The sequence below is a fragment of the Triturus cristatus genome, chromosome 2_2 (assembly GCF_964204655.1).
Source record: "Triturus cristatus chromosome 2_2, aTriCri1.1, whole genome shotgun sequence".
NCBI lineage: Eukaryota > Metazoa > Chordata > Amphibia > Caudata > Salamandridae > Triturus > Triturus cristatus.
The window spans coordinates 1,002,426,874-1,002,571,052 of NC_140582.1; the positions used below are offsets into that span (position 1 = coordinate 1,002,426,874).

A 144,179-nucleotide genomic window follows, 5' to 3' on the forward strand; every position below is an offset into this window, starting at 1 on the left:
CCTCAACAATACTCTTAGCCAATTCAAGCTTAGGTTGAATGCCCTCCCCAGAAATTACATGCCCAAGATATGTAACTGAAGACACACCAATTTTGCACTTCAGTTTGTTAACAGTGAGGCCCTTACTCGCTAATTTTTCCAGAACCATTCTTAAATTCACGTCATGTTCCATGTCATCTTTGCCGTACACAAGAATGTCATCTGGAAAAAAAATGACATTTGGCATATCACCAATGACCAACTTCATAATGCGTTGAAAGCATGCTGCAGCTGATGCCAATCCAAAGGGCATCCTGATGAATCTGAATGCTCCTAATGGTGTTACAAAAGACGTCAGATGCCTAGAATCAACATGAAGAGGTACTTGGTGGTACGCCGAAGACAGGTCAAGAACAGAAAAAACCTTTGCACCACTTAGCAAAGATAAAGACTCATTAATATTGGGTAGCGGTTGGTGGTCAACCCAAATCCATTTGTTCAGACTTCTGAGATCCACACACATGCGACTGCTCTTCCCAGCATCCTTGGGGGTCAAAACCACCAGAGCCAACCATTCAGATGATTCAATCTCCTCAATGACATTTAAACCAATTAACCTATCCAACTCCATTTTAAGAGGAGATATCATCATGTTTGGAACCTTCCGAACTTTATGCACACACGGTACTGCATTATGCTTTAAGATAATGCGATGTTCAAAATCTTTTAGCAGACCCAGCTTGTCTGTGAAAACTTGAGGAAACTCCACGAAAAACTTGTTGGAATTAGGAATACAGTCAATAAGCATAACTTGAACAGAGGCTTTGAGAGCATTGGGATTCAATATTATACCCAAATCTCTCTGATGCCTCCAACCTAAGAGGTTATCCCCCTTTGTGCCACATAGATCTTACCAATGGTTTCACGACCCTTGAAGAATATACCCATAATCGTGTAACCAAACACATTTATACGTGATTCCCCATAGCTAACAGGATTGATATCAGGATCAAGTAACGTAATGTCAGGAAAAGTTTTGTTCCAAATTTCGTCTCCAATCATCGTGAAAGGAGAACCAGAATCTGCTAACACAACAAAACTTTTGCCACCAATTTCAACATCGCATTCAGGCATAGATATGGGGTCAGCATCCACAATACCATCACTCCTAACATTAGAAATGACCATCCTTGGACCAGTTGTAACGGATTCAGCATTTTCAAGACATTGAACTTTGCAAGAGGACTTACAAACCCTGGCATAATGACCTTTCATGCCACATTTTAAATATATGCCAGATTTTGCAAAACAATTTTGAAAATTAGCAGTGTGATTTGAACTCCCACAACGATAACATTTGATTTTGCTACGATCAACTTGGAATTTTGCCCTAGGAATCTGAGTAATTTTGCCAATATTGTCTTCTGCAACCGTTTGCTGAACCGTTGTTGTAACCTTGTGAATACTACTAGGGGTAGAGGTGCAGTCTGTGGAGGTTTTATGTTCCTTCATTTCCTTTACCCAACCTGACGTATTTTCCATGCCTTCCACAATGGCAATAGCTTCACGAAGAGACGGGTTTTTAGACAGAAGATTTTCTTGGACTCTAGGACTGTTTGTACATCTGACTAACTGATCGCGGATCAGTGATTCCGTTAAATCTCCAAAATTCACATGTTCTAGCTAAAGTCTTCAAAGATGCTACATAGTTCCCAACTTTCTCTTTAGGTTCTTGAATTCTCATGAAAAACTTATGGCGTTCTAACACAACATTGATGCGTGGCCCAAAGTAGTTCTCAAGCATCTTCATAGACATTTCAAAAACATCGGACGGTTCACCTGATCCATCACCCATCGGAAGTTCATCAATGCTGTCATTAATATTACGGCCCTCAACAACCAAATTATGTAGGAGAATGGCTTGTTTCCTTATTGCTGAGAATCTTTTGACCCCCAATTGCCGCCAAATAGGAATCAAAAAGATTTCTCCATCGCTTCCAAGGAAGTAATGGCTCACCTTTCTCACACAGAAATGCAGGTGGCTGGCTCATTGAGGTCGAAGACATATTAAAAGAAAAGGAAGACCAGGCTGTCCAGAATGTCACAAGCAGATTTGCAGAAACAGCGTGAGAAAAGCGTCTTATAATTTATTCCTCTCCCCGTAGAAAGCCTTCGGTGTAACCAAGGTTACCAATCAACAAAATGGAGGCACGTCTAACGTGACGCGACACGCTGACTGAACGCGTTGATGCGTGATGACACCACATTAAGAAATGCAGACTACGTAGATCGTGATGACGCGCATGAAGCCAAGAAAATCAGCGCGAGCCCAGCGAGCAGCCGTTAATCGCTGGTAAGTGAAAATAAATTGTAGAAGGAAATGTACAATGTCAAAACATCCGGCAGGTCATAACCATTCAATCGACTTCCCTATTCCATGACACAATTTCCATTTCCATTGCCCTTCGTTCTCCTCTCTCGTCGAGAAATACAGCAACTTGAGCGAACAAAGTCCAAAAAGTGGTAATTCTCACTAAATACCTTGAGGGGAAGATTCAATTGAGTAGAATGTAGAGAGCAAGGTCTGACCGCTTCTGTCCAAACACTGTTGTCTCAGTCAACAATCCGGTAGTAGTTTGTGGGTTCAGAGAACATCGGTGGTGCTTCAATTTCCGATCGTCGCCAGTGTTAAATAGGCTGAAAACTTCTTGTAATACTTCAAAATGTGGTTTATTGTACATAGCACCACCAACAAACAAATCGTTGCTTCCCCTCCGTGTTCGCCCCTCCAACTGCCTCCCACAACATCCCCATGGATACTAGAACACCCATAGTGAGCATCTGTTCCAACATGGAACAGATGTGCACGAGAATAAAACAAGAGCCAAGGCACCTTGTCGGCGAGTTGACCCCACCTTAGTAGTACCGTATTTAGTACTTGGCGTCGCCAAGCTATCCTTCAAGCAGAATGGGGTCCCTGGTGATCTCCAGATTGGTGCCATACTACTATAATATGCGATTTCTAGTATTCTCCTGGCTTGGGTCCAAACTTTACATGTTGCAATTAGAGTCTTACATTTTTTTTTTCTTTTATTTGGATGACCAAATTTGAATAGACAGTGCTTGCCTTCTTCTTCTAGATCTCTTATTAAGGCTCTATGCCGCATTAGCATGTCGTAAACATCCATCAACAGTTGTTTTAAAAAAAAAGGCCCAATAAAACAGCTGAAAATCAGGGAGTGCTGTTCCGCCTTCCATCTATTTTTTCCTGAGTTTTTTCCAAGAAATTCTCACACTCTGGCTCCTCCATATAAAGCTGCTTAGTTCACCATGTAGTTTTTTAAACCAAGCTTGGTTAAAGTGTATGGATAAAGCATTGAAGATAAAAGTACATTTTGGGAGAATCATGATTTTAACTAGTTTGGCCCTTCCTAAGATTGAAATCGGGAGGGAATCCCAGCTTTGCAGGAGTTTTTTAGACTCATGAATGAGTCTATTAAAGTTGGTGTATGCCATTTCTTCCAAGTCCTTTGTCACTTGGATTCCTAGGTATCTAATTTCTATTTTATCTAGATGCTTGCGGTGGTTAGGGGTAGGTCTGTTCCATGTCATGGTCTCTGTTTTATCTTCATTGACTAGGTATCCTGAAATTTTCAGAAACAATTTCTGCTACTTCCATGATTACTGGCAGTGAGACCTCAAGATTACTTGTGTAGACTGTTAAGCCATCTGCATATAACTCCTCTTTTTTATACTAATCCTAATGCCGAAATAGGGGGAGTCTTTGCTCTGCTCTAATTTTCCTTGCTAGAGGCTTTATTTACAGATTAACGGAATAGCGGCGAACGAGGACAGCCTTGACAAGTTCCCCTGTTTACCCGAAAGCTTGAAGTTAACGAGCCATTAACCAGTATCTGGCTGTGGGAGCAGAGTATATACTTTGAATAGCTAGGAGAAAGTTGCCACCTAAACCATTCTGTTCTATTACTTAATAACTAACTATATCCAAGGCCTTGGCCTGGTCTACCATTATAACTGATAAGGGGACACCCATAACTGTAGCCACATCGATTGATCACCCCAGTTCCTGAGTTAAATCTGAGAGATGCCTTCCCTTCATGAAGCCCTTCTGGTTTTCTCATATCATATCTCCCAGGACCGTATCCAACCTTTTGGTGAGAATCTGTGTGTAAATTGTATAATCTGCGTTTAGTAAGGAGATTGGTCAGTAGGATTCACATTTTTTAGGGTCTTTCTCGGGTTTGAGTATCAGAGTTATCACTGCCTCATTCCAAGTAAATGAGGGGAGTGCATGATGCTTATATATATTAATCAATAAGTTGCAGAGGTAGGGAGTGAGTTCCTTCTTCAAGACTTTGTACACTTTGTTGAGTAGGCTTTCAGGACCTGGAGCTTTCCTGTTTTTTAAGCTTTTGATTGCACTATCTATTTCCGAAACAGTGATCTCCTGATTAAAGTATGCCTGCTGATTTATATCCAGAAAGGGGAGTTTATTCTGTTGTAACAATTCTCTTATTTTTAATTGTGTGGCCGCAGTGCCGTCAGTATATAAGTCCTGAGAGAACCTCAAGAATGTCTCCGCAATTGACCCTTCTTCCGTACATCGTCCTTTTGTTATATTGTTCAACACTTATTTAATCTCATTTCTGGTATGGTCTTGTCTCACGATCCAAACTAGCATCTTTCCACATCCTTCCCCATATTCATAATTTGCCAACTTGCTGGCCTCCCATCTCTTTTTCACAATCCCTTCCAGATAATCTGATAAAATCTCCTTTGCCTCTCTCAGTTTATTTTGTAACACCTCATTTGTAGAATCCTGCGTATGCAAACTATTTACTATCTTTTCCTGAATTTTTATAATAGACATTTCGTATTCCCTTATTTGTTCTTCCATTCCTTTCTTTTATGGGCTGCAGAGCTAATTAGTTTCCCTTGAATATATGCTTGATAAGCATCCTAAACAATATGTAGAGGAGCTGAGTGTTCATTTTGTTTAAAGAAAACTTTTAGGGTCTTTATTATTTCTGGATCACCTAAGAGGGTTCTATCTAGGGTCCATCTGGTATGTGATGGAGGGGCCTCTAAAGAAATCTCTAATTTTACTGTAGCAGGATCTGATAGGTGTGTCTGTTGGTGTACTATACTACTGATGGATTTATTACGTTTTCGGTCAGTAAGTAAGAAGTCGATTCTAGAGGAGTGAGACAACATTTTATTCTGAAATGTGTACCCTCTTTCCAGCCTGATTTCAGTCTCCAGATGTCCACCAAGGCTAAGTTTTTTTATCAACTGGTGCAAATAATCTCTCATTTTAGGTGAGTTCACTGCTGGTCTGGTTGTAGATTTATCCAACACTGGATCCAACAGAGTGTTAAAGTCGCCTCCTATGATGATGTGGTATTTTGTATCGAGAAGCTGTTGATATAATTCTCTGAGTGGGGGCGGGTCATCAACATTTGGGCCATAGTAGCGCACAAATGCGTATCCTGTGTTATGTATTTTAGCATAGCTTGTTAACAATCTTCCCCCTGAGTCTACCGTGGAACCCTTCACCTTAGCATAGGCAGAGTTCTTATATAAAACAGCCACCACCTTCACATTACAGGACTGATTAGTGCATGAAAGGTGGGTGATCCATTTATTCCTCTCTAAGACTCCCTGCCACTCTTCCCTTCGTAGATGTGTCTCCTGTAATATTATGACATCATTGTTGGAGATTTTGAGGTATTCTAAGATCGTCCTTTGTCTGGTATTAGCCCTTAGCCCATTCACATTCCAGGAGTATACCCTTAAGCTGCATGCCATTTTCCCCCCTTTTCCATGTCTGCCCTCTCCTGCTATTGTTCTTGACGCTTGTATCAATGAGGACCACATTTTCTTTTTTCCCCAATGCTCCCCACCCAGTGATTGAAACTGAAAAGATGTGATTCCTTCTGTGTCCCATCCCTCCCTACCACCCTGGGGAACCCTCCCTTTATCCAACCTGTGTATTCCATCATCCCCCTTGAGCTACCTTATATATGCAGGTTCTTATGAGCTTTTTTGAGCCTTAATCTGAGAAATTAAGTTTTCGACCTCAGATTATACATTTTATTGTTCCACATCACACTCAGAGTTGCTGGAAATTTCAGCTGCGCTGTTGCACCTAGTGCCTTCAGATCCTGAATGTATCTTCCTAATTCCCACTGGCGATTCTGAGTTACTTTAGAGATGTCTGATCTTAAAGTGAAGAATCAGTCAAGTTTTTAAACTGCTTGGACTTAAGGGCGGCTGTAAGAATTAGTTCTTTAATAGAGTAAGTGCGAAAGTTTATCAAAATCTTCCTTGATTTCCCTTTTTCAGGGATTCTTCTAAACGGATCGGGATGAACCCTCTGGATGTCTGCTTCTAAATCTAACTCTGCTGCATTCGGAATGTATTTTTTGAGTAGGCTAACTACAAAACCATTTTCATTTACACCCTCTGTGCCCTCTGGGACATTCAGGATCCTCAAGTTATTTCTTCTAGAGTTATTTTCCAATACTTCCAATTTGTCTCTAAGTTCCTTTTCTCCTGCTTTTAATGATAGCATCTCCTTTTAATCACTCTTCACTTCCTCTTGCAAGCTCCCTAGGGAGGCTTCCATGATGAGAAGCCTTTCCGTGAAGTCAACCAGTTTTTCCTCTAAACCTTCAAAGGCCTCCTGGACTTTGGCTTGATTATGCTCTGAGGTGGCAAACTTCTCTTTGATGTTGTTGGATGAAGAGAACCTAATCTAACTAATATCCACATTCTGAGTTTCTTTTTTTGCTGGTGTACTTGCACTTTCCAAGCCCTAGATTTCCCCTGTACATTCCCCTGTATTTTCAGTGTTATTAGAGCAGGCCCCCGCTACTGTCTCAGTGGTGATTATTGGGCTAGTCTCGCATGGGTTATTGGCATACTCATACTTTGCGAGGGCAGAGTATCGATTAGCGGTGTGGAGGTCCTGAAATATGTATCGCAAAGGTGTCTTAGGCTCCATTCCCTGGAAGTGGGGGGTATCAATTGGAATGACCATTGTCAGAATGCTACCAGGGTTACTAAAATGGTCTTCTGTGCCCTTGATCTTAAAGTAGGACCTCAATAAGGGGGTTATTTTAACTCTCCCTCCCAAAACAGTTATGGGGGTTGCAAGGGTTTTGTAACTCTTTTAGATATCTTTTGAGTGGCAGCTTCCAAAGGGGGTTGATTATGGGCAGCTTTTTGACTGATCTCAGTGGGAGAAACAATTATTTCAGGGAACTTCTGGTTGTTCCTGCTACTCTGAGGAAAGAGTGCTTGCCTTGCCCTAAAATCTGCATTCTGTAAAGTATATCTGTTTTTACCTGTTTTGGCAGGGGTGGAGGAAAAATCAACTGGTCACCCTTCTGGAAAGCCGGTCGTCCTCCTCTTACTGGATGATGTTGTGTGACCTGCAGGATCAGAGTCCTTGTTGGAAGAAGGGGGCTTTGGTTTTCTACAGGTACAGGCCCTAGCTCCTTGTTTGGGGGTCATGGGAGTTTCCTTCTCCTCACGTCTGTCTCTGCACTGTAGAGAGTTGCAGGGAGCGTTATGCAGAAAGTGCTGAATCTGCCCCGGAGAGAAGGAAGTCGATACGGGCTGCTGCTCGACGATCGGGTCAGAGCTCTGAGGCAGCAGAAACACACCAGAACTCTAGCAGTGCGAGCGAGTGAACGCAAAAGCCAGCATGATCATGGTGAGTGCAAGTTTCGAGGCAGAGACACGGAAGCTCGCGGCCAACACACTAGCTAGCTGCCATGTTCCCCAAGACGACATTTGATGATTGGATGAACTACTTCTCCCATAGATCAAAGAGGTAAGGATGGAAGTGCTGTTTTTAAAATGTATGCAATAAACAGAGAAAAAGGACTTAGACAATACATTCCATGAAATAAGGCCACGTTAGGTTGGAACGTGTTGTGTCATGACTTTGTTGTTTCAATAAATTTGCACTTTGCTACAACTGGGAAAGCAGAAAACTGGGTCATGTTCTTCGCTGACCATTCTTTGGAATATAAATATTCCAAAGAGATATTTAAATATCTGTGTACCTGTGTAATATGTGCCTATATCTGGTTGAAGGGTTCTGGTGACATTTATAACACAATTGCTAAGCCAAATGTCACTGAGATGGCAATATAGGACAATATTACACGTTAGTTGGCATTTTTTATAGTACATGTTTTAGTTAAGCCTGGGCGGAGCTGGCATTGTGCCTCTATGCGTAGCTCCACGGAGTTTGAAAAAAACTCAGTTGAGCTACGCGTAGCTCCGCTCCTCTCCTTCCCCGCTCCCTCCCCACTCTCGAATGCTTTAAAATGCGCATGTCACGCACAAGACTTACAACGTAGTGTTTTTTTAGGAAGAAGGACGTTGAGGACGCGAGAAAAGCAGAAAGGAGAGCTGCTAGGCAGGGGAGGCAGCAGAAACACAGGTAAGTCTCTTCTTTATATCTTTTTAAAGCATTTGGGAGGGGGGAGGGAGCGGCTAACTCTGCTCAGCAATGGAGGCGGAGTTTTTTGCCTACTCTGCATACGCCATGGAGCGCGGAGTAGGCAAATCTACGCAAACTCGACTGGCGGAGCAGAGGTACCCTCCCAGGGTTAGTTTTAGTAATCAAACTCAGAACTCATTTGAAGTATTTCTCACATCATGTATTTTGTGTTTATTGTTTGCCTGAGAATGCTTATATGTCTGTCATTATTTTACAAAATGTGTGGTTTTGTTGGTTTTTTATGTAAAATGTGCTGTATTCAACAATACTTATCAATATAAGTCCATTTTTAAATGCAAAGCGCATTGTAAGGAAATTAAAAACATATTTTAAAATATGCTTTTCTTTTTTAGGACAATGACGATATAGAGTAGGATCAAGATGACATGTATAAAGAGGGTCAACTTTTCGCATGTGCTGATTAATGTTCTAAAAGCACCACTATCATTTTGAAATCATTTTTTTCCAGCACTGAAAAAAAAGTGCTTTGTTAACCATCTACTTAACTTTTATGTTTCTGTTGGAAAGCTAAATATAGCCAAATTAATTCAGATCTGTAAATGCCAGGAAATAATTTACAGTTTAGACCTTGTTTCTGTGAAATTTGAGCGTAAACTTGCTATGTGTTTATAGAAATGTAGAATTCTTGCTATTAAGATGGCTTGCTAAGGCATTAACAAACACAGTGGGTTGTCAATTGTACATATTTTATGAGTAGTTTACTAACTTTAGTGATATGATAGTTCTGAGAATCACAAACTCACACCTCGTGAATTGAATATTTTATTTTAGTTGTACCTAGTTACATGAACATATTTAATGCACATCCTCAGCCATATAACACAAAGAAAGAGAAGCAAGGTACCTCTGAATATTTAAAAATGTGGTATATAAGTAGAATTATGTTTCAGTTTTTTTCTTGCTAGATTACATTTCAAATTGATATTCAGACCATGCACATCTAAGTAAAATAGATATAAATAGCTTTTGTCATATAGCACTTGGATTTATTGCTTTCCTTGTTGACTTTAACAAGCTCGTAAACCTGGGAACAAACAAAATACTTCTGGTGATGTATAACAATGGTTTGAATTCCTTGTATTCCTAGTATTGTTATATATTGAACTCACTGGACTGAATTAAAGACTAGCTTTACACTCTAGATAATAGTCGTAGGGGGTCACTTAACATTTTAGATGTACATTTTTTTAAATCTTAAATTGCCTTTTCTTAACTATGAAAATAAACTACAAAAATATGAACAATTTGCATCAATACATGGAAGCTTTAACGTGGCAGCAAAAGGTTAGCAAGACAAATGGTATATAGATGATTTTTAAGACATAGGATAGACCCGTCTTACTTGTGATATGATTTACTTCAGGCAGGCAACAAATTACAAGGGAGAAAAGATAGATGGTGGAAAAAAAATGAGAAGTAAACAACTGATTAATCAAAGATGTTAGTAAATAGGTGACAAATTAATTATCAACAGCCAGAAAAGAGTCAGAGCCAGTCTGAGCAATCTACAGACAGACTGAAAGACAGACTAAGGAAGATACAGGGAGATCAACTGAGCAACAGACAGACAAATGAAGAAAGAAATCAAAAGACAAAAAGAAATACAGACAAAAATAAATAGATACTCTTAAATGTTTACCTCATGTAATATGTTGTTTCAAAGTGTAGTATCTCTAAGACGAAACAGTACTCTCTGCTTTTTAAATCTGCTAAATTGGCAATCAATGCACAAGTACAAATGAAGAACACATTTACTCATGAGCAGCTTTAGTGTGGTAGAGTGTGTTGATGGCAGAACACCTTAAGAGTAGCCACAAATCTATATCTTTGAATTCAAGAGAAAGAAGAAAAACACACTCTATACTTGTTTTACCAACAGTGTTAAAGCTTATGGTTCTGATCATTTCCCTCCAAGCATAATAATTGATGTAGTACACACAAGTATCACTTGCAAAACACAGTCAAATGTCTGCGAATTGTTGCATTATGTGTCTCTTCTTATCATTAGGGCCATGAAAAATATCCAAAGTATAGGACGTTTTCATGAGATACTGCTTTGTGTCCTTATTAGCGAAGTTGGAGTCGGAAGATGCCTCGGAATTTCCAGAGCATTACAGTCATGATGAAAGAATACTAAATCCTAGAGAAATAATGAGAAATACATTTGAATGTTGGACATGAAAGAACACAAGAAGCTCAAAACAGCGTCAAATAAAATATAAGGAAAATGCAAAGAGGATCCAAAATCATTGACATACCCTTCTGCAGACGCCGATCATAATAATATATAGGCTGCGAGCTTTTTCTTTCAGAGCAGCAACTCTGGGGAATCTCCCACATCTGGGCGCAGAAATGAAATTGCGCAGCTTTGCCATCACACATGAATTCTGGAAAAGGACCAAACATTAATAACACTGTATTTGCTTCATGAGCTTACAAATTGCAGTTTTACTGCTATTATAATCAAATAAATTGTAGTAAGTTGTGACAACATGTTTGTTATATTTCTTGAAATGACAGAGAGCTGAAATTACTTATTCTTCTTCTTGTTTGAAAAAAAGTGTTTTAAAATAACCTGACTACAATATTTTAGGTAGAAATAGATCTAGATGAACAGCATGACTGGCTAACAGGGACTGCTAGAATAGAGTTTAAATACTTGCAGTTTGTTTACAAAGCTAGCAAAGGTGAAGATCCAACTTACTGACAGCAATAAAATGCCTCATATTGCCAACCAACCTTTCAAGCACATCTAAACTCTGCATACTTTTCAGTATAATGAAGTCACTACACTCTAGTACTTGAAACTTAAGCACTCCATTGAGAACAAACTCAACGGGGATGCTACCACAAAGATTATGTTAATAGACCTTCTGATGGGAGTATATCTCATAATTCCTGAGCCAGATAGCACATAGGTCTTTTATTTCATGTTCTTGAAATTGTATTAAAATTGCTAAGAATATACACCAAGTATGTACACGTTATCATAATAGCAATCGCTAATAGCAGAGCAAATGAGATATGAAATTGTAAACATTTGTAATTTAAAAAAAGATATAAACGAAACAAAACATTATGAGATATACTGGAGGAAAAGAGCATGTTAAATATATAATATAAGATTATTCCCTATAATTAACTGATAATACCAAATCCTATTTATCATAATGAAAATAATGTAATCTTGTTATAGACAGTATGAGATGCAAAATCAAAAATGCTATCCTATGAAAATGAAAAAATAGCAGTTGATAGAAGAACAGAAGATTTATATAAGGACATTCAAAGTGGCTTCACTTGTTGTGGGCACATTGCTAATGGACTAGAAAGAAAAGACATTAAAGGTGACCAAAGAAAATCTCACCTTATTATTGTCAAGTCTCTCAAAGACAAATTAGCCCTATCAAACATATGATTTTGACAGGAAAGAATGTGTCACCTTATTATTGTCAATTTTCTCTAAGATATATTAGCCCTATCAAGCATATGATTATAACAAAAAAAACATCTCCAACCTTTATAACATAACTTTCATGCACCATTACAAATTTTATTTGATGGATGACTGGGCCCAAATCAATAAGTTTGCCGAGACCATATCACTGTTGCATTACCCCAAACAAAAACTTGCAATAATAATGGATAAATAGTGTTAAGCATATCATTAAGTTCTGTGCGTATCTGAACTAAAATGTCTCTAACCATTGGTCATTCAAGCATTCAAGAAACCAGGGCATACAACGTATACTAATCAACTCATTCATATTATGTAATTAACTTATTATAACAAAATTATTATGCATAACACATTTTGAATTATTATGCATCTTTGAGTAAATGTTCCCCAAAGATGTGTGGGTGAGAAAACAATCACATCCTTTTACAAATCCAGTTCAAAAAATGTTTTCCTTCAGTTTCTTACTATTTATTTTAAAGATAGCTATATATTAGGAGCTTCAAGAGGTTCTTCAAGAAGTTCAAGAGATGCAAACTAAGCTGATCAAGTAAAGTATTTTCAGAAAAATGCAGTGAATCCCATAGTGAAGAAGAAGAAAGGTAACATATGTACTGAACCTAATCAAAAGCACGTTTAGATTATCTTCAAATATCTGATCAAGCATGAACAACCCTTTTAAGCTCAGATGTGCTACAAAATAGGCAAAACATTTATTCTTATATTGTGATAACTCTTCAATTAGGAGCTCATTACGATGCCGGGCGGAAAGCCTCTACCCGACACCATCTTTAATTCGTGACCGACCAACTTGTGGCCGGTGGTTCCAAGATCCTGATTACAATGCGACCAAAGACTTTTTGGTCGGATTCCCATTGTTTCCAATGGGAGCCTGTGTTACGCCCGAGAACCGGCCATAACACAGGCTCCTATGGGGAAATGGGGTGTGTGTGTAAAACACTTCACCCTGTCACAGTCATCCCATGGTGCCTGCCATAGAGTGCAGGGTTTTATGGGGGGTACCTTGGGTACCCCCTTGCCCACCAACTGTAGGCCGTGGGGGCTAGATGGCCCTACCATGGGCCCCCAAAGTCACTTTCCGACAGCCTTTCTGTGTCGGAAAGGGCGGCGCAGAAAGGCTGCTGGAAACCGACATCACAATCCTGATAGTGGAAACCGCATCTATATGGAGTTACACAGTTGTGAAGATTCTGACTGTCGGGTGAAGGCTCTCTGCCCAACATCGTAAGGAGCCACTTAGTGATTTAAGAAATGTCTGCTTTTCTGGCAAATATTTAAATAAAAGTGATGTAAAAAGTTACTCGCCTTTTGTCAAACAGAGAAAAATAGAGAATACCAGAACCAGAGGTTTTCTTTGTCATACAAATAGTTTCCCGAAATGAGAAAAGGAAACTAAGGGGTCGATTATGATGGTGGGCGGACTTTGCAAAAGGGACCGGCCGCAGTAGGTGAGGCGGTTCCGCAATACCAATTACGATGTGCCCGCCACACTGGCGGGCGCATCCCATATTTTTACATTGCGGAGGGCGGCGCTGCAAGCAGCACCCGCCGCAATGTAAAAATACATGTTGTGCATCTGAATGTACAATGTGACAGGCACACTGCCAGTGCCTGCCACCTTGTATATGCAAATGCAGGGGGGTACCATAGGTACCCCCCACGTGCAGCCCCCCCGGGGCCGCAACGGGCATTCACCACCTGTCTTTTTGCGGCGGGATCTCCGACGAAAAAGACAGGCATCGTAATGCCCACAGCGGTGCCTGCACGGCACCGCTGCCATTGCCCCATAGTACCGTGTCCCGCAAGGCGGGCGGAAAAGGACCGCCTTGCAGGACCATGGCGGACAGTCTTTCCGTCCGCCGCGGTACCATACCCATTCCCACCGCCATCCTAATTTGGCGGTGGGAATATTTAGGTTGATGGCGGGCGGTTCGCCACCGACGGGCCAGCGGACCGCACCGCCGAGCCGGCAGTGGCGATCCGCCCGCCATCGTAATAGGCCCCTAAGGTTTTTGTTATTATTCAGACTTACAGGAAGTATTATTTCATTATCCTTGTCTATCCAAAATCAAAATCATGTTTCAAAAGGCAAGCTGTGAGCAAAACCAAGCATGTTTTTTAAATATTTGTTAAGTAAATAATTCTAACAAAGCTTTATGGTAAGTTAACAGGCCGTACATAGATAGTGTAAAGGACTATGGAATATAGCCCTGTATCTGATCAAACAGTGTCTGATCTACCCTATCATAAATACATTTATAGGGGATGTGTATCTGACAAACAAATTTAAATATTCTGACATAATTGAAATTCAAAGTAATGGTTTCTTTTATCGACTCAAAAAACTGATTCCTAAAAATATATTCTTAGACTATGCCAAATCACTATTTTAAACATACTCCTAGAAAAAGATTAGGATTACTTGAATATTATCAATATTTGACTTAAAGAAATTGCTACATTTTCTCAAAGATGTATTTATTGTGATTCTGTATTAGTGGCATCCATTAAAATATCTTCGGAAGTAGAATATTTAATGGCACTGTCACCATATGTTAAAACGTGAATACTACAATTTTCCCTCTTTTTTACCAAAATAGGCTTTAATGGTAAAATAGGCGGAAAAGGTAAAAAAGGCTCCCCTGGTTTCTCACTTTAGAAATATGTAGTAGGATGCATCCCAATAACTGAATAACTGCATCAGGGGAATCATACAACAAAGACACGATATTCAAAAATATAGGGCAGACACCATACCAATATAATGAGTTCATCATACAAATTTCGCCCTAAATGATCACCAAAGCTTTTTGGTATTTTGTGATGAAGCATCTAGGGGTACATTGCTAATTGAAGCTTTACTCGATATATTTCATCAGGTGTTGAATCTTTCTTCAAGTAGAATTGTTAAATCAGTCTGATTAGAAGAGGAATATGTTTAGATAGATTGCAGTGAATTTCTGCAGCATATAATTCCTTATAAAATATGTATAAAACAATTTCAAATCTCTGATTTGGCCACCATAAGTTTTGCATTGCCATGTGCCAAGTATCAAACATGGAAGCGATTCATTTTTAATAAAACTACAAGAAATCTTCTTCTATTTTGACCACCACTGTATTTTGCTTGAACTTTTTAAGAAACTACATGAACTTTCTGTTGCTATCATTCAACATCATGATACTCTACATGAACTCTATACATTGATTTTAACAAAACATTACATTCCTTGACAAAGAACAATTTAATATCAGCTCTTTTAGAGTCAAAATCTGAATACATGGTACATAAGCAGAAATCGGGATTGACCAAATTTTTGAATTAATATTAAAATATCTTACATTTTTAGTGAAGGGACTGGAATACAGAACATTGGTACAGCTTGTCAGTTACCCACGATGGCGAGGATCTGTTTAAATGGTATACTCTGATATGTACATTGAGAAAAGGCCTTCTTGGATACACCAATAGAAGGGCACTATAATTTTATTAAAAAAGAAATATATAGGAAGAAAGAAAGGAAAGAAGGAGAAGCTAAGAGAAAAAATAAACTGTTGAAGGATAGAATAGAAGTCAGAATGGTGTTTGTTGGGGTCAGCATTATGAAGGGAGTCAGTATAAAGCCTGTAGCTTGAGATTGTTATAGTCAGATCACGTTTTACGTCTTGTGTGTGGCTAACAAAAGCCAGTTACGGTGGATTAATCGTCGTAAATCCCTTTAATTCAGTTAGGACACCCTAAATTAAGGAGTGCAGTAGATAATCAAAATATGCAATGGAACTTATTTCATTTTAGGTTGAACTAATATTCATATACCTTATGTTTAAGTCTCTTGTGAAATAACCTCCATATACAATTACAATTATTATTCAGGACCATCTGCTCCTAAACTTTAGCACTTGTTCTTATTTCCCTCTACAGTCTTAATTTTGACACCTATTATCTTGGATTCTTGTTCGATTTGCTATGGTGACAAACTGTGTGGCGAGTTTACCGCTGTGGTGCTTTGTTTTTGTATCTTATAAACTTTTGTTTTTTTATCTTGGTATAAGTCTTGAAAAAAGCAGTGAAATGCAACATCAAATTTATGTTGTCATGTGGGCCTAGGTCCTTGTTTTAGAATATTTAATTTCTGATGTAAAATTTCTTTTTTGAACAGTTTAATTTAACACACAAGAAATCACTAAACACCACTTTTCCCTATATTTAAAAAATATAATTCTCTCTTGATTGAATTTTTTGTTGATTTAGTATGACAATACAATCCTTGATACTTAGCCTTAACAATCAGATCCAAGGCTAATGTTCAAAGTATTGCCCATCTGATTTGCAGTAAACATAATTATACTGGCACCAAGGCCATCATTAGTATAACGGACTAAAACTGCATCCAAAATTCTGAAAATTGTGGCATCAGCTATATTTCTGTTTCTCTGCACAAGACATCTTAATTTGCTTCAACAACATGCAAAGCAAAATAAACCCGGCAAGCGCCCCTTGCTACTTTATTTGACTGCCAAGCATCTAATGAGAATGATATGGATACAGAGACTAATTATAATTAGATGGAGAGCAGCCAAACAAATTAGCTTCAACAACAGGAGGTTTCTTCAGGTTTGATTACCCGGCTTTCAATTTATTAGCCTCAGCTGACTAATGATTACCCACTGGGGAGAGCCAACAATTGTCTGCCTCAGCCCGCAAGCTGAGGTAGTGGGCAGGGAAGAAAGACACCAGAATCATGCTGAGGTCCACCAATGGCTAATTGCAATATTCCAGTCTATAATAATTGAGGAGGTTACCAAAAAAGGGAGCAATCTGCTAGCCGTACTTACAAATTAATTATTTTTTCCATCTGATTTGAAAAATAAAGGATCCCTTCTGGATGAAGGCGATGAATAATAAGTGTTTAAAGATGCGTTTGTAGCTTTTTTTATAGAAATGCTTGCATGTGAGGAACACCTCTCCCAAAACTAACACATGATGTGGTAAGAACCATTGACTCATATGTATGAAATGATTTGACTGGTATTGATTAGGGTCTTTTGGACAACAGGTTAAAAATTAGGGAGGAACAGAGTGATAGCATCAAAACATTTTTCTCCTGAAATTACTGTATGCTCAAATGTTTGGAAAAAGAGAATTAGAAATATAATATCACCAATCAATCACTGTCCCTGCCAAAATTCACCAGTAAATTTAGGTAATTTAAAAAATGCGCACAATTATTGAGATTTGTCCGCATATGCTTTGTCCTATACAATTGTATCTCCAGTATGACCACTTTAAATTATATTTCATTAGCGCAAACCTCCTATCTTCCTGAATTGTTTATCACTATAGCAGACTGAAGCATACTGAAGCATGCTGCATGACAGAAAATACTGTTAATAGGAATAAATTTGTCTATCCAATTAGAACATTGACCTGTTAGTAACTCCAATGAAGAATATGAAGTGGCTCAGGGCTTAGCATATGGTATAAGCCTTCTGTTCCAGCATTTCAGCGGTTGACTTTCTGCTTTTCCCTTTTTAATGTAGAAAATGCTGCTCTAAGTGGTTGGAACAGCCTTATATACCTCCTGCCTCTTGCCTTCCTAGATATTAATGGCTGTCTCCCACACTAAAAGCTATAACTCTGGTTCAGTGCCCTTAACAACCGGTATAGCCCTCAGCATAACCCCTTTGGTTTTTCAAAATATTCGTCATTTTGTAATCAATTGCATTATTGCAACCGTTTTGAAGAGCTAGGGTGTCACCTTCTTGTATTAGTTATTGTTTAGCATGATTGTATTCTCATGAAAGTAATTAAATTCTGTTGCTACTAATTTATGATGGATGTCTCTCTAAATAAGCAGACAATTTTACCAAAGTGCTAATGACTCTTCCCTTTTTCGGAACGAGGCTAATGTTGTTACCCTTATAATTGAGGATGGTAATATTGTGCAGCTCCCTTTGCATTACTAAATGGTGTTTAACTGATTCACCTTCCAAAATTTTGTAAACAGCTTAGCACTTGATCATCCAAAAACATGTGTGACCAAATTCTTGTGATTACTCTCTGCTAAAGGATATGAAATCATGTCATTGAGACCTTAATGAAGATTAAACAGTAAAATATGGAGCCTTTTTCATGGTGAGAAAGGGGAATTTGAAAGACTCAGATGATTTATTCTTAATGCAAATTCTACATACAATTAGGCTGTGTTAAAAATGTCCAATATTTGGAATTTAAACAGACTTTTCTGTATATTAGCGTAGAGCTAACAGCAATTAACAGTTAAATAAGTAAGTTAAGTAGTTAAACTTCCAAGTGGGAGCAGTGGATGCATTCATATGCTGGAATCATGCTGAGCTTGCCTGAGATTCTAGGAAACTGCTAGTATGTAAATCAGGGTACTACTCATATGAATTTGATATACATGATAATTTATAAATCAGGACGAAGGTAGCATTTCCCTTCTTTTGTTTTGTTTGTATAGAGTGTGACGAAGAGACCACGCTCCCACGACGGTTCCGGGTTTAGCAAGTAGCATATAAACTCGAGTAAGAACATATCCGGATGCATTATGCACAATGGAGACAGTGAAATAGAGAGACTGCACAAAGTATAAATGGGGAGCCTTTTCACTTAGAGACCGAAAAATAATGTAGTATTGAAAGTAACAAATCAGTGATGTAGAACTTAAGACTCTTTGAGCCACTTCGTCTTTTAGTCCAGCACCACGGGTGGGATTGCCTGCCTTCATATAACTGGGTGCAAAAGTCAATTTTTTTTTTACAGCTAGCTATGGACTATGTTTTTAAGGGAGTCACTTTTGGAAGGGGTGTAAGGGTTGAAGGCAAGAAAATTGAGGTAAAGGTATACAAGCCAGTCTTTTCGTATGGTCTTCTTTTACAGTAATTGGTTCCTCTGTGCAATTGCGTAGACGGCGAAAAGGAGATTATCCAATGATAAAAGTATTTGGAGACCCGAGTGTGGGTCAAGACCACGATTATTCTAAAGGATCAATAGCCTGACGAAGGCCGCCGAGATCGGTGAGGGCTGCTGATGAAGGCCGAAACATCTTGGTTCCTGCAAACAGGATAGAGGGGCATTGATCCCCCCGGTGTATCCGACTACATTTTAATCCTTTTGAGGGTGACCAAGAATAAAGGTAATCCTGGGTTCCCCTCAGATAGTTTTAACAGTATGATTTATGTCTTGTCCCTTCTTGAGGGTATAATTTTTTCTCCATTCTTTTGTTTACCCTTATACTTTCTTTCCTCACCACTATATTTCTAAAAAATCCTTCAGTGCTCAGTCCAGAGTGTTGGTCTGCACCTGGGCATTTAGATGCGGCCCAATTAAAGCATGACACTGCAAAGTGTGTGAAGGCAGTGTTAAGAAATTCGATTTCTTTCCTCCGGTGCTCCCCCTTCCTTTCCCAGTTCCAGACTAGATCATTTGAGTAGTTTGGGATGGGAACATATATTAGCATTTTCTAGAAGCATGCACATTGAAGTTTCAAAAAACCCTTCTTGTAGTTTTTTTAGTCCTTTTCTTTGGAGTGAGTAATACACTTTGGAGGGGGAGTTGGGGAAGGCGATTCCCTTGTCTCTCTGTATTGTGATTCTCTCAGGAGATTGAAGAGGTCTGACATTTAATAGCACTGTTTGCAGGCTTCTGAGCAGTGTTTTAGCAATTGGCACTCTTTTATTAAATTTTATTTTTTTGCAAATTAAGCATTCACCAGCTACACTTTCCTATGCATGTTTTTCTTTAATACAAACTATGTGAGGAATACCACCTCCATTCACATGCAAGAACACAGAAGGGAAATGTTAAACAATAAATCAATATTCAAATTCTTTGTAGTTTCTATGCATCTTTTATCTTTCATTTTGCTGTATTGGAGGTAATTGTTGGACTATGAGAGGAAAACAAGGGCATATGGCGTGGTGAGGGGGAAGGCAGGATTGTGGGGAGCAGCCAACTATAATAAAATGCTGGCCCTAAAGTTCTAGAGGTATTTTTGATGTTTAGGTCACCCATGGTATATGAATGGCCTCAGTGGCAAAGTACTTAATCTGGGAACTTCTACCTATAAAGCTCATCTCATTTTTTTTAAAGAAGTAACCTTAAATCAGATAAAAATATGAAATAAAAGTTGATAGATGTCAATATCTTAAGTTGAGAAGACCATGTTCTTTCCCTCAGTGTAATCCAAACACTTGAATATGATTTTCTAAACCCTTAAGCATGATTTCAAGTATGACAGCTCTTTGAGCTATTTGTCCAGATTATATAATATTAAAATGTCATCAGCCACTCTCCTGCTGTAGGCATTTAGCTACACAATAAAGATTACCTAAAGGCACATTGCATCAAATGTGTGCTTGATTTAAACACTGCAGTAGAAAGTTTTTTTTTTTTGTTTTTATTGAAGTTTTGATAAACGTACGAAATGATTGTCTCCCACAGGACAATACCGCAGACACAGTACATTGTGAAGATCTAGATATCACATTACCCAAAACTTACAAAGTGGAGTGGGCAGACACACATAAGTGTTACTTATACAGTATAATATCCCAATTAACAGGTCTCTTGGTCACGCAGGTATATTGTAAATGGCTCCCAAATATCCAATGGTTTGGACTTGTCCGGCAGTTCTTCAACGTATAATATAAAATTATCTCTACAGTATGTGGCATCTTGTAACCAGTTCGCCAGTGTGGGGGCTAGTTTAGTGTTCCAGTGCATTGATACCCTGCGCTTTGCCAGGAGTAGCAATATGGCAATCAGCTTCTTTTTCCTGGAGGTCATCGGTATGTTCAGCCCCAACAAACACAATTGCGGTGTACATTCCAGCGTGCAGGATGACAACACCCCCAAATGATGAACCACAAGCTCCCAATACTTCCTTACCCTGTCACAGTGCCATGCTAGATGTATGAAGTCCGCCTGTCCCGCCCCGCATCTCTTACACCGCGCATCATTCCGCAGGCCATATTTGTATAATTTGGCCGGTGTGTAATAGGCTTGATGTATGTATTTGTAATGGATAATTGCCATTAGGCGTCAGGAGGGTGATTAGCACGCAGCATGTTGCCCACTCTGCCTCTGTCAATGGAGAGTCCAATAGCCTGTTCCAGTTTTCCCGGGCCTTATGTGTTTGCGCTCCAATTTCGGCCTGTAGTAACTTATATAGTCTTGATATTATGTTAGCGCGCGTAGGTGTGGTTATTAACGCTTGAAGTGGCTTCAGCGCTGGGGGCTCTGCCGGAAACGCGGGATATAACTCTTTCATAGCTGCTCTCAGTCTATGATAAGTAAATCTGAATAGTAATGTTTGATTGCTAACGTAGGACAGGTCCTCCAAAGAGATGAAGCGACCATCTTTATACAAATCGTCCACCCGTGTAATTCCTCATGCTATTCTTTTCCTGCGTTACAGACAGTGCGGGGTTATATGCTAGGGGCATCCCCGGGGCATATATCAGGGTTTTGCCTGCTGCCTGGCTTATATTATGCCAAGCTTCCGATGTCGTCCACACCGTGTTTATTTCCCGCGGTGAGAGGTGTTGTCGAGTGTGCGTAATTATGCTAGACAACGGTATTGGGTCTGCGTCGCCCTCCTCCACTGCTAAATGTGGCAAATATTTCACCGGGTGATACCAATAATGTGCGTATTGTGCTTGAGCGCATAAATAGTATAAATAGATATCTGGGACGTCGAAGCCACCTGATTCGTATGGTAGGGACATGGTATTAAGTCCGATGCGGGCTTGCTTTCCGGCCCATATCAGCCTACTGAAATTAGATCGTATCCGACGGAATATGGGGGGAGGTGGTTTTATCGGTATATTAATGAAGAGATATAGTAGCTTGGGCAGTAGTATCATCTTTATTAATGCTATTCTATCTGCCAGGGACAAAGGGAGCGAGACACATCTTGTTATTTGTGTTTCTATGCGGTCTATCGTGACTCCGTAACTGTGTCTCAGCACTAAATCCGCGTTTCGATGCACCCAGATCCCCAAGTATTTGATTGGGTCATCATGCCAAACCAGGGGAAACTCCATCTGTGGCTCTTTGGTGTTATCTGTTAGTGGGATTACTGCCGATTTAGTTAATTAGTAAGCCTGAGATCCGACCATATTTCGTGTACTCCCGCAATATTGATGAAAGGGTTTCTTCCGGGTCACGCAGGTATAGCACCATGTCATCGGCGTACAATGATAAGATAATGGGTCTCTGACTGAATCGCAAGGCAGCCTGTGCATAATTCTGACGTATTTTACAGGCTAGAGGTTCTAACGCTATGGCGAACAGTATGGAAGACAGGGAGCAGCCTTGTCTAGTGCCACACTGTATGTCTATTGTGTCTGATATGTGCCTATTTACCTTGACCCGGGCGGTCGGTTTATTATAGAGCAGAGCAATCCAGTCGATGAGTCTGGATGTTAATCCTATTGCTCTTAATATTGCAAACAGATACGACCATTCGACTGAGTCGAAAGGCCTTAGCTGCATCGAGAAGCACCGCCACCGCCTTCAACTACGGATTTAGCTGGTGTAGTAGGGCAAAGTTGGTACGGAGGTTATGAGCTGTGGAGCGCTCCGGTATAAAACCAGATTGGTCAGGCAAAATTATTCTAGTCATAAGTGGTTGCATTCTCGTGGCTATAATTGTGGCTAGTATTTTTGCGTCTGTGTTTATCAGTGATAGCGGCCGGTACGATTCTGCCTTGGCCGGATTTTTGTCTGGTTTCAGGAGGGCTACGATGAGCGCTTCCCGCAGCGTAGGGGGGAGGATCTTGTTTTGGAAGGCTTCGTCATACATCTCTAGCAACGGCGGGATTAATAGGTCAGGGAATGCTTTGTAGAGTTCCGCAGTGTACCCGTCAGGCCCAGGTGATTTACCGTTAGGTAGTGATTTGATTGCTGATAAACCATCCTCTTCCGAGATGGGTTGAGCAAGATACTCTCTGTGCGTATCAGATAGCCATACTAGGGCGATGTCTGCAATATATTCTGAGATATCAGCCGCGTGTGCTGTGGTCTGTGATTTATAAAAATCACAATATGTGTCTGCAAATGAGCAAAGTATTCCCCGAGTGTCATAATGCAAGTGCCCCCTTTCATCCTCTATCCGAGTTACCGTTTGCTGCCTGCATTTCGCACGTACTTTATTGGCTAATGTTTTCCCGGGTCTACCTCCCTCCCCCAGCCTGCGATCCACCTGGCGCCGTGAGATGTATTTTATTTCGTCCTCCGCCAATGCATGATCTCTATTTAATTCCTCCCGGATGTCACTAAGAGTGCTAGAGTTGTGGGACACGTCATATTCGGTTTCTAGGCCTTTTATACGATCCTCGCACATCTTCAGCTGAGTCCTTATATCCTTCAGGATACCGGCATTCGTACTTATGCAAATACCTCTCAGTGTGGCCTTAAAGGCCTCCCAGAGCGTGCCCGCACTGTCCACCGATTTCGCATTTTCAGCGAAGTAGTCTTTAATCGCTTTTTGTATTGCGTCTTTGTAGAGAGGGTCTAGGAGCGCCTTCGCATTAAATCGCCATACAAATGGTGGGGGTGCGTATGTCGGAATTTGTATCGCTAGTAGGACAGGTTTGTGGTCAGAGAGTGTTTTTGGGAGGTGTGTTATATCTACTGCCCACGTGGATGCATATCTCGTGAGCAGCCAGTAATCCAGTCTCGACCAGCTATTGTTTGCTGTGGAGGAGTGGGTGCTATCTTGAGCTAGCGGATTACTAGCCCGCCAAATATCTAGCATGCCGAACTCCTCCATGCCCTTCAATATAGTAGAAGCGGCCCTTGTGTGTCGCTCCGTGTTGTTCTGGGATCTATCCAAATTAGCATCCAGCGCAATATTTATATCCCCACCCCACATTAATCCCATGTCTGGCAACGCACGTATCTGTGCCCAAAGTTGTGTATAAAAAATAGGATCATCAATATTCGGCCCATATACATTAATGATGCCAACTTTAGTCCCCTTCAGAACTCCTGTAACTATGACGTACCTTCCGTTTAGGTCAATTATTGATTGGTGTAGTGTAAAAAACGTCCCTTTGCGTATAATGGTAGTTACCCCCCTAGCGTAGGAAGAATAGGTCGCAGATAGCACCACTTCAGCCCATTTGCTACCAAGTTTATCTGCCTTATTGTTATTCAGATGTGTTTCTTGGAGCAGCGCGATGTCAACATGGTGCCTATCAAGATAAGCAAATACTTCCCTAATCTTTTTCGGGTTGTTTAGGCCTCTGACATTCCAGGTTATCATTTGCAGAGGTGTTGTTTTACCCCTCGTGTCTGTGCTGGGCATTGTCATTTGCCTTCAGTAAATTACCAGCGTGCGCATTGCCCTGTGGCAGGTTGTGCCTGTGTGTATTCTCTTGGGGTGCAGTGCACATGTGCACGCATATCTGTGGTGTCCTAGTGCAAGTACGATCAGTAATAAAACAACTTCCCTCCCAGCCCCCCCACCCACTTCACCATCCCAATCATGGCAAAGCCATATTCCCATAACTCTCTCCAACTATCCCACCCTACGATTTGATTTCCAATATTAACACTTACCAACAATCAAAGTAGTGTTATACACTGAGGGGGCGGTCGCTACCCCATCCGATGAATGGACGGGGGGGATTGCGCCACAACCCTCCTGTTTAAATAAACATCATGGCATACCTTAATAACAGTAGGTTTTGCAGTTTAAGTAAACATTTCTCAAAGGATGGAACCTAAAACATACATATTCAAGTCCTACATGAAATTCCCAGCATATCTCTGGTGTATTTTTTAACCTACGTAGAGCCTCATTATAACTGTCGGGAGGACTGGGTTGTCCGCCATGTCCTTCCTGTGCATCTCCGATTAGGGAGCGCCTTGTTCATGCGGCAACCATTGTTATTCTACGTCCGACATTTGATCTTGTTCCGTGTGGGCCCCTTTCAAGGATTTACGACGCTGAGTCTGAGGGTGGTTGAGTTTCAGGTATTTTAACGCTTCCTTGGGGTCATTGCAAATTACGTTTTTGCCATGTGCCATGATTTTCAGTCGCGCCGGGTACAGCATGGCATAGGGAATGTTTATGTCTCTCAATTGTTTCTTCACCACCAGGAATTTCTTACGAGCTTCTTGTACCTACGAAGTAAAGTCCGGGTAGATGGAGATGGTCATTCCCTCATACATTAATGTGCCTATCTCTCTTGCCTTACGGAGGGCTGCGTCTCTATCTCTATAATTGAGCATCTTTGCTATTATAGGGCGTGGTCGTGCTCCAGGTATCGGTGGAGGCGCGAGGGATCTGTGAGCTCTTTCTATAATGAACACCTCCGAGAAGTTCTCTCTGCCCAGCAGGGTGGTTAGAAGCGTCTCCACGTATGTTTCCCGTTCGCGTCGATTCCGCCACACCCATTATACGTAGGTTACTTCGACGAGAGCGGGCTTCCAAGTCCTCGGTCTTCATTGGAAGTGACTGTATGATCTTGTCAGCTTTAGTTTGTTTCTGCTCGATTTGGTTGTGCGAGTCCTCTACTTCTGATATGTGTCGCTCCGCCTCATCCAAGCGCTCTGTGTGCTTATCTAGTCTTTCCGACATCCGATCAACCCGATATGTTAGGGAGTCAATTTTCCCGTCGATGTTCGACAGGGTTGCTTGTATGGTGGTGAACATTGCTTGGAAATCCACTGTGGAATCGGAGCTCGCGGCGGCGCCGCCCGCAGGGTTTGTGTCATGTGGTTCACTACTCACATCCCCAGTCTTTCGGCGCTGGTCAAATTGCAGCTTGGGTTGGTTTCTATCCTGCTTCCCCATCTCAATTCCCTAGCCCGTGTAGCGCAGTCTGGGAATGGGTGCTTTGCAGTATTGCGGGCCTGGGATAACTGTAGACTTCAAAGGTCGGGTCACTGCGTATAGAATAGGGGCCTCTTGCACCTGTAGAAACCAAGGGTGGATTATCCTTAGTTCATTAATCCGCACCGCCGCGGCCTGAGAGCTACTATGCAAGAGGGGTGCGACGTTGTAGTCCGGGTGAACAGGCTGCTAAACCACTGCACCCACAGTTTTTGCAATTTGGGTGTCTCCGCTGTCGCTCAGATGGGTGACTACTAGCACAGGGTGGTCTCTATGTGTGTGGTGTCAAGCAGAGTTCATGACCGCCTACACTGCCGCAAAAACACACAGCATATATGTCCCTCACCCAGTTATTTGCACACCACACCAGTCCCACATCGCGGTCCCAAAATGGATACCTTACTTTGCCTCCATGCCCCCTCTTTGCCTTTTGCAACAGCAGCCAGCCTAGATCTATTGGAGAATTGGCGTCAGCCTTGCGTGTCCACTACACGCGGTGTTTCTGCAGCGGTGCTGCAGGTTGTCGGTTTTCGTGTGTTGCGTTTATATTGCCTTGTCTTCACGCCATAACCTCTCCCAGCAGGAATTAAGGCGCCAGGTCGCCTCTGTTTACAGGTGCCCCCTGGGTCGTCTCTTGCTCTATTCACGCCCACGCCACCTCTCGGCAGCACAGTCAGGGCACCTCCGGGTATGGGGGGTCATGGGGCGCCACCCGTGCCACAGCCTGTATTTGTTAATAGCCCCCCACTTTCTCCACGCTCTCCAGGCTGGGCCGCCGAGTGCCAGCAGACGCGCCCTAAGTCTGCACCGCCGTGAAGGATCTCCTACCGTGCCTCAGTACCGGGTCACCATCGGGTTCCGTCCTTCGTTGCTGCCAAATCAGGACTTCAGTATAGCATCTCGGCTCAGCATGTATTTTCGTGCCAGCTTCGCAGATTACACGTAGTAGGAGGAGGAGGCCATCCGCCGGCTTCCCTACGTCACCTGTCGCCCTCTGAGCCCACCGCGCCACAAGGCCCAGACCAGGCCGCGGCTCCCCAGGCTCGCGTAGCGCACACGCACCATCAGAGGCAGCCGCCGGATCAGCGCCAGAGACCCACCGGGCCTTCCACTCTCTCCGCTCCGACCCAGCTCGTGTTTAGAGGTGAGGATTTCACCCACATCACATCGCCGGCAGATCGAAGTTCTTATTTCTTTCGTTTTCTTCGGATTTTCACATCGCGGTATGCAGGATAATTACAGGATCGTCAGCGCGATCGTGAGAGCCTGCTGAGTGCGCGGCCATTTCCTTAGCGCGGAAACTCCGCCCCCAACACTGCAGTAGAAAGTTCAGTGCAAAGACAATCACCCACACATAAGCTACATGTGATGTGTAATTTGCATCTGTTACACATTTTATGGGTGGGACTAGCATATAATAGCGCTGGTATCTTTTTTGCACCTAGTTTCCTCTGGTATTAAAATTTCACTGACATCCATACCACACTATTTTTGTTGATCTGACTTTGCATGAAATCATGAGAGTTTGCATGGTTTTCATCCCATGATGCTCCATTTGCATAGATCTTAAAGGGCCTGACACTTCATGCACTAAAATGGAATTTGGTGCAGCACTTCAGTCAACTTATGTTTCAATGAGCAGCGTTGCCATTTGTTCCAGTTTGCACTTCTGTGTGTTTTATGAGTATCACACAAACATAAGTAAATCTGGGACCAATTTAGTAACAGGAGTTCGTCTATAATGGTAAATCACATTGGTAGCCAACTCAAATGAATGCAAAATACATCTTAAAGTCTTGGATTCACTTTAGACAGCTAACTCACCCACAAGGAACACGTGACCATAAAAAACAATATGGCTTGGTATCAGATCTCCCTCTACTAAATACAATGAAACCATTCCTTCAGAGATTCACTTCAAGATAGATGATTGGTGGCAATACTCTTCTCTTTGGCCCCAAATCTCTGCACTGGCCACTTATAAGGGTATTCTATAAGCCATGGGACACTTAATCAAATCCTTGAAGAAATGTGACCCATAGTCTGATAGAACGGCATGAAATTCTCTTGCTGGCCAGCACCATCTTCAAAATGAGCTGCATCATCTACAAAGCATCACAACAAGCATCCATGCCAATCTGATTAATAAACTCACTGTCTTCCGTCACTCTTGACACAACTGCAGCCAGGAAAGCCTCAGACTGGAGATAAAGAGGTGCAGAAAATGAAAATCCCAAGAACAAGCCTCCTTCAACTGTGCAATCAGGATCTGTAACAACATCCCCACATCCACCAGGTCTGTCTCAACTCTGCTCTACTTTGGAAATGAGTTCATGGCATGCAATTTTAAAGAACATTATAATGATGTAACAGACCAATCTTGCTCTTAGACAACAGCTACCCCTCAATCGAATTTTAAGTGTATATTTGCCTTTACCTCATGCCGTTTACCAGCCCCAACACTTGGCTGGGCACCTGGCACCACCACCCACAGATGAAATGAGTATTAAATGGCTACAAATCATGTGTGACACCTTGCGATGGAGTTGAGATATGCATGTATCCTGTATATGCTGTGTTTCTTTCTCTTCATGTCAGTAAACTGTAAAACCAATAAAGACCTGTGTGATCTGTCAGCCTTAGGTTGGTCTTCCTCCAAAGTTGTTGCTTTACTCCTTCATATTTTTTCTGAACCTGTTTTTGTTAGGTCTATGTGCACTTTACCAGTGCTAACCAGTGCTAAAGTGTGTATGCTCCATCCTTAAATCATGGTAACATTGGCTTGTTCCCAATTGGCATATTCAATTTACTCATAAGTCCCCAGAAAAGTGGTACTATGTGTGCCCTGTACATTAAATGTTCCCAGTGGGCCTGCTGCACTGATTGCGCCATCCACTTAATTAGCCCTTTTAATCATGCCTCATGTCTGCTTTGCAGTCTGTGTGCGCAGTTTCAAACTGCCATTTCGATTCAGCAAAAATAAATTTGGGTGGACCCAAACCTTCCTTTTTTATATATATGTCACCACCAGGGTAGGCCCTAGACCACCCACAGGGCAGAGTGCAATGTATTTAAAAAGTAGAACATATACTTTAAAGTTTTATATGAAACGATAGTGAAAAACTCTTACATTCATTTTTCACTATTGCAAGGCCTACTTCTCCCATAGTATAACATTGGAGTTACTTTATTACATTTAAGAAGCTGCAACCTCCAAATGGGAACAGGTAAACAGTTCATGTTTGGTATCTTTGGAAATGTAATAAAAAATCATTTTTTATAGTGAACTCAGATTTTTTATTACAATTTTGAAAATGAAAGTTTAGTGACTGCAGCTTGTCTCTGGGCCATATGACTGGGTGTAGTTGGTAGCCAGTGTATCCCTCCCAAACAGCCACACAAAATAGAGAGCTTCTCTGTTCCTGGATGGGTGGATGGAGTTGAGCATAGCCCCCCTTACACCTGAATAGGCTCTATCTGGCCTTCACAGAAAGGATTGCATACTCCCAGTTGTTAGTCTAGAGCCCAGGCAGAGGAGGTAGGAAACCTGTACATTTCAATAGAAAACCTCTAGAAGATTTTTCCCACTTCAAAGGAGGCACTACGTATAAATATCAGACCTCAGACACCAACGTTATAGTACACTCTTGGACCTGTTGAATGTTCTTCCAGAAAGAAGGACTGCTGTGCTACTACAAGGACTGCCACTCTGCTGGACTGCTGCATGGAAAGGCACCTGCCTTGCCGACCTGCTGCCCTGCTACCTGGGTGAGAAAGGCTCAACCTTCAACCTCTGCCCAGGACAACCAGAGTGACACCAACTGCCAAGTCTCTTGTAACTAGCACCCGGACTCTGCAACTGTGAGTTCTACCCTGCCATGTAGTGTCAGCCCAGTCTTGGACCCTTGGCAGTGGGCATGAAGGTGTTCTACTAGACCATCTTTGGATCTAGCAGAAACAAGAAATCTCCTTTACTGCATAGCGCAAACCCAGGCAGAACCGATGCATCACCTCTACTGGGTGGATTTCTTCCGGCACCAGGACTTCGTATCTCAGACTTGCAGCTTCTCAGAACTGATGCATCTCCACTGCTTCATGGTGCATCCTCAACGGCAGACTTAGACTATGACACAGGACCTCACATCGCTGCCCTGCAGCTCCTCAGAAGTGATGCATCGACACGGCTGTGCGATGTGCCCTTAATGCCGGATTTTGCATTGCAAGCCCTCGTAAATGGGATCCTTGACAACAATGCAGGACCTCGCACTGCAGCCTCTCAGCTACTCGGAACTGACGCATCACCGTGGCTGCGCTACGCAACCTCTATGCGTGACCTTGCAACACTCTGCAAACCAGGATTAAAGGTACTCTTGTTCATTGGGCCTATCTGGGTCCCTGTAGTCGACACTTTGTGCTAATTGGCGCTATTTTAACAAAAATCTTTAACATTGCATATCTCTGGTTCTACTGATCGGATCTTTGTCATGTTGGTCTTGTTTAATTATTAACAGTTAATCTATTCTTGCATTGTATCTTTTTTGTCCTGTGTGTGTGCTTTGTTACTGTTTGAAGTGCTACATAAATACTTTACACATTGCCTCTAAGTTAAGCCTGACTGTTCTGTGACAACCACCAGATGGTTGTGTGTAGGTCAACTTGGGATTTGCGTGTGACTTTAACTTGACAAGAATTGTGGTGGCTACTTGAGAAGGGTTCCACCCTCCTCAACTGCTAATGCAATCTCTTACAAGACCTACTTGAAAAAAAGTGTAGGTTTGTCTTTGACACAGTACACAGTTCTGCTGCCTTATTAGATAGGTGTATGCTTCACAACATCATACATACATAAAGGCATACACATGCATTAAACAAAGGAACATGCCTACTGCAATTCACTGATCAACAAATGACAAAAAAGCAGAACCCTGCAACATAATTTACTTCATTTGCCTTAAATCCATGTAAATATGTTCCCTCCATGATCTCCGATTCATAATATGGAGAATTTAGACCCAGCTCAAGATTAGAACTCCATCACAGATAAGTTAGGATGGGTTAAAACTGTCTTTCAACATTTCAATTCTACTTTACTGAAGTCAAATTTTGACTCAAGCATAGTTACCGGCTAACTGTAAAGGGCAATTGTAGAAATATTCCCATTGAAACAAACAAACTCCATAAGCATCACCCACTTACACTGCATCATTATTAGTTACCATGGCACAGTGACCCTTCCTGGTGAGACTATGCAAAAAGAAAGCATGTACTGTTTGACCTAGGTAAATGATTATGGGCCATATGTAGGTAGGCTGTGTTTTGCGATTCTCTAATTGCAATTTTTAGGGAATCGCAATTAGAGAATAGCAAAACGCTATGTAGGTAGAATTAGCAATTTTGTTTGCGAATCCCACCTATTCCTTATTTGCGATTCTCTAATTGAGAATCGCAAATAAGGAATACCTTGCCATTCATTCCTATGGGCTAAAAGGCCCATAGGAATGAATAGGAAGACATTCTCAATTTGCGATTCTAAATTAGAGAATCGCAAATTGAGAATGCAATTTCAAGGGTGCAAGGGTGTCAACATGACACCCTTTTGCACCCCTGTAATGAGCATGGGTGCACATGTGGCGCACATACATGCCCTAAGGGCATGTATGTGCGCCACATGGCACTTTGAATAATGCAAAAAACTGCATTATTGAAAGAAATCGCAAATTACCATCAACCTGAAGTTGGTGGTAATTTGCGATTCCTTAAGCCAAAATAGCACAACTTGGGTGCTTTCTACATTGCATTTAAGGAATCGCTATTTGGGATTCCTTAAATGCATTTGCAAAATAAGGAATCGCAAATTTTGCGATTCCTTATTTTGCATGCAGATTTGCCTTCCTACATCCCACTTAGCAAAATTGCGATCGCAAACGCCGAAATTCGGCGAATTTCGGCGTTTGCGATCGCAATTTTGCTTTCTACATATGGCCCTCTGTTCCTAACTTTTTTGTACAGGAAAATGTCTTCATCCCAAATATGATTATTCTTAGTTTTAGTTGTATGAACAACAAGTTTGTTCTCCACTCAAAATATTTCAACTGTCTCTGGAGTCTAATGGGGAAAATTAAAGCGGGAAAACATAAAAAGGGAAACACAGAATGCTTAAATTAGTCATAGGCACTGGTAATTGCACTGGCAATTACTCTGGGTTGCATTCCATTCCTTTTTTTTTGCCCTCTGTGCCACTAGACACAGAGAGCAACTTTATGCAAATCAGGCTTAGCTCTGCTCCACTAAGCACGGCCTGAGACAGTAGCGGTCCGTGGAGGGAGTTCGGTGAGGCAGTGAGGCGGGGCAGGGGAGGGGCAGGGTGGGGAAATGTAAACACCGGAATATGGATGAACGGAGGTAAGCACACATTTAAATAAATAAAACAAATCCCTTTGCGCGCGCTGCATCACAAAATGAGAAATAGTGCAAACCTGGCTCACTGACATGATGTTGACAGCTTTAAACCTCAGCTTCCATCCAATGGCAAGGCACTTTGATTCGCCTTGTACATCATTCTCACCCCCAATGCCACAATGTCAAGAAAAAAAAGATGTCCTTATACCAGCTCTCTCTGCTGAAAAAAGTGAAACAGTTTCACCCAGAAAATTAGTTCAGAACTGCTGTTTAAGTGCTTATATAATTGCATTTGGATGAAGGAAACTCTCTCCTCTATGGGCTCCCAGGCTCCACACATGCTCTTACAGGGGTAGGAGCATCTGACAGCACATCTCATTCATTCAGGGCCTGAAGAAATATTATCACATCATCCTCATTCCGGTTAAACTACACTGGCTCCCCTTGCTGGGCTCACACCATCTTGAACACCAACTTCATAATTTACAAAGCCATCACAACCCACACCCCACCTATATGATAATCAAGCTCACACTTGATGGCCCGCAACCATCTTCAAAATCAACTATATGGTTTACAAAGCAATTAACTGCACCCCATTTATCAAAAAAAACAAGTTTAATGTATTTGCTGCTTCTGCCACACGGTCCACACGGTCCATGACCCCATCAGCCTACAGACAAAGACGAAAATGCAAAGCAGCAGGCCTTTTCCATCTATGCACCCAGGATCTGGAACAACATACCCATATCCATCTGGATTATCAAAACTCAAAAAAAGTTACATCATAATACAGTAATAGTCCACAAATCTCCCAAATCACTTATTCACAATATCCTTGCCTTTCACCCTGTACAATGTTCTGCTGCCTGGTGAGGATCGCGCTATACAAATACAAATAGAAAAACATACATACATTACCTTCAAACAAAGACTAACAAAAAGTGCACATGTATTAAGAATAGGGTAAACACTTGAAAATCCACTCCTCCCCAATGTCCTTTTGCTGTCTTTCTTCACAGTTGTCGTTCTCTGCCTAGTTAATAAAAGCATGAAGGGGAAGCTAGAAAATTAAAACCTGCTAGCCAGAATTCCCCCAAGCAATCTTACAAGTAGTCCCAACACTAATATGTGGTGCACCTTGAAATAATCTGATTTCACCAACTCTTTCAGATATGCAATTAACATATCTCAAAAAGTGTTTATGGCTTTTTTGATGAGGTTAAATAGTTGGTTGAAAATCTTTTTTGATGTATAAAAAAAATCGTAGGCTCGGGCAAAGTTTTCATTGGTGACATCAATTGCATAATTTGCAGTAATGAAATTTGCACATTATTACCAACATTACCCCACATTGTGTACCACCACTACCACAGTCACAACCCACCGCAGAGAAAGACCAACATTACCATCTAGATCCATCTTAACACGGGCGTCAGGCATTGGATGGATTAAAAAACTGTCCTTCAACGTTTGGTTCATTTTTATGCATATCGTGCTTGCATGAAAAATTATGGGCAAGCACCAGGGGACCTGGCAACAAAAGAGAATACATATCTGGCTGCATGGCCATGGAATCATGGAGCTACCCAGACACTGTCCATCAGGTGTTACAAGCAGACAACATAATAATCGACATTGTGCATAAATATAAGGCCATCCAAAGCTGCCTAAATTATTAAGAAACTTATAGAACAGCAGCAGTCAAAATGTGAACAATACATTGCAAAATGCACCCAAAGCATTTTTCTGTGGTGCTTAGCAGGTCAAAAACAGTAAAGCAACAACAAAGTGAAATGATGAACAAATCTGTCTAAAATCTGTTTACAATTTTCAAACAAATAAGGAAACAGAGACAATGTATGTTATAACTCCAGGCCTCCACCATCCCAAAAATGTGCAAACATGATCTCCTAAAAAAAGAAACACACAAGGGCCCCTACTCCAAACTCCAGGCCATCCAGAAAAAAAGTAACAAAAACAATGGTGCCTGACCTCCATTAAGGAATAGATTTTTTTGCAAAGTACTGCATTGAACACACTTGATTTATCCCAAAAAGTGAAGATTCTAAGGGTGTAGAAAAGGCACATCCAAAATGACCAGGAGCTGAACAAAGCAGAGGGCGGAGTCTTCAGGACAGGAAAAGGAATTTCTACGGTATGTACAGTAGCTTCTCAGGCTCTATCACCATTTCCTCCTACTAAAAAAAGTGTTTTCACAAAACAATTTTGACTGGTTCACTCGGGTAAAAATTCAACAAAAAAATGCATGTTGGGATTATTATCAAGTGTCTGTGTTAAAAGAACCCATACTAGGCAAAATTCAAATTCTATTTACTACCGTCAGGCAACACTCGCAAACTCTCATTCACTCTCTATTATCAACAAGCTGAACTCATATATATGCACAAAGCATTTGTCCGAAATTTATTATCGTGATTCGCAGTACATATATAGGAAATATTTAAAAAACATAAAAAATTATATTTTTAAAATAATTTGAATGCTATACCATCTTTGCACATGATCTCTTTTCCATGCTTTCTATTACAATAAGATGCTGATTCAATACGACTTCAGAAACATGTAAACCAGTTTTTCCTAATAGCAATAAGGTCTCTGATTGCAAGATTCAGGTAAGCATAAATAGAAAAAACAATTATATCCAATGATTACGAACACAATCCAAAAGTTATACAATAAAAAATATATAGTAAATTGTGTGCAATAAAAAGTTGTCGGCGTTTCGGTGGACAAAAATCGATATACCACCTTCTTCAGGACTCTTAATTATTGACAACAATGATCTAGTTAATTTATATGATATAAACCACAGGTATATCTCTTGATGAAGAAATCCCTCCATGATCAGCAGGGCCTTTAATTAAAAGATCCTTTTCCACTTATTTCAATATGGTGTTCAGGATAATTTAAAATAATGCCGATCGCATTTGCGTTGCAAAAACCGCCAATTTTCTTAATTCTCTTGGTCAGTTTACACCTTCTGATATCATTGGGTGTTCTTCTTATGCAGACTGTCGTTCTTGCTTCCGTCTTACAGAGGAATGATAACCAGGGCCTACAGGCCCATCTGAAAAATCATCATGCAATCATTAGGAAGAGCACGTCCATATCATAGCTGGTGGTGGTGGTGGTGAGAAAGAAGATGATGATCAACTAATAGAAGGAAGCGGTATATAGGAAGACGCCCTGTGACTGTCGCTCATAGTGTGCAGTTATCAACTAGAGCAACTTCGGAATTAGATAAGGGAGGCAGGGATACAGTCACCCTCAAAGCACCCAAGAATCCTACCTGCCTTCCTGTAGGGCACTTGCAAAGGTGTCACAAAGAAAGGAGTCACAACAACCAATTATCAAGGCTGCGTTCACCAAGGAGTCTCTTCATCACCGAACCTATGAGAAAGTCCATTTATACAATGGGAAGCTGGCCAAAATGATAACGCTTGACCTCCTTCCTTTTTCTTTCATGAAAGTTGAGGGGTTTCTTGAATTTGTGGAGACCCCCTGCAGAAAGAGGACACTTTCCAGCTAGAACTATTCTTTTCACTGCTGCTGTGATAGCACTGCAGCATCAAGTGCTGCAAATTGGTTGGCAAAGCTGTGAAGGAGAGAGCTGTTCAATCAATCCACCCCCCAACAGACGTGTGCACCAGTTGTCAAGCAACAGATTACATGTGCATGGCTGCATATTGGCTCTCTTTCAAAGAAGTAAAGTAATGGCTAACTGCTGGTCTCACTGCTGATGATGCTTTTCGAGGCATTCAGCAGCATGCAACAATTGCAATGGTCTCCAAGAATAAATCACATACAGCTGTCAACATTGTGGACGATTTAAAACCAAAGTCTATGAATCACTTCAACTCAGCAGCCTCAAGATTGAATTTGTCTGAGCAATATACCTCTAGGTGCTAGTTTGGCCTGATTTTTTTCTCAGGGAGAATTTCTTCCTTCACTATTCTACGGTAAGGTAAAGAAGAATCATCAATGTGTATAACTGACTTAATCTTTGCTCTTGCACATCATTTTTGCAAAATACCAAAATGAACTAAACCCAGAGCTGAACGCTGCAGTGGTTAGTCAGCTATCAATAATTTCCATGAACTCAGGGAAAATCCAATTTCGTCCCCTGAGAATACTCTGAGACCAGAGTTGATTTCTCAATACACTGGTGCAAACATTCTGTCAGTGACATGGGTGTGGTACTCCACAGAGATGAGGAGACCATCATCAGAACAAACAGTGGCCTAGTAATCGATAAAATATCACATAATATAGACACATGGCTCAAGTTTCCTCTTTCAATAACAGTCTGGATTGCTCTTATTAAAATGATGGCGCTATGCTATTTTTATATTTATTTGCATATATACTAATATCACTTACCAAATTATTTTTCTGCTCTCTTAAATCGCTACTTTTGTATTGGTGTGAGAGGAAAATAGATTAGCTGGGAGGTTTTAATTTCACCATATAGGAACAGTTGTTCTGATATCCCTGATTTGAAATTTTACTATTTGGTGGCACAGGGCCATGTTGCTAGACTCTGGTTTCATCTAGCGCCCGGTGCCCACATCTGATATTACAATATGAGGAAACGGGCAGCAACCCACTGTCCATCATTTTCTGCATTGATTACTGGGATCGCTATCTTAGATAGTCACAATAGTTGCCACCTACTGGTCATGTAGGATGGCTTCCTAAGAACTAATCTCTTTATCTGTGGTCCCTCTGATCTGTAACCCGTTTTTTCCTTTGGAAAACAGTGAATCATTGTAGAGTCATTGCTCAGAGCAGGCTTCTAAAAGATGAGGCATCTGTGCCTTGAGGGGACATTTCTTATACTTCAACAATACCAGGTAGACAAGGACACCACCCCTTTACACACATTCAAGTGAGCTGCCTACAGACTATGAACCAAAGGAATTGAAACCTCTAACACAGATGGTACTGTCTTATGATTTAGGCTTTGGATGGCCAAATTATACTATGAGCTAAGAAAGGAGTGAAAGAATGAATCCATACTCAGCGGATTAGTTTGGAGGGCGATATTGGGTAAATACCGAATGATAGCTGCTAGACAAATTGCTATGCACACTGTAATTTAATTTAGGCATAATTACTGCATTTTACTTTTTTAAATTGAGCATATCACACTCCTGATAAGATGTATAAAATAAATACCTTGAAAAGACATAACTCTAATAGAAGTGGGACTGTCCAAGCAGATTTTAGTCCTTTGGCTTTGTCTTGCCCCAATCAATCAATCAAACAAACAATTATTTGTAGAGCGCACTAATCACCCGCAGGGTCTCTAGGCGCTGAGCGGGGGGTGGGGGTGCAGCTACTGCTCGAACAGCCAGGTCTTGAGAAGTCTCCTGAAGGTCAGCTGGTCCTGGGTCAGTCGCAGCTGTGTGGGGAGGGTGTTCCATGTCTTGGCAGCGATGCAGGAGGAGGATCTGCCACCGGTGGAGGTCCTGTGGATGCGTGGGACGGTGGTGAGGTCAGCGGAGTGAAGCTGGCGGTTCGGGGTGTAGAAGGTGAGACGCATGTTGAGGTATGCTGGTCCGGCGTTGTGTAGTGCTTTGTGGGCGTGGGTGAGGAGCTTGATGGTGATCCTCTTGTTGACTGGGAGCCAGTACAGGTCTTTCAGGTGGGCTGTGATGTGGGTGTGGCAGGCTATGTCGAGGATGAGGCGTGCGGAGTTGTTCTGTGTGCATTGGAGCCTCTTCTGGAGTTTGATCGTGGTCTCTGCGTAGAAGGCATTGCCGTAGTCCAGTCTGCTGCTGACGAGGGCCTGTGTGAGCGTCCTTCTGGTTCTGGTGGGGATCCATCTGTAGATCTTGCGGAGCATGCAGAGGGTGTTGAAGCAGGAGGAGGAGATGGCGTTGACTTGCTGGGTCATTGAGAGCGATGAGTCCAGGATGAACGCAGGTTGCAAGCGTGGTCGGTGGGTGTGGGTGCGGCTCCCAGGGCGGCTGGCCACCAAGAGTCGTCCCAGTCAGAGGGACTGGATCCGAGGATGAGGACCTCTGTCTTGTCTGAGTTAAGTTTCAGGCGGCTGGTCTGCATCCAACTGGCGACGGCCTTCATTCCTTCATGGAGGTTGGATTTGGCGGTGGCAGAGTTTTTGATGAGTGAGAGGATCAGTTGAGTGTTGTCGGCGTAGGAAACGATGTTGAGGTTGTGTGAGCGGACGATGTTGGTGAGCGGTGCCATGTAGACGTTCAAAAGGGTAGGGCTGAGGGATGATCCTTGGGGCACGCCGCAGATGAGCTTGGTGGCTTCGGAACGGAAAGGGGGGAGGCGGACCCTCTGGGTTCTGTCGGTGAGGAAGGAGGTGATCCAGTCCAGGGCTTTGTCATGTATTACTGCGTCGTGTAGGCGTGTGCGTAGGATGTGGTGACAGACGGTGTAGAAGGCGGCCGAGAGGTCCAGGAGGATGAGTGCCACGGCTTCGCTGTTCGGTGCTGTGATTGCTGCGGAATCTGGATTGGGACGGGTCCAGGATGTTGTTCTCCTCTAGGAAGTGGGTCAGTTGCCTGTTGACAATCTTTTTGATGACTTTTGCCGGGAACGGAAGAAGGGAGATGGGCCGATAAGTTCTTGAGGTCCTTTGGTTCTGCTGTGGGTTCCTTGAGTAGGGCGTTGATCTCAGCGTGCTTCCAGCTTTCCGGGGAGGTGGCAGTCTCGAAGGAGCTGTTGATAATCTTCCAGAGTTGGGGTGCGATGATGCAGTTTGCTTTGTTGAAGATGTGGTGAGGGCAGGGGTCGGATGGTGAGCTGGAGTGGATGGTGTTCATGGTCTTTATGGTGTTGTCATCATTCACATGGGTCCAGGAGAGCAGGTGGTTGATGAGGCTGGGGGGCGGTGAGTCTGCAGTGTTGGTGGATGTAGGGAGGGTCTGGGTGTTGAAGCTGTCATGGATGTCTGAGATCTTGCAGTGGAAGAAGGTGGCTACGGAGTCGCATAGGTCTTGCGACAGTGGGATGTCGTTGGATCTGGGGTTGGAGAGCTCCTTCACGATGTCGAAGAGCTCTTTGCTGTTGTGTGCGTTGTTGTTGATGCATTCCTTGAAGGAGGTCCTTTTGGTGGCTCGGATGAGTTGGTGGTGCTTGCGGCTGGCGCTCTTTAGGGCTGTGTGGTTGTCCGGTGTCTTTTCGTGGCGCCAGTTTTTCTCGAGTCTTCGGCAGGTCCGTTTGGATTCCTGGAAGTCCGTGGTGAACCAGCTGTACTTTCTGTCGGTGTGTCTGTTTGAGGGTTGTTTGATCGGGCGAGAGTGTTGGCGCAGTCGTCGATCCATTGCCTGAGGTTGCTTGCGGCTGTGTCGGTGGTGTTTATGGGTGGGTCTCGGGCGAGGGCGGTGATGAGCTGGTCTTCCGTGACCTTGTTCCAGCTGCGGTAGGGGATCCGTAGCAGGTGGTGGTGCGCTGTGGGTTTCTTGAAGGTGAAGTTAACGCAGCGGTGGTCAGTCCAGTGGAGTTCTGTGGTGTGGCTGAAGGTGATGTGGTTGCTGGCTGAGAGGATGGGGTCGAGCGTGTGTCCGGCGGTGTGGGTAGGGGTCGTGATGAGCTGTTTGAGTCTGAGGTTGGTGTGGTTATCAATCAGATCAACGGAGTTGCTGTCATTGGCGTTCTCGAGGTGGAAATTCAGGTCTCCGAGGATGATGTAGTCTGTGGATGCAAGAGCATGCGTGCTGACGATGTCGGAGATGGCGTCGATGAACGGTGGCTGGGGACCGGGGGTCTGTAAATGAGTGTTCCTCTGAGGGTTGTGTTGGTGTGGATCTGGAAGTGCAGGTCTTCGGTGGTGCTGGAGGTGTCTGTCGTGCAGGTCGAGACTCTGAGGGTATTCCTGTAGACGATGGCAATTCCTCCTCCTGGTCTGTTGGTGCAGTCCCTTCTGGTGATCTTGTATCCATCTGGAGTGGCTATGGCAATGTAGGGTGCCGAGGAGGGGTTCATCCAGGTCTCTGTTAGGAAGGCGACGTCTGGGGAGGCTGCGTCAAGTAGGTCCCAGAGTTCGACGGCGTGCTTGTGGATGGAGTGGGTGTTGAGTAATATGCATCCGAGGTGGTTGTGTTCTGCTCTGATGGGTGGGGTGGGTGTGCAGGTGTTAGGCGGCTGGTGAAGCTGCAGCTCCGGCAGGTGAAGGGTCCGTGGGTGAGTATCGGGCTGGCCTGGAAGCAGTTTGAAGATCGGCAGGTGTTGAGTCCGTGGAGGAAGCCGGCGTCGTAGCGTAGTCGGGTGTCGTGGCTCTTGCGAGGACCAGGGGGTCTGGCGCTGGGCACGGTCCAGGCGTGGACGGACGCAGACGGGCTTGCATGCAGCTGGGAGGCGGGAGCGGGGCGGGTTGAGTCGGGAAAAAATAACGCAGTGGCAGCATTATGGGCTACGGGGGAAACGGGGCAGAACTAGGCAAGGAGCTAAGAATAAAATAAAATTAAAATGCGGGACCCAGCAGGGAGAGGTCTCGAACCCTGCCTGTGTGGGACCGTAGGGCAGAGCGCAGACGAGCGGAGCTCCGGGGGAAGTGCTGATCACTGACCGAGGGTCTAGCCCCAAATTATATGAATGCTGGCAATAAGCAATTCAGAAGCTGTCTGAAACGATCCTATTGACGACATCTTGGGAAATTTGAAGCCACTACCACAACCCACTACATGGTTTGCTGCTGTAGCTCTCCTGCTGGCAAAACCTAGAAAAACCATGCCATGGTTTAGGGTTCTGGTACCCAGCATGGCTGAATACATCAAAGACTTAGCTACATGCAATGACAGAGACAAAATGTCCTGGCAAACCTTTGATGAAGTGGAATGCCTGGTAAGATACTTTGAGAGCTATTTAATTGCAGTGTACCAGATGGCTTCCAACCTAAAAGAAAGGCTGCTGCTTTGTTTAGTCATTTGGGAAATGAAGGGCAACACGTTTTTTATAGTTTGCCTAAAGCTGCTTCCACATCTAAACAATCAGAGATTTAATTTTTTTCAAGAAAAAACAAACAAACAACTGATTCATATCAGCATTAAGGGCATTAGCTGCCACGTGCAACTTTTGAGTGTCCATTGACCTATATATTTGAGATCTGTTTGTGTACAGTTGCTTTTCAAAAAAGATACAAGAAAGGCTACCTAGTTGCAAAGACACTCCTTTGTCAGAGATTGTTGATCTAGCCAAAAGCATTGAACTTTCAATAACCTCAAGCCTTGTGATGGCTCAGGAACCCACTCAGAGATCTTCTGCAATTGTTAATACTGTGAGGTTTTCTGAACATGTTGATGCTGTACAAATTAAGGCAAGGTTTTTAAGAATGTTCAACATAATGCTCACACTTTTTGTTTCAGGTGCAGATCTAAATCCCATTCAAGCAATTCTATGCATTGTTCAGCAGTAGGTAAACAATGAAATAAGTGCAAGATATCAGGTCACTTTCACAGTGTTTTCAGATCTGGTAAACACCAAATTAAAGTACACAGTGTTGAATTAAATGAAGAGGACTGCACTATGTATCTATCAAATATGGTCCTGAGTCTGGAGATTGACTCCTTGTCTGCTAACAATATTAAGGAACCTTTATGCCAGAAAATTCTAAATTCCAAAATAATCCTTAACATGAGTTGACTCGGTGCACCTATTACTATCATATGTGATACTTTATTTTACAAACAATGGGGGTCTAATGTTATTCTGAGCACACCGTATATACATTCAAAAGCTTATGGTGATCAGGATATTTATATGATTGAGTTCTTCATAGACACTGTGTCTTGCCTTGGCAGGTCAATGTCAACTAAAATCTATGTTGCAGGCAAAGGTAGAAATACAGTTGGCTGGAAGAACCTTGCAAAATGTGGTCTTATGCCCTGGTGCTGATCCACCAGTCAGAGTAGCAAATGTATCTTTACTCACTGCTGATAACTTAATCCCGTAGAAGAGGTTAAAGTTTTCCTGAAATATTTTCTGGTAATATTGGGCTTTTTCTGAAATTTTTGCACACAATTAAGTTGGAGAGGCAAGCTATACTTTGGTTACACAAAGCCCGACCTGTCCACTTAAGTGTTAGAGCTGAATTGAAAAAGCTATTAGAGAAGTTATTTGGAGATACCATTATCAAACCCATTGACTTCGCTGAATTGGTAAGTCCCATTGTAATTTTGAGCAAAAAGGATGCTGAGATTCGCTTGTGCAATCTCAACAAGAACATTGTGGTTGATTGTCATCCTTTGCCCAAGGTTCAAGACTTACTTGCCAACATTGGAGACTCAAAATTGTTCACACTTTTGGATCTCAAATCAAATTAACACCAGATCACATTAGTTGAAAGGTCCCAAGAGTTACCCACCTTTGTAACTCTTTACGGAGCATTTAAGTTCTACAGACTCACGTTTGAATTGATAACATTTTGGAGAGTGTGAGTGAGGCTCAAGCAGTTCAAGATGATGTACTGATTTTTGCAAAATCTTTAGCTGAACATAATCACACTTTTTAAATAGTTTTCACTAAATGTAAAGAGTTTGGTATCACTCTTCACACAGATAAATGCAATTATTTTAGCAGAAAACATGTGACTACTTTGGATACTCTATCACTCCCAATGTAATTTCGTCAAAATGTTCATTGATTAAAGCTATTGAAATGCCATGTGTCCCAGTTAGGCCTAGAAGGAAATGTTGCTATTTTATATGAACACTGGCTTTTCCTAAAATTGCCTACACTTTTTCACATTGACTTTTACCACAAATTTGCATTCGTGACAGTTTGGAATACTTTCTTGGAAGCACCAACCTTGCTGACTCGAGCAAAATTTGACACTGTGTACACATGCATTGTGCAAATGTACTTGTTATTTATTGCATATGATGACATAGTAATCTGCAGCACACAAACAATGGCAGCTTGATTACAATCTCAGCCAAGGGCCTTATGTTATAAATAAACATTTGTTTTTCGGGTACTAGTAGAGGAGCACTTCTGCTGTGATTGAGAGGTGTCTGAACGCTGATTCTTTCACCCAGCAGCTGACTGAGATCTCCGTGAGGGATGTCCAGCTTGTGACCAAGAAGGGGTCATCCACCTTAGGGATTGATGGCAGGACATACACATATGTTAGGAGTACGCTAAATTGTTATACTGTTTCAAATGCTTGCTTATGTACGTTGTTTTGGCAAGATAGTGGAACTCATTATTTTGTTCAATGACATTATACTTCCAAAAACTTTCTACTGCTTCCGTCTATTGATTGTTGCAGCTCATATATTCTATACAAGAATCATGTTGGTTCAATAAATATTGAAAACATCCCTCTGTGTATTCTGTGTATTTTCCTCTTAGCAAAAGACAGCACGAGTGTCTGAGCAAAAGGGTTTCTTGTTCTGACACAGCAAATGCTGAGGGATCAAGGATGTCATGTTCAGTGGCTGCCAGAACTATTCTCTCATTGTCTGGTTTAGGGGGGGCTTATGGTAGCACTGGGAGCTAATTGGTCTAAGGGATGACATATCCTGAGGTGGTGCACAGTATCAGCCTGGCAGCATCCCAATGTTTATGCCATCCACAAAAATGTGGTTCCTACTGATTAGTGGAAACAAAATAAGATGCACATCCACCCAGGGAAAAAGATACACTTCGCTCTTTTTTTGGGCTAAGCGAATACTATTCAAGGTTTGTGCAAGGTTATGCTTTTATTGTGCAGCCCTTGAGAAATTTACTCAAGAAAGGAGTGAAGTGTATCTGGTCTGATGAGGTGCAAGAAGCTTTTCAGAAGGTGATGCATCTCATTATTTCAGCCGCAGCTTTAACTCTATTTATAACAGGCAGAAAGTGTATCATAACTGTAGATGCCAGTCAAGTTGGATTGGGTGCTGTGTTTTCACAGTTTTCTCAGGACAAAGGAAAAAACATTGTTTTTGCCTCTTGCTCTCAGTAGTGCAGCAGCCAATTACAATTCCATTGAGCGAGAGGCATTGGCATGCTGTTGGGTGGCAGAAAGGTTTCATTTGGGGTTTCTTTTTTAATTTATTCACAGCCCATAAACCATTGCTCCACCTGATGAATTTCAATGGTTCAGGTAAAACATCATCACAATTGTTCAAATTGTTATCAAAGCTGCAAGAATTAAAATGTTACTGTGAAATACATACCTAGTGGGAAACACATAAGCAGACTGTCTCTCCAGGTTACCCATCAGAGGTGAAGAATCCAACATATTTAAAGATAATGAGAATGTGATTGCCTTTGTGGAGGATATACTGCAAAATTAAGGAGTGATCACACATAAACAGTGATTAGAAACTTTCAAACAGGATGCCATGTTACAGTCTGTTTTCAAATTCATGAAAAAGGTTGCCCCAAGGAAAGAAATGTTGAGGCCTCTTTGAGACCTTTTGTCCAGATTTCAGAAGACCTATCACTTGTTGAAGCGGCGCTAGAACATAACGATGTGTGTGTGACTTGTCAATCAATCAATCAGCATTTGTGTTGCGCAGCACTGTCACCGCTAGGGGTATCTGGGTGCTGTGGGTGCAGCTTCTCTGTCAGAGAGCCAGGTCTTGGGTTTCTTCCTGAAGTCTGCCAGGGAGGGTGCTGTGCGAAAATGGAGGGGTAGGTCGTTCCAGTTCTTGGCAGTGATGTGGGAGAAGGAGCGGCCCAGGCTGAGGCCGCAATGGATGAGGGTGGTGTGCATGGGCTAGTGAGCAGGAGCGCAAGTGTCTTACGAGTAAGTGGAAGTTAAGTCATTGGTTGATGTAGGCTGGCCCTTGATTGTACAGAGCTTTGTAGGCGTGCGTAGCATTCTTGAACTGCAATCTCTTTTGGATAGGGAGCCAGTAGAGGTTTCTGTGGTAGGGGGTTAAGCGGGTCCATTAGGACAGGTCCAGGGTGAGTGTGACTGCAGCATTCTGTATGGTCTGGAGTGTTTTGAGGAGCTGGGTGGATATGCCAGCATAGAGAGCATTGCTTTAGTTAAGGTGGCTGTTGACGAGGGCCTGAGTGACTGTCTTTCTGGTGTTGAATGGGATCCATCTGAAGATTCTGAGGAGCATGTGAAGGGTGTGGAAGAAGGAAGAGGCAACTGTTGATTTGTCGTTCCATGGTTAGTTCGCTGTCAAAGATGATGCCTATGTTGCATGCATGATTTGCAGGTGTGGTTGCTTGTCTGAGTTCTACTGGCCACTAGCTGTGGTCTCATCCAGTTGTGTTCTTCCCGAAGATCAGTATTTCTGTCTTGTTGGGTTTAAGGCAGTTGTCTCTCATCCAGTTGGCCATGTTGGTCATGAAGTCGCCAAAGTTGATTCTGGTGGAGGGTTCTTCAGTGAGTGAAAGGGTGAGTTGAGTATCACCTGCGTAGAAAATTATGTTGATTCTGTGGGATCTGACAATGTCTGCTGTGGTGGTTATGTAGGTGTTAAACAAGGTGGGGCTGAGGGATGATGCTTGGTTTATGCCACATAAGATGTCCTTGGGTTCAGTGGAGAAGGGAGGCAGCCGGATGCTCTGTGTGCATCCTGTGAGGAAAGAGGTGATCCACTTGAGGGTGTTTTACTGAATGCCAATGTTGTAGAGTCTGTTGATGAGAGTGTGGTAGAAAACGGTATCGAAAGCAGCAGAGAGGTCAAGTAGGATCAGGGTCACTGTCTCTCCATGGTCAAGGAGGATTATGCTGTCGTCTGTGGCAACAATCGGGTTGGTCTCAGTGCTGTGTTTGGCACGGAATCCTGAGATGGGAGGCGTCAAGTAGGTGGCTTTGTTGCAGGTATTAAGTAAGCTGGTTGTGATGGCTTGTCGAGTACGTTGGCAGAGTAGGGGAGCCGGGAGATCGGTCGATAATCTTTTTATTTTGCTGGGGGTCTGTGGATAGGTCGGACCTCTCTGTTTCCATCTGTCCAGGAAGGCTACTGTGGTGACGGAGGTGTTTATGATGCTGAGGAGTTCTGTGCTGATAGGGTAGGTTCCAAGGTTGAAAAGACAGTGGCGGCAAGGGTCGGTGGACACCCTGGAGTGAATAAATGACCAGATGACTGTGGGGGTCAGTATGGTGAGTGGGGACCAAGTGATAATCATTCAGCTGGTGTGTGCTGGTTGGTTGATGGCTGTTAAGGTTGAGAGTGTCGGTTGGGGTTAGAAGTTGCTTTAAATGGTTTCAGTCTTGCTGTGGATGTAGTCCAAGAGGGTGCCTGCTGGGTTGAAGAATTCCTTGACTATTTTTAAGAGATCTTTCGCCCGGTTGGCTGCTGTATTGATACGGGGCTGTGATGGTTGTTTTCTTGGGTTCCTTGGTGCACCAGTGGTAGTTGCTAAGAGCTGCTTTGAGAGCGGCTCTGTCAGAGGGGTTCCTTGTGGCTTGTCATCGTTTCTTGAGTCAGTAACAGTTGTGCTTGGTGGTTCTGAGTAAGCCTGGGTGGAGTTCGCGGAGTTCTAGTGACAAAAAAACTCTGCTGTGCAAAATGTGGAGTTCCGCAAGTGGTAGAGTGCACTTTCTAAAAGCGGCATTTTCAAACACACAATTTAAAAACCACCTTCACAGAAAGTTGTGTTTTAAATCCTGAGTTTAGGGAACCCAAACCCTAAATCTCCATCTCTTCCCAATTGAAAGTTACACTTGTAAAGTGTTACATGGCAGCTCCAATGATAACCTTTACAAGAGATAGCCCTTGCAATTGTGACAAACTATATTGGCAATATTTCACTATCAGGACATGTAAAACACACCTGTATTTGTCCTACCTTTCACATACACTTCACCCTGCCCATGGGGTTACCTTGGGCCTACTTTAGGGGTGCCTTACATGTTTAAAAAGGAAAGGTTTGGGCCTGGCAAGTGGGTGCCATTGCCAGGTCGTCATGGCAGTTTAAATCTACACATGCAGACACTGCAATGGCAGGCCTGACACATGTTTACAGGGCTTCTCATGTGGGTGGCATAAACAGTGCTCTTACCCACTAGTAACATTTAATGTACAAGGCCTGGGCACACACAGTGCACTTTACTAGGGACTTAGCAGTAAATAAAGCATTTCAATCATGAATAACCAAACTTAATCACGATTTACAAAGGCATCACTTGCACTTTAGCACTGATCAGCAGTGGTAAAGTGCCCAGAATTCAAACACCAGCAAAAATGAAGTCCAGAATAAAGTCAAAATGCAGGAGGTAGAGGTAAAAATACAGGGGAAACCACGCAAAGGATGGCAGGTCTAACAATATTATTAAGGAGGCACACAAGGGCATTTATGTGTCGGTAGCCCATGAAACTATATAAAACAATTTAACTGGTGGCCTGCATTGGAAGTTCAAACCTCTAAGTTTATTGATATTTGCACTACTTCCTGGTACCTGATAAGGACTGGAAGATATGAATCACCTATTCATATGGTCTCTCTGCCAGAGGAAGCTTGGCAGAAAGTGGCACTTGATTTTGTAGGTCCATTTTAGTTACTGCCTATTACCAAATGGTTTTGATTGATTAATTTTCACAATGGAAGTAGTTTTGTTTTACCTCTGTTCCCAACACTGACGCTATAATCAAATTAAAAAAAATCATTTTTGATGTAGAAGGAGCACCCAAAGGAATTGTTACAGACAATGGCACCCACTTCACATCAGTGTGGATGAAGGACTTAATTGAGGGTTTTCACATTACTCATCGCAGAGTGGTACTTTTCTCACCTTCTGCCAATGGTATGATGGAATGCATGAATACGTTCTTAAAAGAGGGTGTGTTTAAACAGCCTTGACCATGGGTCTTGAGTTCAAAACCTTTCTTAGGGAGAAAGATTGGTCATATCTAGTAACTCCACACAGTTACACAAAAGATTTCCAAGGGCTTTAGTTTGTCCTTACTGGGTGAGAGAGGCAAGAAAAAAAGAGCACAACTGACTTGCAGACTATTGCATCCAGAATTGAAGCAATGCTAAGTCAGGTTAAACACACCCTGTCAAAAAATCAACACTGAGGTCAGAGGATTCGGTTTTGATCAGAAATCAAACTAAGGTCGATAAAGGTTTATCAAAGTTTTCAAAATCAATTTGTGTTGAGTGAGTGTATAAAGGCTCAGTACTTATAAAGGACATAGGCTGGTGGAGTAAGAGAGATCTGGTCAAGGGTCATCTCAGTTTGATAATGCAAATGATTTGTTACTTACACAAAGACAAACTAGTACAGACATTGTTCCTGAACAATCTAATGATTGTATTATGTCCCATAACTCCAGAACGCTATGCAATAATACTATGTCTAAATGTCTTACAAAAAATAACAGATGTAGAGACGTAAAAATTATGTTGCTATGCTTATTTTATATATTTTTATTTTACTTTTTCTCATATGAATTATTTACCTTTGCTTTTTGAAAAAGGGGAAGGTTTTGTACCATAAGACATTGCAGTAATGTATGGAGTGCACGGTACCTTAATTACTTGTTAAAAGCAAGCAAGCTCCTGCTTGCGGCGTGAGCTCACTTGTCAGAAGTAAATACATTCTGGTTGCTATATTTCCTTTTGAGTTACAGCTTTATGACCCGCGCTGCTGTCCCGCATCAGTTGCTCAGTCTTCATTGGGTGCCTGATGCATGTGGACAGGCAGTGTGTGGGCTTCTTATTTGTTACCTTGTACTTCACTTAATAAATGCTGTACTTTTCTCCGCTTGGCCCCTGAAGTCTCTATGTAACACCCTCTCCTGACACCTCGTCGACAGCCACGCAAAGATACGTGCCATATGTTTTATTTTCAGACTGAATCTTCTTTGAAACTTTAAATGTGTTTAATGGGGGGAATGTAATCCTCATGGACAATGTTACCCTGTTAGATATGTGTTTTAGAGGGCCACTGTTTATTCGTGCCCAGCATGACTCGCGAGAGGGATGTGGGGGCGCTGGGAGGGGGTCATGTGGGGAGGACGGTGTTAACTTAAAAAAAAAAAGTTAAAACTTACCTTCGCCTCCGGTCCCACATCCCGTCTCCTTCTCTCTCTGCTCCGAGCCCCAGGAAGCAGGCAGCCTCCCTCTCCTCCCCTAAGCCAATCACAATGCTGCAATGGCAGCATTGTGAGTGGCTGGGATGCCGACCACAAAGGAGTCTATGGGGACGCAGTTCTCTCCATGCAGGCTACATGCAGCCTACATGGAGAAAACGGGAGTGTGCGTATGACTGGTTTGGTCAGTCTTGGGGCCGACCAAACAGTCAGCGTCCACAACAGTGGGCAAGCCACTCCTTCCCTGCCCTGCAGCAGGACCACCCATCTGCCCGCCCGCCACCAACCAAACCCTTCTGCTTTCTCGCAGTGCGTGAAGCAGAAACATAAAATGGAATTCATAAATGCGAGAAAGCAGTGGGGCGACGCTCCTCTGCCCACATGGAGGAGCCGCCACTGTTAGCTGGGATAGTTACTATCATTTGAATGTCTTGTTTTCTTACTTTCTTTTCTACCATTCTGGATGGTCATTGAATGTTCTAAATATGCACAACAAACTCTATATTGTGCTTCTTTTGCACTACGCAACAACCTCTACAATGGTTTGTCATAAAAAGAAAGTTTCCAATTTGAGGATAATGGAGTCTTCTATCCAGTGAACTACTTGTTGTTTTTGTTGAGATTATATGTACTCATAGACATTGCTTCCTTTCCAATGAGTCCATTCATAGCATAAATGGAGGCATCTCTTCTGCTACACCATTTTTGACTCTCTACAGCAGCTGTTTTGTGATATTTGGTGTTTTTCAATAAGTCTAATTTGAAAGCTTATTCTGTTAATAAGCTGATTCAAATGAATCATATGTGACCTCTCTAGCCTCTATGAAAAAGACATTTTGGACATTGGCTCAGATAGAGTTAATCAATTTTACTTTTCCAAATGTTTGGGATCAAAGGTAACAACATTTCCTGTTCATCAACTTTGAAGCAGGTTTTTAATGTTGATATCTAGGCCAACTATCACCGTTTCACAAAGCTTAATTTGCAGCAGTAAGTACTGGCAGAGTGTGGTTATAAGTTTGAAGCTAGCTGCTGAGTTCTCTTGTTCTCTCTTGCATGATGGAGCGGGATTTTTGCTAATAAAACCTGCCCGGATTAAACCTCCTATTGTGTGAAAATAATTACCGAGAGTTGTGAGATTAACAGAGAAAAATATTAACATGGGGTATTTGGGAAAGAGAAAACAAGAAACGTGTAGGGAAATGACAAATGGTTCCTGTAGGCCGCAAATGATTTCTGCAGGAAAGACAGCAGAGAAATAATGCTAAGGGATTTGAGTTTTCATGTGCAATCTGAATGAAATGCGTTGACAAAGGAGTTTTTATACGAGAGAAATTAATTACATGGAATAATAATGAAAATGTTTGTGTTTATATTAGAATAATAGAAGACTAAAATGAATAATGAAAAGGAACTTTTTATGTGAACAAATAACTGGGTCTGTTTATTTCTCCTAGAGAAACTGCACGTTTTACAGAGAAGGCCTCAATCACTATTAGGATTAATTTGCTTTTTAAACGTAGGCTGCAGGAAAAATGTATTTGTCCTTCGTTATGATTGTTGTGTTCTTTCATTGTCAACGGCTACATGGAGAGATACAGGCGGAACTTCCTACTGTCCGGGGAAATGTTTAGTTTTGTGGATGACTGCTCTAATAAAATATTGCAATTATTACAAAGATGTGCACGAGCCTAGGAAGGAGAATATTGTGATTTCCTCTGCTGAAGTACGATGATGACCGCATGGCTCAAAGCAAAGAACTCTTGAGAGTGAGGTGCAATGTAAGTCGTGTGACTGAACACACTGTGCTCCTGAACCAATAAAAAACGTGAATTTTCTTTGACTTCATTACTAAGTTAGGGATGGACTGTAATATTTAGGGGCCTATTCCAATCTCGCTCGGAAGGGCTCCAAACACGATCCTGCCGGAAAAAGTACGAGCCGTACGCGTGTTTTCCTACTGACTCATACAGCTGTACGTGTGAGCAAGTACGATGAGAGAAACAAGAAATTACCGACCAAATCGTTTCCGGGTCTGAACCGCTCCATACGTCTTGTCCTTAAGCAAACCGTGCCTTGCGAGGAAGGCGATTTATGACCGAGCCAGTATGATGCACGATTCGGACAGCTGGATTGAGTCAGAGCATCCGACACGTAAACGCTCCAGGAAGTGGACTTTAGGGGTCCCCGCCGGACCCCCCTTCACGCGTAGCCTTACGAGTCGATCACGGGGGGAACCCAAGGGTCCCCCCTACACATGCATGTACGGTGCGGGTGGCACAGACGAGTCCCCACTACAGGGGGCGCCTTTGTGCACAACGTACCTTTTTCATCAATGGGAGCCTATGTACGCGTCGTACAACAGGCTCCCATTGACCTCAATGGGGCTCCGGACGACCCGTATCCGTCAGCGCTTGTTCGCATCATACTTGGGCGCTCGAAGCCCCGGAGCATGAGCCGGTCGGAAAGCCCTCCGGATCCGAGTAGGAGGGAGCCTTCTCCCAGCAAGATCGGAATCAGCCCCTTAGGGTATAACTATAAGGGGCCGATTCCGATTTTATAGGGATGGCATATTTCGCTTTCTTAAAAACTTTGTTACCATTTGACACATCTGCGTGAAATGTTAAAAATAATAGTACATCCCCTTTAATTTCCATATGGTAATTGCAATGCTTATTCATCAAATGGGGTAAACCCAAGATTATGAAAAGGATTAATACCTGTGGGAGAGTGAGATGTTATGTGATATGTCATCACTTTTATTTCCAAAGAGGAAGGACTGAAGGGAGACTGTAGGCTACCAGGTAAAAAAAAATCAGAGTGAAGAGTTCAACAATATGGTTTTCTGTACTAATCCATCATACAAGTCGTGCAAATGTTGCACTAGTCAGTTTCAGAATGCACTGTCCTAGTAGACACTGCATCTCTTTGTAAAAGAATCCATATGTTTGTATGACATGTTAGCAGTTGGTAGTCATTCCTTGGAAGCTGATTATTCAATGTTTTCCTAATGCCAAGAATAGCTTTGCTGTCAAAGGCTTTACTGAGATCTGTGAAGGGTCCAGGCAGAGTGCTCCTGTCTAAGGCTTTCATAGCTATACATGGCATGGTCTAGCAGTTCTAAATCTAGCTCCTGACCAGACATAAAATACTCCAGATAAAAAAAAGAATTATAACGTTTGCATTTGCAGAAAAGATCGGGCACTAACGCGGACTTCCATCCTACCAAGCGCGATGTACCAACATTGCTTGCCATTGATGTAGGTTTGGACATATAATTGCTACATCCATATTCTTTATTGGACCATTCCGTTTTTTTTACATTGCAGTTCATGCCCTGTCATGCGTGGCATGTGATAAATACTTCTATATCCTACCAGCCTGTCAGAAGGACCTGCATTTTACAAATTGACATGTTTTACTTACAATCAAATCCCAGCTGTATATCTTTTGCAGAGTAATTCATGGACGTCATCTAGGGGTTGCCAGGGGCAGCGACTACTGGCATGCCCCCTGAGAGCCCCTGCGATGCCTTTGAGACCCCTAGCATCCTCAGTGGCATAATCAGTGGCCGGTACAGAAGCAGCCCATCCTTATGAACGTCGGTGGGGGCTACACTTACCTCGTTGTTTGTCACTTTTTTATTATACTAATTGTGAATAATATTACATTTTTTGCTATTTGTTTAATAAAAAATGGAGTACAAATAGCTGGAATATGAATTTCCCTGGAAGGTGAGGTAAGTAAACAAAGGCTTTTAAATGCATCTATGTTGTGTGTGTGCTTGTAGTTTAGAGTGTGTTTATGTAAAAGAGAGTGTGTGTATGTGTGTGCCTGTGTAGGCAGTGTGTGTGTGTGTGTATGCATGAGCATGTGCATATGTGCAAATGGGTGTGTATGTATAAGCATATGTATGTGTGGGTGAAAGTGTAAGTCAAGGGGCATGTGAAGTCACTTTCGCTACCCCTAGCATTTTGGTTAATTGAGGGCCATGACTCACATATGATACATACCTTAAATACTGATTAGATACCACTACCTCAGGCCCAATACGTTTTGCAGACATTAAAAAGTTGGGAAGTTTTCCAGTTATTCAGTAGGGCAGTCCATGTGATGACTGTCAGCACTGGAGCAGAATCACGTATCAAAGATGTACACCTTTCACGGCAGGCTTCCCCTCACCTCCACTAGAATTTCAGAGCCACTTGCCTGTTACAGACTCACTAGGCTGTCCTACGAACTACGACTTCCAGGCTGGAGAAAACACCTTTTTAGGTCGAGCGTGAGCCAACGTGCAAGCGCTGTTCTGTGAAGAGCTGTGGTAGTTCAGTATGGAGAGATGACCGCCCACTCCACCGCCCTTATTTTTCATTGGCTTGTGTGTATGTCCTTTGTAAATATTGGTCTCTGATTCATTATGAGGCTTGTTAGTCCCTCCCTCCGAGCCCTGATGGACAATGGAGAAACAGCGGCCCTCATCCTCCTAGACCTCTCTGCGGCATTCGACACGGTCTGCCACCGCACCCTAGTACGGCGCCTCAGCAACATCGGAATCCAGGACAAGGCGCTGGACTGGATCATCTCCTTCCTCGACGGAAGAACACAGAGAGTCCGCCTACCACCGTACAAGTCAGAGGCCTCCGAAGTCACCTGCGGCGTCCCTCAAGGATCATCTCTGAGCCCCACCCTCTTCAACGTCTACATGAGCCCCCTCGCGGCCATCGTACGCAAACACAACCTCAGCATAATCTCCTACGCCGACGACACCCAACTGATCCTCTCCCTGACCAACGACCCCGCCGCCGCCAGATCCAACCTGCACGAAGGGATGAAAGAGGTAGCCGAGTGGATGACGACCAGCCGCCTGAAACTGAACTCGGACAAGACGGAGGTCCTTATCCTGGGCTCCTCACCCTCCGCCTGGGACGACTCCTGGTGGCCTCCCGCCCTGGGCACCGCACCCAAACCGACAGACCATGCACGCAACCTGGGCTTCCTCCTGGACTCCTCCCTCTCCATGACCAGGCAAGTCAACAACGTCTCCTCGGCGTGCTTCAACATCCTACGCATGCTACGGAAGATCTTCTGGTGGATCCCCACCGAGACCAGGAAGACCGTCACCCAGGCCCTCGTCACCAGCCGACTGGACTACGGCAACGCCCTCTACGCCGGTACCACCGCCAAGCTCCAGAAGAGACTCCAGCGGATCCAGAACGCCTCAGCCAGACTCATCCTCGACATCCCACGAACCAGCCACATCTCCGGACATCTGAGAGACCTTCACTGGCTCCCCGTCAACAAAAGAATCACCTTCCGCCTCCTCACCCACGCACACAAAGCCCTACATGACCAAGGCCCGAGCTACCTCAACAGCCGAGTCAACTTCCACGCCCCCAAACGCCACCTCCGTTCAGCCAACCACGCCCTCGCCGCCGTCCCCCGCATCCGAAGAGCGACTACAGGAGGAAGGTCCTTCTCCTACCTGGCCGCCAAGACCTGGAACTCCCTCCCTACCGACCTGCGCCTGACCCAAGACCACCTCTCCTTCAGGAAGAAGCTGAAGACCTGGCTGTTCGAGCAGTAGCGGCACCCCCCCCCTCCCCCCCCCCTCAGCGCCTTGAGACCCTACGGGTATGTAGCGCGCTTTACAAGTGTCACTTAGTAAGGCCATATCGCATTTGTAACCTTTCATGGCTACTGGCCCCTCTACATGGTTGTTACGTGGTACGAACACATGGACAAAAGTTGTGACCTGATATTTACTGAGTCTCGTGCGCACTGCACAGAACCCCAACATATATAATTAAGAAGATCGCAACACCTTTAAGCTAATTAAGAAGCTCTCCCCCTTCGATGATGACAAAACACTGAATTGAGCCACACTACCTAGAATTAATTATTTCACGCCGCTCAATGTGGCAACAATCCTTCTAGAATTACTGACCTCTAAGGTGACCCTTCTCTTGAACACAAGTAATCCTTTCTTACTTTTGCACTATTTAAAGCACTAGTTTGTGTGAGAGTGCAAGTGCAACTTTTGCCCTGAGGGCTCTCTAAGTTCCAAAGCTACCTTACCTGATGCAGGCGGAGGTGTGACACTAGGTGAGGATGAAGGTGCAGGAAGAAGTTTTTGTTGTTTGTGAACCTTTGACGTAGGGCCGATACTCCCCCCAGAACACCGTCACCCAGCATCCTTCAATGGCCAACTAGATGCAAAGGTATTCCCTAATACAGCAAAGTACAGGCATTCACTGACTACTGATTCCAGCATGATCGGAATCCTGCACTTACGCCGATGGAGAGATCCTGCTTTGGGGAGAACTTACTCCCCTGCACGCACCTGTGCTGCCGCAGAGCTGACCAGGGCTATCGAGACACTCTGCGCCAGGGACGGTCATGCTCCGCATTTCATAAAAAAACACGAGTGCAAGCCTATTATTTTTATTTTTTATGGAAATCCTCGAGGGTGGAGGGGTTGGTGTTTGACTCGGGAGCTGCCGATCTCGCCGTCCCAAATCTCTGGTGTTGGGGTGTTCTTCTAGGAAGTGGTGAGCTGTATTGCTGGGGAAAGGAAGTGTGGCATAGCGTTAGCTGTCATCTGCTGAGTTCTAACTTTTTTCTAGAAAAATGCGCGATGATCTTTCCAGTGCTTTGTCTATGCTTTCTGGGACTTGTGTTCTAGTTATTTGTCATTATAAAATCCGGACTACAAGATCCAAAGTGCAAAGTTAGAAACCTGGGCTAGATGGGCTTGTCACTCACAGACCGGTAAAATGTGACAGCTCAGCATCGTGATTGGTTTCAGGAGGGTGATTTTACGTGTGTCGACGATTTCTTCAATCTACAGCTCTAAGATTGCCGCGTCTTGCAGTTGTTGTTATGTTATGTCATACATTTTATAGAGTGCACAGCTGCCCCAGCAAAGGGGCTTCCCAGTGCTAAAATGCAACTGTCATAGGCAGAACGAGTGACACACAGAGAGACCAATTATGCAGGAAAGAGATACGTTTTAATGGCTTTACGGAATAGCACATGGTTTTGGAAAGTACTGATACTCACAGGGAGGGAGTTCCAGAGCTTCGGAGCGAGAACACGGAAGGAGCACCCTATGGCCCGTACTCTCTTTACCCAGGGAACAACCGCCAGGTGCTGGCCCTTAGAGCGCAGCTGGCCGGTGGGTATGTAGGGCATAAGGAGATTAGCTAGAATATCTGGGATTGGAGATTCATAATTCTATGGGCGATACAGAGAGTTTTAAACTGGATACGTTTCTCCACCAGCAGCCAATGCAGTCTGCAGATAGAATCGTTAGTGGGACAAGTTCTCGGCAAGCCGAGGAGTGTCCGAACCACAGCGTTTTTTGCCCTTTGTAGGTGAAGAATCTCTTCTCTATTAGCCCCAAGGTATAGGGAGCTGGCATAGTCCAGCCTGGATAGTATTGTGGCCTGGATGATCACCTGACGGATGGTGGGATCAAAGAATCCCAACAGTGATTTAAGCCCACATAGGAGCCCAAAGCAGACCCTGACTACCGCTTTAGTTTGGGCCTGAAAAGTAAGAGCGGAGTCTGCCCATGTTCCCAGATTTTGGACTGTCTGTTTTGGTGCAGGCGGGAAACCCATAGTGGATGGCCACCAATGCTCGCTCCACAGATGAGTATCTTTACCCACCAACAAGATCTCTGATTTGCTAGTATTAAGTTGGAGTTGGCTGTCATCTAGTCTTCGATAGCTGTTAGATTTTCCGTAAAACTTAAACACAACCAATGCAGAGTCATCTGATAGTGCTACCACCAACTGAGTGTCCTCCGCATAGGCTGCCACAGTTAATCCTCTGCTCCTGGCTAGTGCTGCTAGGGGTTGAATGGAGATGTTAAATAGGGTTGGGCTCAGAGCCGAGCCCTGAGGAACCCTTGGTGGACAGCATGCACCTGGAAGCAGAAGGAGGGATGAACACTTGGAAGGTTCTCTCCAATAGAAAGGAGGTGAGCCAGCCCAGGGCTGCCAAATACCAATATCCTTTTGCTTTATATACATATTTTCTACAGTTACTTCCAAGGCTTTAATTGGTGTGAAAAAACTGAGTGGGGGTGTCTCTCAACGGGGCGTGGCCGATGCAATTAGGGCATGGCTTAAAACACCTACGCTAAAAATGGGTGCTTAGCATACTGTGCTGCCACACTGGTGATTTGCTGCTTATGTCATTAAATCCAGATATATAATACAAGTAACATTGCACTTGTAACAAGCCAGGACTATTGTCTTTGCCAATGGTTGTTAGTTCCATTAGATAAATAAGCAACAACTATGGCTTTGTAGTATAGAATATTGAAAATACTTCAATTCTGAAATGACTGTGTAAGAAGTATAACAAGTCTATTTGAAATTACATCAAAGGTAGTGATGGGTGGTACTGCTGCAGAGTTAAGATATTTTTCCATCCTGAGGGTGAGGGAAAAAATGGAGAGCCCGATAGGGACCCGCCTAAGAAGTTGCCTTTTAGAACTGCCAGTTCTGAGCACCGGCAGGACCTGGCACACTTAAAGCCCTGGGTACTACCGTACATGTTATCGCAGACAGTCTGTCTGTAGGGACTCATACAGTTGTCATGTGACAAAGGACTGCACTGGTGATGAACAGAGCTACAAATAATGCATTCATTTGTTAGGTCGAGCCTGCACAGCTCATGCGCTGCTCTGCAAGTCATGCTATATTGGAGTGTGGACTTAAAGCCCCGCCCACTCTCTGCTAATATTTGTCATTGGCTTGTGTCGTTGCCCTTCATAAATGCTGGATTCTGATTCATTAATAGGCCTGTTAGTCCCTCCTTAGTACTGCCCTATCTTCATTTGTAAGCTCCAATGAGGACTGGCCCTTTTACTTCAGTTGTTAGACAGTACCTCTTATTTAGTCTGTAAGCACTGTGTTCTTTTATGTGTTTCTCCTACTGCAGGCACAACATGCTTTCCTGCAACATTCAGGCATCCAGCACGTCATACTCTCTTTCACTTGGCGCTTTTACAAAAAAAAGCATTTGTTTTCAACTTGACAAACAAATCCTTTTTCTGGTAAAAGCGCCCCATAGGCACTCTCATTTTCATAATGGTCATGGACCTTTCTTTAGACACAGCTCATCTAAAGAAAGGGGTGTGGCCTCTATTAACGTAAAAGCGCAGCATGGGGGCTTTTAAACAACAATGCAACTTGCAATGCAATAGGTCTTGCATTTTTAGAAACTGTGACCTATTGGTACTGTAAATGACAACACATTCATAAAAGGCATTGTCATTTACAATTCAAATAGCTCAAAATCTTGCAATTGCGAGACCTATTGCTCTTGCGATTAAGCAATTGCTGCAGAAAATGTATACATTCTGAAAATCTCAGAAATTATCCTACCAGGAGCAACTCGTCCTTTCCTCCTTCAGAGGTCAAAAATAAAGATGAGCGCATCTGATTTAGGTGATAGTGACATCTAGTAGCATTGAATTCAGATGGTGATGTGGCGATAAATAATAGAGCGTTTTAATCGATACTATTTGAACTCTGTCGAGTTTCGCTTATTGGTTAGCAAGTTTTGTTATGGCTCATTTTAACAGGTTGTGTGATAATTCTTGAAAACTATCTGCATGGTTTGGGGAAACTGTGCGCCCTGACCTCGTACATTTGTCTGGACAGCCCTGCACTGTCCCCATCTCAGAGATTTAAACAGTCATACGAGCCCAACAATGTACCATGTCATTTTTGTGTCAAAATCTCTGTGCTTTGAAGTCTGGGAGCACAGAAAATGTACCACATTTCTGAGTGAAGGTGATAACCAGACTCTCAACTCAACCTATGTAGTGAATGGCCATGGTGGAACCATGATTGCAGTCTGGCACAAAACGGCCACTGTAGGTAGACTTTCTTCTTCTTTTCCACATTAAAGTCTATCTAATCACCATCGAACGATCAACTACTTTCCTCATATATATGATTTATATGCATTATGTAAGTATGTCTGTTTCACAGCAGGATTACTGAATAGTGCACTCCTTGTGTGCCCCATGTTTATCTGCTGCACAAAATGGTGGCAACCTTTGTTTTGAGCTGAAGATAGTCAACCAAGCCTTCATATAAATTATCCCTGACAATTTTCATACAACTTCTTTACCTTATGTGTGGTGGCAGTATCCAGCCAATTCCCATCATTCCAGTGTAGGTTCTGCTGCCAAATGACATTCACCCATCCCACATCTCCTGTTGATTGGCAATCTCACTTGGCAATAGGAGCGGGTGCGGGCCTTTAGAATGAGGTCAATACGCATCACAATTTCAAATGCTTGTACTGGTCTAAATGTAGACTCTCGGCTCAGAAGTTCACAAAATTAACAAAGGCAGAACACACCTCCATATTTGGAGGAGCAAATAAACATTTCATTGTTTCAGATTCTGTTATTGACTCAGGCATCATGCTTTGGCCAGCAGACTGGCTAAAGTTCTTTAGTTTTTAGCAGACAATTGTTTATCATCATTGTCCAGAGACCGAGGAGATTCACATATCATCGAAAGAGAAGAGTATACCAGGACCAAGTTTAGATTCATACTAGATGATGCAATCCTTGAAGAATTAAAAATCTAAGCATGGGACACATCTCCAACTGGCTGAAACCACATACACAAAGAGAGCTCAGTGGACTGAGCTTGACTAGAAGCCAATTGGTTGGCAAACAAAGCTTTTTACAAGTGTGTGAGAAGATCATCTGGGTGGAAGAGCTGCTCTATTGTCTTCAACAGTGAGATTGGGAAGCATGCAGCAACCCAGACCTATCCTGTCCCCGTAAATTGCTGCTATTCCACTTTCCTCAGCCCAAGATTGCCCAGGAGGCAGTCAGCCCTCATACTTGTGGAGCTGCAATCCAGTAACATTACGTTTGACTGGTTGAAAGCAACAGGTAGATATTTCTAAAAATGATATGAAGATGCTAATTGGGATGCTAAGACTAGGAACACCTTGAGATCCCTGCTTTTATGTTGAAGGAACAAACACTGTGGCACCCCCCTGATCTACCAATTGAAACAAATGTCAAGCCTAAAATGATTGAGCTGAAACCAGTACCACCTTTCAGCTCATGGCTGTGTTGCCTGTTTTTTTTATTATCTGGGGTTGCATGGCCAAAGTTTATAGAGAAAACTATGTCAAGCTTCAACGTAGAGCCCAGCAACACATGCAGTGCAGTTGGCCAAACATGATCCAATTACTCAACAATAGGGACAATTGCAGAAAATACTTCAAAATCATATGACATTTCTAGTGCTTCTTGGTGGGGTCACACTACTGATTTGAAATTAAATTCAGAAAATAGAATCACTATTGTTGAAAATTGGGTTAATGCTTGAGGGGGTGTAAACCCTACTCAAAGCAGCGGCCACAATCTCTGACAGATTGAAGTCAGCAGCCAAACTCAAATTAACTTGTGCTTAAACCTCTGGTAGCTTGGCACAAAACAGTCAGGCTTAACTAAGAGGCAATTTGTAAAACATTTACGCAACACTTCAAAAAGTAATAAATTCAAAACACAGCTCAAGAAAGATCCCACACCAATTAAGAGTAAAATGTAATTAATTATTTGAGTCCAAAGAAGCCTAACTGCTTTTGTTTCAAGCTACCAGAGGGTTAGCACAGGTTAATTTGGCGACTTTCTGAGGTTCAGGGTTGAAGCTTAGGAAGAGTTCAAACCCTCCTCAACCAAAATCCCTATTTCTAACAGAAAAGGTACCAGATTGTCTTGTTTTCTTTCCCACTGTGTTCCTTGCAGGTCAGTTCGGGGTCCAGGGTGAATCTAAATGACTTAACGTTGATTAAAAGTCAGGGTTAAAATCTGTCCAGATTCATGTAATTGAGTCAGGTTTGTACTAGTTTTGCTTGTTGATGTTTATGAGTAGTAGGAAATCTACTTTGTTGAGGTTCAGCTTCAGGCAAGTGCTGGACATCCAGATCTGGAGGAGGTAGAAGCAGAACTTGAATTTGATGATGCAATCCTTCCAAAAACCAAAATATATCCTACACTTTGAACCATATGCAGTAAGTGAGCAAATCATGGGGTACCGACCCTTTTTGGGAAGGTCAGCTGGAATTGTTCAACAAAGCAAAGTTTCCTTCAATTCTTGTTTCTTTCTTTTCTTCTCTTTTCTCATCTTCCTTTGCTTTTCTACATTACTTTCCTTCCTTTGTCTTGGTGTCACTCTATTTGCCTCACACTTATTCTGTTTTCTTTGCAGTGTGTGGTATTCTCGATCCCTAAACATGTTTCTTTAGTTTGCCCACTTACTACGCCGCTCAATTCTTACCCTATATGTATTACTCCAAAAGAGGTGTCTGGACCTACAAAGCCTGTTGAGATGCCCAACGTGGAAGTGATTTTGTTCACTATCCTGTTTGCCACAGAGTAAAATGCCTAGCAACATTCACTCCAGTCCAGGATAGCACCATGTGTGGTTTGAGAAAGTGTTTTTGGATTTCTCTTTGTGTTAATCGTCTTGCACTTAATCTCTGTTTTTGAAACTTCCCCACCAATCAATTTCAAGATCCTTTTTCTGGACCCAGTAAGAAATGTAATAAGTGTTTATGACTCCAAATCTTAACACAGACCCTAGATCACTATCACCTCACATCCCATCTTCCATGCTTCCTTCTACTTCCACCTCTTCGATAAAAAAAACTAGTTAGTTTAACTTATTTGAACTTCATTTTACATTACATGTGTGCATCTTGTATTAGAATGTCTGTTTATGTTTCGCTGACAATCTTCTAGTCATTGTTGTTTTAGTATATATGAATATATGTTCTTGACGCGTTGTTATCATATATGTTGTATTCTTTTCGACAATATATTGTGCTATGTGTTGTTTTATATCAATTCTTTCGGTTTTTAAACAGGCACATATGATATTGTGCCATTGTTAGGAGAGACAACATCAATAAATGTCTTGAAGAAGGTGGTCTAAACAACAATAATAACCCACTGAAAACACGCATCAACTTAACCCCACTTTGTTAAATTTGAAGAACAATTGAGCCTAATCATTTTCAGTTTTGAAAGACTCTCCTGGAATTGATTCCATCAAATTAACTCTATTATGATGAATTTTAACATGTCACATGTCTCTTGTAGGTTTTGATAATAGTTATCGTGTCATTATATGTATATATGTGCTGATATTTCTCTTTTAATTGTCTTTATATGTGTCCAAGGTTGTGTTTTTAAATTATTGTTTGTGTTTTTATTAAATGAATTTTTTGATAACTTTCAGAAAAGGTTTTTGTATATTTATGGTTTACAATTGATTTACGGGTCCTGATTGAATATATTTGTGAGCCTAAGGCTGTGTGTCTGGTCACGAAGCGGTGGCATTTGACTTCCCTGTCAGTCATTTCCCAAGAGAAATCCTTCCTTTTTATACCAGTGTTGGGTGCCTTCATCTATACATTTTGTGCACATTACTACAAATGCTACACAAGGGTCCTGATTTACAAAAATACTGTTTGCAAAAATGGCATACTGATTTTTTGCAACCAGTCTTCTATTTTGCAATGCTTCCTATATAGTAATATAGTAATAGGTTACATAGCAAACTGTCCATTCATTGGAGATTCAGCTAATGACCTGCCTAATTAATATTAATTAAGCAGGTAACTATTTGTGACCCCTGTAATTGGCTTCACACACAAGGATGGTGGCCTGTAAGGAACAACAGACCATCAACCCTATGTCTGCATTCTCAAATGGGAAACTTTTTTTGTTTAACAGTCCATATTGCTTAGAGGACTGAGTGCCTCCTTAAGAAAATAATCACATTTAGGAACACATTATAGGTAGCAAGTTGTCTGTGGACCACTGCGTTCTTCCCCTGTGGTCACACAAAGCAATTCTCAGGGGGTAAGCTCCCCTTTGCAGATCATCTCTTACAACCATCTTTGAGGAGTTTGAAATGTTTCAATAGTTTGGAACCACCATTCCAAATTGCAATCATAGGGGATTTATGTTTCCATCTGTCGTCCTGATTTGAAGACGCACTCAGCAATGGAAATTTCATCAGAAACTTTAGTTTTCACACCGGCATTTGAATTCCGATTATTTTCCTGGCCTAACGTGTTTCAGAGCTCCTATTCCTTATTCATAATCATGGTCTGAGCCTGGGAGCAGCACAATGGATTTTAAAATGCAAACCAGACTTGTATTCTGAGGCCCACTGGAGGGCTAGAACAATGTTTAAATATTTATGCAGCAAGAACACAAAACCCACTGGAGGGAAATAATGGGCAGAACACAAACCACAACTCCCAGCATGCACGAGCACTACAACTCACCTGCAAGGCCCACCAGAGGTAAATTATCTATCAACATGCAGAGGTGAGAGGAGGGTGTGTTGCTGCTTCTATCTATCTATCTATCTATCTATCTATCTATCTATCTATCTATCTATCTATATATATATATATATATATGTCACCAAGAATCGCCTCCTCAAACACGCAGCTTCGATGCGCAGAGACGAACACGGACCCAAAGTAAGTGCTGTAAGTCTTTATTCGGACAAGAACTTTACACAGCCGCCATGACGCGTTTCGGCCTACAGGAGGCCTTGATCACAAGATATATATATATCACCTACTGGCGGTCGCCAGTAGGTAGTTATAGTTAGGACCTATTATCCATAGGAAATCCGCAACATTCTATTTAGAATAACTTTGGCGCCGGTTGACGAATCTTCGCGAAATTTTCAAAACTCTGGTCTGCTCCTATCCTGAAAGTCTCGGGGTGATTCATCAAGCGGGGACCGAGAAAAAAGGGGGTCCCAAAACATGTTTTCCCCATGCAATTTTCCATAGGGACATTTAGTCGCAGCTGCAGCACGAACTGCTGAACGGAATTACACCAAATTTGGCAGAAAGGTAGACCTTGGTTCAGAGTCGTGCCATTTGCCTAAATGGTGTAAATCCCTTCAGTAGTTCCTGAGAAAATCAAAAGTAAAATCACATATATATCTGGGCGGAGCCTAACCACACATCTCATCGTGAGATCTGATTGGCTGTCAGCACTTCATCCAAGAAGTGTTGGCAGCCATCTTGGGACCAATATACATGATAGCACCTCATTAAAAAGTATTGTAGTTAATAGAAGATTTTAAGACTTTAGTTACATTATAAATCATTTGTTGATGGTACAATACTCATTTTAGGAATTGTGGTATGTTCTAAGGTGATTTTACCACGTGAAAAAGCCTTCTGCTGGGATATCATGAATCATGTTTGAGAGAAAACTATTTTCTCATGCTTTTCCCACAGAGGTTTGGAAGGTGATCTATAAGCTAAACTGAGAGCATATTTTCAGTAAATTCACATTATCTTTCTCAGTCATGTGAGAATGAAGTCTGACATTCTCTGTAAAACATGTACATCCAACAAGGGCAGAGACTGTCAGTTTATTCCTTTGTGTTCTACTGCAGCTTCCCAGAGTGTTCCAAAGTACAACTAGAGCGCTAATAGTCCTACTTATGACAAACGTATGGCAGACCTGAAGCCATCTTGATTGGAATAAAGTGGTAACTCTTAAAACATTTAATTTAAAAAGGAACAAAATGAGGGGGTTCATTTTGCCATAGAAAGTATGCTTAGTGCTGCAGAAAGAAAAATTAGGGCACATTTTGAGTGACTTCTCAAATCCTCTTCTATTTCATTAAAAAATTCTGACCTGCAGACTGAAACATGCACTTTCAATACCAGCAGCAGACTTCCCTGGTGAGCAGTAGCTTTACTACAGTGATGTAATAAGCAACTAGAGTGCTAACATTACACATTTATGGCAAATGTGTGACACATCTGAATGCCTTCTTGATGGAATCAAAGTAAAAAACCTGAAAGTATTTCCTACTGAGGAGACTGTAGTAAATGAGGAAATTGGGAAACTTCATAATAAATAAGTCTCCCAAGATGGCCACCAGAGACAAAAGAGGCCAAATGTAGCACAAATATCACCCAGATGTAGCCCAAGTATAGCCCAAAGACAGAATGTCCCAGAGTGTTCTAAAGAACAACTAGAGCGCTAACAGTCTTACTTATGACAAAAGTAAGGCACACCTGAAGCCATCTTGATTGGAATAAAGTGGTAACATATAAAACATTTAATTTGCAAAGGAACAAAATGAGGGGATTCATTTTGCCATAGAAATAATGATTAGTGCTGCAGAAAGAAAAATTAGGGCACATTTTGACTTCTCAAATCCTCTGCTATTTCATTAAAAACTTCTGACATGCAGACTGAAACATGCACTTTGAATACCACCAGCAGACTTTCCTGGTGAGCAGTAGCTTTACTACAGTGATCTAATGAGCAACTAGAGTGCTACCATTCAGAATTTATGGCAAATGTGTGACACATCCGAATGCCTTCTTGATGGAACCAAAGTAAACAAGCATTGAAAATGCAATAGGTCTCGCCCTCGTTTAAGTTAAAGCAATTCTGTTTGTAATTATGCAGATTATATATTTGTTTATATATGTATGTACATACATATATATAAATGCATCTGCATATATATATATGTGCATATGTGTGCTTGTGGAGAGAGGTAGAGAGAGGTAGAGAGGTAGAGGTGGAGAGCTAGAGGTAGAGAGGTAGAGGTAGAGAGTAGTAGAGAGAGAGATAGAGAGAGCTAGAGAGGTAGAGAGTAGAGTGTGAGTAATAGAGAGTAGAGAGTGAGTAGTAGAGAGTAGTAGAGAAGGTAGCAGAGAGTGAGTAGTAGAGAGTAGTAGAGTGAGTAATAGAGAGTGAGTAGTGGAGAGTGAGTAGTAGAGAGTAGTAGAGAATGAGTAGTAGAGAGTGAGTAGTAGAGAGTAGTAGCGAGTGAGTAGTAGAGAGTAGTAGAGAGTGAGTAGTAGAGAGTAGTAGAGTAGTAGAGAGTAGTAGAGAGTGAGTAGTAGAGTAGGAGAGAGTGAGTGGTAGAGAGTAGTAGAGAGTAGTAGAGTGAGTAGTAGAGAGTGAGTAGTAGAGAGTGATTAGTAGAGAGTAGTAGAGAGTGAGTAGTAGAGAGAGTAGTAGAGAGTGAGTAGCAGAGAGTAGTAGAGAGTGAGTAGTAGAAAGTGAGTAGTAGAGATTAGTAGAGAGTGAATAGTAGAGAGTGAGTAGTAGAGTAGTAGAGAGTGAGTGGTAGAGTGTAGTAGAGAATGAGTAGTAGAGAGTGAGTTGTAGAGAGAGAGTAGTAGATAGTAGAGAGCGAGTAGTAGAGTAGTAGAGAGTAGTCAGTCAGTGTCAGTCAGTCAGTGTCAGTCAGTCAGTCAGTGTCAGTCAATCAGTCTCAGTCAGTGTCCGTCAATCAGTGTCAGTCAGTGTCAGTCAATCAGTGTCAGTCAGTGTCAGTCAGTCAGTGTCAGTCAATCAGTATCAGTCATTGTCAGTCAGTCAGTTTCAGTCAGTCAGTGTCAGTCAGTGTCAGTGTCAGTCAATCGGTGTCAGTCAGTGTCAATCAGTCAGTGTCTGTCAGTCAGTGTCAGTCAGTCAGTGTCAGCTAGAGCAGCTCTGCTGACCTGGTTCTCTGGCTCTAAAGCCGCTCTGCTGACCTGGTTCTCTCCCTCTAAAGCAGCTCTGCTGACCTGGTTTCTCTGGCTCTACAGCAGGTCTGCTGACCTGGTTCTCTGGCTCTAGAGCAGCACTGTTGACCTAGTTCTTAGGCTACAGAGCAGCTCAGCTGATCTGGTTCTCAGGCTCTACAACAGCTCTGCTGACCTGGTTCTCTGGCTGTAAAGCAGCTCTGCTGACCCGGTTCTATGGCCCTGAAGCAGTTCTGCTGACATGGTTCTCTGGCTCTAGAGCAGCTCTGCTGACCTGGTTCTCTCCCTCTAGAGCAGCTCTTCTGACCTGGTTCTCTTGCTCTAAAGCAGCTCTGCTGACCTGGTTCTCTGGCTCCAAAGCAGCTCTGCTGGCCTGATTCTCTCCCTCTAAAGCAGCTCTACTGACCTGGTTTCTCTGGCTCTACAGCAGCTCTGCTGACCTGGTTCTCTGGCTCTAGAGCATCTCTGCTGACCTGGTTCTTAGGCTCTAGAGCAGCTCTGCTGACCTGGTTGTCTGGCTCTAAAGCAGCTCTGCTGACCCGGTTCTATGGCTCTAAAGCAGTTCTGCTGACATGGTTCTCTGGCTCTAGAGCAGCTCTGCTGACCTTGTTCTCTCTCTCTAGAGCAGCTCTGCTCACCTGGTTCTCTCCCTCTAAAGCAGCTCTACTGACCTGGTTTCTCTGGCTCTACAGCAGCTCTGCTAACCTGATTCTCTGGTTCTAGAGCAGCTGTGCTGACCTGGTTCAATGGCTCTAAAGCAGCTCTGCTGACCTGGTTCTCTGGCTCTAGAGCAGCTCTGCTGACCTGGTTCTCTGGCTCTAAAGCAGATCTGCTGACCTGGTTCTCTCCCTCTAAATCAGCTCTACTGACCTGGTTCTCTGCCTCTAGAACAGCTCTGCTGAACTGGTTCATTGGCTCTAAAGCAGCTCTGCTGACCTGGTTCTCTGGCTCTAGAGCAGCTCTGCTGACCTGGTTCTCTGGCTCTAAAGCAGCTCTGCTGACCTGGTTCTCTACCTCTAAATCAGCTCTGCTGACCTGGTTCTCTCCCTCTAAAGCAGCTCTGCTGACCTGGTTCTCTGGCTCTAAAGCAGCTCTGCTGACCTGGTTCTATGGCTCTAAAGCAGCTCTGCTGACCTGGTTCTCTGGCTCTAGAGCAGCTCTGCTGACCTGGTTCTCGGGCTCTAAAGCAGCTCTGCTGACCTGGTTCTCTCCCTCTAAAGAGCTCTGCTGACCTGGTTCTCTGGCTCTACAGCAATTCTGCTGACCTGGTTCTCTGCCTCTAGAGCAGCTCTGCTGACCTGGTTCTCTGGCTCTAAAGCAGTTCTGCTGACCTGGTTCTCTCCCTCTAAAGCAGCTCTTCTGACCTGGTTTCTCTGGCTCTACAGCAGCTCTGCTGACCTGGTTCTCGGCCTCTAGAGCAGCTCTGCTGACCTGGGTCTCTGGCTCTAGAGCAGCTCTGCTGACCTGGGCCTTTGGTTTTAGAGAAGCTCTGCTGACCTGCTTCTTAGGCTCTAGAGCAGCTCTGCTGACCTGGTTCTGTGGCTCTACAACAGCTCTGCTGACCTGGTTTCTCTGGCTCTACAGCAGCTCTGCTGACCTGGTTCTCTGCACTCACCATGCACGCACCCGACTTCGCGAAAATTTATTTAAAAATAATATAAGTTCATTATAAGTACAAATATATTATTTTTATGAATATCTTAGATAATCTCTTGCCCTAATATGTATATTAAAGACACATACATATCATTTTGGAACATAACATTTTATTGCGGGAGTCGCACACTCAGCGCACCCCAGCACGTATATGACGTCACGCGGGACCCGCAAACGCGCAAGCATCTCGTACCGTAATGCGCATGTGTTGCAAATGCGTGGGAGCAGGAGTCACGGACTGGTCGCATACCAATCTCGCACATCACGTAATATTAAATGTATATGATGTAACTGAAAAACATGCAGCCGTCGCACACCTTACGCGGATTCTTCACGACTTTTCTAAAATGGCGACTAGAATGCGCGCACCCACCTTGATGTGTAAGCTTTGAATTTTTTGAAACATTTTTTTTTGCAATTTTCAGAAGAATATATAATGTTATTTAATGAATAAAATATTTATAAATAAACAGTTAAAATATGTAGAAAATCAGTACAAAAAACTAGGTATAACTACTATCACACTTAAAAATTAGCATTTAAAAAACCTTTGAAATTCACTGAAAAAAACCATAGGTTTCAGAGACGTTATAGTTAGAAATTAGCATTTAAAAAAGCTTTGAAATTCACTGAAAAAACCATAGGTTTCAGAGACCATAGTTAGAAATTAGCATTTAAAAAACCTTAGAAATTCACAGAAAAAAACATAGGTTTCAGAGGTGTTATAGTTAGCTGGCCATTTCACTCGTACAAAACCATAGAAATTCCTCCGTTATAGTTAGTTCTGCTAACTATATCTTGCGCGCCCGTGATGCACTGCTGATGATGTCACATATTGCATCATTCATGACATGGTCAGTGACATCACTGATGACATCACCGATGACATCTCATATGACATTACTGATGACATCATCCACGTAACAATCTGATTCACCTCATCATTCACTAGTATAACCTTTCATCACTCACTGTAAAATACAGAGAACCATATTTGAAATCATTGACACACCAATATCAGTTACTACATACCCACTCACTGATTCCTAAGTCTACACACACAACTACCCATTCAACAACAGAATCATTTATACATGCAGTCACTAATTAATAGAACACTATCAAATGCACTTATACACATATATAGACAGTGACACATCAGCAGTCATCTAAGTCCGTTATGCAGTCATCCTACTCATTCATGAAAAAAATGAATCACACTTACATTTACTCACTTACACAATTATCCAACAACACCTCATTTATTCAAACACATAGTAACTCGTAGTTAATATGTTACAAAATCACCATTACAATTATACACTCATTCATATAGTTACTCTCACAATCACTGACTCTTACACATACATATTTATATACACCAACTCTCACATACAATGCCTTTTATTTTTTTACTTTGTTGAAGATGTACAACTAAAACATATATTTGCTCACCAACACACAAATAAATACACTCAGTCACCCAAACAACTGTTTCCACATACACTCTTAAACCTACACACCTAGTCAATCAAACATTCACACATCTATGCATAGAGTTACACACACCCCATCCAACCACACACAAACTCAGTGTCCCATACAAATACTCACCGAACTAATCAAAAACTAATATACACACTCATGTAGTTAGTGATCAACTGATGCAGCATGTCATACAACAACAGAGACAGTGCTGCACACATTCACATAGTTTAGTTACTAATCCATGTATTAAGTGAGACACTTTTATTTACTCACCTAAACAGACAGTCAGACAGCTACTAAATCCTCCATCCGGACAGTTATATATCCACTCAATCTTCAATACAGATTGGTATATATATATATAATACATATTTAAATTTCAAACTAAACAACATTCACTGGATGATGTCATCAGTGATGTCATCAGTGATGTCATTTGAGATGTCATCAGTGATGTCATCAGTGATGTCACTGACCATGTCATGAGTGATGTAATATGTGACGTCATCAGTAGTGCATTGCGGGGGCGCGAGTTATAGTTAGCTGAACTAACTATAACAGGGGAATTTCTAGGGTTTTGTACGAGGGAAATGTCCAGCTAACTATAACACCCCTGAAACCTATGGTTTTTTCAGTGAATTTCTAAGGTTTTTTAAATGCCAATTCCTAACTATAAAGCCCCCGAACCCTTTGGTTTTTTCAGTGAATTTCAAAGGTTTTTTAAATGCCAATTCCTAACTATAATGTGCATGAAACCTATGATTTTTTCAGTGAATATATATATATATTAGTTATTTATTTACTTTATTTATAAAGTTTTATATAGCGCGAACATGACCCACGAGTATATCAGAGGGCTTTACAATATACAGTTATTAAACGTTAGATGGTTGAGATAGTATACATATATTCGGTATTCGCCGGTCAGTACAATAGAGATAGATAGTAATATATGAATCGCATAGTAGACTAGTAATCAATAAAGAATGATCCACGAGAGAATCAGAGCACCTCACAGCTTTTGAAAATTAGGAGGTTGAGGTAGTATACGTACATTCAGTAATCATCATTCAATACAAAAGAGGTAGAAAGTAATAAATGGATAGCATAGGTGACTAGTAGTCAACTTAGAATTAAAGTCTTAGGATGTGAATTTGTTCATCAGAAGCATTTTTACTTCTTTTTTGAAGGAGGTAAATGAGGGGATTCCATGTATCACTGGAGGTATGCCACTTTACAACATCGACTGCTGCGGCTCTTGTAACAGGCCACACCAGAACACAGAGACACACTTACCGCACTTCCTGTACACAGACATGTCCGAGACACCCCGTTCCCCTTGCCGGATAGGCACACCCCTGCACTGACCTGTGAACAACAGACCAGCACACACCAGTTGTGCATGCAGGAGGATGCGTACGTAGCTACACATCCAGGCTCACTGCCAACGCTGAGGTGACAGCACACTGTGATGTTGCAGGGCTCGTGCCTATCATGCTAAGACAATGACCACAGGGACACACTTACTAAGATGTGGGTTTGGGGGGCATTGGCGGTCCTGGAGTTGTTGAGATGAGTCTTCTGGCCCTCATGGGTATCCCTGTATCATGCTCATTGACTCTATGGCACCTGTGGGTGTTCTGGTGTGGCTCTTGGCTGTGTTCCCTTTCATGGTGCAGGTAGTTGTCATAAAAATACTAACAAATTCTGCGTCTTCCTGCAGAAAAACAAACAGCACATGACACAGATATCCTTGCACTATGTCGCATACAGCCACTCCCAAAATCACACACTCTCACATATAGATAGTTATATACTCTTACACACATATACACTGCGTTTCACATATGTAGTTACTGACACATGTACAGCTGAGATATACATTCAATCACTAACACACCCATACATACACTCACCCAACCATACAGTCCATCACAGATGCACTCTTAAAAACATGCACCTGCTGAATCACCCACTCACACATCTAGTCACAGAGTCACACACACCCTACCCACACAAACACTCAGACAACCAATCAATAACCCATATAGACACTCATATAGCTATTCACAAAACCATGCAGCCACTTATACACCAACACACAGACACATACATTCACACAGTTTAGTCACTAGTCTTCAGTAAGATACATTTAATGACTCACTTATAGACTCAGTTACGCACATATAAAATCATCCATTCACACACTTGCACACCCACTTATTTTTCAACAGGCCTTTCTCTATATATATTAAACATAATAAAACTGTTCAGAAACACATACTCAATGGATGATCTCATCAGTGATGTCATCAGTGATGTCATTTGAGATGTCACACAAGTTCTCTGTTGTAGCCCCACAATTTCTGTGTTGATGTTAAAGTACGGGAAGTGCTGTCTCCCGCATGCCACAAACGCCCTGCAGGGTTGGGGCCCCCGACGACAGCAAGCTGTTTTTGTATATTTAATAAGGGGGGCATGACCCGCTTGTCCCACTGTGAGCCTGAGGATTACTGGCGATTTTTGCAGTGAAAGGCGAGAAAGGGAGCTGAGTGAGGCTGATGCCTCTGCTTGGCGGGTTCTGGACACAGCGCCTTATGGACATTGTGGAGCTACAACAGAGAACTTGTGTGCACCAGTGTCTGCCCAAGCACCATACTTACCTGCAGGAGCTGACAGTATGGCCGAACATCACTATGGTTGTACAGGTATTCTACTGAGGCTCCTGATGAATTATGGGACATGTAGTAAGGCAGCAGGAAGGCAGGTGACTTCATTACTCACACCTGGGACACTGCACATGTGATGCACCTCTGAGGAAGGCAATGTTATGGCACTTTTTTTTGTGTATATATATACATATATATATATATATATATATATATATATATATATATATATATATATATATATATATATATTACCTACTGGCGATAGCCAGTAGGTAGTTATAGTTAGGACCACGTTTCCATAGGAAAACCTCAACATTCTATTTTGAATAACTTTGGCGCCGGTCGACGAATCCTCGCGAATTTCTCAAAATAGGTGGGGCGCTACGCTCCGCTCCTACCCTGAAAGTCTCGGGGGGATTCGTCAAGCAGGGGCTGAGATAAAAGGGGGGTCCCAAAACGCGTTTTTCCCATGCATTTTTCCATAGGACCTTTAGAACGAGCTACAGCCCGAATGGCTGAACAGAATTACTCAAAATTTGGCAGAGAGGTAGTCCCTAGGTCAAGGAAGTGCCTTTTGTAGGTTTGGTGTAAATCTGTTCAGTAGATTCTGAGAAAATAGCCTTTAAATCAATATATATATCTGAGCCAGCTTACGGTACGCTTACCGTACGCTTACGGTAAGCGTACGGTGGCGTGCGCGAGCGCGATTCTGATTGGCTCTTAGATCTTAGTAAACATTCGAATCGGCCGAAACCAGGAAGCGGCGGCCGCCATTTTGTCTCTCGCACTGAGAGAGATTTTTAAAATCGGAAGCCCAAAAACATGTAAAGGGGCTGTTTTGACAACTCCCTCCCACATAGTCATGTGGAGGGAGTCCCCAAACATCCCCCAAGTGCAAAAACGGTTTTATTTTTTTTTCGGCAATTTCGCGGGGTACGCTTACCGTACGCTTACGGTAAGCGTACGGTAAAAAAATAAAAATAAAAAAAACACTATCCACACTTACCCCACCCCCTGTGCTTTTGGTGGCCGAAGGCCACCAAATGTGCTGGGCTTATTACAATGGAAAAAAACACTATCCACACTTACCCCACCCCCTGTGCTTTTGGTGGCCGTAGGCCACCAAATGTACAGGGCTTATTATAAGGGAAAAAAACTTAGCATTTAAAAAACCGTACTAATTCACTGAAAAAACCATAGGTTTCACACACGTTATAGTTAGGAATTAGCATTTAAAAAACCTTGCAAATTCACTGAAAAAACCATAGGTTTCACACATGTTATAGTTAGTGGAAATTTTACTGATAAAAAACCAATGAAATTGCCCCGTTATAGTTAGCGCAGGCAACTATAACTCACGCGACCGCAATCCTCTGCTGATGACATATGTGTCTTTAGGAAAAAAAAATATTTGTAATATATGTATAGCTAAAAATGTATGGAAGAAGACATGGGCAAATAAGTGTCTAAATACAGTATTAGCATCAGCAGAGGATTGCGGTCGCGTGAGTTATAGTTGCCTGCGCTAACTATAACGGGGCAATTTCATTGGTTTTTTATCAGTAAAATTTCCACTAACTATAACATGTGTGAAACCTATGGTTTTTTCAGTGAATATATATATATATATATATATATATATATATATATATATATATATATATATATATATATATATATATATATATGGGACAAAAAAAGCTATACTAACGAAGCTATGAGACAACTGAATAATATAACGTGTTACGTGAAGGGTGACAGGTCATATACCAACAAACTACAAGATACTCTCTTTACTCTCCTTGACAAATGGGCAGATGAGAAACTTTTAAGTTGGGATGAATTGAAATTCCTGAAAAATGAGACACCCACTATCCCCACCTTCTATCTGCTCGATAAAGTACATAAAAATCCCACGCAACCCCCAGGCAGACCTATAGTCTCGTCAAAGAATAGTCTGTTAGAAAATGTCTTTATGTACGTAGATTTCTTTTTGTCTGATTATGTTAAAGATTTAACTTCATACATTAGAGACACGAAAGATTTTCTACAGAAGATTGAGGACATGCATTGGGACACTAACTATTGGCTTGTATGTTTAGACGTGGAGAGTCTTTACACCAGTATCAGACATAGAGATGGACTGAAAGCTTGCGAATATTTTTTGAACTCTAGGGGCAAACATCTATTCAGTCATACATCAATGCTATTGCAAATGATAGAACTGTGCCTTGTGGAAAATGTATTTACCTTTAATGGAGTACTATACAAACAAATACAAGGTACTTCTATGGGCACCTGCTTCGCTCCCAGCTATGCCAATCTCATGGTTGGCTGGTGGGAGAAGCAGGTGCTCGGGAGTGAATTGATGGAAGAATGGACAAGCAAGATCAGTATCTGGCTAAGATTTATTGACGACATTTTCTTTGTGTGGGAAGGTGGAGAACAAGAACTGTTGACACTCTTAAATGTATTGAATGAAAATGCTGTTAATTTGAAATTTACCATGCAACATAGCCAAGAAACAGTTGATTTCCTGGATATTAGAATAACAGCAAAACACAATAAATTAGAGACAGATGTGTTCAGAAAAACCACTGCAGGTAGCTCAGTTTTACACTCTAGCAGCTGCCATCCTCCAAATTTTAGGTGTAGTATACCATTTGGTGAATTCCTCCGTGCTGAGAGAAACTGCAGCACGGAGGAAGCATACGAAAGAAACAAAAAAGAAATGTCAGAAAGATTTCTAGCTAGAGGGTACCCACAGGGAATGATCAAAAAAGCTGAGAAAAAAGCAGATGACATTAAGAGAGAGGAGGCGCTTTACAAAGCACCAAAGAACGAACAATCAGAGACTGACTCACCAATCAGACTCATTACCACTTTCAATTCCCAGTCACATCAATTCCACCAAGTAATCAAAAAGAGATGGGATATTTTGATTCAAGACAAAGTATTAAAAGAAAAACTTGGCCCACATCCTGCAATAACGTACAGACAGGGAACCTCCATTAAAGACATGATTGTCAAAAGTCACTTTACTAACCAGAAACCTACTTGGCTGGAGAAAATAGGAGGCTTCAATCGATGTGGCAAGTGCAAAGCATGTAGCCACAGCAAAAATGTTAAACAAGTGGTCCTAGAGAGAACGCAAAGAAAATGGTACATTCGCAAGAACATTCAGTGCACTGCAGATTATGTGATTTATGTAATCACTTGCCCTTGTGGTAAGTGGTACATAGGGTCAACTATTTTCCCGGTGAAAAAGAGAATTCTAGAACACTGGCGTGCTATTACTAATAAGGATTTTAGTTGTAGCACGGCAAGACATTTCTGTAATGAGCACAATGGAGATTGGACAAAGGCTAAATTCTTTGCCCTAGATACTGTTACTAAGAACCCCAGAGGAGGGAATAGGATCCAAGCCCTACGCAGATTGGAATCAAAATGTATTCTACAAGCTGGAAGTGTAGCTCCCTTTGGGATGAATAATGATGAAGAGATGCATGTACATCTTTAATCTCCCTATTCAGACCAGTGCAGCTCTTACCTTTCTACCATTAGGAACTCCAGTTCCTCTTTTGATTTTCGAGTTGAGTCTCAATGTTTTATTAATTTATATTGGCTGTAACCATGTGTAATTAGTTACTGGAACAATTTTTCTTCTTTTCAAATTTTATAGGTATCTATGTTAATTGTTGTCATAGCATTGACGTTTAGGTTCATATTTAAAACAATTGGACTGTTTCAGTTGTACCTTATATTTACCTTTGTCTCTATTTTTGTCTCTCCCTCTTAGACTGGACCTATGAAACCTACATGCATCACTGTCAATGGTTAGTAATACGAGCACGGAGATTCAGAGGGTTGTCCATAACCACCTTCTCCTTCTCTTTTTAGGAAAATAGGACCATGGGCTATATTATTATTTTGCACCTTGTGATCCAAGCTAAGTGCACCCCAATTTGATACCAATAGAGGATGTCGGGACTATCCATGGAGACAGGGGTGGTACTATACCATAATTTTTCCATTTATATATTTTTATGTTTTGGACATATATATTTTCTTTGTCCTAATATGCTATGACACTTTTCTTAAATCAGATAATTATAAAGATGTGAAGAAAGAATGTAATATTGTTTATTTATTGAAAAGTTAAAGACACAATTACGTTTGGTATTTCTTTTGTGAAAGTCTTTTGTTTATGCCCTTTAAGGTCTTTAACCCCTTCCATGCGGGGCGGATTCCCCCGCTGTGCTGACTGCTGCTTGCGCGGGCGTGGTCATGACGGAACGGTTCCATCATGAGCACAGCTCAACCGACGCTCATGACGGAACCGTTCCGTCATGAGCGTCGAAGGGGTTAAAAAGACTGAACTCTGAACCTATGGTCATATGACCAAGAGCTTGTTTGCTCGAAACTGGATTCGTGTGGCTCCTTTCTTGCATCAGAGAAGGATTTGCGAGTTGTTTTGGAATATATATATATATATATATATATATATATATATATATATATATATATATATATATATATATATATATATATATATTTATATATATATTCACTGAAAAAACCAAAGGTTTCACACACGTTATAGTTAGGAATTAGCATTTTAAAAACCTTGCAAATTCACTGAAAAAACCATAGGTTTCACAGATGTTATAGTTAGCTGGACATTTCACTCGTGAAAAACCAATGAAATTCCCCCGTTATAGTTAGTTCAGCTAACTATAACTCGCGCCCCCGCAATGCACTGCTGATGACGTCACATATTACATCACTCATGACATGGTCAGTGACATCACTCATGACATCACTGATGACATCTCAAATGACATCACTGATGACATCATCCAGCGAATGTGTGTTTTTCTGAAAATTAAATATGTTTTATATATGTATATCTCACGGACGATGGAAGAATAAATGGGTATATAAGTGTCTAAATGGATGATTTCTTTTTGAAAAATTGATTGTATAACTGACTGATTAAGTGTATCTTAGTGAATACATGGCTTACTGAGTAATGTTTAAATATGTAAATATCTTTATCAGTCTCTCACTTTGTGTATAAGTGGCTGCATGGGTTGGTGAGTAGCTACATGGGTGTTTATATATGTTATTAGTTGTTTTTTTTAGTATTAGTGTGAGTGTGTGTATGGTTCGGTGGGGGGTATTACTTACTGCATAGGTACATGAATGAGTGACTCACTGTTTGTATGTGTTGAAGACAGCATGTCTGCAGGACTGTATGGGTGGATGAGTGTGTGCATGGGTGTGTTAGTGAGTGAATGACTGTCTCAATAGTGTCTCTATGAGTAACTACATATGTTTTAAACTAGTATATGTGACTATTGGTGTATATAACTGAGTATATGTGAGAGTGAGAGATTGAAAGAGTTTCTGTATGAATAAGTATGTGTTTCTATAAGTGATTGTTTAAAAGACTAAGTATGTGTAAGTTCCCGTAGAAGTAAGTGTGGTGGTGTGTGTATAAATGTATATGCAAGTAAATGTATGTTTCTTTCTTTATTTTCATGAGTGACTATGTGTGTCAGTAACTCTGTGGATGAGTGGCATTGTGTAACAGGATGTATAGGTGTATGAGTACATATGATGAGTGAGTACATGTATGAGTGACTGTACAGGACTGTTGGTGAATGAGTGGATGTGTATATGGATCTTAGAATTACTCAAGAGGTTGTTGTAACTGGTATTGGTATGTCCATTGTTTTGAAAATGTTAGTCTCTATTTTTGAATGTGTGTATCAAAGGTTATATTAGGGTGAGAGGAGGTCTGCCACTCTGTCACAAGGATGATGTCATCAGTGATGTCATTTGAGATGTCATCAGTGATGTCGTGAGTGATGTCACTGACCCTGTCATGAGTGATGTAATATGTGACGTCATCAGCAGTGCATTGCGGGGGCGCGAGTTATAGTTAGCTGAACTAACTATAACGGGGGAATTTCATTGGTTTTTCACGAGTGAAATGTCCAGCTAACTATAATATGTGTGAAACCTATGGTTTTTTCAGTGAATTTGCAAGGTTTTTAAAATGCTAATTCCTAACTATAACGTGTGTGAAACCTTTGTTTTTTTCAGTGAATTTGTACGGTTTTTTAAATGCTAATTTTTGTATTATTTAATTTAAAAAAAAATGTTTATATTAAAAATAAAATTCCTATGTATTCATTTATATATTATCTGTATCTTTTTTGTTTTTTTTGCTTTTTTTAAAAAATTTCAATTAGAATAAAGTTGAACAGTTTTTTTATTTTTTGCAATTAATTTTTCTCCACTTTTTTTTTTTATATATAAATTATTGGAGTGCGCGCTCTGAGCGCGCTCCTAGTACAATTTCGTAAGTTTTTTATGAATACCGCCGTACGTTATTTACGTACGCAAATATACGTTATAGTGCGCGCTGGGAGCGCGCACCCAGTGCGTATGCGTACGTACGTACGCATGCGTGCGTGCGTCCTACGCGCTCCACGCGGTTTACTTCCGCATATGCTAAAATTACGCGCAATAACGGTCGCATATACGCGTGTTCAACGTATGTGCGTTACGTGCGCGCATATGACGTATGTACATGCGCTCATACGCGTTCGCGCATGCGTAATCACAAGGTGCGCGCTCTGAGCTTGCTCAGTGCGCGCACCTCGGGTATATGCATAATAAAACAGCACTTCTTATTGGTTATCATTACTTTCAGTTTCTGATTGTTTCAACACCACACCCAATCCCCTCATGGCAAGTCATGTGATCAAGAAACATCACTTTTGATTGGTTTGAAGTACTTTCAGTTCCAGATTCTTCCCAAACCACACCTACTCCCCTCATTATTAGTTCTGATTCCTTTGGAGAAGGAGCTATTCTGTTGTTGAGAGACCTTGGCTGAACAGCAACCATCTTCAGACAGTGACCAGGACACTCTTGAGAGGCAGAGGAACAGGAAGCAGAAAGACAGCTTTATATGGCAGTTTTTCACTTTTCCAGAGGGACAAAAAAAGGTAAATGCACCTAAAGTTACATGTGTACTTTGTCAAAAAGTCTTGTCACGTGGGAATCCTAACAAGAAATATTCTTTTAGCATTCACACTATGTTGAGGCATGTTGACAAAATGCATCCAGTGACTTTTCGTCGAGCTTCTGGAGCAAACCCCCCACCTGCTCTACCGACGACATCTGCAGCAGCTCAGCCGAGCACATCTTCGGCAGCTCAGCCGAGCACTTCTTCTGCAGTGGTGCCTTTGCCTTCTTCCACACCTCTTTTTGGACCACCTTGTTTTGCTAGGTTGTCCACACGCTGCACTGATTGCGGTAAACTTATTTCTGTGGGTGAGACCAGTCTTGATCTCATTCACAGAAAATTTGATGCCCATGAGTGCAAGTAGGCCATAGATGTTTTTTCTTTTTTTTCGTGTTTCTCTTCCTGTTTCCCTCCATTAACTCAAGGGCTCTTTTAAGAGCCACTTATAAACTAAACCCCCCAAAAAAATTTTTGAGGGATTTTTTTTTATTTTTTTTTGAGGTGCGCGCACCCAAGGGTTTTTAAATTTTTTTTTTTTTTTTTTTTTAAATGTAATGTTCTTAAAGAGGTGAAGAAATGGAAGCATGAAAAGAAAGGATTGAGTAATACTAATATTTTTCACTTATTTTTTTAAAAAAATAAATTTTTTCCCCCAAAAATTTTTTACAAGTATTTTGCAAGGGAACAGAATTTTTTTTTTATTTTTTCTTTCCAGTTCTGCAAAAAAAGAAAAAAAGTATTAATATTCAATCATACATTACAAAAAGCATTACATGTTTTTACATATTTTACTAAGCAATTTTTTGCCCTTTTTTTGCTGTTTTCAGAATTTTTTATTTTTCACTTAAAATAGTGAAAACAATTGTATTCATCATTTAACAGCGGGCAAAAAAAAACCAATCTGAAAGATTGCTTAAAAAAAGCCCTAAAACTTTCCTCACTAAAATATACCTTGTTAGAAATATTACATATATATTACAAGTACTTCTCTAGATGAATAAAATTTTTCTATACAAACCGTCTTTAAACCTTGTCGCAAAAGCACACATGCCAAAATAATTTCTGTCAAAGGAGTCCACAATTGTTTTTATTACTTTTCCTTTAGGCCAAATAGTAATTTCTAAATCCTTTTTAAGTGATATCTTCAATTATAATCCTTTAAAAATACAAAAAATGCTTTCTTCAGATGCAGTTTTTAGTTTTCAAAATTTAGGTTTCAGAAAAATTAAGTAAGAATTCGGTAAATCATAAGGCAAACGTTGCTTGAAAATCAATTGGGAATCATTACACAGTGTCCAGCCTTTTTCACATTTAAGATAAACTGTGTAATGTCCAGAAGTTACAGTAGGTCCTTCATGAAAAATTATTGCAACTGTAACAAAAGTTTTTCCAGAAATTGATAATTGCTGTCCTGTAAACTTCTTTATTAAAGTGTCCAATTTTGAACCATCAGTTCTACAACGAAGCATCATTAAAATTACATACTGACCATATTTCTGTAAAAATAATGTAGAAAACATGTCTGATTTACATTCAGAACATTCCATGTTGTGATTGGCATCTTTAACTAATTTACTAAAAGTCACTGATTTACTTTGTGGTAATGGTAACATTATGAACCTTTCTGAATCAACATTACTACTACATGTGTTCATACAGTTTTCACAGCAATGTTCCCATTTGTAAGAGACACCAAATAAGTTTTCTACTTCTACTCCTTCATCTTCTAGTACACTCAAAATATATATTAAGAATTCCTGAGCATCTTGCTGGACATTTTCTTTAAACTGTGTAGAACCACAACATACATCTAAAAGATTTTTAACATCAGTAGCACTTTCTATTTCAGTTTTATCATTACTCAGCTTCTCATAAAGGAGACTCAGCAGAGAACACAATCTTTTTCCATGATTTACTATTATCTGTTCTAGCAACTTTTCAAGATAAAATAGAACATTCAGCACTACATTTGCATAGCAGTTGACACCATAGCTATTTTCGAAATGGCAACCAACAACCTCTTCAACACTGTCCTTTTTCTTTTTCCTTGCTATCACATCACTGTCCTTTTTTTTTTGTTCTGTTCATCCACATTACAGATATTCTCAAATCTCCTTTTCCGACAAACAACATGTTTTTCAATCACAGGATACTGACCTAAATGAGGAGCATAGGTTCTTCTTAATCTATTATACTCCTTTACACAGTTTGTATCAGCACTAACTTTTGAGTCATTAAAGTCTATCATAAATAAACCAGATAATGTTTTCACTCGTGACAAAGCAACATATGCCATACCTTCTTTGAACACAGTAGATCCAATGTTTACAAAAGCACTATCTACAGTTAATCCTTGAGACTTGTGAATAGTTACAGCATATGCTGGAGAAAACGGAAACTGCTTCCTACGTACATATAAGTCTTTCACAAGCATGAAACGAACTGAACAACGACAAATGTCTTTAACTTCTTCTATCTGATCAAATTTTATTTTTAAACATTCAATTCCATCTTTTTTCTGGTAATTAATAAAACCCATAACTCTTCCCATAGCTCCATTCACTAAACCTTTTTCTACATCCAAATTTCTCCTTAAAATCACTCGACAATTCATGCAAACATATAGATTTTTTTTCTAATCCAGCTGTTTTGGAAATATTCTTCTCTAGTGAATCCAATTTATTTTTCAGTTTGCCTGTTAATGTAAAAGTAATTCTTTCATGCTGAATTTTGTCCTCTGCTTCCATTTTCTTAATCTCTTCCTTTTCCAATTTCAAAAGTTCCTCATTGAATATTGAGCACTCACGTAGTGTTGGCATTAAGCAGATTACAGTATTTTTTTCTGCAATGTTCTGGTATATTTTCTCTGCAACTATTTCTTCATTTGGAAATAAGTTATGTAGCAACCGACTCTGTAATGTTTTTTTGCCAACTTCTGTGAGTAGTCCAATTCTGATATCTTTCAGAATACTTGCATAATCTTCGTCGTTTGCTTGTCTCATATTGGTAGTGAGTTCTTTGTACTCAAAGAACGAACAAATATTCGCATTACCAATGCTTCCTAATGACTTCTTCGTGTCTTCATGTGTCACAGTATTAAACACTGGTTGTCCTTTAACTGGAGTGAGCTGCAGAAGATCCCCAAAAACTATGACATGTTTTCCTCCAAATAACACGTCATAGTCTCTCTTAAGAATTTGTTGCATTCTTAAATGCACAAAGGCATGCATTAAATTTGAAACCATGCTAACCTCATCAATAATGAGAACTTGCATCTTCTTCAACACTCTTGAAACTTCGAGGCATGCTTCTCCAGTTAGCTTGTGGTATTCTATTTTGTTCTCATGCTCCACTGGTAACATTAGCAAGCGATGTAAGGTAATTCCTTTTATGTTATAGGCTGCTAACCCAGTTGGAGCAGTTACCACACAAGACAAATTTGAAGCTGTTTTTTGCTGTAGGTAGCTTCTGATGACTTTTATTAAGAAACTTTTACCAGTTCCAGCTTGTCCACTCACATACATCCTGATTGGTTCAAATGATGTGCATGAGCACTCTTTCTTTTCATGTAGTAATCCATGCTCAATTTTTTTGATGACTTCTTCATAAATTTCTTTTTGTTCTTCATTCAGTTGTTGTTCCAGATTTAGTAAGTCGATTGAATCTTCCTGTGCTTGATTCATAGCCGTTTCTACTTCAGTCATGGCTACTGCAGCTTCATTTTCTATGATTGGTTGTCCTAGGGGATCTTGACTAAGTGTTACTGAACTTTGGCTGTCTTGAGAACTGTCTCTAGCTACTTCAGCTGCAATTTTTGCTTCCTGTTCATTTTCTTCATTTAACATTTGGACATAAGTTGTGAAAGTACTGCATTCTATACTGACTTTGCTAGCATTAAAAGAATCTTCATAGCTTTAAAATTCTCCCAGTAGTTCGTCCTCTGAACGCCATGGTTTAAACAGCTGTAAAAGAGCCAAGTAGTAAAATTCCTTTTTGTCAGTAGTTTCGCAACTGAGCTTCCTGTGATTTTTCAAACTTCCTTTTGTTTGCTTCACCAAACATCCTTCCTCACCAATGACTTTATATTTTCCATTGTTGATGTCTTCTGTGGCTTTCCGTGAATAAATGTAGTTCTGCAGCACTTCATAGAGACACATGTTCTCAAGATGATGACTTCTCTTTGGGTAATATGTGTCCAACATGTTTGATTTCAAAATATCTGTACTTTCTGGGTCATTCTCGGCCAAATATTCAATTTCTCCAACAGATTTCAGTACCCGATTTCTCATTCCTGCAAGGCCTAAGCTTACCCAAATTATTCTTCTGGATTTCGAGTAAAGACTTGCAGATGATAACCTATCTGAGCATTCGTAGGATCCAATTTCTCGATGCGATAACATCTTTAAACTGAAACTGTACAGCTTCTTACTGACAGTCTTCTCGTGAGAAATCTCTTCCCACATTTCCTTCAATTCTGTTTTCTCAGATTTAGTGATGTAAGATGTCACATACCGAGCAACAGCAATAGAATTGTCTGCCACATACTGAATATCCATGTTAGCATTCCACATGGATAAAATGACTGGGTTGAAGTCATTTATAAATTTTGACTCTTCATTTCTTTTTAGGTTGTAGGTATTTTTGGGAGATTTTCTGGTTATAGTATGTCGCACAGCTGACATAAAACTGTTGACTCTTCCTTTTGAAAGAACAGGTCTAGGAAATCCAAATCGACACTTTGTGTAGAATTTATCTTTCGTCTAGTACTTCCGTCGACAGTATTTTCCACACCGATGACTTTGGAAACGTAAAACTTGCTCTTTTAACTTTTTCTCTTCTGTGCTTTTAGGTATAGCACATGTTGCATATTCTTCAATGAAAGATAACACTGCTTCATCAGTATCTGTTCCAAACTTTGGGGCATCCTTGATCCACAACAGCATATGAATATGAGGAGCACCTCTTGCCTGGTACTATTTTCTCCAAAAGAAATCCACTACTTCTCCAAGAGGTGGATTTTTTTTATTGCAGATGAAGGACATCATAGCCTCAAATCTATGAATGAAATATCTGCAAACATTGACTGGATCCAATGAGCACAGTTCTCCAGCTGTCTTGTATTCAATGTTTTTAATGTTTGAATTTGCCTCTCTTAGAAAATCCAGTAAATCATCCCAAGCGTACTCGGCACAGCTTAGGGTTAGAAACCATGTAGGAGTTCCTAAATTCCGTAACATGCATTTTAATTCACCATGGCGTCGGTACCAATATTCATTTGTCCCACGCTGACAAGCCATCAGATTGATCAGTTGTGTTTCCAAATGATCATCTCGGTGCTGCACTTTCTCCATAAAATCCTTAGCAGACACATTTTGTAAATGTACTCCACTTTTTAAAATGTGATTTACTGCATAAGATAATGCAGACAAGAACGCTTTCAAATAAAAGATGGAACAAATAAGGAATACTTTGACGAAATCTTGGATCTTCTGCATATAGTCTTGTAGTCCGATACTCAGAAGCTGGAATCTGTTCTGGACGTTCATCGTATCGTCCTCCTTTTTCTGTAGGAAACAGCTGGGGAAAACATCGAGCTTCCAAGCTCTCCTCCCATACACTCACGGGAGTTCCTTTTGCTTTCTTCATCTGAAACAGATCAATAGTGTCTCCCATAACTTCTTTTGAATGAAGAGGATGTATGCTAAAATGTTCATAAATTTCTTCTTCCTTTGACTTGTCCACTTTTTCAATTTGACCAGTTGATGTTTCTGTGTCTTCTTGTAAATCTTCTTCTTCTTCTTCTATATAAATTGATTCATACCATTTATTATTTTTTTTCAAATACAAATTTGCTCTTTGTACTTTTCGTACATCCACCAGCTCTTGCCAAATCTTCTTATTCTTTGTAGGTACACCATTAACCAGAATTACTAATGGTTCAGTTTCCAAAGTATCTGCATCAATAGTTTCCATATTTTTTTTCAAATCCAAGGGCAAATACACCACTCTTCCTTTTAAACCTCTCAGTAAATCAGAAGGAGGTAATTTACCAGTTTTGGGCTCCATACGTACTATGGTCTGGAACGGATGAACACATTGAATGAGTATAGACTCATATGTATTTAATTCAGAAAGTTCGGCAGGAATAGCATCCAATTTTAAATTATTATGTACAGCTCTGGTCGGCATTCTATATTCTTCTAACTTATTATAACAGTATTTACAAATACGCTGATCTTCACCCAATTCAAAACAATTTTCAAGAAATATATATGTTGCAAAATCCTTCCACTTATAATTATCTTCATTTTCACTTTTTTTATACAGATCAACACTCCTTGTTTGAATTTTATAATGACTTCTGCGGCAACAAATACAAGTAATATTTGGTCTTTCATTAGAGGTGATAGTAAATTTTGTCATTTCATCCTCAAAATTTTTAGTAATAATGAGTTCTACATTCTGTTCCTCATTTTCCTCATTTGCTGTGTCCTTTACTGCACTTTCTTGTTCTGGACCAAAGTAACAAAACTGAATCTCATCAGTAACCTTCACTACATCTGATACAGATCCACGGAACAGAGCATTATTCAACTCATTCAACTTTACTGCTGGACTTTTAGCAAAATACAATGTTCTCACAAACTTTCTCATTTCAGTATGATGAACAGCCAACATCCTAAAATGATGAAAAACACTTTTACACACTTTTCTAGATAGACAAGCCAGAGAATGTCCCTGCAAACCAGTATTTTCTCTCACTCTGCATGGATCTAGTGTTTGAAGCACCTTCATCTTCTGTTTTACACTCTTTTTACTATATTCTCTTAGAAAGTCACATAATTTATCAATAGATTCCTGACGCACAGTACAAATACTACTACAGTTCCAAGTGTACACTGGGGCTTTTGGATGTCTCCCCATAGCCTCAGCAGCCATTACTTCTTCCTCATTTCTTGGGACCATTTTCTCTTTTTGCATCACACAACCATCCTTAACTTCATATGCTCTACCATTGGTGTCAACTGCATGCAACAAACTATTACTTTGAAGATAACTCTCTTCATTAAAAAATGGTTCAGTACTTGAACTGTGTTTCCATTCTCCCAAGAACACTTTACAAAAGTTACTTTTTTTCACTTCTCTTTTCCTTTTGCTTTGTGACTTCATTGCATTCACTAATTTTTCTAATCTACGCATCCTATTCAAAATTAGAATAAAAAGTTTTCTTTTTATTTCCAAAGCCTTACTTACAATATTTTCTATAAATTTTTTTTCTTAATAAATTTTGTTTTTTTCTTATATTTTTTCACATCCTTTAGCAAATTTAACATCACTCTTCTATGAAACATTTTTCGACGAATGTTTTTAAAATCTAATTTTCGTGTTAAATCAGTTTGACATACTTCTGATTGTACATTAGCTTTTTTTTTGCTGTTGACTGTGTTGTTGCTTTGTACATAAAACTCTCTTTGTTTTACAGTTATTTTTACCATTTTTTTGTTTTTTGAAAATCTTTTTTAAGAAATCTCTGCTCTGCTTACCAGTAGACTTTTTCTTTTTGCCATCACCAGCTTCTCCTGCTATTTTCTTTTTCCCAGTTTTGTCCAGATATACTTGTTGTTGCTTTTCTAACCTTTTTCTTGTCCTTAAAGGCATTTTTTTTTCACTGTTGCTCAGCAATACCTGCAAGGAACAAAAAAAAAATCCTTTTTGTAATTATAATTCATTAAAATATTTTTTTTTACTTTTCATTTATTTCAAATGTTTTTCCATTTGTCTCTCATTTGTGATTTACTAATTTGTGCACAGTGCTAACCACCACAGTTGAAAAAAAACAAGCTGCCCCTTTCCTGCAAGTGCATTTTTTAACAGAACAACTGCAACACAAATTATATCTGTGGCCACAATTCCTGTGCGCACACAGCCTCATGGTGTGGTTCTAAGCAGAAAACAGAATTTGATTTGCAAATTCAAAGCACATTTACTACTCTGGTAGATCAAGTGATAATTGCTGTTACATCCTTACACATTTTACCTGGAAAATCACAGAGGCAGAAAAGAGCACATTTACTAACAGCTACTTCATACCATAAGTATCTGCAACCTGGGTGAGTGTTTAGAGTAGAGCAAAGAAAATGAGGCCTTGGTGACGTTGAATGTGTTTGCATTACACACAGACCTGAGTAGTACGCATGGGAGTGTTGGAGAAGCTGCTGCGTGTGTCCCAAGAGTGTGTTTCTGCAGACTATGTATTGTCAGCTGCAAGAGACATGAGCAAGGAGATTTCCAGAACTGCATGAAGACTACAGGGATGTACGTAACAGTGCATGTGTGCTAAGGGATAATTTGTGTAAACACAACAGGCTGCCCCTTTCCTGGGACTGCATTTCTTACTGAACAACATCTTCACAAATTAAATCTCTGCCCACAATTCCTGTGCGCACACAGACTCATGCTATGTTTTTTGGAACAAAACAGTGTCCCTGAATAGTACCAAATTACTGTTACAGCCTGACACATTTCCCTTATCATTTACAGAAGCAGAAAACAGCACATGTCCTAACAGCTCCTTAAGACCATGACCATGTGTTACAGGGTGAGTGATTAGACTAGATCAATTTAAATGAGGCCTTGGTGACGTTGAATGTATTTGCATTACACAGTGCTATCTGAAACAGCACACAGAGCTGAGTACTACACATGAGAGTGTTGGAGAAGCTGCTGCGTGTGTGCCAAGAGTGTGTTTCTGAACACTGTGTATTGTCTGGTGCAAGACAGATGAGCAAAGAGACTTCCAGAACTGCATGAAGACTGCAGGGATGTATGTAACAGTGCATGTGTGCTAAGGGATAATTTGTGTACACACAACAGGCTGCCCCTTTCCTGGGACTGCATTTCTTACTGAACAACATCTTCACAAATTAAATCTCTGCCCACAATTCCTGTGCGCACACAGACTCATGCTATCATTTTACGCACATAACACAGGCTGCCCCTTTCCTAGGACTGCATTTCTTACTGAACAACAACTTCATAAATTAAATCTCTGCCCACATTTCCTGTGTGCACACAGAGTCATGCCATCATTTTAGGCACATAACACAGGCTGCCCCTTTCCTGGGACTGCATTTCTTACTGAACAACATCTTCACAAATTAAATCTCTGCCCACAATTCCTGTGCACACACAGACTCATGCCATCATTTTAAGCACATAACACAGGCTGCCCCTTTCCTAGGACTGCATTTCTTACTGAACAACAACTTCACAAATTAAATCTCAGACAACAATTCCTATATACACACAGACTCATGCTGTGTTGGTAGGCACAAAACACAGGCTGCCCCTTTCCTGGGTTATCAATTCTTACAGAACTAATGCTTTTTTCAAATGTGCTGCCATTTTCCTCTCTTTTCTTTCAGAGTGATTTCTGCTAAATGCTAACCATCACAATTAAAAAGAAGCTGTCCTTTTCTTTCAACTGCAAGTCTTACTTTTCAACAGCAACACAAATTAAATCTCTGTCAACAATTCTTCTCTGCACACAGACTCATGGTTTGATGGTAGGCACAAAACAGTATTCCTCATTGTTACCAGTACACATTAACTTATGGTGAACACATACTCCATAATATTTTACATATTCAAAACAGTTAAATATCTCCCAAAACAGAAAATGTAAATCACAACTTTAAACAAATAATCACAATTCTTTTTTTTATATCTAAATTAACCACAAACACCCCCTCTCAAACTCATAACTCACCTTTAAAATTAGTTAGTTGTGAAAGAAATGTGGCAGTCACACAGCAGTTTATCAGACCAGAATCTCTGAGCTGAACACCTCTCTCCTCTCAGCAGAACCAGTTAATGGCACAGTTTCCCTCTCTTTTTTCACACATATACATGTTAATTCAAATCTCAGTGCTTCCCACATTTTTTCAAATGAAATCACACATTTCTATTCATTGAAAACTTCAACCCCGTTCCAAATGTACCCTTCCCCCAACTTGACTTCTGCCTGCTACCATAGCAACAGGTCATGGAACACAGGTGTGAGCAGAGAGGTCAGAAGTTCAGCAGACAATGTTTAATTTCCAAAGAGCAAGAGTGCTTGACTTTTCAAACCTAACAGCAAATCCAAACTAATGTTCTTTGTTCACACATTTTTCTGAACCAATACAAAACATGCTTTTTAAAATTTAAACATACAGCCTAGTTTTTAGTGTAGAATGGTTTGAAACAGCCAATGAGTTCTTTTTTATAAAAAAAAGTATGTGTGCCCCCATTTTTCAACTGTCTTTCATTTCTTTTTGCCTTTGTACTGAAAGACACCTCCTGAGTGCATCCAGATCTCCTTTGAAAATGTTCACAGTGTGGATTGTAGGTCACAGCTATGTCTTCTGGAGTGAAAAATTTGCAGAAAAAAGAGGTATGGTGAGAGACCTTGCTTTGCCAAATGTAGACATTAAATGGATTGGTCAGAGAGGGTTAAAGTGGCGCCAACTAATGCCTTTGGTGAAAACCTTTCTACATCTCCCACAGCCTAACCTTATTATTGTGCACTGTGGTGGAAATGAACTAGCCACTTTAACTGGGGTAGGTCTGGAAATGCTTATTAAGGATACCTTTGTGCAATTGATGTCGCTTTTTCCTCAATCTGCCTTTGTATATTCTAACATATGCCAAAGGCAAAAGTGGAACTCGTCCAACCAATTTTGTCCTCAGATTGACAAAGCAAGGAAGCACGTCAACAAATCTATTTCTGCTTTCCTCAGAGACTATGGTATGGGTTCTATATACCACAACAACTTGTGTTACAACATGCAAGACATTTATAGAGGAGATGGTGTACACTTCACTGATGAAGGCAACAGAGTCTTCCTCTTGAACTTTAGACTCTGCATCGGTACTTACTTGTAGGTACCAAAAAACAAACAATAAACACAAGGGCTCTTTTTAGAGCCACCTTATATCTAAATACTTAAATGCGATTTTTTATTATTTTTTTTTTAAAGTTTTTTTTTGGGTGCGCGCTGGGTGCGCGCACTCGGCGATATTTTTTTTCAAAATATAAATCTTTTTTTTTGCCCTACAAGGTCCTACTGTGACCCCCTTACAATGCCTAGTGGGTCAATATCTCCCCACTCTGCCCCCTTTTCAAGTTCTCCCCCTTTGTTTATCACCCCCTCTTAATGCGAGAGACAAAATGGCGGCCGCCGCTTCCTGATTTCCACCGATTCGAATGTTTACTGACATCTAACAACCAATCAGAAGTGCGCTCGCGATCGGCAAGGTGCGCGCACAGGACTTGCTCAGTGCGCGCACGGTACGCGCGTACAGATATATATTGATTTAAATGCTAATTTCTCTGGAAATACTGAACAGATTTACACCAAACCTGCAAAAGGCACTTCATGGACCTTATGGCTACCTCTCTGCCAAATTTCACATAATTCTGTTCAGCTGTTCGGGCTGTAGCTGCGACTAAAGTCCCTATGGAAAAATGCATGGGGAAAACGCGTTTTGGGACCCCCCTTTTTTCTCAGCCCCCGCTTGACGAATCCCCCCGAAACTTTCAGGGTAGGAGCTGAGCGGAGCGCCCCATTAGTTTTGAAAATTTCGTGAGGATTCGTCAACCGGCGCCAAAGTTATTCAAAATAGAATTTTGAGATTTCCTATGGAAACACGGTCCTAACTGTAACTAACTACTGGCGACCGCCAGTAGGTTATATATATATATATATATATATATATATATATATATATATATATATATATATATATATATATATATATATATATATATATATATATATATATACTTTATACATTACCCCTTAATTAAGCCTGACTGCTGTTAGTGGCCAGCTACCTAGCTACCTAGGGTTAAGCACAGGTTGATTTATTGACTTTTTGTAGTTCACCCTTCAAGGGATTGTGGCTGTTGCTTGACAAGGGCTCACACTACATTCAACCAACAACCAAATTTCTCACATAATCAATTCAACATCAATAACCCACTCTACCATACTTGAAACAAGGGGAAATTCACCACATCCAGTATCTTTCCCATAAGCCTCAGTGCTCTAACCTGGATGTTAAACCATGTTCTGCAGCGTGGCTGAGGAACTGTTTTCCAGTTTCTGCTGACATCACACAAAGGTTTAATGTGTCCATCTTAAGTGGATTTGTTCAAGGCCATCTTAAACACACAGCCATTACACCCCTGCTGAGGAAAACCAAAAAAATTGGAAGAACTTCAAAACTATAGATTTTTTTGGAAAGGGATAGAGAATACTAAGAAACTGCAAGAATTTACAATCATATCCTCCATGGCATACAATTAGGTTTGACGACCTAGTGAGGACTGGAAAACACATTATAAAATATCAGGGAAGACCTACTCTGTGCCATGGATGAGTAGAAGCAAGCAGCACTACTCTTCCTTAATATCTGTTAAGCGAAGGGCACTATAGATCTGTGATCTTTTCAAAAGGCTCTATGAAAGGGCAGGTGTACCGGACACAGGATTATAATTGACTAGCTCCTTCCTTTGTAAAAGAGGCCAACAAGTAGGAATCAGAAGTGAAGAATCTTTAGTATGAAGGAGTGATTTGTGATGTGCCAGAGAGCTCCTCTCTCTCACCACCACTTTCCACATTAACATGCTTCCTCTGCCACGCATTCTAGAGCATCATCAGATACATATCAAAATGTAATATGATGCTACCCAAATCCACTTTTGAATGGACTATTTAAGTAACCAAACAAGCATCACAGATGCCTAGACTGCACTTTCCGTGCATGAAAGAAAATGTATTTTGTCTAAATGGAACAAGAAGAGAGATCTTTGAGCTAGGTGTTCTTCCATTGACAGAGGTACTTTTGATGAGTCAGTTGTTACATTGCATACTATCACATCATGAGTTAATACATTGCGGTCATTACATTGGGAGTACCTTCATATCACGTTATTAGATCAGGAGTACATAGGGAGTCCATTGATATTGCAGGTTAGTTTATTTATTTATATATTTTATAGAAATATTCAATTTTAATTTAAATGTATCTCTATGTTTTAATAATTAAATTTGTTGTAAACTACATTAATATTACTTTTAATTTATTTTCAATTTTATATCGTAAACTACCACACCCTTTAGCCTAAAAACCCCTTACTGTCTCTACATACTACTCGTGAGCCCTAAATCCTCCCCACTACACCAAAATACTATCTATCCACAGCCTTAAAACTCCTTACTACCTCTACACACTACCTATTCCTGGCCCTAAATTCTCGTTAGTATCCCTTTGCACAACTCATTCCTGAGGTCTAAAAACTCCTCATTACCCATAAACACTACCCATCCCTGAGCATTAAAAAAACCTTTATTACCACAATGACTGGAACCCAAAACTCATCATTACCACTCTACACTACCCAACCATGAACCCTTAACGCATCGCTACCTATATGTAAAATAAAAGCTTAATCCCAAATGGTAATCTTTTTTTTAAATGAGTTACTTATTATCTATTAGTGAATTAAATGAGTTTAAAATTAAACTGCTTTTTACTTAACAATTCCTAAAATTGAATTTGAATTCCTGCTACAACTTGCCTTACCTTACCAATAGGGCTGTGAAAAATTAGCATAATTTGCTTTTGCGTAATTGCGTGAAATTTCACCAAAATTATGGGATATTACGTGAAATGCAAATATGTCATTTTGCACTACATTTTAGCACAAAACGCATCTGTATGTCATTTCTTTTGCTTAATTTTGGGAATTTTGCATAACAATCGTAAGGCGAAATTCCCAAAATTACATGAATTTCACCAGTGTAGTTTAAATTTGTCCCCACCTAGGAACATACACACACACACAAAAACACCAAAAACTGTCTTACCTGCTAAATAAGAAAATCTGTGAATTAAAAGCCCGAACTTACTTGCTATGTAAGGCTCAGAATGTCACTTCCACGATGTAATGTAATGAATCCTGATGTAGAGGATGCAAAGTCAAGGTCATATACCTCTTTTGATTGGCTCATAAACTTGGGTTCGCCACCAACCACATCTCAGAAATGTAAAAGCTTTTCAGAAAGACCGACTAGGGTATGCCTTGAAGGCTACACCATATCTTCTGTTTTCAGTCTAGATGGCTCTGCATCTAAGACTGATGTAACCAGGGCATGACCTAAATAGCCACCTCAAAGTATACATGCATTTGGCTATGTGCAGAGCGAACATGTGCGCCTATATGAACATGTCCTATATGTGCCTGTAATTTTTGAATGTGTGCACATATTTCGCGTCTATCCTCAAATGCAGTAGACTCCTTCAGTGTTATCTGTCTGTGCGTGCCTTATAAGAAAGCAAGTGCCATTTGTGTTTATTTTGCATCGTGACATAGTCCTTTCGCCATTAAGTGATTTATTACTGAAACAATACACTGAGATTTACAATAACTGGCGCATGCCGGCATATCAGCAGGGATGCGCCAGTTATTTTGCGTCATGGCAGACACCTCCTGATAAAAGGTTTTATATCAAACTTACCTCCGATCCTACCAAGAGATTGCAAAGAACCATTGAATTAATGGTAGATGAGGCAGAAATCAACCAATGGATTTCGAAACATGAGGCCGATTTCCTAAAAACCAAGTCACCAAGAGTTCCATATTTCTACTCTCTGCCGAAGACGCACAAGAACAAAACCCCACCACCAGGACGCCCCATAGTGTCAGGAATTGGGTCTGACTTAGAACCGCTCTCTCAATTTGCCGATCAATTTTTGAAACCTTTGGTACAACGAACACCTACTTACTTGAAGGACACTCGTGATCTCGTCAACCTACTCGAAGGACAAATCTATAATGAAAACACCATGCTCCTAGTAGGTTTAGATGTTGAGAGTCTCTATACCAGTCTTCCCCAACAGAAGACTCTGGATACCCTAGAGAACATCTTATTCACAGAAGACTGGACCTACAGGACACCCAGACATTTTGTACTGGAGTGCTGCAGATTAGCTCTCACAGAGAACTATTTTGAGTTTGAAGGGACCCTCTGTGGACAATGTCACGGTACTTCGATGGGCAGCACATTTGCCCCAAGTGTGGCAGGGTTGTATGTGAGTAATTTCGAACAGGAACACATACAAACCCCTACCAATCCCTTCTATAGAGGGATAAAGCTTTGGCGACGTTACATAGATGACGTGTTCATGATATGGGAAGACAGTCATGAAGCACTGAATGACTTCCTAACTTGGATAAACACAAGGGACGATTGTCTCAAATTCACATACACAGCAGACAAAAGACAATTGGACTTCCTGGATGTAACCATCTTTACCCAGAATGACACACTGCACACCAAAACCTACTATAAACCTACAGCGAGGAACAGTATTCTCTCCTACAATAGCTTCCATCCACGACCTCTGAGAGACAATCTTCCTTACAGCCAGTTCCTACGTCTAAAACGGAACTGTAGCAATTTGGAGGATTACAAACAACAAGCAAAAGATCTAGAGAATCAACTTGCGAAAAGAGATTATCCAATCAAGACAATAAAAAAGTGTCAAAAAAGAGCTTGTAACCAGCCTAGAGAAAATCTACTGCTAACCATACAACGAGAAGAACCAAAAGATCTACTGACTTGTGTCACGACGTACAATACTCCATCAAACGCAGTGAAGAAAATCATCAATAAGAACTGGAGAATACTAACATCAAATACACTGAAATGGCCTAAACCGAGATTCGCCAACAGGAGGACTAGGAATATCAAAGACATCTTGGTTCACACAAGGCCTAGGATCACGACCACAAGAGAAACCATAACATCAGCATGGAACCTGAGTCCAGTAGTAGGACATTACCCTTGTGGCTCCTGCTCCGTGTGTAAGTTGACAAAGATGACCAAGACCTTACAACTTTTCCCAAACCTCAGATGGGAACTACGCAACCACACGAATTGCAACACCACCCATGTGGTGTACATGATTGTCTGCCCGTGTGGCCTGAGATACATAGGGATGACGTGCCGCAAGATCAAGCAACGGATCATTGAACACCGCAGCAATATCTCATGTAAAAAAGTAACAACACAAATGAGCAAACATTTCATTGAAGCAAAGCACACCTCAGAAGATCTGAATTGGGTAATTCTAGAGACCCTATTGATCAAAGGCTACAATGCTGAACGAGTACTTTTTGAAAAGGAACAACGCTGGGTCCACCGCCTTAAGACAGACAAAGAGGGATTGAATGATACCATACCTTGGTTTGCCTTAAACAAATGACATCAACAATCATCCCCAATGATCTGAACAAGAAAAACTACTCGCATTTTGATCATCGGATACACACCTAACCTTAATTTATTTACAAGGTTCAATGTATATAAAGCTCCAAACTCGCGAGTCTGTCAACGACTTTGAGATCAGCACAAGAATTGAACCCCATAGCCACATGAACTAATGTCAGCTATTCCGCGTCTTTCTATAGTCTCTATTCACAGTGTTACTAGAATTGGTGCCAACCAAACTGCCAACCAGGACGAGATAGTCCTACCTTCATTTCACTAACACCGGCCTATGTAACGCGAGCCTAACCGGGGGCGCGTTATCCCAGGGATCAACGTCAGAGTCAGAACAAGCGAGTCTGTACGAGCAACCGGTAAGCCACGCCGAAGCTGTTCCGACAATGCGGCAAACGTTTCCCTTCTTCAACAGCAATAGGTTCTCAACAACTGACAAGTACCCTGAAGGATGGTATCTTCACTATAATAGAGGTAACTATCCCCTATCGTATTGTTTACCATAATCAGGCCACCCTTCCAGAACCACAACACGGCAGTGATGCACCAGCATCGAGACGACTATAATCCCACTCGCCTTAACATCAGTAACCTCTGCATGTACCGCCACCAATACGACTAATGTTTGCTCGCAATTGTAAATGATAATTGTAAAAACTTAATTTTATATTTCAGAACATTATCTGTCGTAACGAACAACATAGAAAAGATACAACGATACATCAGACCAACGATACTATTTTACTGATTTAGCCCGATAACTATGTACTTGTAAGAATGAACTAACATCTCTAAGAAACCTGATATGACGCATATACTTACCTCTTTTCCTCTCATTCAGTCCGTTGTGTGTAATATGGGCGTCAGCAATGCGCAAGATCATTCCCCACCTAAATTAGCTTTTTCGGGGATTAACATATATAAAAACCGTTCCAGCATAGATTAATAAGAACGACTAACAGTTAATTTGTTGTTAGTATGTGATACTGTTCACAATTTCTTTTTACAGGAACAGATACCACAGATCTGATCCCTGAACACAAGGGCGGTGAGTACAAAACACCCACCCCACACAATCTTAGGTGAGCCAAAAGATGCTCTCCTAAACTCTTCGGTCCTGACGAAAGCCTCTAGATTCTACACGAGGCTGAAACATGTAGACCATCACTAGACCATCACCAGTGCATTAAACCAATACCGAGGTTTTTACATGCACGATAACTTTTTAATTTTCCCATGTCATGAGTCTCAAGAATAAAAGACACGAGATTTGATATTGGGAATTTTACCTCTAACATCACAATTTTTTGAGCATGAGCACGCCCTCTTTTTTATCTCTGGCCACTACTGCAGAACCAGTTGGTCTTCCTCCATGGGGAGGTTAGCATATTGACAAAAGAAGCCCAATGATCATGCTACTACGGTACACGAAGGCGGAGAATCAACATATACCGCCTATCGCTTGTGTACGTATATGAGGGTTTTTTAACGATGACTTCCCACGTTAACTGAGACCCTGGTACACAGGACAAGTGGTCCATTCTCCCCCCGTTTTTGATATTTGTAGACACCTCTTGCGCCACCATGGATGCGCCGCATTTATAATGCGGAGCACCATGGCGCAAGAAAAGACAGATGCGTGATGCATCTGATGCCGTAAAGGTGTCAGATGCAACTCCAGCACTGCTCGGGGGCGCCCTATACTTGCTGTGCTGCGTCACTCCTTACGCCTGCTACAAGCAGGCGTAAGGTATTGACGCAGCGGGGTCGGAAAAGTGACTTAGTGAAATCTTGTAGATTTCACTCAGTCACTTTTTCGAGGCGTTCCTGTGCCGGAACGCCCCCCCCTGCGCCGGAACGCCCACATGAAACCTGATGCAGGTTTCATGTGGCTCAGGGCTTTACAACAAGACGCATCTCCCTAGATGCGTCACGTTGTAAATACCCCCCAGCATGGCGCTGCTTTTACGCCGTCACTGCGTCACAGAAGTGACGCAACGGCAGCGGAAAAGTGGCATGCGGGGCTTGTAAATCTGCCCCGAAGTGGCTAACATTGTACGCATTTATGGCTTTACTTCCATCGGTTACGGTCACACTGAGATTGCAGCTTGATTTCTTTCTCCCTTCCACACCCAAAGATATGCAATAGTTGAGGAGGCGTTTTACAAACGTGCAGTTACCTAAAAGTGTTACCAAATGTAATACAGAACACATGCGTCGCCCCATATCACGTGAGGAGAGCCAATTTGATACTATATTTTTTTTACTACTATATTGTCTTTTTTTTTTTTTTTAGAAACAATTGAGTCCATATGGAAGAATATGGGCAGTTTCTTAATCAATACTATCTAAATATAGAGAACATAAGCAGACGTGCAGTGCAATGTGCTATCTTTTAGTAAAGTTGTGTTGAGAAGGGCCAATGCCTCAATTATGGCATGATGACCTGTCTCGATAAAGGTAATAAATAGCATCGAACACCCTCCACACTTGCATTTCAGGTCTATGCAATGGCGATTCTTCATGGTTTTAAGAATGCACTGTACAAAGACCATGATGCAAGCTGTGACTTTCATGCAGTGAAGTAGAATTGCTTTAAAGGGGCCTGTGAGTATTAGCAGTTGTTTTCCTGAGTAAAGTCATTGTAACATGCAGTCTGTGAGGCAGTAAATGGGGGTTTCTGGTTAGTTTTGCTGTACTGTGATAATACATGAATAAATATATGTGTGTGTGTTTTCCCTCTGAATTTCATCATGCTAATGGCAACCCTGAAACCAATCTGCGGAGCTTTACCACTGTATGGGCTACTCAGATCATGAGGTTGGAAGAGCAAATTATGCTGCACGATTAGCTACATTATGAGGCGAAAATACAAATCATGCCGCACATTCTCTAGCCGTATTAGTTTCATTCATTTGCACTAAAAACACAGTTTTTGAGAAATCTCAAAATGATGTGGCAAAAAACAGTAATTACATAATTTGCATTAAATGCGCTAGCCACAAAATCACATAGTGCCACCAGCCCTCACAGCTGTCTGTTGTTTAATAAAGAATGTATTCATGAAAGTTAAACAGAACATAAACATTCTAAATGCGATCAGCGCCTTAAAGAAAACAGCTTTTCATGCTAACTACCTGACAATATGAATGCAATATACAAAATAAATAATGAGTGACGTGTAATATGGCCCTATATCAGTCGCTCAGCGTTTTGGTGACATTTACAAATCACCTTACGGTTTATGATGTCACTAGAACACGAACATAGACACACACACACATGCACACCTCTTTCCCAGCAAAACTACATATTACTCATGGCATGGTATTAAAGTCAAATACATATTTAAAGTTTATAAATGAAAATTGAACCAGCATTAATCGATGAAACTATTATGGAGGGTGACACGTGTGAGGATGTGATTTCGTGCATTTTCATGTATATATGCACCTTTATATACGCTTTTCTAGCATGCTACTAACTTATTTTAACATGTTTTAAGAACCGGTTAACATCTGTCTGCTTTTACGAACACCAACTAAAAAGATCTTAATTTTCAAGCAGTAGAATACATACATTATCAAGGTAATAGTGCTAAAGTAAAAACATTTCATATTTTAATAATAACCAGAATCTCACATCACCTGGAGTCACTCAGCTGCAGCTAGAACATGCTAATCTGAAAATACAAAACATGCCTACGACGGTCCCGCAACAAATCTTATACTCACATGTATGTCCAAGTACAGATTAGGAACTGACTCCATACAAGGCGCCTATTATAAGAAAAATACAAACGAAACACATTTCAACAAGTGTTTTCTTTAATTAAAAAATTTAAAAATAGTGGCCACAAAACCCCCCTTCATATCAACTATTTAAAAATGCTCACCGCTGGGACAGATTTCTGCAGCATTTGAAAGGCGTCCATGATCTCTTTACTCAGTGTCAAGACTCTGGAATAACACGTCGGAGGAGCAGAGGAGGTGCAGGGAAGCGCGAGGCTCGCCGCAGCGAGGGCCAACAGCAGCCTCATTGTGCGGCAGGATCCGAAACACGCTGCTTCCAGGTCGAAGTCCTGCTGAAAAGTGCTGGACTCAATGTCCGCGTGCAGTCATTTATACTGCCCGCCACAGTATGTCAACAGGGGAAAAAGCACACAACATGTTGGCCATGTTCCATCACACTGCTTACTCCTGAGCCTCGGTTTCAAGCATTGCCAAAATCCGGGCATGCCTTCGATGTTCCAATGAAATGGAATGCTGTAAACAAACACTGGCAATGGTAATAGGCGGTTTAGGCACTTAGTAAGTCATGCTTTCACTTTATGCAAACATTCATCCACTGACTCATTCTTGCATTCACCCATTTACATAAAGTACCAACACAAACTCAATGACCTATGCACGACACACTAAAAGAATCAAATGGCGAAGGCCATGTCGGGGGCTACATTGGGACACAATCTGTGGAGATCTGTCCCAAACCCGGCGCCTATCATAAATCCAGGCTCAAAATTGACAGATGTGCCCCTCCTCCAAATACAGCAGGGAGTCACGCCCTCCTCTGCATGCAGCCACGAATGCCCTGCAGCCGAGGGAAGAACCAAGGTGACTGATGGTCACGCAGTGGACCCAGGCAGATCCCAAACCGCTGGAGCACGGACCTGTTCAGTGCCCCGCTGGAGGCCAGGGAGGCAAGACCAAAGTGGAACGAAGGGCAGCACAAGCTTGTATGACGTTAAACTGGGCACATAAGGCCCACTAAAGAGGCACCTGCATTTGAAAAGCTACAGCACTCTGCATCACTGGAACATTCTTGGAGGCAATGTAAAATCAGAATAGACTCCTAGAATTGAGTGCCCCACCTCCTTCGGGCCTCTCAATGTCTGCCCTTAAGAAATTAGTCCGGCAATGAAGTGCATGGTCGTGGGACTGCCCAGTGGACTCTCTCAATAGGACTGTAGCCTGTGAGGAAATATCATCAAACCATCAGTTTCTATGCAGAGGGGATCCTGTCCTGCTTAGGGTGAGAAGAGGCAACAAGGACAGAGATAATGGTGTGTCAAATGCAGAAACACGACTGCCACTAGCCGCCTATCTAATGCACATTGGGGAGAGCTCTATTCTGTGATCAATATAAGAACCCCCCCATTGGTGACTTTTTATGTTTATGTTTAGGTTTCTTTTATTGATTTCAAGTCAATAAAATGACAAACAAGGAAAATCGTGCCGTACTTATCTTTGTATACAGTATAGCCCACTAAAGGGACTGTCGTAGATGAGAAATAAAAACAAAGAACAAGAAAATATCCCCCCTCCCACCCGCGCCCCCTCCATCCCCTCCTATCCAAGACTTAAACCGGTTCAATATTCTACCAGACTCTTCATTGATCGCTCATCTCTAGAGGGGTAGACTTAGGGGTATATTCACAAGAACGTGTGCTAAACATCTCCAAAAAATGTTAACGCAACTTTACACACCACAGCCTATCACAGGACAATAACTCCGTGTCAACGTGGAATTCACAACACGGCTATACCATTCGATATTCCACCGAAAACGCAGCCAATGTCCGCGATACAACCACCGCTACGGAGATAAAAACACAAACCCCAACGCGTAAAAAGACGCGATGTGCCCAAACGCAATAAGAAAAAAGTGACAACCAGCGAGAGACCAGCAATACCCACGCATAATGCGAGAAAAAGCACAAGAACAGCATACGGAAAATGCCACTAAAAACGACATCAACTGCGGAGTACCACGGATGCACCCTGACCGACTGCAGAGGACAACATGAACCTCACAATCCCCACTGAGGAACACCCAGGAATACAGGGCCGTGGAAGGCCAATGAGAAGAGGAAGATGGGATACAGTCACCAGGAAAACCCGATTATCGCCAGGGATGAGCCAGAACACCACCACCAACTGCACGTCACCTCCAACGTGTCTTTGGTAACAAAGAGGCAAAGATGGCACACCTACCTCGGACCATGTGAATGCCGTCGCATGGCAGAGGAGGACAATGGAAGAGCACAAGAGGACCTGGACTGATGTGAATGGCAAAACCAAGCAGAAACTCGCTGCCAACACGAAAGCAGCAACGCACCCGGGAGGAGGGGGGCCAGCAGAACACCAGGAGCTGAATGACATGGGGAAGATGGTGGCCACAGTCACCAGTCGGGAGACGGTGACAGACGTCAGGGATCCGGACACTGTCCAACATGACCCGACACCACATCAACAGGGTGCGCACCACCTAGGGAGTGGGTGAACAGGGGGAGATGGGCCCAATGGCACACATGCACAATTAAGCAGAGCACACTGCACACCTACAATGACTCAGGATCATGTCCCTGATCCCACGGGAACACTTCAGCACACACACAAACACCAAGTAGTCCCACGTACACCCTGTGCCCAAAGGGACACCCACACAACACATCAACAAGCAGACAACCAACACATGCACACGTGCGAAACACAGCAAACATGCATATACGTCAGCCACACTGACAATACAAGAGACACCACGTGACGAGTAGCATGGCTGCAGTCCAATCACCATGACAATGTACACGGCACGACACTGAGGTGGCTGAGTGCGGACCACAACCGGAAAGGAGCAGGTCACACTCAGACACAACCACCTGCACAAACAACCTCTGATGTAATCGACGCATCTGTGGACAAACCATGCCCAAGGGTCACAACTCAACAAAGAGCACAAGTTACCCAAGTCTGCAACACCTCAGCACCGTGGAAGCACAGAACTGACAGGCACACCGCATGAAAGGGACCAGTGGCAGACACATCAGAGCCGCAGGACCGAATCACCCACCGTACAGAATACGCACATAAGTATAAGTGCACCTCGACATTGACAACATCCTGGTACATACAGCAACACCTCAATAATGGAACACAGGACACAGCTGGTGCCGCAAAAGTGCACAAAATGGCAAATCACATCTGGCACAGCAGGAAACTGTGACATGACAATGTACAAGTACAACCTGTAACCTGCAAATATATTTTATTCACACATGCTGTGCTTACGGACATTTAATACTGTCCCATGATTGCCAGGGATGGCCACATTGTCACGTGCTCATGAGAAGTAATTGTCAATGATGGTGTTCCTACGGGCCATTCCTGCCGCAGCTGCAGTGGAATGTGGGCCACCTGCCCCATCGTCGCCATTATCGTCCGGTACATCTGGAATTGGGATCCATGGGGCATTGGTGCATACTCAGATGTTGTGCAACACACAACATGCAATGATCGTCTTGCACACGATGTCTGGGCTGTACAGGAGCTTTCCACCTGTGCCGTCCAGGCACCTGAAACGTGACTTCAACACGCCAAATGTGTGTTCAACGATGCCCCTGGTGCGTATGTGGGCCTCATTGTGCTGCCTCTGGGCGGGGTGTCATCATCCAAGGGCAGAGTGCATATCCTTGATCACCTGTGACAGTGCAGGGAGAAAAGAGTCAATACTTGGTTCGGCAGTATGTGATGGCAGGCCCACTAATCCAGTGATGCCTGTGCTGGCTGTGTGTGGGGTGAGTGTAAGCTAGCCGTCAGGGAGTAGCTTGTGCTGGCAACAACTCCAACAGTCATCAGGCACACAGAAATGCAATGTCAGAACAACAAGGGGGAATGACTTGAGTCTCACAGGGTTAGTGGCCCCGGATGCACAGCTGTCGACACGGGCCCACCGCTACAGGACGCTGACCTGCGGGAGACTGGGGTAGGGCCATGAGGGCAGAGCAGGGTCTCAGATGTGTCATAGGTGCCTTCCGTGGAGTATCACGGGGGAGAATGGGAGGTCTACCCCCAGGGCATGATGCAGAGGGCACATGCCAGTTGTGTCCGGCAACATGGTGGACATGAATGCCACAGACTCATGCCAGACACCAAGTCCGTACCTGCCCGTTGCTGATGACAACCCCTAGGCCACAGGCTCAGACACCAACAATGTTCCGCCGGAGGCTGACGGTCACTCACGGTGCACAGGGTTAGTGGCACCATGTGTTGCAGGCTCGCATTGATCAGGGTTAGTGGCATCACGTGTTGCAGGCTTGCGTTGAACAGGGTTAGTGGCACCATGTGTCGCAGGCCTGCGATATGGAATTATGCCTCACTGATCAAAGGGAGTCTGGTGCTGTGGCCGTTGCCATGGACTTGGGGTCACTGCCATTCAGGACGCAGGACACAGTTTCACATGTGGGACCTACTGGTACGAAGAGGATGCCGGTGGAGTATGTCAATGAGAAAGGAGTGATGTGGGCTAGCATCGTGGTTGCCAGCGATGGTATGCGCAGGGTGCACAGGTCGCGGGACTGGGGCTTGGAGCTTGCCCTGGCATGTGGTGGGCCCTCTTTGTCGGCAGGTGAGCAGTGCGGCCTTGGGGCGCTGGGGCCGGCAGGCCTGGTCTGGGTATCAGCATCCTGGGGTGCAGCAGGCGCACAGGGTCACAGGCCCCGCTGCTCACGGCGTCGGCCTTGTGGCGGACTGCGAGGCGCCACCCTGTCAGTGATGTTGGCCTTTCCGGGAAAGAACCACGCTCTGCACCTCAGGGTTTTTGTCCACACCCCTGAGCAGCCCTGGCATACTCAGGGCCAACCCACTACGCTCACGCACACAGGGGGGACGCAGCGAGTGACATTTTCGCTATCTGACCCATGGCCTGGGGTGACATGGTTGCGTCCACTGTTCACTACTCTCCAGTCACCAGCGGTTGTGGTCTGCATGGACATATCTGTGGTTTGCATATCCATGTCTGTCCTGCACATCCACGCCTCACTTGTCGTTGTGTACATTCCCATTCACGGGTCAGTTGCATCCTTCGCACATGGCTGCATTCTGCATCTACACGCGTTCAGCTGTTGTGTGGCTGTGGTGCCATGATATAGCTGTATTGTGTGCAGGGGTAGCCCAGGATCACCATGGAGTAGTGTTGTCATGTCTGGTAGGTGGACATGTAAATTGACATGTTGTGTGTCTTTTGGTCACATGTGCATTCCCACAGTTGTGCGTTGTGTGATGGTGGCTTTGAGGTGTGTGGTGTGTTGATTTGGCACTTATCAATGAGCAGTCTAGTTCCATATGTGCCATTCTGGAAGCGCTGGTTGATGATGGACTGTTGGAAGATGTAGGAATCATGCACACTGCCCGGGTAGTTTGCGACGACAATGGTGAACAGTCCCTGGTGGTCCACTATTGCCTGCACATTGATTGAATGCGTGTGCTTTCTATTGCGGTAGTGGTGTGCAGTATCCACAGGGGGCACAAGTGGGACATGTGTGCAGTCTATTGCCCCCAACACAGCAGGAAATCTTGCTATGGCGTAGAAGCCTTGCTTGGTCTCCTGCTGTTCCTGCGCAGTTTGGGGGAAGTGAAGGTACTGGGGTATGAAGCTGAGGATGGCATCCAGGACAGGTGTGATGAACTTTGATAAGGTTGTCTGTGAGGCCCCTCCGACTCTGGCAGTTGTTGGTTGGAAGGTACCAGAGGCCAACAGGTGCAGCACAGCCAGCAGCTTTGTCTGCAGAGGGATGTCGGTTCTCTGCTGTGTTGGGACCGTCAACCTGTAGCCGATGTGGGTCATGATGCGGATGATGGTTGTCCTTTTGAGCCTGTAGTAGGCAATGACTTCCTTGGGCATTAGGTCTGTGAGACTTGTGTGTTTTTGGTAGGTCCGCTGTCTTACTCTGCGCTGCCTCTGTGGTGGTCTGGGTGGGGGCGGGTCCGGGTCCTGGGGGTGGTGGCGGTGGGTGTTGTGGCCCTGTTGGGACTCCGAGCTGCATGATGAGTAGCTCCATGGCGTTGTTTGTTCTTCGGGTGTGGCAGTGTGCGAGGCTCCGTTGCCTACTGCATGTAGTCGTCCAACTTTACACCTGCAGGAGGCAGGTGTTAAATATCTGCTGCTACCGTAACTTACCTGAAATCGGCCGTATGCCGCATTTTGCAACCCCCCACCCCGCCCCTCCTCTGTCCCACGTCACCGCCCAGGCAACACGCCCTATACGGGCCGTCGCTGTCTAAACGCACATGCAGCTCATGCAGCGCCGAGAAAACGCTCACCAGGATGCTGTGCTTACCAAGTGTCTACCAGACCCCACCTAGTCTGCCAATCTCGTCTGGCTCTAGAGACCCTGTGTATGGGCGCTTCAGGCAGTGGAGGGTGAGACCGGTCCGTCGCTGCGTTTAGATGCAATTTTATGCACACCGGACTTACATACTAAGGTGGGACACATTGAATATCTTGCGAGGACACTATCAGACCATAATCCATTATTGTTGAGATTTCATTGGGTTTACGAGCGCCCTGTGATTTCGACTTGGAGAATGCACCCAGAAGCCTTGGAGGACCTGGTCTTTCGCGCAGAGACTGAGACAGGAATCACCCAATATTTTACTGAAAACGAGGGTACAGCGTCATCAGCAGCAGTGGAATGGGACGCTTTTAAGGTTGTGGTGAGGAGACTATGTATAGCTAATATGGTGGGAGTACGGAAGACATCATTACGGGACGTATATTCTGTAGAACAGCGCTTGTGTACAGTGGAAAAAGCCCGCCCCGAGTGTCCTGACGAGCAAAGGAAGGTATCCTATGCTAAAGAGGCAGTGGCAGTACAGGTCGAGAGGTTGCACTGTTTCAATCATAAGAAATATTTAGCACGAGCGCATGCAGAGCAAGATAAGGCAAGCACACTGTTGGCCTGGCAGGCTAACCCGGCCCGCCGAGGGACGCCTATACTAGAACTAGATAGCCCGACGGTGGACCCAGTCTACACCCAACAGGGGAGTAATTATTGCTTGGGATGCTATAAAGAATTCCTGACTGACACGGAACTGCCTCAGCTGGAAAAGCACAGGCTGACTTACTCAGGCAAGAGATAAGCTGGGGAAAATTCGGAGTGCTATTAAGCATATGGCGCGCAATAAAACACCTGGAACGGATGGGTTACCAATAGAGTTTTACTCGACATACGTTGATTTATTGGCCCCTAAGTTGCTGGTTGTATTCAACGAGGCGAAAAAGGCTGGCGTATTGCCGGCTTCCACTCGTGAGGCTGTCATTATTCCATTATTAAAGCCCAGGAAGCGTCCCTCTGATAAGACGGCCTATCGTCCCTTATCCATGCTCACGACAGATTATAAAATTCTGAGTAGAATTCTTCCATCGCGACTACTCCCACATATGATCCACCTGGTCCATAGAGATCAAGCGGGCTTTATTCCGACTTGAAACACTGCTAATAATGTGCGGCGCCTTCTTCGAATATTGGGGGACGACTCTTATGCTTCTGCCTCCGCTGCCATTCTATCGGTGGATATTGAGAAAGGGTTTGATACCTTGGAATGGCCATACTTGTTTCAAGTTATGCGAATGTTCGGCCTTGAAGATGCCTTTGTGGCTTGGACAGAGATTTTATACAAATTGGCTACAGCCCGAGTTCGGACGGGGACTTTGGTCTCCTCCACTGGCGCAGTAGGCCGCGGGGCACGACAGGGGTGTCGGCTTTCCCCTTTGTTATTTGCACTGGCCGTAGAGCCATTAGCCGATCAAGCCAGACTGGGGCGGCGATATGTTGCTCTTGACGTGCGCGGCGATGTGCAGTACATATCACTCTATGCGGATGATATACTTATGTTTCTAGTTGACACGACGGACGCCCTAGATGGAGCGACGAGCCTACTTCAGAACTTCGGAAGGGTTTCAGGACTCGGGGTGAACTGGACGAAGACCTGGCTGTTCCCGACGGCCCAACGAGTGAGGGCCCATCCAATACTAACGGGATACAATGGGAATATCGCTGTCTGACTTATCTTGGCACTAATATCTACCATACACCTGCTGACCTCTTGGATGGCAATGTGGGAAGAGCTATATGGAATCTCCGAGGTAGTTTGGCATTCTGGGGTACCCTGCCTCTTTCGGTGGCTGGGCGAGTAGCACTGTTGAAGGTGGTGGCACTTCCCCGGCTGCTATAATATTTTAGGACATTGCCAATTTGGGTCCCGGGGTCATTCTTTAACCAGATCCGGTATATGGTTGGGGGTTTTATATGGGCAGCCAGTAGGAGGTGGGTCGCACTTCAAATCTTGATGTGTGCCAGGGCTGACGTGGGACTGGCAGTTCCTGATTTTGAAACGTACTACCTAGCAGCCCAGCTGCAATGGCTTGCCCAGGCAGTGGCACTAGAGTTTCGGGGCCCATGACGACCAAGATGGTAAGGGACTTCCCAGGCACTTATTGTCCTCCATTATACTCCAGCAGCCATTGCGACTTGGAACACTTTCTGGTGAGGCGTGGACGATGAGGTTATGTTAGAATCGGAGCCAGCACAGAGCCAAGATTAATCGGCCCTATGCCCGGAGATACATTTGGCTATGTGCACTGTGTTTCTGCATGGGGGGGATTGGGTCGCTCTATCTGAGTGGGAAACTTTGGGAATACATGTGCTGGGAGACTTATATGAAGATGGCGCCCTCCTCCCCTTCCAGGCCTTACAGGACAGATATAGCCTCCCTCGCGGGGATTTCTTGCTTCACTCGGCTCTGGTTTCAGCAATACAACGAAACTGGCGGGAGGGGTTATCAGAACAGCAGACGTCCATGGCGTGTCAGTATGTAGTGATGGCGGCAGGGACCTTTAAGGCAGTTACATGCTTATGTAGGTGGATGATTGGCGAGAGGATGACACCATTGAGGGAACTGCAGCAGAAGTGGGAATTGGATCTGGGTAAGGAGATCCCTGAGAAAACATGGGCTCAGCTAGTTAGAAGGGCATGGAAAAGCACTAGAAATGTCCGCTTCCAACTGATCTACTTCTTTATACTACATAGGGCATACCTCACTCCCGCCAGGATCAACAAACATTTTAATACCAACACTGCCAAATGTCCACGTTGTAACCTGGAAGGGGTGGAGTTTAGACATATGCTGTGGGACTGCCCGCAACTAGGCACATATTTGGAGGATGTAGTTACGTTGCTTTGTGAGGTTACAGAACGTCAGATAACGCCTGATATGGACACCTGTTTGCTTCACTGATTCCCTCACACGCCCAAGACAAAGGTAAGGAGCAAGTTTTTGGATTTGGGGTTATTGTTGGCCAAGAGGGATATCACGGCACACTGGAAGGCCGCACAAGGCCCCAGCATCCAGAGATGGAAAACGGAAATGATTAAATGGGCAATGAGCGAAAGCACAGGCAGCTTTCAACTTGCAAGGCGAGCCCAAGGAGATAAAGTAATGGAGGCTGCCAGGGCCTGGGAGGCTCAAATAGGGCTGCTACAAGCACCAGTGGTGGACTCAGCTGAAATCTCGTCACTGGTTATACAAATGGTTTCACCTTGAGTTCAATGTAGGCTACTGACTTGGCGGTGGTTCACGTAGGATTGATAGATAATGCAGACATCTGAGGGAGCGATGGACAACACTGGTCCTCACATGCAAATGTTTCACAATGTTGGTACAACTGTTGTACAGACTTTGACTGAATAGCTACAGAATAGGATGCACCGGGGGATACGGGTGGGATAGGAGGGAGGTGGGGGGGGTGGTTTTGTTTGTTTTCTGACATTATACATGGATCTAGGGTCACAATCGAGTTTTTAGGGTAAAAACCAATGATGAACCCTTATTTGGTCCGGTATCACGATTATTGTATGTATATAATGCAATCTGAACTGGAGGGCTTTTACACCTGCTCCCTTTCCTGGGGTGCGGAAGAATTGACGTGTTACTATTTAATGCTAACTGATGATCAGTAGACTGATGTGCAACTTTGACTCCTGGTATCAGACTGTATATTGTTGGAATGAAAATTCAATAAAATAAATTTAAAAAAAATCAATTATCTGCTTCCAATAATTTCACAAGATGAGGGCACACCCACAACAGATGAGTCAGAGTACCCAGGGAACCCCATGTCCTCCAACATTGAGGGCTGTGTGATGGGTTGCCCTTATGTAGCTGGGGGAGTTAAGTACCAGTAGGTGGCAATTTTCATGGCCATTTCAATGCTTGCCATGTTTCGCGCTGTGTGCCGTGCTCTGTACTATATACCCGACCATTCTTTCTGTGTCAGTGATCTGCCGAGGTCCGCCTCCCAGCGCAACTGGCCAGGAGATTTCCCATTGTCAGGGATGCTCTTGGTGAATTTATTACAAGACTGAAGTCAGGTGGGCATTCATGTGCCTCATGAGTAGCCATTTTTCTGCACCACCCCACACCTCCGGGTACATCACCCAGTACCGGATCTGTAATTAATGGTAGTGCTCCGTCTCTGGGAGGTTGTGATTCCTACGGAATTCAGCAAATGTCAGAGGGCCTGTTGTGTCGAAAAGGTGTCCAATGGAGCGCCGGCCTTCTTTATTCCAATGTGCAAACCTCAACATGTCCAGTCCTGGCTCAAAATCTGGGTTGTTCCCAATAGGTGTGATTGGGGATGGGAGGGTCGTGAGTCCCCGGGAGCCAGCTACCCTATCCCAAGCTAGGAGGGTGGGGTGAGTCACCTTAGAGAGATATAAGTTCCGGGGTCTGGCGGTTTTCGTGAGAAAGGGGACTCCCCATAGAGGCCTTCTGCCAAGGGACCTATCCATATACAGCCAGCGTTTCTCAGACTTTGGATGAGACCACTCAACCAATGGCCTCATCTGAACTGCCCACCAACAAGCTTGCAAGTTGGGGACTCCAAGCCCTTCCTCGGCAGGGTCTCTATACTTAACTCCCTACACAGTCGTGGCTTCTGGTCGCACCATATAAAGCGCTCTAAGTCCCTTTGTAATGTGAGTAGAGCACCCAAAGGGGGGACCAGTTTGAGTGTCTGGAATAGATAGATTATTTTAGGAAGAAGGGTAATTTTTATGGCCGCTATTCATCCCAGTCATGACAGCGAGTGAGGCGTCCACTTACGAAGGGAGTCTCTCACATGCTATAACAGCGTTGTGTAATTCAGTGAGTAGGTTTCTTGAATACTGGCCATGAGGTGCAGGCCCAGGTAAGGAATTCCCTCTTGTGCCCAATGGATACGGTAAGATCGCTGAAGTGCTCCCAAGGCATCGGGCCCAGAGAAAGATTGAGAGCCTGTGACTTATGCACATTAATTTTGAAGCCTGACGCTTGTGCAAAACATTCAAGCTCCTCCAGTAAGGCTGGGAGGGACTCCCTAGGCTTCTCCTATGTGGCCACCACATCTTCCGCATAGAGACTGATTTTATGCTGTTTCCCCCATGAATTGCACCCCTGCGATTCAGGGGTCATCCCAACCTGCTGAGGCATGGGCTCCACATACAAGCGAACAAAAGTGGTGACAATGGGCATCCTTGTCACGTTCCTTGTTGGATGGGGAAGGTGTTTGAGATAAGCCCATTCACTCTCACAGAGGCAACAGGGTTGGTATAGCTGCTAAGCACCCACTTAATTAAAACAATGAGGGAGGCCGAAGTGAGCTAGGGTCGCCTTAAGATGCGGCCAATGAACCCTGTCAAATGTTATCTCGGCATCAACAGAGAATATCATGCGCTTGTCAGGGAAACATTCAGGACAAAACCCGACTGGTCAGGGTCTATCAGACCAGGCAGGCGGGGGGAAAGTCTCTGTGCCAGAATTCCAGTAAAAGTGTTTTGGTCCACGTCTAGAAGAGAAATGGGATGAAAGAATGCGCACTGTCGTTTGTCCTTGCCTGCTTTAGGAATCACCGTAGCCAGTGCTTCCAACATCGATGGCGGGAGGGGGATAACCGCCCTGATAGATTTGTACACCATCACCAGAAATGGGGCTAACAATGCGCAGAAGGTTTTGAAAAAGGTGGAGGAGAATCCATCAGGTCCTGGCGATTAATACAATTTTAGTTTAGATAGAGCGGCGATGACCTCTTCCAGCCTAATAGAGGCTTTGAGGTCCTCTACTTGGCTCGGCGCCAACTTGGCAGTGGTCTCTCCCTGTAAATATTGAGCTGGGCTATCCTTAGGTAATTACTGGGCTCCGTATAGGGACGCATAGACCTGCCTGAAAGTTTTGGTTATGCCTTGATCAGTAGTCTGCTCCTGTCCTAGCTGGTCATTCACTATGGGGAGATGACTGTCTTTGCGCACGTAGTTTGTTGGCTAAGATCTTCCCACTTCTATCTCCCCCATGTGAAAGGCATGCCTGAGCCGCAAAGCAGCAAACTCAGCCCTATCTATGTCCAGCCCGCCAGTGTGGCTCTCGCTGTCTTGAGATGTTTCCAGACCCTAGGCGTGCCAGTTCTTTGGTGGATGCGCTCTAGTTTGACTACTGCATTAGAGAGTTGCTCCCTTTTCTCTCTCCTAATGTTATTGCCAGCTGCGGATATTGCTAGGAGCTCCCCCCTGACAACCGCCTCCAGGGTATCCCATAGAATCACTATCGACATGTCTGGAGTGTCATTAGTGGCCAGGTAATCTGTTATGGTTTTGGAGACCTGCTTAACTACGGAGGGGCACTGCAACATCGTCTCCCTGAGACACCAGAGGCGGCGGGGGAATCCATAGTGGACTAGAGACAAGGAGATACAGACAGCTGAGTGATCGGACTGGGGACATGGGAGGATCTCCACCGTTTGTGCCTGTTGTGTCAGTATGTCTGATGTCAGTATGTAATCTATTCTGGCGTATGTTTTGTGAGAGTACGAGTAGAATTTGTACTCTCTAGAAGACGGGTGATGTAGTCGCCAGACATCTTTGAGCCCTGCCTCAGTCAATAGGTGCTTCCCCTTCCCAGTAAGGACCCCAGTCTGCCCTGAGCGCTGACAATACCGATTCAGATCATTATTGAAAGCCAAATTGAAGTCTCCGCCCAAGAGTAATGCTCTATCTGGGGAACCAGACAGCTCCTGAATCACATCCCGGAGGAGCGTTTCCTGACCATCTTTGGGAACATAGACAGTAGCTATTGTAAAGGTATGTTGTCCCAGTGTGAAAGTGTACACTAAGAGTCTGCCCTTAATCTCAGCCTGTTTAAGGACAACTTTGCCCTGGACCCTAGCGGGAACAAGAATAGCCACCCCTGCCGTCTTAGGGGTATGAGATGAATAAAGCTGGTGGTGGAACACCCTGGATCATAGTCTGTGGGTATATTTTGCCAGGAGTTGCATTTCCTGTAGGAGACATATATGGGCATCAGAGTATTCGAAATAGGACAGGACAGATCGTCTCTTAATTGGACTATTAAGGCCCTTAATATTAAGCAATAAGATTTTAATGTCCGTAGTCCTGTTAGTGGATGTCTAAAAGCACATGGAAGACCTGTAAACCTATACCCACCCCCACCCCAGTAGACGCCTCATTCGTGCCTACCCGGAACATCCAGTGATCACCCTGACAAATGCATCTCAAGGTTATTCCATGTTTAGAAGGAGGAGGAGAGAACCCTGTTACCCCAACAACAGAACAGACAAAACTTAACAACAACTTACAAAGTCTATGAATGTCTCTTAATTGGACTATTAAGGCCCTTAATATTAAGCAATAAGATTTTAATGTCCGTAGTCCTGTTAGTGGATGTCTAAAAGCACATGGAAGACCTGTAAACCTATACCCACCCCCACCCCAGTAGACGCCTCATTCGTTCCTACCCGGAACATCCAGTGATCACCCTGACAAATGCATCTCAAGGTTATTCCATGTTTAGAAGGAGGAGGAGAGAACCCTGTTACCCCAACAACAGAACAGACAAAACTTAACAACAACTTACAAAGTCTATGAAAGTCCTGGGTTGCGAACCCCATGGTGAGGCATGGGATGTTCAGCAGGAACCCCTATACCGCCCCCGTCCCACCCGAGCCCCAAGTTCAAAGACCCGGAGATGTCACTACCTTCAACTCAACCCTCAAACCTCATGTCATTTTGATCTTTAATCTGCAGCTGGTGAGTCCACTTCCAATGTTGCGATGACAGCTTTCCTTTCTTTGGCAATCGTCTCAGGGACAGGGCGGAGTCGCAGCAGATACCTTCCCACCCGTCACCACCTTTCAGTTCCAGCACATCATCCTCTGGTGCCCTTCTGTGCCGAAGTCCTCTCGTCGTCTTCAGACAAATTCATGAGCGATTTGGCTTCCTGCAAGGAACAGATTTTTTGGAGCTTGTCATACTACTTAAAAATGATCCTGAAGGGATGCCCCCAGGAGTAAGAAATGTCTTTCAAGCTCAGGAATGCTGTGACTTGCCTAAACTACCTTCTTTTTTGCAGAGTGGAAGCAGCTAAGTCCTGGAACATGAGGAGTCTGGACGAATGGAAATCTATAGGGTGCTTATGTCGTGCTTCCTGAAGAGTCCGTTCTTTTAGCTGATAATCGTGGACACACGTTAAAATGTCCGGGGGGGAGCTGTTGCTGGTCATTTACGCCCAACCCAATGGGTCCGGTCCAGTTTAATCCGTTGTTCCGGAGGGGCACCCAGGATGAAACAGAAAAGCTCCTCAACAAAGGCTTCTATGTCCTGACCTTCCACCCCCTGAGGAACTGCCCGGATTCTTATGTTGTTCCATCTGGAACGATTGGAGGTCCAGTTGCTGTGCCTGAAGGCGGGGGACTTTCTGCTGAAGCTGTTCGACCTCCTCATCCCTCGTCGAGATCTGTGTCTCCAGGGTGTATACTCTATCGCCAACAGAGTCTACGTCTCTTCACAATTCCTGACGTTCCAGGGATATTTCCTTCTTCATGGCGTGGAATTCCCCTTTCAGTGAGGCAGATAGGGATTCAAGGAACCATGTGTGACTGGGCCCTTGAGGTCGTCCTGTTTATGTTATGTTGGGTGTTCACTCGAGGACGGAGATGCCTCAGCCCCTCCCACGCCGGGTTTAAGGAAGAGATCTTTTACTGAGCGTTCCTTCTTGTTTTTATTGGCCGCCATGGCTGAGAGTCACTGCTTCCCCCTGTGTGTCCAAGTTTGGGCTGTGGTGCAAATTAGGTGGCTTCACCGCACCTGCTGTGGGGGAATAATCTCAGCCCTTCTGCTCGTTCTGGCCTCACAGTCTTGCCCAGCAATCAGCCTCTGTGGGCCTTCCGTGCTTGCCTCAAGCTATCCCTGGGACTGCTACACCGGTTCAGGTGTTCCCAAAGCTGCCCTCTGTCGTGTGCATTCACTCCGTGGCCCTCTGGGCTGTCTTCCGCGGTTTCATCAGTCTTATTGGGGGCTCATTGTGGTACACTACCCGGGTGCTAATTTCCAGGTTCCTCCGGCCTCCCATGTCGCAAAGCCCAGGGTAGAGTCAAGTCACTACTGCTCTGCCTGACCCAGCTCTGCACTCTGGGCCAGGGGCCTCTAAATCACCCCACGCTCACTGTATGGGCCTCCCGCCCTGTGTGCCAGCTCCCTTTACTGTTGCAGCCGCTCAGGCTCCACAGCCAGCTGTCTTGGTTCTACAACCAGGGGGTTGGGTCATGGGTGGAAGATAAAGCTCTGGTCACCTCCTCCGCTGGACTCACCTCCTTTAGGCCGCATACATCCACGAGCCTATTGAGCAGCCCTGAGGCCCGAGGGCCCAGTCCTATCCCCAACAGAGGGCCTCTGATCTTTGACGGCCATGTGATGCCCCGCTAAAAACAGCTTCCTCTGTCAAACCGGCTCGCACCGGCGAAGGAGCAGCTCCACCTTTCCAGAACCCAGTGTGCAGCCGTCTGGACCGCTGTAGTCTTCAATCCCGGGCAGCATAACCACGCCTGTGCCAGCTACAGGCAGGCCGCGTCCACCCGCCCCAGGCCTGGTAACCCGAGAGCTCGGTACGCCTACTCGCCCCCTCGAGCCCGGACCTTTGCAGGGTCGGCCGCCAGTCTGTGGACGGTATCTCTGCTCCTTTGCAGGTCTGCTGTACAGCACTGTAGAGGTGGACCTCGGGTGAAGGACGGGACGGGCGAGCAGGCACGTCCTACTTGGCCGCCATCTTGGCCACCCCTCTTGGTGCCTTTTTTTATAAGCGGTGGTCTCTAACTGATGCCTCAACCACCACATCGATGGAACAGCATACTACAGCGACTTACTGCATTTTACCCCCTCTAAAAAACAAACCTATTCTAATATATGGTGCCCGGACTGAAGACCTCACAGGATGGTGGCAATTAGGGTCCAACTCAACTGTTGGGCGTTACCAAGTACGTGAGAGGGTGATGTGAGGTGTCAGGAAACAAATTTGTGCTGATCTAAAGTGCAGCACGAGGGTAAAGCCCAAAAACACCAAACAGATGTAGTAAAGTGGGATCACAGATAAACTGGCTTACTCATCAGACTCTGCAGATCCTCCGCGCCAAATGGAATCAACATTAGATGAGCACAACAGGAAAATTGATCAAATATTGCAAGCAATATGAGATACAAAATGTATTTTAGAAACCAAAATAGATGCAGTGGTTAAAGACATGGGTTTTCTGAGGGCCAACACCAGGAAACTAGTGGAAAGGGTCGAAAATAATGAATCAGCACTCACATCGCTACATCCCATGGTGCAACACATGCAGACACAGATGAAGGCCATAAAAGAGGATGTGAACCGACTTCACTACCGAGCAAAAGACGTCGAAGAACTCTTTAGGTGTAACAGTATTAGGATCACCGAAGTGCTGCAGAGCGAAGAATACCTGCGATTGGAGATGTACCTGCAGGAAAAACGAAAATCTTGGCTGGCAAGGTACCAAAATTCTTCTCCACTAAACAGGCACACAGGGTGCTGGATCGCCCCTCTCCCGGGGCTGTCCCGAGGCCATACTGGCAAGCTTGCCTAATTACAGAGATAATGACCTAATGTTACAGCTCTCCTGATCCAAGACCCATGGTCTGTGCAGCGTGGGAAATTGAATATATACCCAGACCCATCAATGCGGTACAAAGACTGAGGGGGTTATTCATTGGGGTCCAGCATTTGCTTCTCCTATAAAATGAGGGGCATGCGTGGATGCGCCCACGGGGCAACGAAGGCTTGTGAAAGGCAAGCCCGTCTGCCCCCGTCCATGCAAATAATCACTTTATGAAGAAACCACAAAGAAAATTGTCTTCACTAGGCCTGGGCGGTAAACTCCACTCCGCTAGTGGAGTTTTCTGCGCTCCGCATTACGCAGAGATCGCGGAGTTCCCAAAAACTCCACTTCGCCCAGCAGAGCGGAGTTTTTATCCTCGCTTGCGTTCACCAACGCCAAGTTGGCGAGCACGAGCGAGGAAAATCAACTTCCTGGTGATATTTTTCCTTGTTCGCGATCTTCAACATCAAGTTTGCAAGCGTGAGCGTGGAAAATAGAAAGTCCTCCTGGCAAGATTTCTCAATGCGGGGGGGGGTCAGGTTTGTCATTGCGAGTGGTCACATATGCTCACGACCGCTCACCTTGAGAAACTACCCGTTTGCGTTGAGAAAGCTTCCGCTCGAGTAAAAATCTACTCGAGCAGCAGAAAAGGAAAGCCTGCGCTGTGCATGGTGCCATTAACGATGATCGCACAGTGCGGACAAGCATCCAGCACTGTGCAATCACCGCGAACAGCATTCTTCTATCAAACTCCGCCGCTCGCGGAGATCTGCGTAGTGCGGCGAATTTTTTTTTACCAATTTGCGGAGTTTTACATAGCGCGCCTCCACGAACTCCGCCCAAGGTTAGTCTACAATCCTTTGATATTTATACTAGATAAACATCTTGTAAAAACTATTCTTTCTCCATGCTAGTTGTACAGGTTGCTATGGAACACACTTCTGATAAAGTTAGTCAAGGTATGTTCCTAATCAATTGCAGATCTTTCCTAGCTCACAAGTTAGACATTTTTGCTCTGATAGATGACAAGAAACCGGATGCTCTTTTCCTTCCAGAAAGTTGGCTCCATGGTGAGTTTGGCGGGATCTTGTTCACACCATGCCCACAGGATACTACATAACATGCAAAGAACGCAAGCACATGAAGGGAGGAGGGCTAGCGATCCTTCTCAAGGATGAGTTTAGCAGCATTACTGAATCCGCACATATTGCAGCCTGCGAAAGTATGTTCTTTGCTATAAATTTTTCATCAACAACTACATTCTCTGGGATTCTATTATATAGACTCCCCGGTCCAAGTGAGAACGTTTTTCACTCCCTCCTAGATGTAGCTTGACACATGGCTAGTACTAGATGAAATTTCTCCATTTTAGGGTATTAGAATCTCCCCTGAGGACCTAGCTAATTATCAGGCTATCGGCCTTCTATAGGATTTGAAGTCTATGCAATTATCACAAAGGTTGTCAGGACCCACACACGAGAAGGGCCACCTGCTCGAACCAATCTTCTCCACGGATAATATGTTACTACTTCGTTGGATCACTTTGTGATCCAGTTTACCTTGGATTTTTGGCGCTTATCTGCCAACACCAAACCTGTCCACAAGAAAAAACGAGTCTGGTCGAAATTTTCCATTGATGCCTGGAGACATGCTCTTCAGTTCTCTAGACCTCTGCTAGGGTCTGTCCCATCCCTAGCAAATGACAGAATCTCTGACTGGTTGGAGTCCACACTCAACTCCATACTCCCGAAAAAGCTATACTAGCAACCTTAAAGTAAAATCTGCCCCTGGTACATTCCTCATCCTTGAACACAAGCAAAAGTGTAAAAGAGCTAAAAGGATTTGAAGGCAAGATCATGGTGAGTTATCCAAGCAGAAAAAGTGAGATACCATTAGAGCCTACAAGAACAAAATCCAAAAAACCCAGGTGGTATATTTTGAGGAGAAAATCAATTGTGCCTCTAACTCTCCATGCAAAATGTTTTGTGTGGTGAAAACTCTTCTAGAGCCCCCCTCAAATGGTCAAGTTCTGCAAGCTTCCTCAGCATGGTGCAAATGATCTGACAACCTTCTTCCAGGGAAAAATTTAGAGAATCTGCGATAAGTTCCAATCTGTGTCACATATAAATACTGTTTTTTAAGGAAAATATGACCGGCACAAACCTGTCCAAACTCACCATATTTTTTCCCTAGACAAAGCTTCTCTCAATTCTCAAGTAAATTCAGATTAGGCTCCTCGAAGGATCCAGTCCCCCAAACTATTTTAGCCAAAGTAGGCAATGTGATTTTCCCCTCACTGCTTGAACTGGCTAACCTCTCTTTAAACACGCTATGGTTAAAGCTCTTCTGAAAAAGCTCAACCTTGACCGACAGGACTTAGGGAACTATAGCCCTATTTCTCTCATGCCTGGGATAAGCAAAACACTTGAAAAACATGTAAATACTCAGTTTTCTGATGCACCCAGATATAATGAGTTGTCATAGTCCAGGTGAGACAAAATGAGCGCATGGCCCACCAACCTTTTTGAAATGGAAGGAAGAAGGGGAAGATTCTTACATAACATCCTCAGAATTCCATAACAGATGGCCTCTAGTTTTACAACCTGAGAGTCAAATGTAAAAGATATGTCCAGCCACATTCCCAGACTTTTTATGGCTGATTTAGGAATTGGAGGAAGACCTAGACAGCCAGGCCAACTAATATCAAGAGATGGGTTCATGTTGCTCCCCAGGATCATCATCTCTGTTTTGTCTGCATTCAGTATGAGACAGGAGCTTCCCATCTACTTGACAACTGATTGAAGACAGGGGCCTAGGAAAGGGGATGCCGAGTCATCATTCTGGGTCAATGAAAAAATCAATTGTATATCGTCTTTGTTGAACCTGGCCTTTTTTGCAGGGCTGATCAGTATGCTGGACAGAATTGGAGAAATGTCAGGACTGAAAATAAACATGGCCAATCCTGCCAGTCTCCACTTAGACATATGAAAGAAATAGAATATGAGGAGGTGTGGCTGACACAAGTGCATGGAGGTTTGACACCGTTAGGTACCTGGGTTTGAACATGTATTGCAAAGATGACTATTTGATGCAGGGAAACTTGGGTAGCGTGGTAGCAGTGCTGTTCTGGAATACCCTCCCACTATCCCCATTGGGCAGGGTGGCAATAGCCAAGATGTTAGTCTTACCCAGGCTGCTATACTTCTTCATGGATTTCTGTGAGATTGCCAAAAGGGTTCTTCAAAGAATTAAACATTATATACTCTCAATTGATCTGAGGTGTGGCCAAGAAGAGAGTAGTCTTACACTAATTTTACAATCCCCTAGCGGAAGGAGATTTTGGGGTCCCACATTATCATGCGGTTGCAAACTACTTCAGCGATCGACCTCACTTAACCCTGGGAAGGAAGGAATACTTTGAGAGCTGTAGGGCTGCCCCTGCTCGACTGGCTGGTGGGGCCCAAGGATGAAAACGTTAGGCTAAATAATTGGGCTGAGGTCTCTAAGCACTGTTGGTACAGATGTATGCAGCTGAAGAAATCCTCCCATCGGTATTCCACATTCTTACCACTGTAGTCACCTGTGAACTGCCAAACAGTAATCTCCAAACACAGTATAAAGATGTGGATGGAGTCTGGGATAGCCACTCCGTGGGACATGTACATACAAAACACATTGTTTACATTTCAAGAGGTCATGGGGAAGTATGGGATCGGCCCCAGCCACTCCTAAGATCTGACACGTTGCTTTGTACATTGAAGCACATCTGGGGGCAGGACCAGGCTGAAACGTAGACCTTGGAGGTGCTTTAGCTGCTACTAAATCACAGCAATGGTAGAAAGGTGGTCATCCTCCTGTACAGTACACTATCATTGCAATACACAACTAAACAATTAGCTCAGATGAGCAATTAATATTGGTCAAGAGCTGATGGACAAACAGTGGGTGCCCTTGCTAGAACACGTTAAAAAAGATATTGAGAAACCCTTTATCTCAAGTATACCCAGTTCAACTACCTACATCAGACATATGTTACCCAAAACCGCTTAAACCACATGTTCTTGGTGATGGTGGCTTCCTGCCCTAGAAGTAGACACCCAGAGACGGATTTCTAACATATGGTATGGTCATGCCTGAGGATATCATAATCCTTGGACAGGGCGGCGAAAGAAACTGCTGAAATAACTGGAAAAACATTCAAGATTGATCCACTTGCATGTTTGTTGGGGATATTGCTCAGATCCAGTGGCGGCCGGCTTGGATGGGGGTGTCGGGGCAGGAGCGAGTGGGGGGGGGGTGTAATAAAATTTGCATGAAAAAACGTACCTTATTGCTGCGTCTCTCCATTTCTCCTCCGCGTTGGACTCTGACCGGAACAGGAAGCAGCAAGCCTGCATATATAGCACTGCAAGACTACAGAGGGTGGCACAGCACAGCAAAGGTTCATTTATACCATTAGGTTTGCACAACATAAGAAAAGGGGTACTTAAAGTCATGGGCCCGATTCTCAAAGCGAAACGTACCCTAAGTTCAATATTTTTGGGTATTCACAAACTACAAGTTTCATTTTGCTAACAGTGATTTTACATCTGCAGAGATTCCGCACATAACAAGATAAGACACGCCTACCTTTTCAAGTGTGTAGTCTCCGCAGTTGTAAAATTACTATTAGTAAAATTTAACTTGTAGTTTGTGAATACCACAAAAAAAGTAAACTTACACAAGTGTAAGTTTCCCTTTATGAATCAGGCCCATGCTGTGTACCATAAGGAGCCAGATATAAGTACATTTGAGATGAAAAGAAGCATAACAGTACAGTAATTCCTGATATATATATATATATATATATATATATATTCACTGAAAAAACCATAGGTTTCACACTCATTATAGTTAGGAATGAGCATTTAAAAAAACTTGCAAATTCACTTAAAAAACCATAGGTTTCTCACATGTTATAGTTAGGTGGACATTTCACTCGTAAAAAAACAATGAAATTCCCCCGTTATAGTTAGTTCAGATAACTATAACTCGCGCGACCGCCACTCTATCAAAAGGATGATGTCATCAGTGATGTCATGAGTGATGCCACTGACCATGTCATGAGTGATGTAATATGTGAAGTCATGAGCAATGGATTGCGGGCGCGTGAGTTATAGTTATCTGAACTAACTATAACGGGGGAATTTCATTGGTTTTTTACGAGTGAAATGTCCACCTAACTATAACATGTGTGAAACCTATGGTTTTTTAAGTGAATATATATATATATACATAATTTGTTGGTAATAGTACAAATATATATATATATATATATATATATATATATATATATATATATATATATATATATATATATATATATATATATATATATATATATATATATTCACTGAAAAAACCATAGGTTTCACACACGTTATAGTTAGGAATTAGCATTTGAAAAACCTTGCAAATTCACTTAATAAAACATAGGTTTCACACATGTTATAGTTAGCTGGACATTTCCCTTGTAAAAAACCAATGAAATTCCCCCGTTATAGTTAGTAAAGGGAACTATAACTCACGCGACCGCAATCCACTGCTGATGACGTCAGATATTACATCACTGTATTTATTCACTTATTTACCCATTTTTCTTTCCTTTAACCTTTAGCTATACATATTTAATAAATATTTATTTTACAGAAAGACACATATGTCATCAGTGATGTAATATAGCTAACTATAACATGTGTGAAACCTATGGTTTTTTAAGTGAATTTGGAAGGTTTTTTAAATGCTAATTCCTAACTATAACGTGTGTGAAACCTATGTTTTTTTCAGTGAATATATATATATATATATATATATATATATATATATATATATATATATATATATTTGTACTATTACCAACAAATTATGTATATATATATATATTCACTTAAAAAACCATAGGTTTCACACATGTTATAGTTAGGTGGACATTTCACTCGTAAAAAACCAATGAAATTCCCCCGTTATAGTTAGTTCAGATAACTATAACTCACGCGCACCCTGCGATTTAAAAAAAAAAAATGTAAATGTTTTTTTCTGCCTTCGGGGTCCTTCAGGGACCCCCTGACAAAGGCTAGGGGGTCAGGAACTCTCTACCCTGCCCCCTTTTCACGTTTGCCACCTTCCTTTTTCACTCTCGCACTCAAAACAAACAAAATGGCGGCCGACACTTCCTGATTTCGACGGATTTGAACGTTGACTGACATGTAACCACCAATCAGAATTACGCTCACGCACGTTAGGGTGCGCGCACCTTGCGCGCACGGTGCGCGGCTATAGATATTTATGTACTTTAACTGCAATTTTCTCAGGAACTACTGAACAGATTGACTCCATATATGCAAAAGGCACATCCCTGACCTGAGGACTACCTCTTTGCCAAATATCAAGTAATTCTGTTCAGCTGTTCGGGCTGTACCTTCGACTAAAGGTCCTAAGGGAAAATGCATGGGGAAAACGTGTTTTGGGACCCCCTTTTTTCTCAGCCCCCGCTTGACGAATCCCCCCGAGACTTTCAGGGTAGGAGCTGAGCAGAGCGCCCCATTAGTTTTGAAAATTTCACGAGGATTCGTCAACCGGCGCCAAAGTTATTCAAAATAGAATTTTGAGATTTCCTATGGAAACACGGTCCTACTATAACTATCTACTGGCGACCGCCAGGAGATAATATATATTACCTACTGGCGGTCGCCAGTAGGTAGTTATAGTTAGGACCTATTTTCCAAAGGAAATCCGCAACATTCTATTCCCAATAAGTCTGGCGCCGGTTGACGAATCTTCGTGAAATTTTCCAAACTTTTGGCCTGCTCCGGTCTGCTCCTATGCTGAAAGTGTTGTGGTGATTCGTCCAGCGGGGGCTGAGGAAAAAAGGGGGGTCCCAAAACGCGTTTTCCCCATGCAATTTCCCATAGGACCTGTTGACGCAGCTACAGCCCGAACTGCTGAACGGAATTACACCAAATTTGGCAAAGAGGTAGTCCTCAGTTCAGACTCGTGCCTTTTGCATAAATGGTGTAAATCTGTTCAGTAGTTCCTGAGAAAATTAGACTAAAAAAGATTGATATATCTATGGCCTCGGAGGATCCGCGCACCCTAAGTGCACCCTCCCCGAACCGAGCGCGCACCCTCCCAATCACGCGCTGAATGCTAATTGGCTGTCAAGTATCTGTCTACATTCGAAACCAGGAACTGTTGGCAGCCATTTTGTGCTTCGGTAGAAGCGAGGCTGAAGAAGTAAGGGGATTAAGTGTTTAAAACATATAAAGGGGGCAGGGTAGAAATAATATGACCCTCTAGTGTTGCTTAGGGGGTCCCAGAAGGACCCCAAGGGGCCCCCTTTTAAAAAAAAAAAAATCTGCGAAATGCGCGCAGGGTACGTGGATCCAGACAAAAAAAAAAACCTGAAGCGCGGACTTCCGTGCTTCGTTAATAATTATCCCGCGGGTGGGCCAAATCCCGGGGGTAAAATGTTTGGAAATTTATCGTGGGAGGGGGGCTGCATGGCCCCCCTCCTGGAGCCTTCGAGGGCCCTGAGGACCGCCACGCCCCAGGGCCGGCTCCTACAGTGTCCTGGGGGGCCCACCCCCAGGACACCTTTGTTTGCTATGAGAGGGTGGGAGTCTCCCGCCCTCCCATAGCAAACTTTGTTAGGATTTTGAAAGAGAGAGCAGGGAAACCTGCTCTCTCTTTCAAAATCCAAACAATATTGCTTTTCCACACGGGGAGCTGCATGTCAGCAGCTCCCCATGTGGAAAAGCAATGCCGGCTCCCGAAGGACGCGGGGAGCCGGCTGGGACTGTAGGGGCGTTGGGGCTCCCCCCACGATCTCCAACGTTTTTTTATAAGCCCCGGGGGATGGGGTCCCCGGGGATAATAAAAATTAGTGATAGGGGCTATTTTTTTTTTATGGCAAAATTAGGAGTCGCGCATCCTAGCGCGTTGGGTGCACGGTTCCTCTCGCGTTGGGTGCGCGGTTCCTAACGCATTGGGTGCGTGGTTCCAAGGAAAGAAAACTGACATTTTTGGGAGATAAACTTCAAGCTTAAGTGTTTTGTTCTTCAGTGGCTCTAAAAAGAGCTGTTGTGTTCATTTAGAGTTTTTGGTACTTAGAAGTAAGTACCTATACAAAGTCTAAAGTTGTTGAGGAAAACTCTGTTTCCTACATCAGTAAAGTGCACTCCATCTCTCCTGTACATCTCTTGCATATGAAAGCGCGGATTGTTATTGTAAATGGACCCCATTCTATAGTCTCGGAGAAAACCAGAAACAGATTTATTCACGTTTCCTAGCTTTCTCAATTTGTGGACAAAAATGATTGGACCAGTTCCACTTCTGCCTTTGGCATATGTTGGAATACATAAAGGCAGTTTTGGGAAAAAGTTAAATCAATTTTGCAAAGGTGTCCTTCATAAGCATTTCCAGACCTACCCCAGTCAAAGTGCCTAGGTCATTGCCACCACAGTGCACTATTATGAGGTCAGGGTGTTGGATATGCATAAAGGATTTTGCCAATGGCATCATTTGGTGCCACTTTAACCCTCTCTGTGCAATCCATTTAATGTCTACATTTGGCAAACCTAGGTCTTTGTGAATGCCTTTGTTTTCTGCAAACCTTTGGCTCCAGAAAATATAGCTGTGTCCCACAATCCACACTCTAAGCATCTTGAAGGGAGGTCTGTAAATGAAATGGCAGTTTGAAAAGTAAGATTTTTCCAAAATGGTGGCTAAGGTGCAGTTTTGAAAAAAGACAAGAAATCATTGGTTGTTTGACAACCTTCTACACTGAAAGGTAGGGTGCATGTTTCTTATTGGTTAACAAAAACCGAGTGAAAGGAACATTATATATGATAAGCTGATATGTTGAAAAGTCAAGCACACTTGTTGTTTTGATTAGCAACATTGTGTGCTGAACTTGCGACCTGTGTGCTCAGTTCAGTGTTCCTTGACCTGTTTCTATGGTAACAGGCAGAAGGCAGATTGGGGGTAAGGTTCAAATTTATGTCATTTGGAAAGGGTTGAAATGTTTAACCAATAGAAATGTGTGTTTGGTTTTGAATTTATGTGGGAAGGAATGTGATTTGATGTTTACATGTATATGTGTGGAAAATGAGAGAGAAACTTTGCCATTCTTTGGTTTTGCTGACAGGTGCATAGTGCAGAGATTCTGTATAAGAAAATCTGGTGTGTGACTGATATACTTCTTAATCTACAAAACAACTTTAAAGGTGAGTTATTTAATTGTGAGGGGATGTATGTGCTGTTTTTTTTATTTTAATCAGACTAATGTATTTTTCCTGGTAAAGTGCAGGGAGTACTTTTTTTTGTCTACAATTTTATTGACAGTGTGTGTGCATGTAGAAATCATTCTGTGATAAGCATTTGTGTTTTTCATGTCTTTGCAGAAAGATAACTGCTGTTTTTAAATTTTGGTACAATTAGAAATCAGTCATTGTTTATAAATTTGCAAAATGAGTTATGTTTCTACACTAAAATGTAGTATTCGTAGATTAAGAAATGTGTTTTGGTATAGTGCAAGGGATAGTGTTGTTTGTCTAGGATCACACAGTGAGTCTGTGTGCATTTAGGAATCATTTTGAGAGAAACATTTTGGTACTAATCTGTAGTAGTAGATTTTCTGCAATGTGTGCAGTCACCTTAGATGTTGTAGACTAGTAAATGTGTTTTGTACAAGGGATCGTTGTCTGTCTACAATCATACTGTGAGTCTGTGTGTATTTGGGTAAGCATTGTGAGAGAAGCATTTGGTAAAATTATGTACTTGCTGACAGACAATTGTTTTAAAACCTGCCATGTTGTCAAGTTTTAGTAGCATTAGAAGCCAGTCTTTGCTTGTGCATTGATAAAAGGAGTCAGGCTTTGACACTAAAGTGCAGTACTAAAATATGTAGATTGTCTGCCGTCCCCTTACCCCTTCCAGACTAGTGAATGAGTTTTGGTTAACTCCTAGGATAGTGTTGCTTGTCTACAATCACACTGTGAGTCTGTGTTCCTTCCGGGTAAGGATTGTGAGAGAAGCATTTGGTAACATCGTGCATTTCCTGACAGATAATTGTTTTTAAACCTGTTATGTTGTGAAGTTTTAGTAGCTTTAGAAGCCAGTCTTTGCTTATAATAATAATCCATATTTGTAAAGCGTGAACAATCACCTGTAAGGGTCTCTAGGCGCTGGGGGCCGTCGGGAAGATTAAGCAAGCTATTGCCCAGAGTCACATGATGCTGGACTAATCTGCCTCTGGCACCGGGGTTCGAACCGTGATTCCCAGATTCGGAGTCAGTCGCCCTGGCCGCGGCGCCACGATGAGTCAGGCTTTGACACTAAAGTGCAGTACTGAAATATGTAGATTGTGTGCAGTTCCCTTATCCCTTTGCACAGTAGTGAATGAGTTTTGGTAAACTCCTAGGGATAATGTTGCTTGTCTAGAATCACACTGTGAGTCTGTGTGCATTTGGGAACCACTGTGAGAGAAGCATTTGGTAAAATTATGTATTTGCAGACAGACAATTGTTTTTAAACCTGTCATGTTATCAAGTTTTAGTAGCATTAGAAGCCAGTCCTTGCTTATGCATTGATAAAATGAGTCAGGTTTCACACTAAAGTGCAGTACTTTAATATGTAGATTGTGTACAGTACTGTTGCCCCTTCCAGACTAGTGAATGAGTTTTGGTAAACTCCTAGGATAGTGTTGCTTGTCTACAATCACACTGTGAGTCTGTGTTCCTTTCGGGTAAGGATTGTGAGAGAAGCATTTGGTAACATCGTGCATTTGCTGACAGATAACTGTTTTAAAACCTGTCATGTTGTCAAGTTTTAGTAGCATTAGATTCCAGTCTTTGCTTATGCATTGATAAAATTAGTTAGGCTTTGACACTAAAGTGCAGTACTGCAATATGTAGATTGTGTGCAGTCCGCTTACCCCTTGCACAGTAGTGAATGAGTTTTGGTAAACTCCTAGGGATAGTGTTGCTTGTCTAGAATCCCGCTGTGAGTCTGTGTGCATTTGGGAACCACTGTGAGAGAAGCATTTGGTAAGATTATGTATTTGCTGACAGAAAATTGTTTTAAAACCTGTCATGTTGTCAAGTTTTAGTAGCATTAGAAGCCAGTCCTTGCTTATGCATTGATAAAATAAGTCAGGCTTTGACAATAAAGTGCAGTACTCAAATATGTAGATTGTGTGCAGTACTCTTACCCCTTCTAGACTAGTGAATGAGTTTTGGTAAACTTCTAGGATAGTGTTGCTTGCCTAAAATCCCACTGTGAGTCTGTGTGCATTTGGGTAAGGATTGTGAGAGAAGGATTTGGTAACATTGTGCATTTGCTGACAGACAACTGTTTTAAAACCTGTCATGTTGTCAAGTTTTAGTAGCATTAAAAGCCAGTCTTTGCTTATGCATTGATAAAATGAGTTAGGCTTTGACACTAAAGTGCAGTACTTAAATATGTAGATTGTGTGCAGTCCCCTTACCCCTTCCACAGTAGTGAATGAGTTTTGGTAAACTCCTAGGAATAGTGTTGCTTGTCTAGAATCACACTGTGAGTCTGTGTGCATTTGGGAACCACTGTGAGAAAAGCATTTGGTAACATTGTGTATTTGCTGAGAGATAACTGTTTTAAAACCTGTCATGTTGTCAAGTTTTAGTAGCATTAGAAGCCAGTCATTGCTTATGCATTGATAAAATGAGTCAGGCATTGACAGTAAAGTGCAGTATTGAAATATGTAGATTGAGTGCAGTCCCCTTACCGCTTCCACAGTAGTGAATGAATTTTGGTAAACTCCTAGGGATAGTGTTGCTCGTCTAGAATCACACTGTGAGTCTGTGTGCATTTGGGACCATTTGGGTACTTCATATGTTTGAATACGCATAACTGCTTACAAACTTTCCTGTTCTCAAGTTTTGGTAGAATCAGAAGGCAGTCATTGCTTATGTTTTCACCCAGGAACTGTCCTTGCAATACTGTAAACATTCAGTTAATATTCAAGTAGTAACAGAGGGGCATATGTATCATACTCCTGTTTAGCGAATCCCAATTTGCGATATTTTGCGATTAGCAAATTAAGATTCGCTAAATGGGATGTAAAAAATAAATCGCAAATATTTTGCGATTACTTAAAAATCGCAAAATATTCTCAGAAACCCCATTTGCGATTTCTTAATAGCGCAATTCGCTAATTAAGAAATCGCAAAAACGGGAATCTGCAATCCAGGTGCAGCCTGATAACATCACAAACAGGAAACTGCAGTGATTTCCTGCACCTGCTCACCTGAGCCACACCCAAAGGCTGCTTGGAGAGTGAGAGGAGGCATCCTAGGAGAGAGCAACCAGCAATGGCTTCCCACAAACAACAGGAGGGCAAGGATGCAGAGAAGAGGAAGAGAAAGCATAAATTCTCAGAAAAGGAGCAGGAGGTCCTCATTGAGGAGATGGTGTGCAGCCATGAGCTCCTTTTTGGCAAGAAGGCACTGCGTGTCCCAGAGGCAAGGAAAATGAAAATTTGGCTGTACATCCAAAATAAGGTGAATGCAGTGGGGGTGACCACTCGTACCATTGAAGAACTGCGCAAGCGGTGGTATGAAATGCGCCAGAGGTCCAAGGAGAGGGTGGCAGCCAGACTGAAGGACGCAAATCAGACTGGAGGAGGACCATCCACAGCAGAACAGCCAGCTCCCCACGAGGAGCTTGTGGAGTCAACTCTCCTGCCTGAGAGCGTTGGTGGTGTGGCTGACATAGACAGCTACGACCCTGCATCCAGCAGCCAAGGTAAGATGCATGCAAAATCAATCTGCACTCATCCCCATCCCATGCACACTTCCCCAAATGCACATAGTAACCTCCCAAAATGTCATTCCAGTCCAAGTGTTACAGCACACCCAGCAATGCATCATGGGACTCGTAGTACTATGTCTGACAGTGTGTCCATGAGACAAAGGAAATTTTATGCAACATGTGTGTTGGGGATAAGTGAATGATACAGTGTCAGAGGTTAGCCAAAACAAACTGTAGGAACTTTATTGATTGCCAAATGCAGACAAATACACAAACTCATGTAGTCCCCTTTACATCCACAGCACAATCCAGGGCACGGGAAGACAGCGCAGAGGGAGAGGAGCCTGCACAGCCTGAGGACACCAGTGACGACACTGAGCAGAATCCAATCCTGCGCAGGAAGCGCGCAAATGTGCCCCCACTGCCTCCATTTGAGGACAAAGTACCTGCCACAGGGGATGACAGTGACAGGAGAGAGAGGAGTCAGGGTGTGTCACACATGCCCATTCAGGACACAGAAAGGCCCAGGTCAAGGCCCAGGAGCAGCACTGCGACTGAAGGCGAAGGATCCGTCTTCTCAGGGCTGGAACATAGCATGCTGCAGGAACAGCACCTGCAAAGCAAAGCACTGAGGTCAATCAACAGGCAGCTATGCCGCATACACAAGGACCACAAGAACATGGGGGAGGGCTTCATGGCCATGACAGGGGCGATCCGTGAGCTATGCAACACTTTGCGGCACAACCAAGCCGCCAGTGATAGGGCTAGCCGACGTGCCAATGCACGCCTCAACAACAGAAGCATCACTATGCAGGTTGAAATGGCGCACTGCTGCCAGGATATAGCCCGAGGACTTGCACAGGTAACCACTGCTGTGGAGCAGCTGCAGACGGCCAACGCAGGTGGCAGCGCACTCATGGCCTCTGCCGAGAGTGAAGACACCTCCAGTAGGAGCAGCATCACTCCTATATTGCCAGGGGACAGACGACGCAGTGCCAGACAGGGTGCAGGCCAAGAGAACACCATGGGGGGCACTCAGCCTGGACGTCACCGAAGGAGGTGAACATGTGCGGTGACACTTACTGCAACACGGGTGACTGAACCCTACAATGCTGTTTGCACAGTTACTTGTGCCTTACCTGCACTGTGTGCGTAACATGTGCTGGGGACAGCTACAATTTTCTTTATTGTGAAGTGTGATTAAACACTGCACACATTATCAAGCTTTTTTGTCTCATTTCATCATTACTCACCTAGAAGTAGTTTTGTGTGATCTCGGTCGGTCTCTGGCGTCCAGCAGCTGCCCCAACTCCTGCTGCAGGTCTGGCAGGGGGAGCAGGGTGCTCGTCATCCGATGTGTCTGTATCGCTCACATCAATTGTGGTGCCTTTCCTCATTGCCATGTTATGTAGCATTGCACAGCTTGCCACGATTTTACAGCAGGTCTCAGGGCTGTATTGCAGTGCGCCTCCACTTTTATGCAGGCACCTGAAGCGGCTCTTCAGGATTCCAAAGGTACGCTCAATGACGCAGCGTGTAGATCTGTGTGCCCTGTTGTAGCTCCTCTCACTTGCATTTGCAGGATCCAGATATGGGGTCAGGATGAAGTCCCGCACTGCATCGGCACTGTCACCTGCAGGGACAGACACAATAGGTAAGTCAATGTCCCCCCCCTCAAGTGATGTAGTGGATGTATTGATGTGCGCCATGTATTTACCTAGCAGGTATCCCTCCCCAAACTCTCCAGCACTCAGACGTCTGTGTATTCCACTGTGTCTGAAGATGAAACAGTCATGTGTACTGCCGGGGTATTTTGGTACAATGTCAGTGATGATATACTTTGCGTTGCACACAATCTGTATATTGAGGGAATGGTAGCATTTCCGATTTCTGTAGACATATTCAGTTGCTGATGGGGGTGTGATGGCCACATGGGTCCCATCGATGCAGCCAATGACGTGGGGGAAACGTGCAATCTGGTAGAAGTCCAGTTTTGTTTGCTGTAATGCCTGTTGGGTGGTGGGGAAGTAAATGTGATGTGAGAGCCTCTGTAGCATTACATCTAGAAAGGCATGTAAGAAGCACAAAAGTGCACTCTGTGACACCCCACCAACCTCCGCTATTACCCGTTGAAAACTCCCTGACTCCAGGAGGTGCAGGGAGCACAGGACCTGCACATGTGTGGGAATTGTTTGTGTCCTGCGTGTAGGGTGCTCCAAGTAGGGTTTCAGCTCCTCAATCAGGTCCATTATGGTCTGTGGGTGCAGTCTGTACTTTTCATAAATGTCCTCTTCAGTGTGCTGGAACAGAGTGATGCGCAGCCTGAATATACGTTCCTGTCTCATTCTCCTCTTTGCAAGGGCCCGAATATGCAGCCTCCTGGCTATCACGAACATTGCTGCCATTGTGGGTGGGTCTGTTGCATTGTGGGGTGGTTTAAGTACCTTGCACCAGTTTACCACCTGCATGCAATTGATGGTAATAGCGATTTTTTAATTTGCGAATTTCTTGAAATCGCAATTTGCGAATTTTTCATACATGTGTTAGCGAATTCTTAATTTACGATTTCTTTTTAGCGATTTTCGCTAAGTTAAAAAATCGCTAATTTAGTATTCGAAAGGAAAATCGCAGTTTTCATGTTTCGCAGCCTAAGAAATTGCTAATTTAGCGATTTCTTAGTTTTCAGTGTGGATGTGTGTCATACATATGAAATTGCGAAAAATCAGTCGCAAACGCTGTTTTTTGCAAATCGCAGCATTTGCGACTGATTTTTGCTTTCATACATATGCCCCAGAGTGAGGCAGGCCTTAGCACATGCATTGATTCAAATGCTTATCCACTATGCATGCAGTTCTCTAACCATCTACACAGTTCTCTTTCACACCTTTAATCCCACAGTCAGTATCCATACACTTCAAGCAAACACCCTGTCACTCCCCATGTACTCCTCTAGTGACCCATTCAGCAGCATATACTAAACCATTCACTTTGCCAAAACCCAAACACTTATAAATTCACTGAGGCACTCTCTTTGCAGTACTCTCATCATTCAGTCAGTATCCAAGTACTCATGCAGCGAGCCAGGCCTTACAACATGGACTGCTTCAAACCCCTATCCAGTATGCATACAGGCCCCTAGTCACCTACACACTTGTCTTTCACTTCTTTAATTAACTATCTATCTATATACTTCAATAAACAGCCTGTCACTCATCTTGCACTCATCCAGTGACTGATCCAGTACCATGTACTAATCTTTTTGCTGCGCCGAAAGTGAAAAAAGTTTTACCCAGGCACTCTCCTAGCAGTAGTCTAATGATTCAGTCAGTTTCCAGGTACTCATGTAGTGAACCATGCATTACCACATAGATGGCTACAAATGTCTATGCAGTATGCATGCAGTCTTCTAACACACAATACACTTGTCTTTAACAGCTTCAATTCCCGTCAGTATCCATGTACTTTCAGCAGACATCTTGTCACTCCTCTTGCAGTGTTCCAGTGACTTATTCAGCACCATGTAGTAATGCATTCACTGCGCCAAAACTGAAACACTTGTAAATTCATCCAGGTACGCTTCTTGCAATAGTCTAATCATTCAGTCAGTAGCTAAGTACTAATGGAGTGAGGCAGGCCTTAGCACATGGATTGATTCAAACCTGTTTCCAGTATGCATGGAGACCTGTAACTACCAACACAATTGCCTTTCAGACCTTCAATTTCTCTGTCAGTATCTATAAACTCCAATAGACACTCTGTCACTTTAATTGCACACCTCCACTGACTCATTTGGCAGTAAGTACTAACCTATTCACTGCAATAGAATCCAAAATCTTAAAAAGATTCACAGAGTCACTCTTTTTGTAGTACTCTAATGATTCAGTCAGTACTCAGGTAGTTTTGCATTGATCCAAGTGTTACTCTATGGACTGTTTCAAACGTCTATCCATTATGGATGTAGGTCTCTAGCCCCCTACATACTTGTCTTTCACACCTTCAATATCCCAGACAGTATTCATACAGTTCCCGCAAACACTCTGTCACTCTCCTTATACTTCTCCAGTGACCCATTCAGCACCATGTACTAATCCATTCACTGCGCCGAAAGTCAATCATTTATAAATTCACCCAGCCTCTCTCCTTGCAGTACTCTAATCATTCAGTCAGTACCCAAGTACTCATGCAGTGAACCAGGCCTCAGCCTATGAATTGCTTCAAATGCCTATCCACTATGCATGCAGTCCTCTAACCATCTACACACTTGTCTTTCACACCTTCAATTCCCTAGTCAGTATTCATACACTTCTAGCAAACACCCTGTCACTCCCCTTGCAGTCCTCTAGTGACCCATTCAGCACCATGGACTAATCCATTCACTGTGCCAAAACCTGAACACTTATAAATTCACCCAGGCACTATCCTTGCAGTACTCTTATCATTTAATCAGTATCCAAGTACTATTGGAGTGAGACAGGCCTTAACATATGGATGGATTTAAACATGTGTCCACTATGCATGTAGGTCTCTAATCACCTACACACTTGTCTTTCACACCATCAATATCCATGTCAGTATTCATACACTTCTAGGAAACACCCTGTCACTCACCCAGTGTGTCTCCTTATAGTATTGTAATCATTCAGTCAGTTAGCATGTAGTCTTTTAGTGAGGGAGGCGTAAGGGCATGAACTGCTTCAAAGTAGTATGTACTATGCATGTAGTGTTTTAACCATCGTCACACTTGTGCTTCAGGGCTATAGTTTCTTAGTCAGTTTTTTATATAAAATGTGTTTCTACAGTAATAGAATAGTATAAATTTGAAAGTTATTAATATAGTTTTATTTGTGATTCTTTTTTACAGATACTGTTTTTCAACGTTAAAATAGAGAAATCATGCCAGAAAAAGAAAAGAACAGAGACAGGAGAATTACTTGAAGAAACATCAACCACAAGTATTGAATGTACAAGATAATGTGGCTAAAAAGAAACAATATTCTGGTAAGATCACAAAGCAATTTATTAAAAATGTTTGTAGGAGCAAACAGAATGTACAGAATGCTGAAACCACTGAGAATGTTTCAACTAGAAAAAAAATTCAAAATAAGAGGAAAAGCAAAAAAACAAATGTTCAGTCAAAGGAGACAAAGTATGCTAAAAGAAGGCAAAATCAGTATAAGGAATTACGCCAAAAAATATTTTACAAGAGAGTAGTACATAATTTGCTGAAAGATGTGAAGAAATATAAAAAGAGAGCTCTATTTTATAAAAAGAGGAAGCATATGGAAAACATTGTTGAAAGCGTTTTTGATGTAAAAAGGAAACTATTCATTTTAGTATTAAACAGAATTCGATCACTAGATAAACCAATCCATTTCTTGAAGGCCAAAAGTAGGAGGAAAAGAGTAATTAATAGAAAAAAATGTTGTGATGTTTTTTTGGGAGAATGGAAACACAGTTCCAGTTCACAGCCTTTCTTTAATGAAGATAGTTATTTACAGAGCAAAAAATTACTGTTTGCAGTTGACACCAGTGGTAGAGGTTATGAAGTAAGAGATGGTTGTCCAATTGAGAAAGAGAACATGGTTGAAAGAAATGCAGAAGAAGTGATAGCTGATAAAGTTCTAGGGAGACGTCCTAAACACCCTGTGTATACATGGGATTGCAGTAGTATTTGTAGTGTACGACAGGAATCTATTGATAAATTATGTCGTTTTTTACGAGCATATAGTAAAAAAAGTGTTAAACAAAAGATTAAGGTGTTGCAAGGACTAGACCCTTGCAGAGTGAGAAAAAATACTGGTTTGCAAGGTCATTCTCTGGCTTATCTTTCTAGGAAAGTTTGTGAAAGTGTTTTTCACCATTTCAGGAGGCTGGCAGTACATCATACTCAAATGTGGCAGTTAGTGAGAAGATTGTATTATGCGAAAAGTCCAGCACTAAAGTTAAATGAGTTGAACAGTGCTCTTTTGCGTGGCTCAGTATCAGATGTGAAGAAGGTTTGTGATGATATTGAGTTTTGTTACTTTGGTCCTCAGCAAGAGAATGCAGAAACTGACACATTAGTAGAACAAAATGTTGAAGACAATGTAGAAGCCGTAATTACAAAATATTTTGAGGATAAAATCACAAAGTCTAAAGTAATTTCTGGTGAAAGACCAAATGTTTCTTGTATTTGTTGTCGGCGAACTCACTATAAAAATCAGACTAGGGGTGTCAATCTGTATTTAAAAAGTGAAATAGAAGATAATGATAAGTGGATGGAATTTGCAACTTATTTGTTGGTAGAGGATTGTTTTGATTTGGGATCTGAGCAGCATATTTGCAAATATTGTTGTAACACATTAGATGAGAATAAAATGCCTGCTAGAGCTGTTGATAATAATCTAGAGTTGGTTGCTATTCCTCCAGAGCTGATAGATTTAAATAAGTATGAGTCTATTCTCATTCAATGTGTTCACCCGTTTCAGGCTATTGTTCGTATGGAGCCTAAAACAGGTAAATTACCTCCATCAGAGTTGCAAAGAGGATTGAAAGGAAGAGTTGTGTATTTACCGTTAGATTTGTAAAAATATTGAAACTATTGGTGTAGACCATGCAGAAAATGAGCCACTAGTCATTGTAGTTAATGGCGTTCCTACTAAGAATAAGAAAATCTGGCAAGAGTTAGTGGATGTTAGAAAAGTGCAAAAGGCATCATTGTATCTGTTAAAAAATAATGAGTACTATAAAAATGTGTTTGTAGGAGAAGAAGAAATAGATTTAGCAGAAGATACTGAAACATTAAGTGGACAAATTGAAAAAGTGGACATGTCCAGATGTGAAGAAATCTGTGAACATTACAGTGTACATCCACTTCATTCCAAAGAGGTGATGGGGAATACGATTGACTTGTTCCATATGAAAAAAGCAACAGGAAGTCCCATGAGTGTATGGGAAGAGAGTTTGGAAGCTCGTTGTTTCCCGCAGTTGTTTCTAACAGGAAAAGGTGGACGATATGATGAACGTGCTGTGCAGATTCCTGCATCTGAATATCGGACAACAAGATTATATGCAGAAGATCCAAGATTTTGACAAAGTATCCCTTATATATTTCATCTTCTGTTTGAAAGTGACTTGTCTGGACTTTCATATGCAGTAAATTACATTTTAAAAACTGGAATGCATCTGCAAGATGTAACTGCAAAGGATTTTATGGATAAAGTGCATCAGAGAGATGATCATTTAGAATCACAGTTGATTAATCTGATGGCATGTCAGCGTGGGACTAATGAATATTGGTACCGTCGTCATGGAGAACTGAAATGTATGCTACGTAACTTGGGAACTCCTACATGGTTTGTTACACTAAGCTGTGCTGAGTATGCTTGGGATGATTTACTTGAAATTCCAATATAAAAATATTGAATACAAGACACCTGGAGAATTGTGCTCTTTGGATCCTGTTAATGTATGCGGATATTTCAATCATAGATTTGAAGCTATGATGTCTTTCATCTGCAATAAAAAGAATCCTCCTCTTGGAGAAGTTGTGCATTTCTTTTGGAGAAAGGAGTATCAAGCAAGAGGTGCTCCTCATATACATATGTTGTTATGGATCAAGGACGCCCCCAAATTTGGAACAGATTCAGATGAAACTGTTTTGTCTTTCATTGAAGATTATGCCACATGTACTGTACCCAATAGTAGAGAACATAAAAACTTAAAACAACAAGTCTTACGATTCCAAAGCCATCGATGTGGAAAATACTGTCAAGAAAAGTACAAGTCAAAGGATAGGTTCTATACCAAATGTCGTTTTGGATGTCCACGTCCTGTATTATCCAAAGGAAGAGTGAACAGTTTTATGTCAGCTATACGACATACCATCACAAGAAAGTCTCAGAAAAATACCTACAACTTAAAAAGAAGTGAAGAATCAAAATACATAAATGACTACAATCCAGTTATTTTATCCATGTGGAATGCTAACATGGATATTCAGTATGTTGCGGACAATCCCATTGCTGTTGCACGATATGTAACGTCCTACATTACTAAATCAGAAAAGACAGAATTGAAAGAAATGTGGGAAGAGATTTCTCACGAGAAGAATCTCAGTAAAAAATTTTACAGTTTCAGTTTGAAGATGTTATTGCATCGTGAAATTGGAGCATATGAATGTTCAGATCGGTTATCATCTGCAAGTCTATATTCCAAAAGTAGAAGAATCATTTGGGTGAGTCTAGGTCTTGCAGGAATGCGAAATCGGGTACTGAAATCTGTTCAAGAAATTGAATATTTAGCAGAAAAAGAACCTGAAAAACAGATATTTTGAAAACGAAAATGTTGGACACATATTACCCAAACAGAAGTCATCATCTTGAGAACATGTGTTTCTATGAAGTGCTGCAAAACTACACTTTTAAACGGAATACTACAGAGAACATCAGTGATGGAAAATACGCAGTAATTGGTTCTGAAGGATGTCTGGTGAAACAAAGGAAAGGACATTTAATTAATCACAGGAAACTGAGTTGTGACACTGCTGATAAAAGGGAATTTTACTATTTAGCCCTTTTGCAAATGTTCAAACCATGGCGTTCAGAACTGGAATTACTTGGAGATTTTCAGAGCTATGAAGATTCATCTAATGCTTGTAAAGATTGCATACAATGCAGTGCTTTTGCAAATTATGTGAAAATGTTGAATGATGAAATTGATCAAGAAGCTACAATTGCAGCTGAGATTGCTAGAGACAGTTCTCAAGACAGTCAAAGTTCTGCTGCACTGAGTCAAGATCCACTAGGACAACCAATTGTTGAAAATGAAGCAGCAATTGCCATGAATGAGGTGGAAACAGCAATGTATCAAGCTCAAGAAGATGTAATTCAATTAGGAAACTTGGAAGAACAACTGAATGTTGAACAGAAACAAATATATCAACAAGTGAAAGAGCAGATTGACCATGGATTACTTCATGAAAAGAAAGGGTGCTCATGTACATAATTTCAACCTATCCGAATGTATGTGAGTGGTCAAGCTGGAACAGGAAAAAGTGTCCTAATTAAAGTAATTACAAGTTATCTGCCGACAACAACTGAGTCGCATTTGTCTTGTGTTGTCACTGCTCCAACTGGGTGGCAGCACATAACATTAAAGGAATTACTTTACATCATTTACTAATGCTACCAGTAGAGCATGAGAACAAATTGGAATACCACAAGCTATCTGGAGAAGCTTGTTGTGAAGTTTGAAGAGTCTTGAAGAAAATGAAACTTCTCATTATTGATGAGGTGAGCATGGTCTCAAACTTTATGCTTGCCTTTGTGCATTTAAGAATGCAGCAAATTCTTAAAACAGAGTATGGCGTGTTATTTGGAAGAAAACACATCATAGTTTTTAGAGATCTATTGCAACTGACTCCGGTAAAAGGACAACCGGTATTTAAAACACTTACACATTAAGATACCAGAAAGTCTCTTGGTAGTGTTGGTAATGTGAACATTTGGACTCATTTTGAATACAAAGAACTGACAACAAATATGCGACAGGCAAATGATGCTGAATATGGAAGTATTCTTCAAGATATAAGAATTGGAATTCTTGCAAAACATGGCAAACAAGCTTTAGAAAGTCGATTACTTTGCAAAGTCTTTCTAAATGAAAATGTAGTTCCTGCAAAAGTGTACATGAAAATTGCTGAAAATAAATCAGTAATCTGTTTAATGCCAACACTGCGCGAGTGTTCCATATTCAATGAAGAACTATTGAAACTGGAAAATGAATAAATTATAAAAATGGAAGCCATCGATAAAATAGAGCATGAAGGAATCACTATTATTTTGACGGGAAAGTTGAAAACAAAACTGGATTCTTTAGAAAAAAAAATATCTAAAACAGCTGGTTTAGAAAAGACACTGTATGCATGTGTAAACTGTCGGGTAATTTTAAGGCGTAATTTGGATGTAGGAAAAGGGTTAGTTAATGGCACAATGGGTAAAGTGGTAGATTTTGTTAATTATCAGAAAAAAGAAGGAATTGAATTTTTAAAAATTAAATTTGATCAGATTGAAGATGTTAAAGAAATTGGTCGTTGTTCAGTTAGTTTTTTGCTTGTTAAAGATGTATATGTCTGTAGGAAACAATTTCCATTTTCTCTGGCATATGCAGTGACTATTGATAAATCTCAAGGATTAAGTGTAGACAGTGCATTGGTGAACATTGGATCTACTGTATTTAAAGAGGGTATGGCATTTGTTGCTTTGTCGCGAGTCAGAACATTATCTGGTTTGTTTTTGATTGATTTTGATGAGACAAAGGTTACTGCAGATGCAAACTGTGTAAAAGAGTATAATAGGTTAAGAAGGGTGTATGCTCCAAATTTAGGTCAATATCCTGTATTTGAAAAGCGTGTGATTGGTGGAAAAAGAAGGTTTGAGAATATCTGTTCTGAAGGTGTCGAGAAGGGAATAGAACAAGATAATGTTGTGATCACAAGTAAAAAGAAATTGGACACTGTTGAAGAGGTTGTTGGTTATCAGTTTGAAAATAGTTCAGGTGTCAACTGCTATGCTAATGTAGTGGTCAATGTTGTTTTTTATCTTGAAGGTTTGCAAGAACAAATTATGCAGAATCGGCAAGAAAGATTTTGTTCTCTGTTGTATTCTGGTATTGAAAAATTGATAACAGATACAAGTAAAATACAATCTGTTTCAGATGTTCATAATCTTTTGGATGTGTGTTCTGGTTGGACACAATTTACACAAAATATCCAACAAGATGCTCAGGAATTTTTAATGTATATGCTTACCATTTTTGAAAATGAAGGTGTAGAAATAGAAAATATTTTTGGCCTTTCTTACAAATGGGAACATCATTGTGAAAATTGCATGTATGCATGTTCCACTAATGTAGGCACTGAAAGATTTCTGTATTTAACATTACCAGACTGTAAATCAGTGTCTTTCAATAAATTAGTTAAGGTGCAAATCAAAACATGGAGTGTAGCCAATGTAAATCAGAAATGTTATCCATATTATTTTTAACAAAATATGGACAATACATAATTTTAATGATGCAACGTTGTACAGCTGATGGAAGAAAATTGGATACTTTAATAAAGCAGTTTGTACCAACACAAGTATCAATATCAGGAAGGACTTTTGTAGCAATTGCAATAATTTTCCATGATGGTCCTTCCACCACATCTGGACATTACACTGCCTATCTAAAATGTGACAAAGGCTGAACACTTTGTAATGATTCCCAGTTGGTTTTCAAACAATGTTTGCCTAGGGAATTACCAAATTTCTACCTAATATTTTTAAAGTCAAAGTTTTAGGAAGATAATTCACTCTCTGAGAAATGTATTATTATAATTTAATAGAACTACCATTGGACAATTTATATAAAAAGGAGTGCAAAAATACCATTTGACCTCAAGGAAAGGTATCTGTTTAAATTATGGACTTTTTTGTGCTCTTTGACTCGGTGAATATTTTTAAGCGACAACATTTACAGTTTTTATAAGTTCAACTTATAAAATTTTGTTAGCCATAAGCATTTCATATATGTGTGATTTGTATCTTGTGGTATTTTATTGAGACTAGCATGTTGGTTTTTTTAAACAATCTTTTTTATTGTTTGTTTTTTGCCCACTGTTAAGTGATGAGTACGATTGAAATCACTATTTCTAGTGAAATTCAATATATTCTGAGAACAGCAAAAAAGGCAAACAAATTACTTTGTTGAAATTATGCTGTGTTGTAAAAAAATTATTAGTACATGTTATAACTATTTTTTCTTTTCTTTACTGATCCTAATTCTAAAATAAGCAGTTTACATCAATTTTTATTGCAAAAAAAATCTGAAAAAAATGTATACCATTTTTTATTTCTATTACTGTGAAGGTAAGTTTAACTAAGTATAAATATGCAGAATGGGCAGATCTGCAAGAACCTACAAAGATTGAACAACTTTTTAAAAACACTGTTTATACCGATGTAGTTTTGAAATCTCTCTGTTACCGGATATTATGTGACCTCCAAAAAAACAGATTTGAGTGGCTCATAATATTTCCTATTGTACCTATTGAAGGACCGCAATCATTTAAATCATTCTTCTTTGAGCATCTTTGCAGACAAGACTCTATGCTTACCTTAAATTATTTGGAAGCAATTTTAAAACAGAAATATGTCAGTTTTTGTAACATAGTTATTGCGCAAGACACTCTTTCATATTTACAAAGAGAGGAAAAGGCGCTCTGTGTACTTTTTCTACTCCATGTAAATACAACCTCATCATACGCACCACTTTGCATTGAAAGGTTGTTCTATAAGTGTTGTTGTGTATGATTGCACTGAATACTCATAGAACAAGACACATCTCCAGATTTATCAGAAATCATAAATCTCGATATGTGTGTGAATGCTGCACCATTCTCTAATTGGTGTACGAAAGCAGCACAAGGAGAATTGTTTTCTTTTCTCCTCATTTTTAAATCTTCAATGCATGCTAAAATGTTCAGCATACATTGAAGGAGAAAAATGTGTTTATTGATTGTTTTTGTGCAGGAAGGTGTGTCTTTCTGCACAAAAACAAACAGCACATGACACAGATATCCTTGCACTATGGTGCAAGGATGCCTGTGTCACCACATGGCTGCAATTTAAGCAGCCGTGCAGAGAGAAGCATAGATTTGCAACATATTTATGTACATATGTTGCATCCCTGTGCTTTGGAAGTACTACAGCACACTGCAGTTAAAGAGGTTACTGTGTGATGCTGCAGCACTTCCTCATAGTTCTGCACTTATTCATTCACCATACACTATTAATGCATTCATTCAGTCAATTACGTTCTACACATACATTCATCTAAACTTTCACACACCAACAAACAAGTATATAGCTCTTTTTTTAAACCAGGAAAGTTAGTTCTTAGAAGAACTTTTTTTTTCTTCTTTTTTCTTTTATATTTTTTTAGGTTTTTTTGAACAATTTTAAATTTTTGGGGGATTTTCTTTCTCTTCAGGGGGAAAAAAAAATAAAAAAAATTGCAATGGTGACTTTCTTGCTTGCGGCAGATCAGATCGATAGACTGCTCCCCCTAGCATAAGGTAGCATTGCATTTTATGCAGAGCACTTTCAAAAATTGGATTGTGGATGGATGTCCAAATTTTGTGCAGAAGGATGCACTCGTGAAGTGCTTGTCTGTGATGAATCCGTAGGAGCAGGAGCGACTCTCATCCTTCGGCATTCCTCCCGAGCAAGATTTACTGGATGAAGGGTCATCAGATGCTTCATCATGCTCGCCGTTCCGCATGAATATTTCTTGTTTGGATCCCCACGAGACAGCACTCTCTGGCAGATCTTGCAAGTGACCAAGTTGCCATTGGTCTTTGTTTGCCCCTCTGGATATGTGAAAAATTTCCACACCACAGATGAAAAACGTGGCGTGCGTGGTGGCTCTTCCAAAAATTCATCCTCAGATGAATGAGGAGATCCAGGAGATGCCTGCTGCCCTGAATCCATTGTTTGGTTAGAAAAATGTTTGAGCTAAGTTAAAACCTAGTTAAAAAAGCTTCTTCTCTCCAAAGAGATGCTCCTCCAAAGAAGGTCAAATGAAATGGGTGGGGTCTTTCAATAGTTAGAACAGGAAGTGTAATGAACCAATCAAATCTCTTTTTTCAGGTCACATGGGATCCGCGCACCATGCGCTTACGCAGCACGCACCCAGCGCGCATCCGCGAATTTGAATTTAAAAAGAATATAGGATTAAATGTAAAAATATATTACTTTTATGAGTAGTTTAGAGTTTGTGTTCAATTAATATTCACATAAAATACATATATATATGTTTTTTTAAATGTTAAATATTTTGCGGGATTCGCGCCCCCACCGCGTCTTGCACACTCATGACGCATTGCGGAAGCACGCAAGTGTCGCGTAACGTGCATCGTACGTGTCGCGTATAGGCTTGGAGTCGTGTACCGGTCGCATTATGATCGCGCACCAAACATGTACCCAACGCTTACCGTACGCGGATGCTTTCGCGTACTGGTCTTGAAGGGTGCACTTAGGGTGCGCGGATACCGAAAAAATGGAAAAAATAAAACAAAAAATAAAGTTTTGAAAATATAGTTTAAAAAATATTTTTAAAAAATATAAAATATATTTTAAAACATTAACCATTTTTTTTAAAAACCCAATAAAAACAAATAATATGTTTAAATTTTTAAAAGAATTAATTGAAGAAATACGTTAAAAAAAGGTGATAAAAATGAATTTAAAAAAACATAATTAAAGGAATTGAGAGACTGAAATAGAAAAATTTAGAAAATCCAATGAAAATCATTAAACATCATAGCTTTAGTGATAAATTATAGATAGGAATAAGCATTTAAAAAACCTTAGAAATTCACTGAAAAAACCATAGGTTTCAGGGGCGTTATAGTTAGCTGGACATTTCCCTCGTACAAAACCCTAGAAATTCCCCCATTATAGTTAGTTCAGCTAACTATAACTCATGCCCCCGCAATGCACTGCTGATGAC

General features: G+C 42.2%; 1 protein-coding gene across 1 annotated transcript; it reads right to left on the reverse strand.

Moving 5' to 3' along the window:
- Positions 1-9,288: 9,288 nt before the first annotated feature.
- CYTL1 (cytokine like 1) lies at positions 9,289-100,206 on the reverse strand. The gene is made up of 4 exons (XM_085643338.1): positions 99,946-100,206; positions 99,785-99,829; positions 10,798-10,926; positions 9,289-10,679 (listed from the first exon to the last, which is right to left on the reverse strand). Exons 1-4 carry the CDS (start codon positions 100,087-100,089, stop codon positions 10,581-10,583), a joined length of 417 nt encoding a protein of 138 aa, XP_085499464.1. The 5' UTR covers positions 100,090-100,206; the 3' UTR covers positions 9,289-10,580.
- Between the last annotated feature and the right edge of the window lie 43,973 nt (positions 100,207-144,179).

Coding starts and splice junctions, on each gene's coding strand:
- CYTL1 (XM_085643338.1), bottom strand. CDS start 100,089: ATGAGGCTGCTGTTGGCCCTCGCTGCGGCGAGCCTCGCGCTTCCCTGC. Junction 99,830..99,945: donor TGCAGAAATCTGTCCCAGCG/GTGAGCATTTTT, acceptor TTCTTATAATAG/GCGCCTTGTATGGAGTCAGT. Junction 10,680..10,797: donor TGATCGGCGTCTGCAGAAGG/GTATGTCAATGA, acceptor TTATTTCTCTAG/GATTTAGTATTCTTTCATCA.